Source organism: Hyperoodon ampullatus (assembly GCF_949752795.1).
Source record: "Hyperoodon ampullatus genome assembly, chromosome: 1".
Classification (NCBI taxonomy): Eukaryota; Metazoa; Chordata; class Mammalia; order Artiodactyla; family Ziphiidae; genus Hyperoodon; species Hyperoodon ampullatus.
Window position 1 is genome coordinate 102,594,881 of NC_136914.1, and position 144,179 is coordinate 102,739,059.

The 144,179-nt window shown below is 32.3% G+C and overlaps 2 protein-coding genes across 2 annotated transcripts; both read right to left on the reverse strand.

Moving 5' to 3' along the window:
- Positions 1–11,165: 11,165 nt before the first annotated feature.
- Positions 11,166–109,417, reverse strand: TECRL (trans-2,3-enoyl-CoA reductase like; the record flags this gene model as incomplete). Its single annotated transcript, XM_079722044.1, has 12 exons — positions 11,166–11,293; positions 12,177–12,222; positions 12,764–12,849; positions 21,381–21,438; positions 31,847–31,890; positions 37,702–37,774; positions 39,278–39,383; positions 43,693–43,808; positions 50,851–50,954; positions 55,813–55,857; positions 82,958–83,009; positions 109,184–109,417. The coding sequence occupies 12 exons, from the start codon at positions 109,415–109,417 to the stop codon at positions 11,166–11,168; spliced, it is 1,092 nt and encodes a 363-aa protein (XP_079578170.1).
- A 28,069-nt stretch (positions 109,418–137,486) lies between these two features.
- On the reverse strand, positions 137,487–139,076 carry LOC307049429 (importin subunit alpha-1-like; the record flags this gene model as incomplete). The annotated part of the gene is given in 3 exon segments (XM_079698987.1): positions 137,487–137,773; positions 137,775–138,346; positions 138,348–139,076. Coding segments are annotated over 3 exon segments (1,587 nt in total). The 3' UTR covers position 137,487.
- Positions 139,077–144,179: the final 5,103 nt, after the last annotated feature.

The following is a 144,179-nucleotide window of genomic DNA, read 5'->3' on the forward strand; positions in this document are numbered from 1 at the left end:
TTAAACCCACATGTTAATTAAGTTGTAAGTGCTTAATAAATAGTGACAAGTAATTATAATCAGGGCCTTAACATTTAAAAGTATATATGTACCTATTCTCCTCCAATTAATCACAGGTATGGAGAATCAGTTGGAGAAACTGCTATTTAAAATAAAATATGTTAAATAGCAAAATAGCTAAAAGAGTTATTTGCTTTCATCTTTTCTCTTGATGAAACTTTGTTGGGTAGTAATGAGGTTAGTTTATTTAGGGAGATTATATGTATTCAAATGCTGAAGGTGCACAAATGAATCAATAAACAGATTTTCTGGACCAACAGAGAATACACTGGTGAATAATGTGGAAATGTTCCAGTTGATACAAGGGCTTAGAGTGTGCAGAAATGAGAAGGTAGATTGTAATCAAGATCTGCTGCTGTTGTGGGCTGACTTCAGGTACTGGGTTAAGAATCAGCTTAGCAGGATAATTTATAAAAACTGGAAAGTACTCTGAGAATAACATAGGTTATAGGTATGTAAAATAACTTTTCGTTCATGAAGTGAAAAGTCAAAGTGAAACTGCACAGTGGTACCAACATAGAAAGTCACCAAATGCACTTGATGTGCCTATTGCTGATGCTTATGAATTAAGTAGTTTGGAGAGATTTTCCAAATGAAAAATTTGTGGATACAGATATCTTTTTCCCCCTTGAATTCTAAATGCAATTTGTGACGTGGTTTTTCATGACTATTAAGTAGTAATAGAAGACTATTTTAAAATCTATAATGATTACATTCTTTTTCTCATATACCCTGTAATTAATTTCAGGACAGTTAGGACCAGTTTACTAGTTTATAATTTCCAAATTATCATCTTTATAGTATTTAAAGACTAACTTTAGTAAATGCTAAATATATTTTTAGTATTTAATACTAATTTAAACACTAATTTGCTGTGAATTAGATTTAGTATTTAAATTTTCAAATCATAATTCCTATAGTATATAATATTTTACAGTAGCTTTATATCAAAACCATACCCTGATAAGGCCTACAAGATAGTTATAAGATAAATTTATTTGAGTAAATTAGCATGTCTGTGTCTTGTGGAAGAAACTAAGTTATACAGAGGCAGATTATCTACATTTAGACAGATACTGAATGAGAAAAAGTATCCTACTATTTTGATTCCAGAAAATTGTTTATATCACTGCCTTATGTTCTCTATTAGTTCTTTTTGGACTATATTTACAATGTCTTTGCCAAAGTTATTTAGTTTGTTATTTGTCCTCATTTTACTGAGACTTAAAAATCCGCCTTATAAAATATCATGTATTTAATATATATGAGGACACAATCTGAAGCCTTGTCTGCCTATTTTTAGCTCCATGACTTTAAATACAAAGCAAATAAATAGACATGCACATGATATTAGGGGAAGAGAGAAGGAAAATATAAAACTTACTGGAGAAGAAAAGATTTGGAAAAGAATTTCTAGAGACCATAAACCTTGAGCTGGATCTTGGGTATTAGAAAAACTTGGGATGAGATCAAGTGTATTATAAGCAGGGACAATGCATGAATGAAAGCAGACATATTGAAAATAGGATGTTATGATTGAGTAACTATAAATGATTGTTCTGGCTGAGTAGGAATTGAGATAGTTATGGCCTGATGATGGAGAGACCTGTGTACCAATGTAACCAGCTTGCTTGTATACTTAAAACTTGCTAAGAGAGTAGATCTTAAATGTCCTCACCACAAAAAACAAACAGAAAACCAATTTTAAAAAGCTTAAGTGAGGTGATATATGTATTAACTAACCTTTCTGCGATAATCATTTTGCAATATATATGTATATCCGATCACCATGTTGTATATCTTAACCTTACACAATGTGACATGCCAATTATAGCTCAATAAAACAAGAAAAAGTAAAAGAAAGAAACAAAAAACCCACAAAGCAACCAACTTGGTCTTAATTTTAGTATTAATGGAGAACCACTTAATGGCTTTAAATAGGAGAGATATGTCCAGATTACCATTTGATGTAACTCACTCTATCCATTTTGTTGAAAAAAATGTATATCAACTAGGAGTAGTTTCAAAAATGCCACAGAGTGTGAAAGTTAATAAACACAAAATAATATAAGGAGAAGAACAATTTATGATATACTTTTAGGAAATAACTTTTGAGATACATTTTGAACTAATATATTGTCTTGAATTTCTGTTTCTGATCTTTCATTGTTAGTGTAGAGAAATGCAACTGATTTCTGTGTATTAATTTTTCAACCTGCAACTTTACCAAATTCATTGATGAGCTCTAGTAGTTTTCTGGTAGCTTCTTTAGGATTTTCAATGTGTAGTATCATGTCATCCCCAAACTGTGACAGTTTAACTTCTTCTTTTCCCATTTGGATTCCTTTTATTTCTTTTTCTTCTCTGATTGCCATAGCTAGGACTTCCAAAACTATGTTGAATATAAGTGGCAAGAGTGGACGTCCTTATCTTGTTCCTGATCTTAGAGGAAATGCAAGCTTTTTACCGTTGAGTATGTTAGCTGCAGTTTTGTCGTATATGACATTTATTATGTTGAGGTAAGTCCCTCTATGCCCACTTTCTGGAGAGTTTTTATCATAAATGGGTGTTGAATTTTGTCAAAAGCTTTTTCTGTAGCTATTGAGATGATCATATGGTTTTTAGTCTTCAATTTGTTGATCTGGTGTATCACACTGATGGATTCTCAGATATTGAAAAATCCTTGCATCCCTGGGTTAAATCCCACTTGATCACGGTGTATGATCCTCTTAATGTACTGTTGTATTTGGATTGCTAGTACTTTGCTGAGGAATTTTGCAGTTTTGTTCATCAGTGATATTGGTCTGTAATTTTCTTTTTTTGTGGTATCTTTGTCTAGTTTTGGTATCAGGGTGATGGTGGCCTCATGGAATGAGTTTGGGAGTTTTCCTTCCTCTGCAATTTTTTGGAACAGTTTCAGAAGGATAGGTGTTAGCTCTTCTCTAAAGGTTTAATAGAATTTGCCTGTGAAGCCATGTGGTTCTGGACTTTTGTTTCTTGGGAGTGTTTTAATCACAGTTTCAATTTCAGTACTTATGATTGGTCTGCTCATATTTTCTATTTCTTTCTGGTTCAGTCTTGGGAGATTATACCTTTCTAAGAATTTGTCCATTTCCTTGTGGTTGTCCATTTTATTGGCATAGAGCTGTTGGTAGTAGTCTCTTATGATACTTCGTATTTCTGTAATGTCATTGTAACTTCTCCTTTTTCATTTCTAATTTTATTGATTTGAGTCCTCTCCATTTTTTTCTTGATGAATCTGGTTAAAGGTTTATCAATTTTGTCTTTTCAAAGAACCAGCTTTTAGTTTCATTGATCTTTGCTATTGTTTTCTTTGTCTCTATTTCATTTATTTCTGCTCTGATCTTTATTTCTTTTCTTCTACTAACTTTAGGTTTTGTTTGTTCTTCCTTCTCTAGATGACTTATAATATATATGTATGTATGTATGTATATATATATATATATATATGTACATAGAGTCTGTGAAAAAGTTGATTTCAGCTCTACTAATTACAGACAGTGTAATTGTGGACAAGTTACCTATCCTATATATCTGAGATTCTCAATGTCAATACTATTACCATTTTTAACTGGGTAATCCTTTATTGTACATATGTGGGGGGTGTTGGAGGAGGTGTATCTTGTGTATTGTAGAATGCTTAGCAGGACCTCTGGCTTCTACTCTCTAGGTGCCAGTAGTAACCTCCCAGTCATGGCAATCAAAAATGCCCCAAATGTTGTAAAATATTTCCTGTGGGAGAAAAACACCCTGTTGGTAAGTCACTGATGTATACCCTCTCAAAATTCAATGTCTTCAGTAATACTGTGAAGATTTGGAGCACATTAAATGAAAATATGTAGTTCCCGATTGTCAATAAATTGTCACGTTATTTTGATTTTATCATAATACATGTTAATATATAGATGTGTTTTTTCTTTGTGAAATATATATAAATTATAGAGGTATATATTTCACAAAGGATTACTTTATTATATATAAATTATGCATATCTGTTTTTTCTACCTGTTTGAAAAATAAATTATGAATAAAGAAAGTTGTGATTATGTTAGATTTTTGTGGGAAATGGAAGAATGAGAAGACGATTTACTCAAGTGGGTGGGTACAGCTCTGTGTTTTGAGATGATGGAGATGACAAAGCCCCAAGAGGAAACAATAATTATTCTTGTGAAACTGGAAAACTCTGAATAATTCTATTAAATAAAGATATGCTAATTAGATGATGGAAATAGTAGTAAATATAGGTGTGTCTTGAATAAATAATTAGGGAAATAAGGATATAGATGTTGGAGCTGGAAAAGAGATGCCAAGAAGAGAGAGGTTGTTACAGTTTTCTACTTAATATAAACAATACTCCACATTGTTTTTTGTTTGTCTGTTTGTTTGTTTTTGCATCTTATCCAGAATGCAGGTGATTATGACCTACCATCAAAGAAATGTCGCCTCAAAACTAAAAGAATCTCTGTTTTTCCCTGTTCTCATTTGTTATGGGAAGGGGTAACTATATGTATTATGGCTGGGAAATAAGAATTTCAGTGTCTTATTTACTTTGGGCTGCTATAACAAAACACCATAGACTGAGTACCTTATGGGGAAAAATATTTCTGCCAGTTCTAAAGGCTGGGATCAGGATACCAGTGTCATAGGGTTCTGATGAAGATATTGAAAGGGATGAGGATGTCACAAAATTAGAAAACTGTGTGCAAAACTACATGAACAATATTAATCTTGCATGTTTTTAGTAAAAAAGAAAAAAAACAAGAATAAATTACAGCAATTGTAAAATTAATCTATATTAGAAGTCATACTAGTTTTACTTTTGGGGAGGTTAGTAACTACAAGGTAGAAAGAAGGGGGGCTTCTGGGATGCTGTTACATTCTGTTTCTGAAATAATCTGACTATATGCAGTTTGAAAAATTATACTTAGAGTAATGTATACTTTTTGCTACATATTTTATGTACAAAGGTGAATTTTAATATAAAGTAAAATAAAAAAGACCTTTAAGAGAGTTCATATTATAAAATGAAGAACATATACAGAAATTTAGCCGTATAAAATCACTTGAAAAATTCAATACATTTTATGTTGATCAGTTATTACTTAAACATAGAGATTATGAGAAAATATGTGTGGAGATTACACTAGAGAAAAAATGCAGGAACCAGTCCATAAGGAATCTGTTGTGTTTAATAAAGTTGTTTAAAATTTATAATCAATTATACTTGTTCATGGAAAACTATCTGGAAAGCATAAAACAGACAGGAAAAAGTTTTTTTAATCCTTCTAGCCTAAAATCATTGTGAATATTTTGATATCATTTGTGGTATTCTTGCTTTTATATTATGATTTAATATGTAAATAAATTTCTTTTGTCTTCTTTGGTAGGTTTATTTTTTTATTATTTTAGTTTTGTAAAATACATAAAGGATAATTGTTTACCTATTTTTATATTCTATTTTATTTAATCTTTCATATGAGGATTTAATTATGCCAATTAAAATTCCTAGAATATGTATTTAAAGGCTACATATAACTCCATTATTTAGCTATAACATAAATTGATTTGTTGGATCCATTATCCATTCAGTCCACACTTGATGTCTGCCTGAACATTATCATGCATACATATATAGATTATCATGCCTGTCTCAATTGTTTCTAGATAAAATTCTTGATACTAAAACAGTGTTTGACACACAGTGCTAAATTTGAATATACAGTTGACCCTTGAACAACATGAGTTTGGGCTGCATGGGGTCCACATATACAGGGATATTTTCAATAGTAAATACCAGAGTACTACACAGTCTGTACTTGGTTGAATCCAGGGATACGAAAGAACTGCAGATAAGGAGAGCTGACCATAAGTTATATGCAGAGTAACCTCCACCTTGTTCAAAGTTCAACTGTGTATCATAATTTTAGGGTGTAATAAGTCTGATTGATTTGGGTGGGAAAATTACTGGAGATTTCTTTGGATCTAAAATCAGAATTTAAAATTTAATGAAGGTTGATGAATTTATTCTACCTCTGAGCCTGCTGTAGCACTTTAGGTACTCAGTGTGTCCAGCTTTTTATGTAGCAGTCTCATATGGCTAATAAGATCAGGACAGTTTATCTTGATGGTTACATTGTTCAGACTGGTCAGTGCATATAAAATTGTTTGTGTGGGGGACTCATCAGAATTGTATGGAGTGGTATCTTCCTCAAGACCAGTTTGTGTATCTGGAAAAATCAGGTTTTGTGTCCTTTCAGCCTTTTCAGAAAGATACATTTGTGCAGGCTCATAGGCTTTGATAAAGTCCTACATATTCTAACTAGGAATGTTGTTCTGGGGCATTTTTGGCAAATGTAGGTATGTAAATGGGCATGGGAAGCTCTTACTAACCCTTCGAGGAGGGGTTATTGACACTGAAGTGGTTTTTGGTCTGCTTACTCAGGGCAATAAAGGGGCTTCTTAAATAATACTTGAAATCTAGGCCCATCTTGCCCTCACTCCAATCCTTTCCTGTAAACTAGAAGGTACCATAGATGGTGGTGGGGATCCCATAAATTTCCTTCTCTTTATAACAAAAGCAAAACCCAGAGCATTCATGACAACTAAATGTTTCTCCTCTTGGATATTACTGGATTCTTCTAAATGCACTCTATGTCATCTCTTTACCCATAACAATTTGTGCAGATAATAGATGGAATAATACATTTTAAAAAAACATATCAGATTGCATTATAATATTTATTTGCCCTGAATAAATTTTTTTCTTTCAGTTAGAATAAAATATGAATTCTCTACTATCCTCTTGGAAATTATCTTGATGCAATTTCATATGTGTCTCCTCCAACTCCTCGTTTTCTTGTATTCTATGACAAAATTGAATATTCTAAAATAATAAATCAAAGTAGCATAGATCTAGACTGGTCTAAGAGCCATGCATGACATGTCCTTTCAATACCTCTCCAAATCCAGGATAAATGACTCTTTCTTTTACTCAGTATGTTCCAACTACACTGGGTGACTTGCTGGTCCTCCAGCACACCAAGGTTTTCCTGTCTCAGTGCCTTATATAAATCAGTTTTATTTGTCTAAAACATACTTCCAGTAATCATTCACCTGGCTAAATACCCTAAAAGTGTCAGTTGAAAGGTCACCCAATTAGAGAGAAACTTCACAGTCTCACCATCTGACTCATCCTGCCCCTCATATTACTCAGTCAAATAATATGAAAATACATCTATATTCTCAAGAAAAAAAAATGTGTTATGATTATATTCATTTTAAAAAAATATTTCTGAGCATATTTTTGTTACCTGTTTTAAACACCATTATAGAACTACAGTTAAAAGCCAAAATCCTATTTTAGTAGGGAAGTGCTTTTGTACATTTCCATGATCAAACCTCCTCTGAAGGAAGGCTAATTATAGGCTTCAATATGCGCCTGGGTGAAAATTAACTTTTAAGCAGCCTTTAAAATAAACGGTTTTTAATTATTATCATTATGCAAAAGCTGCATAAATGCCTTTAATTGTACTTATAAAGTAACATTTGCTGTAATCACCTCTAATATGCAGGATCAACTACAACAGTTTTCTTTTTTATTAAAATAAAAATATAAGTAACCCTCATTATTGATTCATAGGTCATTTTATTTTATGAGCACAAATGTTATAAATAAAGTACAACAACTGCTAAAATTTAACAGGTATTGAATGATAGTTACTCAAAATTGAACTTAAAATATCTTGAAAATATGTTTAATTACTGGAAGATGATTAAAGGTCAATATACAAGATATTCAGCTATAATGTTGAATTTTATTATTTGATTACCCCTCAGTACTAGGCATAATATCTTTTCATAGAGAAATAAAATTGAACATGCACATTTAAAAAATAATATATTTCATTTATTTTTTAAAAAATTAATGCTACCATATTTGTGTTGTCTCTTTTAAGAAATGATATTGCTTAAAATTTCTGTGTCTGCATATGAGTTGGAGAATAATTTTCCACAAAACTCTTGCTAAAAGGCAAAATGTGTTGAGTCTATTTTTATTTAAACTTAGCCAGAAATTAAAAAAAAAAACAAAACACACATGCAAAAAACCCCAAAACACCTTTAAAGTAGTAGCTTTAGGGAGAAATGATGAAGGGGTGGGGAAGAGAGGCAAGAGGCTGTGATAATACAGGGTGGTATAGCAGCTGATTCAACTTTTGTACTTTTGTTTTTCTTTTGATTTCTCTCCCTCTCTAGCACCTTTTATAAGAAATGTATAAAAGATGAAGATGTGGTATTTTAAAAGCATTATTTTCAGTTTTTATTTTTGGATAGAAAAAATATCATTCTAGACAATTATTTAAAAATTAACTATCAATGACTAAATTAATTTAACTATGATGCTTCTTTGTAATACTATATGTAATCACAAATCTAGTATCTGTCAGAAAATTCTAATGTTAATGTATTAAATCTTGAATGCTTATTTTCATAAAATTTAAATACATTATTAGCTACCATCCTAATATTTTAATTAATATTTAATTTAAATTGAAGATGCAAAACTATAACTTGCCAGGCATCCTAATTGTTACATTAAATGATTTGGAGGCAGAAGCTAATATCTGTGACCTGTGATTTTATTTTTCCACTCCTGCTTAAGATTATTTCCAACATTTGTTTGGAATGGGACCTTTATTAGTAAAGATATAATAAGTTCTACTTGGATGGGGGCAGATTTATGTGAAAAACTCACTCCCTACTTGGTCCAGTCTACTTTGAGTAGTTTCCTCCTGAAGACTCCTTAAACTGATTCATGTATAAATATGTAGAAGAGAGTTACTAAACACATAGTAAATGAATGGATAACTCAACCTATGAAGATATCATTGGACATTAATTCATATATCTATGCATTTTCTGGAAGAAAGATTCACAGTATATTTTTATATACCAACCAGTAATGGTATATTTTCAGTTTTTAAACTTTTGAGGGTTTTGTTTTTTTGATTATTAATGGTATGTTCTGCAAAAGTGATAGAAATGGAGAGCAAATGCATTCTAATATATTATCATGGAGAAATGGCCTGAGAGAAGACTGATCATGTGAATCAGGACATTTAATACAACCAGGGCAGATCATTTTTAACAGGCATATACAGGTTGAGGTAATATCCATTCCTTTATATCCCATGTAGCCCAAGGAATAAAAGAACAAAGACTAACTTTAATATTGTCTTCATACTTGTTTTAATTAATTTCAATTAATGCTACTAACAATTCATTTTATCTTTAAGAATTATGTTATCTTTTAACTAAGTAAACTATCTAAAAAGCAAGGGCTGCATTATTTATTCCCTTTTCTACTCTCATCTACTGTTTGTCTACAGTTGACATTTAGTTCCTTTAACAAATCTATCAATAAATAGAGTATGAAAATTTGAATGTTAAGTGGCAGTATTTTAGTACTCTTTCTCAGTTGATATGGCTGATCATAGCATTTAACTTGTTCCTTTCCCACACTACAAGACTTCTTTTGACCAATCCCGTATTACTTTGATGATGATATCATACATATACATACCTCACTTAAATTAGAAATAAGACCTATTTGTCTTTCTCTATTGAAAGCAGGGAATCTATGAGTTGCTAATATCATCATAATCTTTACATTGACATAAAAATCACAATTGTTGAAAATACACACAAAAAAACTTTAGAATTTGATAATATAATTGCATCTTATTTATAAGATGAGAGTAGTCACATTTTTTGGGTATATAGTATAATGAAACATATTTGGGATAGCCTATTACATCAACAAATAATTATGATTCCATGCTATTTTGCTGAATGAATATTAGTGAAATAAACTTTGTTGTTGTCTTCCCATGAGATATATTAATACTGTGCATTTGGGAATGATAAAGCTTTTAAATGGGTGCTTTTGTTATATCTTGAAAGTTGTTCACGTATATTAACAGTAAACACCCACAGAATGCATGCATATAGACCTACCTTTACCAAGCATATTTTGTCATATATGTATATATCTAAATGCTTTAATGAGGATATATTGATATATGTATATCCATCTATCATCTATCTATCCATCTGTTTATCTAGATACATTTATATCTGATAATTGGAAAGGCTCTAGAAATTAACCAATGTAAAGAACCCCAATTTAAATATGAATAAACTAAGATTTTTAAAAATATTTACCTAATATGTATTTAATTTTTGTAATATCATCCCTCCTCTTGTCAAAATATATATGATTATTTACATACACACACATACCACACTGGCTTTGAGAAGACATAAGAATTTAAAAATATGAAAATAAAGCAAAAAATCTTTCCACTCTAAATCTCAAAGTTCCAATGCACTCTCTCTTCATCATCACATATAATCCATTTGAAATATATATATATTTCTATATATATGCATATATAAACATGATGTATGTATAAATATAAATATATATTTCAGTATAGTATATTCAATGATTTAATAAGTAATATCTAGAAAATATTTTGATTGTTATAATTTCAGAATGATATACAATGTATATGTTATGAATAAGATGCATGGCTAATTAAAAATATTTAACTTTTAATATAGGAAATTGAACTACTGACATAAGACATTTGATATTTCTCAATAACATTGAACAATAAAGAAAAAAATTAAATTACTATCAAAATAATATGTAAAATTCAAGTGATTTAAATGTTACAACTTTTTAAAATATTTACTTTTTAGAATTCAGATATTCGAAATGGTCTTAAGCAAATAGTTATGAAATATTTAATGCAGTAAGAACATCTCATTCAAGGATCAGTCCCTTGCAAACATATTGGATGCTATTTACCATTAGTTATATCAGTAATTTCTACTTTTCATTTACCTCAAGTTTATTACTCTAAATTCAGCTAGATTCTACCATTTTGTATTTTTACTCAAGCAAAAATACTGTTGTTTGTGAATTTCTGGAGCATAATAGGCAACTATCCTTTATCAAGTTTGATTTAGTGAGTTTATATACTGCTTTCTGTATATGAGATAAGATCACTTATTTTTTCTTACAATATAAATGGAATCATTGCTGATTTCCTATGCATATAAGAACTGAATTTCTTCAGATAAATCTTATGTTTCTTTTGTGCCCACAAAGACATCTGGATACTCATCAGAAGTGTAAAAATCCCAACTAGAAGAAAAAAGAAATAATTGTTCTTTATTTCTTATTTTTATTATGGATATAGCAAGCTATATTAGAAAAAGTATCATATATAGTTCTTAAAATATTTCTCATGTTACATAGTTCTCTGTCAATTTTCTTTACTCATGTATATTGCCTAGCATCATATACCTTCAATCAATATTTATTACATAGCTGAATAAACATAAAAAGTATATAGAGATCAAAACAAATCTGTTTTTTACATCCCACTGCCACAAAATACTCCCAAATAAGGAATTTTTTAAAATCTCCTAGAATTTCTCGATAATAGTTTCTCATATGTGTATAAAATACTTCTACATACACATACACACATACGACAAGCAACATTAATTTTAATCCACATTTTTTGTACAGTGAAACAAAGAATTGATGAAAAAGATATAACACATATCCCTTTAGTACATGCATTTCATTACAATTTAACTTCCTTGTGTGTTAAAATGACCAGCATTCAAGATTACACACTCATGCTCCCAGCTTTCCCTTCACAGATGCATATGAACACTTGAAGACACAGTACATGCAAGTCTGTGCACTTGCACAAGAGAGAGTTTTAAATGAAGTGTATTATTATTATTACCACTTCTTTTTAACAAAAACTTGTTGCTTAATAAATATATTTGGACTACATTTTCTAGCTTGGATTAAGCCACAGTTATATAGAGATGCATAGTAAATAATGTTCCAATATATTTTAATACTGCTAAAAAAATCCAAAATAAAAATAAAGGCAAAAAATCCCTTTACAAACTTGCCTAATTTTAGTACTATAGCAATCTGTTCTCAGAAACCACTCCTCCTAAAAGTGTATCTACTTCAATTAAATGTCAGTAAACATAGATCTCACCTGGCAATGTTTGCGTCATGACTGTGAAACTAATCCATGATCCAATCTGTTAGATTAAAACATAAATTAAGAAATATTGATAGTCAGTCTAGAAATTTGTTCACCTGTGACATTAAATAGGTAATTTAAAAACTAAACAGTAGGAAAATTCTAAGTAGAAATAAATTTACTAAAGACAATAATTTCATTGTTAAATATAACAAAGTTATTAAACAATCCCATAAAGAAATTCATAAGAAAATGAGAAATTATTCCAAAATTTTTGATAAAAAATAAAATCCTGAAGCTTCTCAAGACATTTTGTATGATGATTATAAAATTTTCTTTAAATCTAGATAAATATATGCACATATATTCTATATTCTGCAGGGAAAATTGTGGTTGAACTATTCCAGTTTCCTATGCCTATAACTTAAATTGAAATCTATATCATCATCTATATCTCTGGCTATACCTATATCTACAGACAAAACATATACACATATTATCATATATATATATTAATCTATAATACATGTAAGTACATAAACACGTATTTAGTATATTATCAAATAAAGTTCAGTTATTTGCATACATAGCTAGCATACCTCATAGGTGTAGTTAGGACATGAAACCAGGAAAAACATCCACGTAAAGGGGTTATAGTTTGGACTTGGAAAACAGGCATTATTTCCTTTTAAAAAGGAGAGTAAAATGTCAATGATGTTACATATTGCAAATTTGATGACATATTTATTGTATAATTCTAAATTCCCTAGAACAACTATATACCACATGAAATGTCATCATATATTTATAGAAACCTATTTCACAAATTACTCAGAAGAGACCCAGTTTCAAATGTTATAACCTTTTGACTGAAATAGAATCCCTATCATTTTCTGACCATGTCTACAGCTATGTTGCTGTAGCATTACAGAATACCACCATAATAATCAATTGTTTAAGTTTTAAAATCAAACATATAGAGATATTACTTTATCAAAGTGGAGCAGCAGTATTGCATACTGAGATTCATAAATGTGTTTTCACAATTGCATGCCTCTTCCTATTCTCCTTTTAGTGTCAAAGAATATATTTTTGGTTGAGATTATTAAATACCTCAAACCTCTTTCTATTAAATTAGTGAAAATCCAAAGGGAAGTTCATAACTATGTCATTTATATCAGAAAAGTATGAAAATCGCTCATAAGAGGATTACAGTGAATATCAGTATAGTTAATATTCAGAAATACCATATAAATTATTTCTGCTCAGTTATTCAGGATTGTTATTTACAACTCTCATTATACTTAGCATATTGTCACTTGATTTTTCTTAGTTACTTTTTGACTTTCAAATTTTTTTGAGAAATATTTTGGATAACAAATTTATAATGATTTCAAGTTGAACTTTGAGCTGTGACATTTTAAAAGTAAATATGAATTATAAAATTACTGTTTATTCTCCATAGCAAGATTTAATCAGATAACACGTCAACTAATCTCTTTTAGTTGTAATTCTAAAGTCATAATGAAATGTCAGTATGTTGTTTTCAAAATTGTAACTATTGTTGAACTATCAAAGTGAAAAATATATTAGGCAATGTGCAGATTTCATGCATTGCTCATTTCAAGATAAGGATAAATATGTATGCCATTTAATAGTACAGATTCTCTTGGTAACATTTATGTAAACACCTTTGTGTAGCATCCATATATTCGTCAAAAGAAAGATAATTGAGGAACCCACCCACGTTATAGTAACTGACTTTCAGGTGCAGAATGTGCACACAAGGTAATTTGGGTTAAAGCCAGTTTATGACTGTTCAATTCCTGGAGGTAGTGGAATGATCAGAATCCACAAACACACATTTCTTCCAGATGTGGTTTGCAGATTAAATAACCAATGTGTCTTGTGACACAGAAAAACCTAGTTTTCTTTCCCAGTTTTTGGACTTAAACTAGTTGTAAGACACTAAACTCATTGATGGAAGAACAGTCTGGGACCCCAGGGAGAAAGACAGCAACATGGAAATAACTGTATATATATATAAGGATTCTCACAATCATTCATTAAAATAACTTCACTAAACTATCTACGGTCATCTGTCTGGGGAACTGTATACTAGTGAGAGTAGACTATCCCTACATTTTAAGGACTGCTAAACACAGTCCACTGCTTCATAGGGGTTATTTCCCCAGACACTGAATGAATAGTTGGAATATACATACTTTGCATAATCCCATTGTGCATTGATTTATTGGCCTTTGGGGCAAGAGCCAGTAGGGAAATCCAAGTGGAAGCCTCTGAAATTGCACTCATTCTTTTGTAAATATAAACAATCTGCATCCCAATGAGAGATTAGTGCTCCATTTAAGATCAAAAGTATGCTTGTATGATATTCTCCATTATATCTCCATTTAATTCACTTCTTTAGGTCCTGCAGAAGCCAGATGTATTTTGGAGGGTGACAGTGGAGTACTGGAAACTTGATCACACATTATCCACCATTGCAGTTTATTACTAGATATAATATCTTTACTAAAGCATATTAACCCAAACTTGGGTCTATGGATATAGCCACTGAATTGACAAATGTATTTTCCATCTCTAGTAGAAAGGGAGGCCAGAATAGTTTACTTTTTTAAAAAAATGGGCAATAGCATAGAGTTTCAGTTTGTTTGTTTGTTTGTTTTCTATAACTGTTTAATACTCCCACCCTTTGCTATAAAATAACTGAAGAAGACCCAGGTTGGTTGTGCATCTCACTGAAAATCACTAGATCAATAACATTATGCTATTCATACTGAATGAGTAAGAAGTGGCTAGTATGTTGGTGGCCTACTAAGACATGTGTGGTCCAAAGAAGGGGGGTTGTGAATAAACACTACAAAGATTTAGGGACCAAATGATTGTGGGGCATCCTTTCCAAAACAGAGAAAATGTGTGGCAACTTGAAACCCGTATCATTAAGAAGGAAGCAAAATGCCTTGTAGACCTCTTCTAGTTTGGCAGGTATCATATTATACACCAGGGAAATCTCCTCTGAACTGCACACCATGGGGCACAAAAAGCCATGAAAGTTTAGTAGGGCACAAGGCAGAAAATTGCAGCAGGTTCAAGTTTTAGTGCAAGCACTCCTGCACTTGGACTTATAATCAGGTAGACTCTACATATTAAATTTATCAGTGGTGGAAAATGTTAATGTGTGGAACTTATGGTTAGCCCCAATGGAATAATCACAATCCTGAACCTTGGTATTCTAGAGCAGGCCATGGCTTTGTAGCACAGAATTATATCTATTTGACAAGATAGTCCTTGAATGCTTTTGAATCCTGGTATAATTAAGACTCTACTCTAGGGACACCAAGTGACCATGTGGTCCTAACTGAGCACTATAAGCTGAGTTCTGTTAGATGTACCAAGTCATAAGTTTAGGTAAGACTAATAATAATTCATTGTAAGATAGAAGTGATATATTCAGAATGAAACATAAATAGGCAATAGGATAAAAACAAGCTGCATTACCAGGCATCCAGACATGTCACACACCACTGTTGAGCCAACATGTCTCCTAACTCACATGCATGAAAACTTTAGGTATCCCTTCAGGCCAGCTGAAAAGGAGGAAGACCTTGAGCTTAGTTCAGGGCTGAGTTGGCTGGCATGTGGGAGGAAGCCAAAAATGCAAAGCAGCTACAATAGAGTCACATTTAGGGGTCACACCCTAAAAGACAGTAGTGAGGGGTAAATTCTCCCATTGGTCAGAGTCTCTGTAGTTGAACAAAATACATCCAACCTACAATATACATAAAATAACAGGCAGTGTCAAATGGACAAATTAGTAAGGAATGCAAGACTGCCCATGAATATGAGTGGCTATGAAATATGAAGATATATGTACCACATGTTAATGCCCCAAAGGGAGCATCAATGATGGAAGAGACAATAAAAATCAGGTAGAAAATTTGACTTAGTCAGTCACTGTCAGCCTGTTTCTGTAATGGATTACTTATTGCTAGTATGGGTGCATGAATGGAGTATGGTGGCAGGGATGGAAGCTATACTTAGCCTCAATAGCATGAGCTCCCACTTACCAGGGCAGATATAACTACTGCTGCTACCAAGTGTCCAAACTGCCACCAATAAAGAACACCAGTAAGACCGTAACAAGGCACCATTCTGCACAGATATGATGTAGTAACCTGATGGCAAGGTGATTTATTGAACACCTTCTATTTTGAAAGAGGCAGAAATTCATATTTGCAGGAAAAGACATAATCTGTGAATGGATTTCCCTTTCCTTCCTTTGGGTCCTGAGTCAGTCCTGTTATCTGAGGATTTACACAGTATTTGATCAATTAACACTCTCTTCCACAATACACTATTTTTTTGTTGTTTGTTTGTTTTAACATCTTTATTGGAGTATAATTGCTTTACAATGGTGTGTTAGTTTCTGCTTTATAACAAAGTGAATCAGCTATACATACACATATAGCCCCATATCTCCTCCTTCTTGCGTCTCCCTCCCACCCTCCCTATCCCACTGTTCTAGGTGGTCACAAAGCACCGAGCTGATATCCCTGTGCTATGCGTCTGCTTCCCACTAGCTATCTATTTTACATTTGGTAGTATATATAAGTCCATGCCACTCTCTCACTTCGTCCCAGCTTACACTTCCCCCTCCCCGTGTCCTCAAGTCCATTCTCTACATCTGCATCTTTATTCCTGTCCTGCCCCTAGGTTCTTCATAACCAGTTTTTTAAATTCCATATATATGTGTTAGCATATGGTATTTGGTTTTTTCTTTCTGACTTACTTCACTCTGTATGACAGACTCTAGGTCCATCCACAATACACTGTTACTTTAAGAAATCCATTTTTCATAAAGGAGGTACAGAAGTGGGCCCATAACCAAAGGAACAATTTCTCATATCAAATGCAGCATCATCAAAAAGTTGCCAACCTGATGGATTAATTGGCTAATCTGTTGAAGGCACAGTTGAAATGCTGACTTAGGGGCAAAGTACACTTTTAAATCTATAAGATAAGGTTTACAGTTGAATGGTAATCTACCCATGTCCCATGACAGGAAATTCCCCACTTGGAAACAAGGATCTTAAAACCTGAAACCCCAGTGTTGTGGGGAATGAATCACTACTCTTGGCAGAGTAATTGATCCTGATCATGAAAAGGAGGTAAACCTGCTATTATACAGTGGGGTAAGAAGAGTATATTTTGCCTCTAGTATTTGGACATCTCTGGTATTCCCTTGACCCATGGACAGGGGCCACATCCATATCCTGATAAGGACCCTCAAGTGAGGATCCATGTCATACCACAGATAATCCCTGAGATGTTAAATGTGTCCGTTGAGAGTGAAGGGAATCTAGAAGTTTGTGGATGAGGAAAATGGTGCAAATCAGTTGTTAGACCAAGGCCATGTGCAGCAGTGGAGGCTGTGTAATTTCCCACTAATATGTCTCTTTTAAATTTCTGCTGGTAGCAGAAAGCTTTCACATACCCTCTGAAAAGATGACCTTGACAAAATAGAACTGCCTTATCCTAGATAATTTCCCCATTTCCAGGGAGCCCCAAATCCAACCTACCTTTTCTCTAGTCATTCCAACTTAGGGTAACTCAGAAGGGTTATCCTAGTTTCAGATAACCCTAGAGAAATGACTGAGGCCACCCTTCAGACATCACAACTCAGTGTCCTACTAGGCACAATTCTTCCCTTTTTTAAAGTACTTTGTAATAAGCATTTTAAAAATGTGTTCTATATCAAATTGTGTTTTCTGGGGAACACATTTTGTGACATCTTGCCTAAACAGTCAATATAAAATGGTCCCCCAATCCATAATTCATGCCTAAAGCATATCTAAGGTACAGATATTACTACAAACTTCAATTAATATGTAAGTGGGGAAGTAAAAATCCAAGAGCAACAGAGACTCATTTAGAGCTGACACAGGAACTGAGAGTTGGATAAGGATTTTATGTAAGGAAAAAGAGTGCACTGTGTATGTAGATATCAAGAATCCATGATCAGAAGAAGAGGGTTTACTCTGAGAAAAGGTCTGAGACCTGAGGTTATCAGGACACTGGATACATTGAACTGAAATGAAATGCTTTGAGAGTAGTGAGTCTGGAGGTTTTCATATTAGAAGGCACTGCTTCTAAGAAAGGAGAAAATGCTTTGAAGGCTTAGAGCGGAAGGGAAAGAAGGTAGTATTTCTGGGAATTAAGGAATTTAGAAAACAAAGGAGTGTATAGAGGATCAAAAGACACAATGAAACACCCCATCCCCTCCAGAGCACACTTTATTCTTTAGAGACTCCACTTCAAACACCCCATCTGTAAAAACATTTGTTATTTCTCTTCAGCGACAATCTACACATTTAAAATGAACATAAGTGGATAAATATTCACATAAGGCTTCTATATGAAAAAAGCCAGAATTTTTCCAACTGATAAAAATAACTCCCCCCAAAATTAAAACAGAGAACAATTTTAACGCACAGAAGCATTTGCAGATAATAAAGAACATAACCGTTAAGAAATCCCAGAACTCAAAATAGGTATGGACAAAACAGGAACAAAAAAATAGTTGAGGGCTTCCCTGGTAGAACAGTGGTTGAATCTGCCTGCCATTGCAGGAGACACGGGTTCGAGCTGTGGTCTGGGAAGATCCCACATGCTGCGGAGCAACTAGGCCCGTGAGCCACAATTGCTAAGCCTACGCGTCTGGAGCCTGTGGTCCGCAACGAGAGGCCATGATAGTGAGAGGCCCGCACACCGCGATGAAGAGTGGCCCCCGCTTGGCACAACTAGAGAAAGCCCTCACACAGAAACGAAGGCCCAATACAGCGAAAATAAATAAATTAATTAATAAAAACACCTTCCCCCAACATCTTCTAAAAAAAAAAATAATTGATTCTTCTTAAGAATTAAATTGTAGAAAAAGAAAAATATCACATTACTAATATGGTACATATTTCAGTTTGCCTAAGGGTAGAATGTTCAGTAGAATAGGGGATATTAAGTAGATGAACAAAAACAGTGAAAAAAAAAACAAACAAAAAGCTAAAACCAGAAAGTGATAGATATATAAAATAGAGGCAGATGTAACATGTATGTAATGTAACCCCACCCTCTCCTCACAGTCCACAATGTAACAAACCAAATTTTCAACTATAATACAAGAAAACTTTCTAGAATTAAAAAAAAAAAAAGACATGAGTCAACCTACTAGAAGATTACATCATGTCTCTGGGAAAACTGATCTGGAATTATCAAATCTAAGACATATCCTACAAAACTCTGTACAAAATTAATAGACTTCAGTGATAAAGAAAAAGTATTCTGAGTCTAGAAGCAAAAGACCAAGCCAATTTAATCAAGTAGGGAAGATTAGATTGGCTTCTGACTTGGCAAGAGCAACATACAAAGCAAGGTAAAGGGTGGAGTAAAAGCATACACACACACATAGAAAAGTCTTTCTCGGGGCTTCCCTGGTGGCGCAGTGGTTGAGAGTCTGCCTGCCGATGCAGGGGACACGGGTTCGTGCCCTGGTTTGGGAGTATCCCACATGCCGCGGAGCAACTGGGCCCGTGAGCCAAAATTGCTGAGCCTGCGCTTCTGGAGCCTGTGCTCCGCAACGGGAGAGGCCGCGATAGTGAGAGGCCTGCACACCGCGATGAAGAGTGGCCCCCGCTCTCCACAGCTAGAGAAAGCCCTCGCACAGAAACGAAGACCCAACACAGCCAAAAATAAATAAATAAATAAAGCAAACAGTCAACAAGTAAAAATAAACACTATTAAAAAAAAAAAAAAAAGAAAAGTCTTTCTCACATAAACATTTCCAAAGTTTGACTTTGCAAACATTATGATTTAAAATTTTCATTTTCAAATAATGACTGCATATTCCAGATAGATGAAGAAACTTGAGCAAAGTCACATTGTTAGAGGGTCAGGGTCAAGACTAAAAGTTGTGATATTCATAACTTTGACAATGTTAGCATCTTTATAAAATTGTATTGTGTTCTGCTTCTATACTTAAAAAAATCAGACTATCAGAAGTTTTTCATCTGCGCTTCACATACTTCCAAAGAGAAATCAGTAGATCTATGAATTTGGATTAGATAAAAATGGCATTTAACCTCTTAATAAAATGTAAGATTTACTTCAATACAAATGCAGAAACAAAAACACAATATTATTTGCATTATTCTGTTATTTTTTTTCAGGCAGAGATATTTTCAAATAATATTACAGTTGTTTTAGATTTCCATATATATAATTTATGGTCATCAATATGGTACTGATCAAAGTGTTATGTAATGTAGGAATCAAAACATTTATGTTATTATATATTATATCACAGCTTTTTATGTGTTCACAAATATTCTAATATAATACATTTCTTTTGTAATTTTATGTATTATGGGAAAAAATATTCTGGAAAGTGTTTCATATATTTCCCCAGCCTGCCAGAACTGTTCAAAACAAGAAAATGTTAACAAATTCAGGTAGATATTAAAACAAACTTGAAGAGACAGACACAACTTTATATTTGCAACTAGATTGATAAAAACATGAAATCCAAATGTTGACCACTGCTATTGAAAATTATGGTTAAATTATGTACAATGTACAGTAAGCCATTGTGAATCCCTGCCTATAATTTAACCTGAATGAGAGTATTGATTTACCAAAAATAAATTATATAGACACTGTAAATTTTTTCAAATCTTTTGGCAAACTAGTAAACTCAAAATGTTCTCCCAAACATTGCTATTTCACTGCCATTGAATTTGTCAGATAAAATTCACTTTTATTAGAAAAAGTTTAAGAAGTCATTTGAAATACAGTAGGATTGTAACATACTCTGCAAATTAGATTAAGAATTGAAAGTTAAGCTAAGAAATGTGGATATTCATCAAAGGATTTCATACTTCTTTACTTCTTAATCATGTTTGTTTCTTCATATATTTAAATGAGAGAGAGAGAGAGATTGTGTGTGTGTGTATGTATGTGTTTGTACATGCACACTTTAGAGAAACCATAATTAGGGAATATAATATAGTTCAAATATTTTGAAAACTTAGGTATAAAAGGGCAATAATTGGGGAATACTAATCTTAAGTGTTTCCAACTATTGCTTTAAAAAATAATAATTAGCATAATTCACTCTAGAGGAGATTAGAAAAAGTGACTAACCTGTGTGATTGGGATGAGCCAACAGTACATTGATGAAATGATTTCCAGCTTCACAAATCTGCAAAACATTTCAACCTTTTCAGTGTGATATACTTGGGTCTCTTTTAAAAATACATTTTTAGATATACAAATATCCACGTAATATATTGATTCTAAAGATCCAAAAATATACTGTTACTCTAACTGTAAGAAGAAGAAATTTTGTATTTTAACAATGAAAGAAGCTGTTGTGGACATATGTAGAATCAAAGGAATGAGTTACATTGAGGTAGAGATTTTGAAGGTATTGTTGATCACTTTTGATAGTTATGTACAAATTGCCTTGTTAATCAGGTCCTGTTGATTATCTGCTTTGTATTTGTTACAATAGGTAAATTTTCACAGCATGAAGAGACAAGCCATATCACTGAAGATATATTTGGCATAGGTTTATATATTCCAGGTTTACTAACACAGTAGCAACCCTTCCACTGCAAGGGTAGTAGTATGGTTCCTGGCTTGTTTCAGCTCAGTTTAGAAAATATATTGTAAGCAGTACTACCCCACAAAGTCACTTGTTGCTTGTCTGTCACCTGACCTCTTAATCATGTACACTCCACTAGTTGTCCCTGTTTGGTAGACCATTATGACCCTCTAAGAAGCTTCAGGGTTAACAATATCTCCTGGGCTAATACTGTTTGAATTTGCAACATGTAGCCTCTGAAGGTAGGACGGTTTCCTTTGTCTGTCATATACACCTTACCTGATTCAATGCAAAGTATGTATTCAATATATAAATACTACATTATTAATAGCAGGTTATGCTATCCAAAATATAAGCAACCCACAGATATTACCAAAATTGCTTTAGTTGTGAAGAACAAGATGGTCTAGATTTTAAAATTGCTATCGCACAACAGTATGAATATACATAACACTACTGAACTGTACGCTAAAAATGGTTAAGATAGTAAATGTTATGCTATTTTTCTCTTTACCACAATTAAAAGTAAAAGAAGCCACTAGGTAAAGTGTTTTAAGTGAGAAAGAACATTAGAATGGTAAATGATAAAAATTCTAATAGACTTGTACCTGGATGCATATGGGTGGCTTAAAGTAAATTTTTAAATATTCATTTGTGCTTGATTTTATAAAAACTTTATTGACTACTTGTTGCTTCACACTAGCATTCATTTGAAAAAATGATTCAATAGTCCACTCTCTTCTTCAGAGTTATCATTCAGTGGATAAATAAGAAATATGAAATTTTCAGCTAACAGAATTGAAAAAAATCACACTTTTTACATGGAAAAAATCATCATTTAAAAAATGTTTTGAATCAGAATGTAATGAAAACATTTTTACTTCTTTCAGCACGCTTTGTACTCTCAGTTCGTTGAGATTACAATTTTATTTTTAATCAGTACACCTAAACATGTAACAATGTACAATGTGGGGAATGTTAAATTTTAATAAACCACAAAGCACTTTGGTTAATATATTAGAAGTGACATATCATGCAGCACATTGTACTCCACAGATTTTTCTGAAAATATTCCTGATTAAGTTCCACTGTTTTCAGGTTGAAAGATATTATTGGATCAGAATATATAAAATTTCAGCAGTAAGATTCTTATTGTTTACTACTAGGCACAGTAGCCCCTCCCCCTTATCTGCAGTTTCACTTTCTGTGGTTTCAGTTACCCACAGTCAGTTGAGGTCCAAAAATATTAAATGGAAAATTACAGAAATTAATTTATATGTTTTAAATTGCCCTCCATCCTAAGCAGCATGATGAAATCTCCGGCCATTCTAATCTGTTCTGACATTCTCTTGCTGTGCTTAATTTATAAATTAAACTTAGCCATAGGTATGTATGTTAAGAAAAAATACATGATATGTATAGGGTTCAGTACTATATGAGGTTTCAGACATTCAATGAGAGCCTTGGAATGTATCCCCCACAGATAAGGGGAGATGACTGTATTGTGCCTCAGTCATAGCATGTTGGCATTGTGGCAAAGGTGCCAGTGGCCAATGACCATAACAAAGGTTCCAGAGAGACCAACTTGCAGGGAGATATATATCTTGCTCTTCCTAACAAGTTTCATCATGTTAAGCATTCTCTGCTTTAAATAGTGAAAGTGATGTGTCTATATAAAAACAAACAACAGCAGACAAATGCCCTAATACAGAATTTGTAGCCATCAATCAAGTAGTCAGGCTGTCATATTATCAAAGTAAAATACTTTTAGTTTCCACAGCAAAAACAAGTAACCTTTATTCTGTGATCTCATAATATTTTTAGAGGATGACCATAATCTATCTTTTTTCTGCATATGTTATCCCTACATTTTTATATGCATTATTATTAATTATTGGCAGTTCTAATATCTTATAACTTTATTATTTAAGCAATGTGATAATCATTTTACTAATTTATATGAAACAGAATGTGCTAAAATGTTTCTAACACTCTAAAGCTTGAGTTTTGGCTATTTTTTCTCTATAATAATGATAATAACAATAATTATAATTTGGTTATATTTATTTTACCTTAATAAATATTTCAAGAATAAGGAAAATCTAGGCTAAATATATAATTACAAAAAGTTTCACCTGTAAAATATATCAACTCTTCTGATCTTGGGAAGTTAGTTTCTTTTTTTTTTTTTTTTCTTTTTGGAGAGTTAGTTTCTACTTTAAGGGATAAGGTATATCACATACACTGAAATACTATTTGATAATATAAGCCAATATGATACTGTCTCAGCATTCATTAAGTCATAACTTATGATAATTTATATTACTATGATCATAAAATTATAGAACTTTATTCTAATTCCTAATCTCTACTCTTTTATTATGAAACCCACTTATATGTGATTCCATTTTTTAAAAAAGGATAATATACATGTGTTTCAGAGGAAATATATTCAGTATATTAATTATTGGTTTAACAGAAAGTACATGAATACCAACCTATGATTTTTTGTTAAGACAATTTTTTTTAGAGCAGTGTGAAGTACACAGCAAAATTGAGGAGAAGTTACAGAGATTTCTTACAGACTCCCTGCCAATACATGCATAACCTCCTTCATTATCAACACCAACCACCAGACTGGTACATTTGTTACATTTGATGAACCTACATTGACACATCATTATCAACCGATGTGCACAGTTTACATTACAGTTTGCTTGGTGTTATACATTCTATGTTTGGACAAATGTATGACATTTATCTATCATTATGGTATCATACAGAGTATCGTCACTGCCCTAAAAATCCTCTGTATTCCTCCTGTTCATCCTTCTCCCTCCAACTTCTGGAAACCACTGATTTTTTTTTTTTTTTTACTGTCACCAGAGCTTTGGCTATTCCAGTATATCATAGAGTTGGAATCATACAGTATATAAGCTTTTTAGATTGGTTTAAATATACATTTAAGGTTTCTCCCTGATTTTTTCATGGATTGATAGCTCATTTTCTTTTTAACACTGAATACTATCCCATTGTCTGGATATACCACAGTTTATTTATCCATTCACCTACTGAAGGATATCTTTACTGCTTCCAAATTTTGCCAATTATAAATAAAGCTGCTATAAACATCCCTGTACAAGGTTTTGTATAGACATACATTTTCAGCTCCTCTGGGTAATACTAAGGAGCATAATTGTTGGATCACATGGTAAGAGTAAGTTTAATTTTGTAAGAAATGTCAGTCTTTTTAAAATGGCAGTGCCATTCGCATCAGTGGTGAGTGATAGTTCTCATTGCTCCACATCCTCACCAGCATTTGGTGTCATCAGTGTTTTGGACTTTGGCTATTCTATAGGTGTATAGTGGTATCCTGTTGTCTTAATTTTCATTTCCCTGATGACAAATGATGTGGAGCATCTTTTCGTATGTTTATTTGCCATCTGTATATCTTCTTCTGTGAAGTATTGGTTAAGGTCTTGGTCAATGTTTTAATCAAGTTGTTTGTCTTATTGTTGAGTTTTAAGAGGTTTTTTTTTTTTAATATGTTGGATAACAATATTTCATCAGACATGTCTTTTCAACTTATTTTCCCAGTCTATGCTTGTCTTCTCATTCTCTTGACATTGTCTTTGCAAAGCAGTGTTACATTTTAATAAATTAACTTACCACTTATTGCTTTCATGGATTGTGTTTTGGTGTTTTATCTAAAAAGTCATTGCTATACCTAAAGTCATCTAGGTTTTCTTCTATGTTATCTTCTAAGGATGTTATAGTTTTGTGTTTCACATTTAGGTCTGTGATCCATTTTCAGTCAATTTTTGTGTTGAGTGTAAGTTCTAGGTCTAGATTTTTTTTTTTTTTTTTGGCATGTGAATGTCTAGTCATTTCAGCACCACTTATGACTGTCTTTGCTCCATTGTATTTTCTTTGCTTTAACCAATATACTTTTGAAAGTGAAAAACTGAAGGATTTTAACTAAAATTTCATACATCATATTTATATTATTATATGATATGAATGATAAAATTTACTAGTTCTTTTAGTAATTTATTTTTTGCATGAGACTAATATTTTATTGCCTAAACTTTGCTATAGGAGAGGATATTTTCACTCATAAATTGCACCTCGAAGTCTGATTTTGGAATTGACTTAATGTTTAAAAATAGTTTATTTTATTTCTCTGATCCATCTCATTACCACAATTTTGGGGATATCTGAATTTTTTTAATCCATAGAGCTTTCATGAAGTATTGTATAACATAAGAGTGTGCACATATAACATAACAATATAGTATAAGAATAGCAGTAGAATTTTAAAATAGAGTAGAATTTTTAAAATAAATATTATTTTTTTAATAAATATATACTATGTAGTTAATTATTGTTAAAACACTTGTCATTATTTTGGGGATTCTTTTATATTAGCTTTGATATTATATATTTATATATAATTTATAATTATATTTTTTGATAATTATATATCAAGATGACAATTTTTATGGTTATAGTAACTGCTGATTTTATTTTAAATCACTACTATAATTAGGAGTAAGTCAGTTTTAGCTGAAAAACAACAATAATTAAATTATAATGAAATAGCAAAATATAATATGTATTAATTTTATATCATTAATTTCTTAAAACTAGTTTTCTAAATAAGTTATTTAAGAAGAAGTGAGTTCAAATTTAGGTATAAATGTTGATTCCTATTTATGTTATTATTTATGTCAGATATTTCAGGGGCTTTAAGAAGAAGCGAAAACGATGAGAAAACAAAGAGTCCTAGATTTCAAGTCTGCAGTAAGGAGTAAATGTAAATCATTTTATTGGTATCTCTCAAGAGTTGGCAGAGGATCCAAAAAAAATTGTCATGACCAAATCTGAGCAAACTGCTGAAAATATTTAACTTTGGTTCATCTTTTTCCCCCTCATTCATCTCATCCACAAATACTAAATACTCACAAGCACTTCACTAGCGTTTCTGTGGTTTCCACAGCAGGGCCCCACTCTCCTCCACCCTTATTAAAAGCTATGATATATCATTCCCAGAATCCTCTCCCCTAATCAAAAATTATTGTGCTATTTACAATGTCCTTTTCAGCTAAATTCTATAAGAGCAGGTGTGACTTCTTGATAAGAGCCTAATTTATTATTTCTCCAAGAGTATTTGCATTTTAATAATGAGAAAACAAACTCAACCTAAATGAGTGAATAACTAATTGTGAAAATTAAGACACAGAGGTAAAACCACGGAGAAAAATTAATGTCACCACTTTTCAAACCATGTCTTATGCATTATTATCTATTCCTCCCATTTTGTACATTATTGAAGACAGTAAGAAAAGCAAGAAAGAAATTTCTTTTCTGATGTAATGCTCAATGTACAAAGAATTGACAATCAATTGCTTCTGGAGAGCAAAAATAAAGTTGAAAGAAAGAGTGGATAAAGGAAACGGGATTATTATTTATGTAAAATATATATTGTTTTGCAATGGTAATTTTGGTGTTTTGTGGGTGAAGTTGGGTTCAGAGGATAATTAGGGGGGTCATAGAAATATGAAGAGCCTGGATTATAGTGTCTCAACAATATTTGCAGCAGAAAATCAAAATTACATCTAAAAGTTTTGTAGAGAGATATTCTAAAGTGCTTATAGAGTTGCATATATTTGATTTTCCATATTTGATTTTTTTCCTTGTAGATTTTGTGATACCAGAATATATTCAAGGGTGGTAAATTGTGTTGAAAGTCAAAAAGAATTTATACAAAAGGAGGGGTGATAAAATACTTCTTAGAACATAGTTTAAACATGTCAAAACTCACCAAAATCAAAGATTTTCCACAAAGAATCATTACCTAATTTTGGAATATATTATGTACACATTGTGAAGTGTCTTGTTTTGCTTGACATATTTTGTTTAGTGTATTAGGGAACTCAGAATATTAGTAGAAAGAAAATGGAGGGAGTAGAAGAAAAAGTTATAATTGTTAATGGTTAGTCCGCAAAAGGGATGATTCATCCATTAATAATTAAGAATTAACTGTAATCATATTCAACACAGTTCTAACATATTATCTTCTTACCAAGTGGTAATCTGGCTCTACAGAAGCTAAACCAACTTTAATGAATAATACTTTTCTTCTTCTGTGTTGAAAGAGTGTATAGATCAATAAATGAAGAACATGAAGTTTTCCAAACATAACATTTTATTAACAAAAACATTAGCACTTGCAAATAAGATACACATTTTCTGGTTGAATTTTATATTATACAAGATTGACCCACGAATTTCCCCTTTGTTTCTTCTATATAATTGATTCTACTATATACTGGTAATTTTAATATAAAATAATTTGTAATAGATTGGACTTAAAAACAGTTAGCTTATTTTTTCTAAACTCTTTGCACATATGTATTTGTGATAAACTTGAAACTCACACATATGTTTTCAGTTATTATGAATGAAAAATTTAACCTTGAACTATAGGGTGTTATGTTCATAAAAATATGATAGGAATCTTCAATTTAGGTGATTATATACAAGCTCAATAAACTCACTAGTTGTTATATTCTATATTAGAATCAATTTCCTAAAATTTATATCTTACTATCATATTTTATTAGTAAAAGTTCAATGCGTCTTGCCTACATTAAGAAGTTCCAGGATTAGCAGGCCTTTTTATTTTATTTACTTATTTTTATTCTTTTCCATTATAGTTTATTACAAGATATTGAATATATTTCCCTATGCTATACATTAGGGCCTTGTAGTTTATCTATTTTGTACACAGTAGCCTGCATCTGCCAATCCCAAGCTCCTAATTTATCCCTTCCCCCACCCCACTCTCCCCTTTTGTAACCATAAGTTTGTTTTCTATGTCTGTGAGTCTGTTTCCATTTTGTATCATATTTTAGATTTCACATAAAAGTGATATCATATGATATTTGTCTTTCTCTAACTTACTTCACTTAGTATGATAATCTCTAGGTCCATCCATGTTGCTGCAAATGGCACTATTTTATTTTTAATGACTGAGTGATATTCCATTATATATACCACATCTTTGTTATCCATTCACCTGTCAATAGACACTTAGGTTGCTTCCATGTCTTAGCTATTGTAAATAGTGCCACTGTGAACATTGGGTGCATGTATCTTTTCAAATCAGATTTTTCTCCAGATACATGCGCAGGAGTGGCATTGTTGGATCATATGGTACCTCTATTTTTAGTTTTTTAAGGAACCTCCATACTGTTTTCCATAGTGGCTGCACTAATTTACATTCCTACCAACAGTGTAGGAGGATTCTCTTTTCTCCACACCCTCTTCAACATTTGTTATTTGTAGACTTTTGAATGATTGTCATTCTGAGTGGTGTGAGGTGATACATAATTGTAGTTTTCATTTGCATTTCTTTAATAATTAGCATTGTTGAGCATCTTTTCATGTGCTTATTGGCCATCCGTATGTCTTCTTTGGAGAAATGTCTATTTAGGTCTTCTCCCCATTTTTTGATTGGGTTGTTTTTTGTTTTTGTTGTTGTTATTGAGTTGTATGAGCTGTTTGTATATCTTGGAAATTAAGCCCTTGTCTGTTGCATTGTTTGCAAATACTTTCTCCCAATACATAGGTTGCCTTTTCATTTCTTTATAGTTTCCTTTGCTGTACAAAAGCCTATAAGTTTGATTAGGTCCTATTTGTTCATTCTTGCTTTTATTTCTACTGCCTTGGGAGACTGACCTAAGAAAACTTTGCTATGAATTATGTCAGAGAATCTTTTGCCTATGTTCTCTTCTAGGAGTCTTATGGTGTCATGTCTTATATTTAAGTGTTAAAGCCATTTTGAGTTTATTTTTGTGTGTGGTGTGAGGGAGTGTTCTAACTACAATGATTTACATGACGCTGTCCAGCTTTCCCAACACCAGTTGCCAAAGAGACTTTCTTTTCTCTATTATACATTCTTTCCTCCTTTGTCAAAGATTAATTGACTGTAGGTGTGGGAGCTTATTTCTGGGCTCTTTGTCCTGTTCCATTGATCTGTATGTCTGTTTTTGTGCCAGTACCATGCTGCTTTGATTACTGTAGCTTTGTAGTCTTGTCTGAAGTCTGGGGGGGTTATGCTAGAAGGCCTTTTATATTTGTCATCACAATTTACAATTTTAACAGGGTCACAGTGGAACTTATGTTGCTTTGAAATGTGGAATTAAAGTTATTACATTTACCTAGTACGTCTGTAATGGACATAGTCTATGCTACTATTAATTGGTATTTGTGTAGTTTGGTGCCTTGGCTCAAATAAGACAGCAACTTTGATAAAGTTTTCCTATTTGCCTAATTCTTCTTGTTATTATTTAACAAATGTTTTCCAGTTGATAATGTATAAAATAGCACTGACTAATAAAGGCATGTATAAGGAGGAAGAATTAGTAAATTACTATGTTAATAAAAAGGACAGAGTTTTTAAAAATCTTTAGGGGAAAGTGTACATAGCAAACTATTAGAATTTTGATTATTTCCAATTATGTGTCTTTTCCCTTTTTAAGAAAAATAGTATAACTCTTATGACATATAGTGTTTCAAGAAGTTAAAATTTTTCTTTCACACCAGAGCCATGGATTTATAACCATATCACATTTGAGAAAAGGGAAAAAATCAGAGTATTGTATAAAATGGGAGCTGTGTAAATATTTACAATGAAATAAATAACAGTAAATGAGTTGCCAAAAAAAGTAGGAGATAAGGAGGAAAAATAAAACAATCAGATATTAATCTAAATACATATCTGAATAAATAACAAGTGTGGGGTTATTATTTTGTTCACTCATCAATTTATTCTTCCATTTGCTCACATTTACTGAGTAGTTAATACACAGAGAACATTAGACTTGGTTCCACATAGGTTAACAATGAAGGCATCAAAATAACTGAATTGCAAGATTGCTGACTATAAACAATATACACACATGGAAAAGTAAAAGGCAGTGATATATTTACAAACTATTTGCTTTAAAATTCTAAATAAAATAATTTGTAATTTATTCAAGCAAGTGGTGATTACACTTGTAAAATACTAGGTGTTAAAAAGATAAAAGCATAACCTGCCCCTCTCACAGCCAACACAGTAGTGGATGTTATTAACTAAATTATTAATTCTATATACATATATATCTATGTATATATACACACACATACACATAGAGGTTCATATGAGAGCTTTTTATGAAGTGTAGTGTATAATTTGTTCCTTCTATGAAATGGTGGTGTATAAGTTGTTCAATACAGACTTCACAAAGGATCTTGTCATATATGTGAATCATGGGTGTTTATCAATGTATCAGTGACAGGAATAATGAGAGTTAATCTATCAAGGGCAAGAATGAGGGAAAACATGACTAAAGAATGAAATCATGGAGTTATATGGCATGTGGAGCTAAATATATATCTAATAAAATAATTCATTTCAGAAATAATAAAGACTATTTTGTAGTCAGATTGATCTGTATCAGATTCAGACAATGCATATGTGAAGTTAAATAGAATGATCTAAAGAACTGGACTGAGGACAAATAGTATAGAGCCCTGTTTCATTCACAAAAGTAGACTTTGTTTTCATTCAGAATTACTTAACAATTATCCCAAAGTTTTCTGCATAATCATCAGGTAGACTTGTAAAACGTTCTGCTCTTAGCAGTTTGTAAGTTGGTAAATGTGCAGACAATTGGAAGAATTACTAAGTTTAATTTTTCCCCAACATTTTACTATATTTCAAATAATTCTAATCATCCTTTATAGATGAGTAGAACATTTTGATGAAAAGATTTAGAGAGCTAATGACTTGACTATGGGAAGTTATTTGATTTATTTAATGTAATGCCATTATGCATATAATATAAAAATAAATCATATTTTCTACATGACAAATCCTTAAATGCAATCTATTTTAATGCTTAATAATGTCACAAATAGAGCATGAATAGCAAATTATATAAATAATACATACCAGAAAAGTGATAGCAGATACTGTGACTTGCCGGTTTCCAAATGCTAGAAAGCAGAAGAAGATGTTATGTAAACACTCATTTTCTGGATTGGCAAACTATAGATATAATTCAGGAAAGGCTTATTGGATATCACTACCCTCTAATAAAAAGTACTATGTGATATGTGATATGTACTCTCTGACCTTTTGGAATGATACTTTTGCAATCTAAAGAGATGACAATATTTTGCTTTCTATGTATACTTTTCTTCCAGTGATGTAATGATATTTAGAATATAAATGGAGTCTATTTATAATTTTTATTATTAAACTCTTTGAAAGCAGATTTAATTTACCTTGTCATTTTAAAAGCATATTAGTATGACCTAGTGTGTAATTGCACTCAATAATATCTCTTCTTTTTTAATGTTCAACAATAAAAAGAAAATACTAATAATAGTAATTGTTATTTTTGCATTGATGTTTTGCAAGAGGCAATATTTTAAGTGTTTTATATATTTTCATCATAAAAACAAACACATGAAGCAAATATTATTGTTCTCACCTTACAGTAAAAATTTATACTTTATATAACTTGCCAAATCATATAAAGAGTAATGAACAAAATGGAATTTGAAAGAGAGTTCTAAATTCACCTTGTTTATAGTGGAGGATTTGGAATATACAAAAATAATGAGGGCTTCCCTGGTGGCGCAGCGGTTGAGAGTCCACCTGCCGATTCAGGGGACGCGGGTTCGTGCCCCGGTCCGGGAGGATCCTACATGCCGCGGAGCGGCTGGGCCCATGAGCCATGGCCGCTGAGCCTGTGCGTCCGGACCCTGTGCTCCACAATGGGAGAGGCCACAGCAGTGAGAAGCCCATGTACCGCAAAAAATAAAAAATAAAAAAATGAAAAATAAAATTATCTAATAAGCTCATTATCTGTATTAACAGTTGCATTTCTTCTAGTTTTATGTAAATTGCATTTATTTATATAAACACATCCACAAATAAAAATTAATGTAATTACTCATTTTGAATCTTGGGTTTTTTATGTAAGAATATATTTAAAACTTTTACGATATTATTAAATATTCGTGGTCAAAGGTATGATAGAAACTACATCACAATGTATAATGTGACTAGTCTTAAAACGTTAAATATTATCCAATTGCTGCATAATTAGAATTACTTTAATTTTATAAATAATAGACAGTACTGTTTCAAACATCTTTCCATATAAATCTTTTATTTAAGTTCTATTTCCTTGGGCTAGAAACTTAAGAGGGTAATATAGTTAAATTTTATATAAGTATTTATGCATGGATATATGTAAAACATGTACATGTATTGGATGTTTTGTTTTTATAAAGTGCATATATATTATTATAAAATAAAATATATTAATGGAGACATTTTTGAAAGAGATAAAAGTGTAAAGGGAAAACAAAATTCATCCATGGAAAACCAGTTAATATTCAGATTTTTCCCTTTGGAAATATACATATTTGTTATACACTTTTACCATACTTGATAGAATTATTTTATAATCACTTATTCCCTTAATATTATGTTATACACATTTTGCCATATAATTAAACATTTTTCTCTAGCTAAATCATAATAATTAGCTTGTATTCATCCCTAGAGACCATAATTTTTAAAAATTTGTATCTACTACTAGACTAAACTTCACTAATTCAACACTAGTTTTTAGAAATTTATATGGCAGAGTGTGTGACTGTGGATAAATAAACACAAATGCAACCCTTATCTTAATAGAAATTATTTTCTGACAAGGAAACAAATACTCATCACATGCTAACAAATGGAAGTATGCAACTTTAATGTGTTACTTAGAAGGATCTATGCAATATTTAATATAAGAGCTAAAAAGAAGGATTTGTTGTAATCAGGGAGATCAGGGAGAACTTTGAGTACATGACTGAACTTTTATCTAAAAAAATGAATAGATATTAACACAGGGATGAGAGGGTTCAGAACATTTCATGCATCAAGACTGTGAAGATATGCCTTTTTCATTTTTTAGTGAGAAAAAATAATGATGTGATAAAAAGTTATTGGGCCAAAGAGTGTAATTTTAAAGTATTTTTATATTTATTTCCAAAAAAAGTTACAAATAATATAATTTGAAACAAACTTTCTAGAAAAAATATTGGAAAGCATTAAAACTTTCTATAATGTTTTTATAATTTGTATAATATTTCACATTTAGATAGGCAAAAATATAGGTCATTTTTCCTTGACTGCTTTTGATACTAAATATTTTTGTATTAAACTTCCTGAACATATGCATTCCAGTTTATGGTTAATGGAATATTCCTGCCATTGGGCAGTCCAATTATGATAATATATTTTTTCTTATTTATTTTAAATATTGTTCAAGTATGTAAAGTGACCTCCCTAATGGTATATGCGTTGGAAATACATACCATATGTTGTTTTTCATTTAAGTACTTTGTGTGTGTAAATGTGCAGATGCTATTTATTTTGTGCAGTCAGATCTGTTGAGAATAGGGCTATAAAAAATGTGAAACTGTTAGTGCAGAGAATACAGAAAGAGGTGGGAAAAAAACCCAGTTGATGTAAAGGGCAAAGCACAATGTAAATTATGACAACATAAAAATAACGGAAAATTAATTATCATATCTGTAGTAAGGACAAAATATCCTGAATTAAACACTTGAGTATGTAAGTCAAAAGAACATATACAAAGTGAAAGCACAGAAAAATATGATGAAAAAATTAAGCACGCATAAAAAATACAACCACTGTTTCTTTCTTTCTTCTAATTGTGAGGATGAAATGAAGGAAGATTACATTGTAAGCATTCAGGTTTTAAAGAAAATTTTCAAGGGAAATAATTTAAAAATTGGCTCAACTATTCTACAACTCTTAATACCTGAACTTAATGCAGCATATAGTTTGAGTACAGTGTTTTAATATAAAGGAATTTTTAACTTGTTTAATTAGTATGTTTGTTTCATTTTCCTTAAATATGATTATTTAATAAGATTATAACTACTTGGCTAAAAAAGCTTTGATGTGTACTGTTTACTCTTTTGTCACTTTGTCATAGTCTTTTCTGTAATATTAGTATTTTTACTTTTAGATTCAATAGTTATTTAGGAATAGGTTTTTAAGTATCTAGTTTTAAAATTTTTGTTTAAAAATTTTTTGAACTTATCTATGTTTTCAGGTTTAGTTCATCTCATCTAAAGATAATGAAGTTTGTACCGTTTTTTTGGATTCCACATATAAGCCTATTTACAAAACATAAGTAGAGTCACAGATGTAGAAAACATACTTATGGTTACCTAGGGGGAATGGGGGGAGGGATAAATTGGGAGATTGGGATTGATATATATACACTACTATATGTAAAATACATAACTAATAAGAACATACTGTATAGCACAGGGAATTCTACTCAATACTCTGTAATGACCTATAAGGGAATAGAATCTAAAAAAGTGTGGATACAGGTATATGTATAACTGATTCACTTTGCTGCACAGCAGAAACTAACACAACATTGTAAATCAACTATACTTCAATAAAATTAATTAAAAAAGTAAAGATAGAGTAGTTTGTACTAGTTCTACTTTGAAGGAACAGCATTGGATTTTTACAACCTAATATATAATCAAAATTTTTAATCTATAAATTCTAATCAAAGAGTTATAAAAGGGGAAGAACAATCTTTAAAAATCTTAGGCAGAGATAATGAATGCAAGGATCAAACTTTTTGTAGCATTTATGCAGAAAAGTGAAATTCTAAGGAAAAAATAAAATCTAACAAATGTCATAATCACATGACAAATTAGATCCCATTATTTGCCTGAAATGTGGGCTAATTATCCTAGCCCCCCCCACCCACTATTGCTATAGACTGAATGGTGCCTCCCAACATTTAGATGTTGAAACCACAACCTTCAATATAATGGTGTTTAGAGATGGGGCTTTTGGGAAGTAATTAAGTTTAGATGAGGTCATGAGGTTAGGGTCCTTTTGATGGGAATTAGTGTCCTTAATAGAAGAGATGCCAGAGAGCTTGCTTTCTCTCTCTCCACTATGTGAGCACACAGTGAGAAGGGAGCAATCTGCAAGTCAGGAAGAGAGCCCCCACCAGGGAACCCAATCTGCCAGCACCTTGATCTTGGACTTCCCAGACTCCACAATTGTTCCAGTTATTTGCTGGTTGTGAGTGAACTGAATAAGAGATGTGCAGTTATCAACCACCATCAGATGTCACTGACCATGATGTGCATCCGTTATTTATAGAGTGATATGTGGACTAAAGAGCTAGCTGCAAAGTTTGTACTCTGTGCAATTGCAATTAGCATATGTGGTAACTGAATTTGAAGCATGGTTTTAGGGGCTGGTATTATTTAAATAAACCATAAAAACTGAAATCCATGCATATCAGAGCCATGCAAAGCATGCGGTGCCTGTACATGATATTCACTCTCCACTTGGAATAGGTATTGTAATGCTCTATATATTTTCACATTATTTGAGTCCTCCTTACATCATATTCATTTAAGAGTCTTAAGCACAGTAAAATTAAACTTTCAGAGCCTTATTTTCCTAATATATAGTGGGGAATATTAACACCTACATAATAATATTGTTTCCAATTACAAAAGAAATAGCAATTTTACAGTTCTTGACAAACAATAAGTGTTCCATAAATATTTTGCATATATTAACACAGTTAACCTCTATTATTTTGTATCAATATATGAATGTAGCATTTTTCAGAGGCTCCTCTTTTTAAACATACTATGGATAAAAAATATTTAAAAAAATTTTTCTGTTCATATTCTAAAGTTAGAAGGCACATCTTCTGTTAAAATATTTTTAAAAATCAGTTAGAGTTTTGTGAGATCAGGGAATTTTCTCCTTCAGTATTCATAGTTAATTTGTTAGTATTTAGAAGAGTTAAAGTTCTGAACATTGCAATCATTTACTGTGATTGCTGAATTAGATTTGCTGATTTTGGCAAAAACCCTGAATAATATAATTCTCTGTGTCATTGCTTCAAGAAAAGATATTAATTTATTTTAATGTCTTTAAGTTTTATGTTATTTTATAAAATCTAAAATAAAGCTTGAATACATCATTTATATCCATTTATTTTCAAACTTTATAAACTAGAAATAGACCACAAAAAATAACTCTCAGTTAAATATGAAATGTCAACACATAACACTAGGGCTCTGCTGTGTGTGCCTTGTGAGCTGCAATAAAAGCTGAGAAGAGAAAGGTCCACAGAAGATAAAAGAAATGGAATTCTTTGATCAGGACAGGTATGTTTCCCCCAAGATTAGGAACTGAGGATTTAGATTTGGTTCCAGTGTGCAGTTCGCTAAATTGCTTCATCTGAGTCAAGGGACAAGACATTTAATAAAGTTATAAATAGGGAACAATATGTCACAGGGAAAAAAGCCTCTATGTTTTTTTCTTTTGAAGTTTATTTAAAAGAATAATTTAATTATTTATTTAAAAAATCCTGATGGTTGTACATGATTATGTGATTATATGGCATGTTTCTTTTTCATCTTTACTCTTTCATTTTACTATCTGTCATTTTGAAGGCTTATAATCAACTTACATTTTTTGCTAGAGTTTCTATGGAAAGAAATTAAATCAAAATATGTCAGTCAAATTTGGTCTTTTAAGCCTACATAAAAATTTAATGGAGTATTATGAAAGCAATTTAAAATTGACATTTTTTCATTATTTTCTTATTCCTTTATATGTGCCATGTCGTTCATCATTTCTATGTAGTTTAGAACAGAGTTTTGATGTTGGCAATTTAGTATGGGTATAGAAGAATAAATTCTACATACATGGTGGTGTATACCATGGGTGATTAATGTAGTAGGCAATCCAAGAAGTGAATCCCCAATAAAAGGCACAACTCTACAAATAAAACAAAATAAAAGTTAGGGAATATATATATATATATATATAATATATATCACATCATTTGAAGTCACCCCATACATTTATATGTCACACTGCAGCATTTTGGTATAAAAAATTTTATAAATTTTCTAAGCTAGTTAAATGAAATGCTTCTTCATTCAGTAAAGTAGTATTTTAAAAGTACCTATTTGATGTCACTAAGAAAATGCATTTCTTTGCTCAACACTTGTTAATATAAATGAGGATTTAGGATATAGAGAAATGTAACAATGTATTTTATGAAGATTTTTCAATAGCTTTGTCGGGCTTCCCTGGTGGCGCAGTGGTTGAGAGTCTGCCTGCCGATGCAGGGGACACGGGTTCATGCCCCGGTTCGGGAAGATCCCACATACCGCGGAGCGGCTGGGCCCGTGAACCATGGCCGCTGAGCCTGCGCGTCCGGAGCCTGTGTTCCGCAACGGGAGAGGCCACAACAGTGACAGGCCCGCGTACAGCAAAAAAAAAAAAAAAAAAAAAAAAAAAAAAAAAAAAAAAAAGAATAGCTTTGTCTAGCAAGTAGTAAATAGGAGTGAAGTTATAAAAATAATAAATAACTATTTTCCAACAGTAAATGAATAAAAGAATGAATTATTTAATCATTAGTAGTAATGCTTCTTGATTGATTATAGAGGGAAATGGCCTGGTTTTAGGTGTACTAGGCTATGATGCTGATCTTACATGACGAATTTTAACACCCTCTCTCAAAAGAGAAGCTAGTCTAAATGACTTTTTGAGGTTTGTAAAAGTTCTAGAGTTTACTGTTTCATTATAATGACAACAATGGAATGTCTGCTTGTTGAAATTCTAAGAAAACAGATATTTGCTAAAACTCAGGAATATTTTAGTGAAGAAATAATTCATTCTGAAACTAAATTTTAAATTGGAAAAAAATTAAAATAAATTTTAATTTGAATTGAAAAACTGAATTGCACCATGTTATCTAATGTACATTTCCATTTCAATGTTCCAGAACATTTCCCGTTTTCTTGATAGTTAATTGATGGTTAATAATGTTTGTATTTACCATTTGGGGGAAGAGCAAAGATATTGGCATTACACTGACACCAATCACAAATATAGGGTGTAGCATCATCATTTTAATCACACAAATGTATATTTATAAGAGGGTTTATATATGAAATTCTTCCTCTTCAAGTGGCACTTAATCTGAATTCAGTGCTAGGTATTTCCAAACTTAAAGGTGCCTAAAAGTATGTAACTTGTAACGTAAGGCCATGCCAAATATTTTATGTGATGTTATTGGTTGAGGGCAGCTCCAATGAAATAGATCGCTCAGGAAATGGCCTTTCAGGAGCAGAATGTTTAAGATATGCTGATAAAGCTGAATAGAAAAATCTAAGCTTGAGAGAAATAAACATGATTTAATGATGATGTAGATGATCCAATACATAAAATTTCTCAATAACAATTAAAATTAGAAAATATATCAGTTCCCACCTTTATCAAATTTTTCAAAGGTGTATGTCCTGCAGAAACCTTGTGAACAAATAAGGTTTCCAAAAGGTATCGGATATAGTGTATACAATGACAGAAGCAGGCCAAGCTAGAAAGAAAATAAAACACAAACACATTAAATTCCCTTCCAAAAATCTGGGTCACTTTATACATAAGATATTTTAATTTTTTTTTTTTTTTAGTTTACTACAACTTTCTTTTTCTTATTTTTTTTTATTTTCTTGTTTTTTTATGTTGACCATTTTTAAAGTCTTTATTGAATTTGTTACAATATTGCTTCTGCTTTATGTTTTGGTTTTTTGGCCTCGAGGCATGTGGGATCTCCCTGACCAGGGATTGACCAGGGATTGAACCCACATCCCTTATGTTGGAAGGCAAAGTCTTAACCATTGGACTGCCAGGGAAGTCCCTTTTTCTTATTTTTGAAGTTACATCTTTTTAAAATTAATTTTTCCTGGAGTATAGTTGATTTACAATGTTGTGTTAGTTTCTGCTGTATAGCAAAGTGAATCAATTACACATATACATATATTCACTCTTTTTTAGATTCTTTTCCCATATAGATCATTATAGAGTATTGAATAGAGTTCCTGTGCTATACAGTAGGTTCTTATTAGTTATCTATTTTATACATAGTAGTGTGTATATGTCAATGCCAATCTTTCAATTTATCCTTCCCCCACTTTTCCCCCTTGGTAATCATAAGTTTGTTTTCTACATCTGTGACTTTATTTCTGTTTTGTAAATAGGTTCACTTGTATGCTACAACTTTTAATTTATCAGGAAATATTGTTTCTGGTAACCAAAACACAAATTTTTTTGATATTTTTATTCTAGAAAATTTCTAAATTTATTTAATAATAAAAGTACTGTAACAACAGTTTCTATAAATTTACTTCTGATGACTCTCAAGATATTTCATAATAACAGTCATAAACTGTATGTTCACATCTGCCCAAGGAATATATATATAAATATAATAATTGTAAATATGCTCATATCAAAATGCCTTAAGATTGAAGCAGAAAATTTACAACTTTAAAAGTATTCAAAACATACTTACAATGCATTTGACATTTTATAATATTCAAAATATTTTTATCATTGTTTGATTGTCCTTTAGCAAGTACCATAGACTGAAAAAGTTCAAATTTCCTTTCCTATGGAGTCAATGCAGCTTTTGTTTTGTTTAGTTTGTTTTATGTTTGGTCTTTGACTGCCTAACATATTGCAGTATTTTGTGTTGCTTTGTTTTTGTTACTATTCTAACATATCACCTCTTCTTTTCATTTGTATAACTAATATTTAAAAAGTAAATGTCAAATATGATTTATAGAAGCATGTTTTCTTGTTTATATTTAAAATATATTTCTGTTAAAATATGCACCTATTTTATTATAAATAAACCTGTAAAACTTCAAAAACTATAATTGTTTTTCAAGAAAATCAATAAGGATCAAAGACTGTATACTTAAATGTATAAAGGTTAAGCATAAAAATAAGCATTTCATTTACAAGATGTAAAATCAAACATTGAGTCTACACTGTAAGTTTATATTAAACACAATGAATTAATGATTTCTGGTATTAATAAGAATGACTTTAGGGAAAACAAATCAAACAAAAACAAACCAACCTGGCTAAATCATTAGGGAATATATCATTATTCATTAATTCATAAAAATATAATTGTGCACCTATTATGGGAGAGACATGTTCTGTGTGATGTGTATATCTAAGAACAATAGACAAATCCTGAAAGAAGTGAGAAAACAAAATGTAGATATTTGGGGACAGAGCTTTCTAGACAGTAAGAGAAGCAAAAACAAACATCCTAATATAGGAGGTTGCATGTGGGTTCAAAGGACTGGTAAGAGAATCAGCATCTCTCTTAACTTGTTGGTTCTTTTTCAGAATATTTATATAAATACTTGAGTAGTAGAATTTTCCATTTTGTAAGAAAGCAGAAAAATTATCTTATGCCCAGCAATGTAGCAGAGCACTAAATGAGAAATTTTAATTTAAACTATGATTAAATTAGTTCACATATTTAATTTATATTATACCATTGGGGCATAGATATTAGCATAGCAGCTAGCTATGACTTAATATCTGGATATATACCACTTTGCACATTATTGGACTTTGCACTTACCAAGTCTGATTTCATTTCAAAATATTCTTTCTATTTAATTATGGTTGACTTCCCTTCAAACATCAACTCTTTCTCTTTCCAGTGCTAAACTAATTGAACATCCATAAATAGGCTTGGGTCTCTTTTTCCCAAATGTAATATTTGCAAATATCTTATGTTTCATCAAGTAAGTTTCAAGGTATGAGGGCTGTGAAAGAAGACACTTTATAGAGCTGCAAGGGAGGCAGTGTACCAGGTTTCTGTTGAGGAAGAATATGAAGGCAATATTCAGATAAAAGGTTGACAATATAAGAAATTTTGCTAACAGTGGATTTTGAATTGCAGAGGGCACAGTGGAAGGATTCCAGGAGTTGAGAAGGGCTCAGGAAAGGCAACAAATAGAAGATTTTAGAGTTTTTTTAGATGGAGTGTGGTATATGAGGGATGACCTGACCTCTACTAGACATTTAAATTTCAAAAGCAGTTTGTGTGTTTGTGTGTATCTCCTCTGAATGATTTAATATAAACTTCACATATTTGCTCCTTAGGAAGAATGTGGAACAGATACATTTATCACTGAGACGTTATAAAACATGCTGTGTTTGTGTTTAAGAATAATAACCAAGTATTGGTCAATTCCTTTGAGAATGCTGCTGAGGAAAAAAAAAGTGTTCTTTTTTCATGCTGTGATATATATCTGGTACACATTTTATGTTTGATCTAAAAAATGAGGGCAATTACATTCTCTTATGAACACTCCACCCCAGACTCTTTCTAAATGAATTGGGCATTCTCTTAACTTAAGAAAAAGAAAGGTAGACTTTAACATTCCAAAAGGCCCTGAGCAAATTGTCAGATACTGACCTGACTATGATCCCTGAGATCCAATCTCCCCTTGCTTCTCTGTGCCTGTGCTCTACTAGCTTTCTGTCTGCTCCTACAAAGCATCAAACTGCTATGTACCACAGATAATTTCCATATGAAGATTCCTCAGTTTTACTAGATAAAATCTGACACGTCCCTTCAGAAAACAAAGAAAAATGTTCAAATATAACTTTCGTAGAAAAGTCCGTCTCAGAACTCACATCCAGATCAGGTTACTCTGTTTTTATACTCTAAAAGTGCCTAATGTAAAATAAATTTTCATGTAACTGGTTCATGTATTTATTCATTCAGAACATTACTATTGAGTATTTTTTATAAATCAGGTAATGTGTTAAGCAGCAAAATTGACTGAACACCAAAAGACACCCATTATAGAAATTAAACTCTATAGAGGGAAAGACACAAATGACTATGTAAATATATAATTCTAAAGTAATAAATTGTATAAAGGAAAAACATCTTAATAACGTATTTCTCATTGAAGGAATAGGAATGGCTAATACTAAGTAATATTGTGCTCTATTTGAAGTTTGAAAAAAATAAAGAAGAGGGAGGCAATGGAGGAAGGATGGAGGAAGAGGGATGGTGTGTAAGGGCATGGTAGGTATCAGGACAAGAAAGGTGGTAATTGTGGCTGGAGTACAGAATTAAGAGTGAAGGAAAGACAAATCTGAGATGAGAAATCCAGGAGTCAAATTATTCTCTGTCTTCTAGCATCCTTATGACCTGAATTTTGCTTCTTAATTCACTTAGAGTTTAGTCATTTGCCCAGGTTCCTTTTTTTTTTTTTAACAAATTGGTAACTCTACATGTCAACATAGCATCTTGAATGATTATTCATTCTCTTTAATTTGTTATTTGATATGAAGAGAGAGAGAGAGAGAGAGAGAGAGGGAGACTATTTCCACAATACGTGAAGAACTATAGTTATATATTCTGCTTTGATAACTGTCCTGGTTAAAAGTAAAATTTGATTTTGTAATTTTTAAAACCTTTTTCTTCCAGTTTATTGGTTCAGTCATTATTTCTTTTCTATGCAATGTTGCCCATGTTTTTAGAGAAGTATTAATATTTTGAGTCCTATATATGGCCTCTCAACTTTTTAATATTAAACTTTTCTCTTGTTGATTGTGATCATAATTAACTGAAATTACCTCTGTTTTAAGGTATACTTAAAGTATTAAGTATATTAAGTAACAGTTCCTGTTTATAAACTTAAAAGTTGGCATGCATACATTACTTCTTGTTATCTAAAATATATTACCCTAAAACTGAATCCACTATAATTGCATTTACAAAAAGTATTTATTAGCATAATATCTGTGTACTAGTTTGTCTCCTCCTTAATCTATATGTTCCATGTATATGTATTACTTACTGTACCACTGGGTGACGTAATCTTCTAGAGCTTTCTTTCATGTCATATATATATGGAATCCTCAAATAAAAGAGGAGATATATTAGCAGAGGTCCTGTGTATTCAGCCAAAAATACCTAAAAAAAGAAGGTGATTTAGATTAACAGTATATTTTATAGATATGATTAAGATTTACTTAGGACCATAATAAACATGTCCACAGACTTAGCCTGCTACGTAAATTGTGAAATGGACAGGTGAGCATCTATTCTTGAAAAAGAACTAAATTAAGTGCTATTGCAAATAGCAAGAAGTCTTCCTTGGAAGAAATATCCAAGTGTTAAGGAAAAGGACAATCATAAATGGTTAATTTAACTAAAAATATTGAACATAATGATTTCTTCATAAATAGTACACAGGAATTTTTATTTAATCACACAATCATAAATGCATTTCTCATGTCTCTCCAGCCCCATACAAATGAATCTTTTGTGTTAACTGTCTTTGTCATTGAATGGAATGGGAAATAGTTTCTCTTTCTTTCTTTTAATCTTTTTATGGCCATGTCATTTTGAACTCAATTGATTTGACACTTATTCAGATTGAAATAATTTACTTCTCTCTTTTGGAAATTTTAGATTAATTCTAATGAGTCTGAGTGAGTAGTTTTATAAGATTGACTTCTGAATTCTGGAGCTAAGTGGCAACCATGTATGTGGAGAGAGATACCCAATCCACAGAGAGACAACCATAAAAATTGGAAAGATAATTGAAAATGAGACCTTGTGATTGCAGAAAGATAATTGACTTGTTTTCTAATAGTTTTCTGAATCTGGTGACTGTCAATTATTTGGTTTTATTTTGATGCTAAAACCAGGTTAAAGTCACATTCTGAAAATTTCAGACAAAAAAGCAAAAATAATTTCCCCTACGGGTGTTCAAAGAGAAGAGAAAGAATACAAACATAACAATGATAAATTCGACTGCCATTACTACTTTGCTTTGTCTTTGCCAATTTTCATCATTTTTCTAAGGTAGGAAACTTGAAGTTGTACATATTTTGCTCAAAAATACAGGTGATCACATTGATTATTAATTATGCTCTTATCTCTGGTGTGAATTTTGTGTAGCTACATGGTTAAAATATATGATTTATTCACATACATATATAATTACATATATATGTATATATACACACGTATAAATAGCTATTTATACATGCAGGTTTCTTCAGTTATACTTTTTAAAAATGATATTTATTATCTCATGATGCAAGAACGACGTTTATATGAGGATAAGAACAGTGCAACATCCGATAAATTCAGTATTAAAGTGACATTTTTACTTAGAGAAGAGACTATATTAGTTTATGGCATACAACATTCCTGATTATTCAGATATGGAATAAAAATATTTACCACTTTTGAATGTCTGATAATAGAATCTAGTTAATAATACTCTAGAATAATTGTTTTATTACAACAAAAAGTTTAAAATATCTATTTCAATGCCTCTGACCTAGTCAAGTCAATTTTGAGCAAGTTCTATTGTAATATGTCAAAAATGAAAAATGTTGTATGAGTGACCAAATGTCACTCTTTATTAAGTTAGTAAAAATGTTATCACAAATATGAAACTTTTTTGGATCAGAGAAAATTAAACTACAATCTTATCTCCATCATCTCCTAAAAAAATCAGGGGAGCCTGCTAACTTACAATAATATGTTGTAGAAGACCCAGCATTTTATCACAAATATTGTTCATGCTGAAACATGGTGGTTAAAAGAGTACCAAAGTATGAAGGATACATCCGGACCTGAAAGAACTGGAGGATAATAAGAAATAACTTTTAGACAATGCATCTTTCAAGCAAAATGTCTATTTGGGTGCAGATAGAAGGAATAGAGATGTTTGATTATATTTAGGAAGTAATCAGAAAATAGATTTAGAGTAAAGAAAAACAAGAGCCATGTAGAGAAATATTAATAAAACAGACTTCTGAAACAGGAATTGCTCTTCTTCTACCAAAAAAGAGAGTAAAAACAAGACTAAAGCCAAAATAAACATACAAACATATGTATTTACAGGTATACAGCCTAAGCAAAGCAGGTGAATTTACAAAGACTGGGAACTCCATAATCCAAAAGTTTAATAGAGATTCTATATTCAAAATAAGCAGATGCACTTTCTTTTTACTTTGAAGATATATACTACTTTTAAATTCCAATTTATTTCTGACATCAAGTTATTTTCATGCTTCTCCTTATAGAAAGTTCTCTGTTTTAAACTATGTGTTGCTTTAAATGTAAAATCCATTATTTCTACTAGGCAAGCTATGTAATTGGGATTTTTGGAGCTTCAGTGGAATATTCAAATTGGTGTATGTCTAAATTGAAAAGGAAGAAGGCAATAAGCTGTTTAGAGAATATAAATTGAAACATTCAGCTGCAAATGTTGTGAACTGATTAAGACCCTTGTACTCAGACTGCACTTAATGTATTTCATTCTCCCTTAATTTTTTTTTTTTTTAGTCCTGTCATTATTAGGGTGGTGTTGGCTTTAATTATTTTCTAAAATAGCAATTGACAGTCAAAATAAATTGCACATTTCACAGTTGTTGGAAATTGCTGACAAAAATAAAGTAGTGCCAACCTTAATTTTCCAAAGATAGGAGAGCTACTAAGTAAAATTACAAAAACATTTCCCAGTAGTAATATCACTTTTTACTCAGTGAATACTATTGAAGCTAATATGATACTAGAAGTTTTTTTTTTAAAGAAAAATTAACTATTATATGCATAACATATAACAGAGAATTCTATTCCCATGTTATTCAAACAAACCATCCTAATGAGATCAGCAAGAAAAATTGATTGAAATGTTTTTCAGGCTCCAAAGAGCTACTGAGTCACTGAAGAATTAGAAGGTCAAGATGTTTTAAATGGAGCTCCAGAGTAGTGATTGACCTGGGATATGAAGCTTGTTAACAGCCTGATAAAAAGACCAAATCTTTTGAGGGTGCTTGAGAATGGAAGTACAAAAATTATTGCTTGGTATCTTTCAAAGACAGAGGTGGCTCTGTAAAATCTCCAGGATTTGGGCTGGGATCTAGAAGAGTTACAACTTAGGAGTGAAGATGAGGCAGAAATAGATCTGTCTTCATAGATACTGAAGCTCAGTCTGAAATCATTTCAATCATGGATTGGAATGAGATGACCTGTACACAATAGTGCCATTAGTCCATCTGCAGAATAATAGATTATCTTTGAAAGACAATAACATCATCTTAGGCCTCAAGTTATCTTTAAATTTATTCACATAAATTTTCCCACACTAAGTCAGAAATATGAAGGTATACAAGGAGTGAAGATATTGTGACCATAACCGAAGGACATTGAAAACAGGAGAACTAAAGATTCACATAACAGAATTATCAGTTAGATTTAGAAAACAATCTTTTAATGTTCAAAGAAAAATAAAAGGTTGAGAATTTAGGCAGATATTTGAAAACTCTGGAAAGAAAAGTATGAAAACGTAATATGAATCCCAGAAGGAGAATATAAAGAGAATAATAGAGAATCAAAAGATGACAAGATTATGCTAATTTTTCAAATTAAATATATATCAAACCATAGACTCAGATAACACATAAACCCAAAGCAGGATAAATATAAAACCACAATCATAACTATGTACACCATAATCAAACTTGTGATAATCAAACAAAAGTAGAATTTTAAATAAGCCAGGGAAAAGACTTAAGGAGTACAGTAGACTTTTCAACAAAAACAATGGAGTCAGAAGTCAAAATAATACAATTTTGTGAAATAAAGACAAAAATAATTGCCAACATGTATTTTTTTCTGCAAAAGTATTCTCTAAGAATAGAAGTTAAATAAGTTCAATAAATACATTTTAAGATGAACAATAATTGAGAGAACTCATCAAAGACAGAACCAGAATAAAGCATTAAAAGTGTTTTTAAGGAAGAAGGATAATGGTACCAGTTGTAAGCTCAGTATTAGAAGGAAAAATGAAATTGCAGTAAAAAGGATAAATCTAAATAAAGATTGGCCATGTGATATTATAGTAGTAGATTTTAACTTTAAAGTATATAATTCAAATATATCACAGTAATAGAAAAGTCAAGAGGAGCCTAAATACCTTAAAGGTATTCAACTCTCTGTGAAGTATTTTCACATTAATAAACAAACAATTTTTATTAGTATTTAATATTTTAAAGATGTACATTGTAATCTCTTGGGTAATCACTAGAGTTAGTGACAAATAAGATATAACTACCAAAATACCAGAGAGGCTAATAGAAAAGATAGTATGACAATTAATCCATATGGAGTAAGAAAAAAAAATCAAAAAATAGATTATAGGACACATGAGGCAAATTAAAAATAAACATTAAGTTTGACAGTTAAAAATAGATAATTCTTTAGAATAAAAAACTATGATTAAAACATAAAATATTAAACTATTAGAAGAACTCATAAAAGAAAAACTCCTGGGCCTAAGGCTAGGCAAAAATTTCTTACACATGATAGTGAAGGCAATATCCTTAAAAGAAAACATTACTAAATTAGGTTGCATTAAAATTGAAAACTTTTTGTACAACAGCAAAAGTCCTGTTAATAGGGTAAAAAGACTAGTTAAAACTGAGAGAAAATATTTGCAAACCATGTATCAGACAAAGGACTTGTATGTAGAATATAAAAGTTACTCTTAAAACTCAACAGTGGTCCCAGAGAAATAAAAAACTATGTTCATACCAACACCTACACTCAGATAGGTAGTAGCTTTATTTGTAACAGCAAAATACTGACAACCAGTCAAATGTCTGTCAATGGGTGAATAATTAAACAAACCCTGTTACATACATACAACTGAGTATCACTCACCAATAAAAAGAAGCTAAGTATTGATATACATGCAACAGTCAGGATGGATCCCAAGGGCACTATGCTTACAGACAAATAAACATCAATCAAAAAATATTTGATTCTGTTTATATAGCAATTGCCACATGACAGAAATGTAGAGTTGAAAAACAGATTGGTTGTTGCCCCAGGACAGGAAAAAGAGTGTGTGAATACAGAGGGGTAATATGAGGGAGTTCCTTTGTGGGAATGAATAATTCCGTATCTGATTTTGGTGGTGGATACATGAATCTATGCAAGAGATAAATTGCATAGGACTATATACACACATGAATGAATATAAAAATGGTGAAAACTTAATAAGATCTTTAGTTAATAGGATTTGTATGATGGGGATTATTATATTATTATAATAAACCTTTCTCCTAAGTCTTCCAATAAGTTCCATGAGGCAAGAATTTTCTCAATATTCTGTAACAAACACTTATTTCATGAAAAATATTATTAAAATCTTAATTTTGACTTTGCTAAATTAAAGAGATTATTTCTCACAAAAAGAATACTTATGATAATGCTTTTATTATAGGAGTACATTTTAAGATTTTATGAATGTGCAACAATGTTATGTGCGGTAAAATATTGCTTTTATTGTATAATTTGGTTGATATAAAGTGGGTGTGATTGCAATATAATGTGTATATTTTTAGCATTTAATAGGACTGATTCATTTGGAGCAAAAGAGTGTGTGAACCATAGGGTTGATTTTAAAATAGCCAGCCTATTTTCAGAGTTCTCTTTGTCACCTAAATGACTTTCTTCCCAAATAAGCTATAATTTTCTAGTACAATTGTCATAGAATTCTACCTTAGCACTTTTTCTCCTCAGTGCTTATCCAAATGCTGCAGCTGGAATTTCTTATGAACTCACAGTTATTGTCACTCACTCTGATACTACTTCTGTAGACAGAATTCCCTTTTCATCATAAATGTGGACAAAGACTGTGAATATTTTAACCTTCCAAAATCAAAATCTGCTAGTCTAAAATCTCTTTTAGCAAAGGTCTGTAGATATCACATTTAAACATTAAGCCCTTTGCTTATATGATGCATGTATTAGTAGGTTGTTTTGTCAACATTATGATATACTTCACAAGGATTCAGAATACTATAAACTCAGTTTTTAGTGCAACAAATTAGTACTCAAAGGCTCAGAAAAATCTTGGAAACTAAAGGAACCATTTAACCAAACACACTAAAATAATTATCTAAATACAGGAAGATAATGTATGTTAAAGGAGAAATTGCTGGAAAAGTAAAGCATGTGACAACATTTTGATTAATGAATATAAACTGGAATTTCTCCTTTTGAGAATTAAATAACAATGTATAAATTATCCTGTGTCTGTAATAATTTAAAAAAATTGATTGTTTAACTATAAAGGGAAAACTCAAAGCACTCTGCTGGCAAAGGAAAGCCATTTTGAATAGAAAATATCACAAATATGAAATAGAATGTAATCAGAAAAAAAAAACTTTAAAAGGCTGAACAATATAAAAATAGGTTTAATTTAATTGAATAATAGAATGATTGCACTAGTCAAAATTATTTATCAGATTAACTCCTTAACTGCCTGTCACTAAATATCACATAGCTTCTTTCTACTGAAGATATTCCATCCATCTATTCCATTACTCATGAATACGTCAATACTTGTGAAGTAGTGTCAAGTATTTTATGTTTCTTAGTCCTCCTGTTTCTTAATATGGTCTTCATTCTTCTAATGTTATTGGATTCAGTTGCCACCACTTTGAAAACACCTCCTTCAAGAAAGTCAGAAGAATGCCCCACCTCTGAGAACACAAAGTAGTCTTACTACTTCACTCTCAGTCTTTAAAATGTCCTCCCCACTGACTTGGAATATTTTTTATTGAATATTCTCTCTCCACTCTTTCCAAACAAATGGGTCTTCATTATCCCGAGGCTCTTAGAAGGAAAAGTTGAAGAAACACTATGTAACTGACAAAGCATAGGGAAAGCAGAAAGCCATCGGTCATAAGATAGATAGACATTTAAAAAGGGATTTATCCTCCTTCTTTCAACCATGTATTTTCATTTCTCCAAATCTTGAATGGAAATTTGGCCACTGATCATAGTAAGAATGGAAATTTTAAAATACCTTTAGTGCAATATTTTGTTTCACTATGAATTTATTTGACAGAGAATGTCCTCTATGTCAACAAATTACATCAAAATGTGGGACATGTTTATTGCATTTCAAATCGATACTTACTGTAGTCCAACTGACTTGTTGACCTAGGTCTGTAAAATAAAGTGTGACAATGGAGGAAGATGCAACACTTTGAATGGTTATGTAGTCCTTCAAAAAGGGCCCACCTTAAACAACAAGGAAATATCATTTTAATACAATTTCAAAGCATAATGATAAATAATTTTAATGTGAAACCAGTGAAAGCTAAGGATGAATTTTACATAGAAATTGCAATTTACAGTAAATCTTTAAAGTAAGATAACGTGAATAAACCCATTTTATAAAATATATCTGGAAAATTTTCAAATACACAGTGGTTTCCCAATGCTATTTAAACAAAGTACAGACTACCACTAGCTACTATCATATTGTGTTCTGAGAAAATGTAATATTAGGTGATATCATAATCAACTATGATACAAGGTATTTTTAAAGTATAATTTTGTGTGCCAGTAGATATACATATCAACTGTTCTATAAATTATTTTATTATAAGATAACTTATTTGGAGTAGAATGATTTTAAAAGTCATTGCAAAGCACCTGGGTATAGGCATGATTCACCTTTTTAAAAGATGGTTATGGGTGCTGTGTGGTAACTGGGAAGAAAGGGAGCAAGATTACTTAGGAGGAAGACAAAATTCATCAATCAGGGTATGAGGTTTGTTTGGATTAACATGGCACTGGTGGAAATGTTAAAATTTCATCAATCCCAGACATATTTTGAATTTAGAGCAGGTTCAACTTGAGAGAAAAAAGTATTCAGTGAGATACAGGCAGTGCTTATATTTTTGACCTGAGCACTTAAGTGCATTGTAATCTCATTAACTGTCATGAAGAAGATTGAGGAAAGAGCGGGATTTTGGGTGAAAATGAAAATTTCGGTTAGGGTGTATTTAGTGTGTGATATCTATTAGACCTGCAAGTGGGAACTGTCAAGTAGGCAGTTGGGTAGCTCTGTAGATTATTTAAAAGTCATTAACAGTTAAAGCCATGGGGCATGATGAGATTATTTATCCATTCAGTTTGAAAAGAAAAGATGGAAACTAAGACTGAGATTTCTAGCACTCCAGGCTTTTGAAGTAAGAAGACATATATATTGCAAAGATTACTGAGAAGGAATTTCTCATTAAATAGGAGGAAAGTAAACAGAACATGTCAGAAGATGTGTAAGGGAAATGTTCTGTTCTTAAAAATAAACACTAGGTAAGTCTGGCAAGTGTGTCCTGAAGAATATGTACAAAGATGTCCTTTTTAGCACTGTTTGTAATAGCAAAACATTGTAAAAAATCTTGTGTTCATAAATGAGATATGGATAACTATATTTTGTTTTATTTTTTTCATTTTTTAAAATAATTTTTTTTATTTTTTTTATATTCTGTACAGTATACTGTACAGAAAGAAAAATGAGTAGATTAGAACCATATGTACCAACATGGATGTATCTCACAAGTATAATGCTATTAGTGTTGCTGTTGTTGTTTTTATTTATATTATAGCTTATGCTAATCTATTTGTGATTTATATTATCTTCAGTCGTGTACAGGTTTCATTTATTCTCTATTATTGAAAGAAAGAATAAGATGTTAATTTATGACTATCATTAGATAATTTTCAAAATCCAAGGCATAGATTTACAATTACAATTATAGGTATTTTAATGTAAGATAAAAATATAAAATTGTTATATATTAATTTTGATAAATACAACATGAATATAATAGGCTATCACTTCCTTGATTAGGTTATGATATATGACTTCAAAAGAGGTCATCTAGGTGGGCCTGAGTTAATAACAAATTCTTTAAATCTGCATGAAGGAGTCAGAAAGAGGGATACAGAGCTTCAATATACTGATACTAGTTTTACCGACCAGGGTTCTGGCCTCCTTAATCTGCAGAAATTGATCAGACAAGAAATTCAGGTGAGGTTTTATTGGGACGCCTGCTACAGCAGGGGGAAGAGAGAACAAACAAAAGATTTCCTTGCTTGCCTGCTCCCTGAGGCGGGGGCGTACTTGTTCCTTATATGGAGTGAGAGTAGGGGTGTGTCCAGAGATAGGGCCAGAGGGTTGGCTTAGGTGTTTTGCCCACCTCTTAGGTGGTGTTGTGTGCAGGGGTCATGCGCAGTACCCTGCTCTTGCTCCCGACCGCCCCGCGTTTGCTCCAGGCTCTTCAAAAGTAGCAGGTGGGTTTTTTGGTCTCTTTGTATCTTCCGTCCAGAATTTGTCCCAACTGCACATACATGAATTTATTTTTAGTCCCATACAGTTTATTTGTATTTTGTTGCTTGAGGAGAGGTGTGTCCAGGTGCAAGCATTGCAGCACTGCAGCAAAGGATCCCAGGCTCCAGCCTGTCTCACTAGGAAGAGTCACTGTACAATTGCTGGCTTAAATTTTCCAGTGGGAGAGGAATATGTGGGCCCAGGAGACCATGCCTAATGGAAGCCCATCCATCTACATGATACTTTGACCATTTAAGACCACTGAATTTTCTGCCTGAATTAACTCAAGTGATGCATCTTTTGGGGTCATTTTCTCCCAAGAATGGGCCAGACACTAAGATGCATACTTCTAACCTTACAGGTTTGTCAAGGCTGTTGTATAATGGGGTATGGATGGTTGGAGTCAGGGATGGGAAGAGAAGGACCAACTTTACCCATGCTTCAACTTTCTATTGGACAAATCTAATGGTTCTAAGAATTAGAAATTCAACCCTGTACTTCCAGGACATTATGAAGTATATTAATTGCAGTAATAAGAGAGAGCACATTTTAGTTACCAGTTTCTATGACAGATTTATTGCAATAATGACTGCAATTATTCACCATTACCAAAACACCATTTGCAATATGACTTTTAGTTCCTTCTATTAAGAATTGGTGTCTATTTTCCCACCCCTTGAATATAGGCTAGCCTAGTGTATTGCTTTGACAAATAGAATGTGGGACAAGGGATCATATCACAGTTCTAAGCCTGAATCTCATGAATTCTTGAGTTCTTGTACTCATTTATTTGCACCTCTGACGCCACCATGATAACAAGCCCAGAATATTCTGAAGAATCATAGAGCAGAGAGGAGTGACTGTAGTTGTGGTCATCTTAAAAAGGTCAGTCTTCAACAATCCACCAGTTGACTGTAGCTATTTGAGTGAGATTAACCAAGCAAAGCCAAGTCCAGCCCAGCTCAGCAGAAACACTGAGCTAAATAAACCTTTGCTATTTTTCACATAAAAATCAATTGCTTACTCTTTTATTTGTGTTTTAGCAGTCTTTTGTGTCAGGAAACTGTAAAGGACTCTAAATTCACATGGCGTCATTACTTATAGTGCAATCATTCTGGCAAATATATTCTGGCAGCAACTATAATGTAAATATTCATGCCTTGCTTTGTTTTTTTATTAAGTCTTTTTCCTTAATATTAGTAGTTACAACTATGTTCAATGAAGCATCTACCACATACAACTCATTATAGCATTTTATAAACATAATCTTATTTAATATTTACAAACCTCCCCACCCCCCCCAACAAAAAACATAAGATAGGTTCTTTATTAGCTCTAACTTATAAAAGAAGACTCTAAAGATAAGTAGAAGAGGCAGGTTTAAAATTCTGCATTACTGTAAATAACCTCTTCTTTGCACCATGTCCTGCTTGTATTGCTAAATGAATTGATTCATTTTTAAAAATATGCCATCATATTCTTATCAAAGAACACTTGGAGGGTTATACTTTATTCAGATCACACCCTGGAACACTCAACCAGGTATATAAGTGAGGGGAAAGTAAAAAGTCACATTCACCAGAAAGGGTGAAGTAACAGAAATCCCCCAGTCCCATATAGTGTCCTTCAAATTGAAGTTACATTTGACATTGACGCCTGTGGCATTCTCAGTTTTCTTTATATAAGAGTCAAGTTCAGAAAACAAAACCACTATTTCATTTTATGTTATTTCAGTATCCGTGTGTTGAAAGGTATTTATGTGCTTGGCACATACTATGCCCTGCAGAGGCAAAAATAAACAAGACAATGATTCTCTTTTACACTCTAGCCAGATGGGAATTTGTCTTGAACAATTAAGTTTGGAAAAATGTGAGGCCTTAAGAAAGTGTGACTTTTAAGAATTATGTGGATTCCTATGTTTTCAACATAGAAGTCTCATAGAAAGATGGAATATTTAAGATAACAATGAAAACAACAGAATATCTTAGAGAAATCCAAGAAAATCATCATTTGTCCTTAAGTGAATGTGATGTCTAAGAAATGATACCCTGAATATTAAGAAAAGCAAAAACTGCAGAAAAATAAAATGCAGTTCACGATTGAATGGAAAAATTTAGATATTGAAATTCCTTAATAGATGCCTCTTATAGATTTACTGTCATGGACCTGAACTGAGTATCCCTCCCAAATTTACATTCTACCCACAGCTTTCAACAAGTCCAAATTTAAGGTCAAGTTTATGCAATGTCAAAAACAATGATTCTAAGCAGTATTCGCTTTAGTGTGTATATTTATAAATTTTCTGAATGGAGAATAGGGTTTGAAAATTTGAAATACTTGAGGGTTATTAATGGATACAATACTTTTCCCTATAATTCATTCATTCTGTTCCTCCTTACCTCCCTTAGTCTGCTTTTAAATAGGAAAAAAAAAAAAAGGAAACAGAGCTAAGCTGCATCCCTGAGAATATATTAGGAAGCAGTAGATTGCAGGAATATAGCAGTAAAAGCTTTTGAGATAGTTGTTAGTTCAAATCCTGTCTCCAATACACACTGACAGTGAATGTGTGAAATTTATTTCTGTGAGGCTAAAATTCCTCGCCTATAAAAGGGGAACACTACCTTTTTGGGAGGATCAAATGAGATAATATATCTAAAGTATTTACTACAATACCTGCCATTTAGTAAGTGATAAATAAATATTATCTATTGAGACAGGAAAGGGACTCTAAATAAACAGATTCGTGAAATTGGTTCTTACCACGTTCTAGCTGCAGGCCCACTCGAGAAGGGTACCACTTTGGACCTATTCAATGAAAAATAACATTTAATTGTAAGCAGAGGTGTAAACACATTTTATTTATTTATTTTAAAAATGTATTTATTTATTTATTTATTTATGGCTGCATTGGGTCTTCATTACTTCTTAGGGGCTTTCTCTAGTTGTGGTGAGAGTGGGCTACTCTTTATTGAGGTGTGCAGACTTCTAATTGCGTTGACTTCTCTTGCAGAGCACAGGCTCTAGGCGCGCAGGCTTCAGTAGTTGTGGTACGTGGGCTCAGTAGTTGTGGCTTGCAGGCTCTAGAGAGCAGGCTCAGTAGTTGTAGTGCACGGGCTCTGTGGCATGTGGGATCTTCCCGGACCAGGGCTCGAACCGTGCCCCCTGCCTTGGCAGGCCGATTCTTAACCACTGTGCCACCAGGAAGCCCTAAACACATTTAAAAAGCAATAGTTTCCATTGGAAGACGGATTAGATCTCAGGAAGTGAAGAAAAATGATCATCCAGTGCCAGAAATGGAGATAGTGGTTATCCTTTGCAGGGTGCTGAGAAGCACTGTGGATAGTTCTGGAAGAAAGCATGATGGGAGCTTTAGGGGTGGTGGTTTTCTGCTTTTTGATCTGAGGACTTTTTAAATAGTTGCATTTAATTTGTGGACATGTTCTAAAATAAGTGACCTATGACTTGTGTGCTTTTTGAAAATTACTCTTCAAAAAATAATCTTAAACATCTTCATTTAAAACTGGAGAACTCTGACTTCATTTAAGATTTATTTAACATTAGCATATGAAAGTGAGTTATTTTCTCTATCAGGAGTAAGGCACTCTATCAGAATAATATATACCATTGACTTTTAGTATTATGGGCATATTAATTATAGCGGAATCATCACTTTAGTACCTTTTACTTATACTACTATTAGTAATACATAGATTACTAAAAATTCTATCTGGTTAGAAAAATCAAAATACCTTTATTACACACTGCCATAAAAAAAAAAGTTGGTTCACAATTACCAGAATATAATTATTTTCTCTTAAAATGAATTCTATGTTACTATTTTAAAGTCTCTATTGAAAATTTAATTCTTAACTTTGAAGTACAATTTTAAGCACATTCAGTTAATAAAAAATAAATTGAAAGAAGAATATCATCAAAAGAATATTCCACAGTTGTTATTTCATTCTCAAAACATTACTTTCTAAATTGTCAGAGTAATTAATGATAACATGGCATAACTAGACTATTGGGATCAATTCTTTCTAAACTTACTGCAAAAAGACAACTATAAATGCAAGTTCTCATGGACAAAAAAGTCACAAGTCAAAACTTGTAATCACAAGTTAAAAGCTATTTAGGATTATATCTAAACAAAATTTAGTAATAGCGAGGCAAATGAGGAAGACACAAACATTTAACTCTGACCTTTGATTGTTTTTAATTAGAAAATATGTAGGTAAAGAGACTTTATTTTTGTTTTGTATTTACTAATAATTGTTATTATTTATATAGCCATTTGTTGTTCTGAAATGCATGTTAACATTATCTGTTGAAAAGTATTTATAAATAGCTACCTTTATTATTCATATTGAAAATCTGCTGCCAAAGAAGCATGATGGAAACAAATGAAAAGAGATGTCTACAGTTTTAATTGTTTCCAATTATGGATATTGAAGAAAAGACAAAACTTATGACATTCCATTTATATTTGACAAATAGTCATTGAGCACTTATGATTGGTGTGCATAAGCTGTCAAGTTCTGTCCATTTTAACAATATTCATGTAAGACATCATATTCAATAGCACTTTATGATGCCTTTAATGGTGGAAATGCCAATGCAAAACTTACTCTATCATTCTAGGCAAATAGATCTGTCTATGAACTACATGAATCAATCCTGGCTGAATCCACAATGATCAGTCAGAGGAGTTAGAAGCTCTAAACACCTTCAGGGAAAACCATGTCCTTCCAACTCTCTCCACGAGGATAAACTATAAATCTACTTATGAAATAAACCTGGCACTTAATGGTTGTGATCTTTGAACACTGTGTCCTAGTGAAAGAGAATTAATAACTGCCTATTAAAGCTATAGATTAGTTTCAGTCTTTTCAAAGAGCAAAACATACATTTTCTGAAGTGCTCTGTGATTGTTGGGGTGAGATGGAATAGGCTGGAAGAACAGCAGAGAAAAAGACAGTTTATAAAGGATAAAAGACCCATGTTGTACAAGGTTTTTTAGCATATATGAATGGTCTAGAATATTATTAATAATGCTGAGTACATTTGAACTTGGACAGCTGGCTCACAGCTGAATTATGACTATGTAGTAGATCTAATGCATCTGCCAGTATCTTAAATTACTTAAGATGTTGAACTTGACTTGTGTAACTCCTGTCATATTCTAGCCATGACTTTGCGTTCTATCCTTGATGAATGGAAGTGTTCATATCACTATGTAGTAACATCCTAATAAGTAATGTCTGCATGTAATTCAAATATATTTATTTTAATAAGATAAGGTTTTCTAAACTTCTGGTTTTGACCCATTAGTAAGTTGAAAAATAGAATTAATGTTATTCTCAACATTATATAAAGGAATAGAATAGAATAGGATAAAGCAGAAATGGATTGCCATGGCCGGGATGTCATATATTAGAATAAACTCTGGATAGACGGGTTCAGTATTGTTTCTTGAACTTTTGCTTCAATAACTTAAATTGTAGAGATACATTTGTGTTTTTATAAGATTAATGTTCATTCTTTATTCTGAATCATATGGATCTAATATATATATATATATAGTATTTTTATTATAAAATAAAATACATTTCCTAAAGCTCTGTATTATAGAGCTTTTTCATAAAAATTGGCATCAGTGATTGAATTAAATCCTGTAAGATAAATAAAATAGATTTTAAAAGTTTGAACATTTTCTTTCTTCAAAAAGATTTGTTTTAAAATTTTGAAACATAAAGGAAGAGGGCAATAATATAATTATATTGGAAATAAATCATCTAAAATATGTTATAAGCTACATACACTCAAGTACATATGCCAGATGCCTGTCCTTACTTTTTTTTAACCTAAGAACATGTTGACTGCCATCATTTTTATTATGATTGGAATTCCTCGTATAGAATATTGATTAACAGTATAAATTTTAACTGAAATGCACCATTCATATTTCCAGATATTCAATTTTAGAAATGATAAAAGTTGGCAATAGAGAAATATTTTATTCTTGACTCACTGATGGCATGTGTTCTATCTTTGTGTATATGAAAATATAGAGCCAATTAGTAGTTACAACATACAGACTAAAGTATGGATAGATTAAATTATTTAGTGTGGTATAGTTTAAAAGGTATTAAAATTATTCTTGATAGTTCTTGATTACACATAGTATTGAATACTTAAATGAAACATATGTGTCATATTAATACTGAAAGAAGAGAAATTTAGAAGAAAAAGTACTGGAGGAACTTTTCAGAAATAATTAGTATCCTTCATGACCTAGAACTTGACTCCCTTACATAAGACTCTAGGTAAAACTTGCCCCCTAACTTCTACCATTTTCTTGATCACCAGTCTTACTAGAAGGGAGAAATTCTGAGAGCAGTTAAGGATTAATTAAAGAAACCACTTAATTAATGTGGTGGAATATTCATAGTGGACTGCAGAGACGTTTGGGGAAAGAAAGCAGTGATTTATTTTTGTTGTTTACATCTTGGGTGCTTTGTGGCTGGTGCAGTGAGATAGGATGAAGAGTAAAGAGAAACAGAATACAGTTCTTAAGAGTATGCTATGCAGAGCTGGCTGTGATCAAGAGTTTAGCAGAAGTAAGATAAAACAATGTTGTACAAGTTTCTATGCAGCTCAGTTCAGTGTCTCAAAATTCCATAACTGCATGTAGGAGAAAACAAGTGAATTTGTCTGGATTGTTCACTGTGACCTACCACTAGATACAAGTGTTGCAGTCAGAGTTAATCTGGGAGATGACAGTTCCAGAGAGGAAGAAGCAAAGAAGGCCCATATTTTCTAAATAATTGATATATACAGGATATTAGGAAATACATTTGAAATGTTCAGAAAAATAAATATGTGACATGTCAACAAAACCTTTAGGTAATAAAGCCTCAAAATGTAGCATCATAAATTTAAAGGGTATTAATTGTTATTTTCAATAACCCATTTGAAAAGTGAACTATATATAATTAATGTGTTTATATGTAATATAAATATGTTATATATTATATATATTTACTTTTTTCAAATACAAGTACATATAAAAGGACTATGTGTGTATATATATATATATATATAAAATGCAGATTCATTTTAAGGTTAAAAATATAAAAAATGGAAAAATAATTATATGAATGGATGAATAACAAGACATTAATACAAAGGAAACATTTACAATTCTATCTGGAATAATAAAGTCTGGCATAATGTGAATATGTACTAAAAGTTAATATAATGCAAAATCTCTTAATGACATTCTCTATATGAAAATTAATAAAGGAAGGATATCATCAATAGTTGATGAAGAGGTTTTGATGGTAAATTTCTGAGCATAAAACACTGCATTTCACCTTCAGTAGACTTTTTTCTTACCACAGAAAATGAGAGTAATACTATAAATGCTAAAATAAACATAATTAGAAGGCCATTAAAATCCTATAGGAAAGAAACATTTTTTTAAAAATCTCTAAAACTTATGAAATCAACTTGATTTAATCTAAAATGACTTCCTGAAATGAACTAAATAACTGCAAGTGTAATTGGAAAACAATTGTGAACCAGTAGCTGCTAAGTGCACTTCAAATGGCATCCCATTTCAGGATAATCTTGTAGGGCAAGCAAATAAAACCAGAGTGTAGTGAGAAATAAATTAAAGGAACTATAAGCATGAGGTAAAATAAAGAAATTAATTTTCCAGAAGAGGGATGGTAGTAGTCTCCTGTGCTTAAATTCTATGACACCAGATCTGAGTTTTGAACATACATCTATACACAACACTTTGAAGAAAAGATAACAGGCAAGAGGCCATTTGTTGAAAACATCAAGCATGATGATTGGTCTTGAAATGCTGCTTTTCATGAGGTGATTCTGAAACATTGTATATATTTTATCTAAAGAAAATGATTTAGGGGAAAATGAAAGTAATTTTTAAATACTGAAAAATTATTAAGCAGAATAAAGACAAGGACTGTTAAAAACACCTTTAGGGTTAACTGGAAGAAAGAGTATTTGTGCAAGGTAAGAATTTCACTGAAAGTGGTTAGCCACTGGTTTCCTCTCATAGATATGTGTAATGCAAATATATAAAGATGATGTAGCATAAACTCCTCTATTTGGTGGGGAGGTGGACTGAAAAACTTTTAAGATACATATCAATTCTCAAAAAAGCATTTATTAATAATTCTGTATTATTAAAAATGAATACCTGAAACTTTGCATCAGGTTTTGTCAATCATCCTAATAATATATATTTTTAATCCTTGCTTAAGGTAAGTTAAATTAAGAAAAATAATTGGCATAATAAGCATAAACTACTACACATAACATGCATAATGTTTTTATGTATAATAAGCAGACATAAAATTTTTCATCATAGAATATTCATACTGTAAAATTCTTCAAAATATATCTACTCTTAATCATAACAATGAAAAAGATAAGGCCAAGTATGACGAAATTATTTGCCTAAATTAAATCAATGATTTAATGGTTAAGTCTGGTCTAGCACCCAAGACTCTCAATTCTCAATTTACTAAACTTTCTAATATACCATTTTTTTTTTCTGATTCTTTTAAATCAGTAAATAGCATGTCAAAGAGTAGTAAAAGGAAAACAATAAGTGAAGGAAAGGAAAATGAATATATGTAGCCACTCTTATTCCTCAATCCCTTGATTGTTCTAAGCCTTAACTGGGACTTTTATTTTATTTATATGCAGCATATAATACAATAAATGATCAAAGACCAAGATTAAGTCCAGAGAGCATCAGATATGTAAAATGTCTCATAAACTTAATCACCTAAATTTATTAAAAAATGAGTAAAGATGTAAAATAAAGAATCAAAAACATGAGAAAAGAATATGCCACTATAAACATTTAGAGTTTTATTTGATAAAATACCAAATAAAATTTATAGAAAACAGACAGTTAATTTTATAGTAATAAAAATGTAATGGAATGATGGTATAGTCAATAAGACGAGGCAGAAGAGAGAATTTTTCAATTGGAAGATGAACCAGAAGAAATTACTCATAAAGTAGAAAATTAAAAGGAATATATAAAAAAAATTAAAAGAAATAGAAAATTGAATGATATTCCATACATTATTCATCCTTAAGCATATGCAAAGAATTCCATTAACTACAACAGTAAACTATATGTTCTACCCAATTCTTCCTATTGAGGACAACTAAGAAAGTATGGCAAAATATTTTATCAAAATCTCCATAGAGTTAATAATAAAAATGAAGTATTATGAAGCTAATATCTGGGAGAAAGGGAATCCAAGAAAGCTGAGCCCAGCAACTGAAGCCTCATTCCTCTCAGGATATCTGCTTATATTGAAAGAGACAGCTGAGCAAGGCTTTCCACAGACTCACAAGCCTGAGAAAACAGAAAAGCAGGTTTTATTCTCAATCAAGAAGGAGAAGTCCTAGTAAAAGCCCACTTTTTCAACCAGTATCACAAAATAAGGACAAATCAGAAACACAAGTTCTCACAAGGAATGAAGCTGAATTTTGAATCATCTTAATACTTGTTTGGATTCAAGGGATCTGTAAGTTCCAAAGTCCAGCCCTACTGCCTGAAGAAGCAAAATTAATCTCTGGAGACATACAATTTTATCCAGAGTCTTTAATTACCTCACATTTTTTGATATTTTCAAATTTCATGAAGGGCAATTAGACTGAGAACAGATTTCAAAATGATGGCAACAAGAGATATTGTCCAAATAGCTTCCAAATGGAGCACTTTTTTAAAGGAAATATAAAATAGTAACATTATTAGTTAGACTGACAAATCTTACCATCAATAGACCCTTGTTGTCTGTTAGTAGATGAACATCCAAAGGATCAACTTTGAGAAAAAGAAATTAATTCTAGGACTGAGTTGAGATAAACTAAACAATATTGAGCAAAGAAACTAGCACATAAGTAGATGTTTTATATAAGTTAGCAGAATATCTATATAATTTGAATATATAAATTAATAATGATAAATAATAATTTACATTCATATACAAAAACAAAATACTGGACAGCAATAATGTACAAAGTGGAAAGTATTCTTTGGATTTAAGCATTCTGAATACCTTATAAAATTTAAGAAGGATGTAAAAAATAATAGTTAATCTCAGATTTTGATAAAAGGTTTTTTAAATTTTTTGAGCAGTTTTATTAGTAAATTTTTATACATCTGGAAATCTAAACTTTTTCTTAATAATGGCCAACTATTTTCCTTATTCTGGCATCCAGAGATGTACACAACTTTCTCCTTTCCTGTCCAGCAAAAGCCCGGCTCCAATGGGAAGTTCTCATGTATACAAAACAAAATTAAGGGACAGGAAATATTGACCAGGCCATGGAATGCTAAATAGGAAACATGGTAGCATTACAGAATGTCCTGCATACGTTGAATTATCACTTTAGCTACATTGCTTTAGTAGTACTTTTATACTCTTTCCAAACAGTAAAAGCCTAAAAGCCTGAACAAAAGGGCAAACACATGAATTCTCTTTCTTTTTTCATTGGAAATAAACACCAACTATCATACAAAACCCTTCCTTGATGTACTAAAATACTTCCTGGTGATTTAATATTGTTGAATAAGTTGTTTTATTTGGGAGAAATGATTCCTTCCTTATAGTACTTCACTAGAAATAAATGAACCATTTTATTCCCTGTACACCATTTCTTTGCAGTCTTATAAATGCCACCTACGCAATTAAGTGAAAACGCTGAAGTGGAATCAAGGAAACCAGTAAAAATATGTGTGATAGTGTTTATGTATCTGAAAAATAAGAGGACAGTTTCCTATCTTATACCCAATAACAACAACAACAAGTTTTAACACTCAAACCACCATCAACCAATGTGTATAATTTTGCTGACCTTGAAAAGAAAATGCATCTGCTAGAGAGTTTGCTATTACAAAGTTCGCAAATAAGAAAGACAAAGTGTTATAATGCTGTATAATCAGCAACCACAAAGCAAGCCTTCTGTAGGAAAACAGACATTGTTCTAAAAATATTTAAAAGCTGCATAAACAAATATTCAGAATTATAAAATAAAGAGTATGAAAGCAAGAGACATAAAGTAACAAGCCAATTTCACAGTAAAATACAGGACACAAAACAAGAAAATGTGGGACAGGAAGAAGAGCATACAGAGCACAACTGAGCTATTTCTTTGTCTTCCCTGGTTTAAGTTTATAACCAGTTTATTCACGTAATTACCCACCATACTTCTAAGGAACCACCAGGATTGATCATCATGCCTATACCTATACCCCCATTTACTTTAGATATCATTTAGTTGTTCAGATGTCTCAGAGCATCCAACATCAGAGTGATACTTCTCCCAATTTGGCTTTGTACAACAACTACTCAGACCTAACTGTCCGTCTCTCCATGTTTTCTCAGACTCCTCCAATGTACTTCAGGGCATTTATAGTCTGTCATCAGCAACAACTTTTAAATCAACAACTTCCACTCAAAAAATCCCTCAATCTTCTTACTTTAAAACTTTTCTGCATATTCTTCAACTGGTATTTATTCTTTATGCCAAACCCAATTGTGTGCTTTAAAGTATATTAGGAATCCTCCTTGCTATTAAATCCAAAACATTTTTTCTCCATTCTCCTTTGGTAATTCCTATCAACAGACTTTACTACCTAGCATTATTTCTTCTTGTTGCCATCTATGATCCACAGGTATTTCCATCTAAGTCACTGAGGACTTAACTCAGAGCAACCTCTCTACCACTATTCATTTACCATTGTAACATTGTAGGTGATTTTATTTTTTTTTTTTTATTTTTTTTTTTTTTTGCGTTACACGGGCTTCTCACTGCTGTGGCCTCTCCCATTGCGGAGCACAGGCTCCTGGATGCGCAGGCTCAGCGGCCATGGCGCACGGACCCAGCCGCTCCGCGGCATGTGGGATCTTCCCAGACCGGGGCACGAACCCGCATCCCCTGCATCGGCAGGCGGACTCTCAACCACTGCGCCACCAGGGAAGCCCAATAGGTGATTTTAATATCACTTAAATTCCCTGTCCTTTAGTTCCTTGATCTACTCATCCAAATATTCTCTGTCTACTCTCTCACTCTTTCCCAGAGTCTCATGCTCACCAATAAATGCATTGTCTCCAAAACACATATTTCCAACATCCTACTTCCTCATCATCACTACCATTCCTTCCTATTTAATTTAGTATTTCTAGCCCAGATAATTTTTGATTCTCCAAGGACTTCCCAACAATTATCTTACTATTTTCACTATGATAAGTTTTTTATTTCTCCCACATTTAAGTTTTTCTCTAGGCTCAATTCTAGTATCCATAATTGTAATCACACCTAATCAATGATCTTAACTACTTCGCTACTTAGAAAATGCTAAACCTTGTTATATTCAACTATTCCATTCTCTGTGTCTGAATCTGAGTTTTTGAATGGTTCTCCTCTGATGCTATCACTGCCCTGGTTTCCCTGATACTATCAGAATGAGCAGACCCCAGTACTACTTCCCCGTTACTTTTTCCCATTACCTTGCTTTTTGATCTTTCTATCTGAAATGATTTTATGTAGCTATTAAGATGCTTAGTATACATTCCTCCTTACTGTTGTGCAACATCATGAGGATAGGTAGCTATAGTCATTTATATTACCACTATATAGAGAAATTAGAAGATTACCTGGCACAGAGGAATGTGTGAATTTATAAGATTCGAATAAACACATGGCCTCTTATTGAAGAATAATTGGCAGAAGATATGCACCATAGTTTTAATAAAATGTAATATTAGTTATTTATAATAAATCCTTTTCCCTGTATAATGAATCATTGCCTTGTTACTAGTTAATTGCAAAGTCTGTGGACATTGACTGGGTTTAAACCCTGAGACTATAATCTACTAGTTGTCTTATTTATCTTGAGCAAGTTACCTTTCTGAATCCTATTTTTCTTTTATGTTAAGCAAAATTTTTTGAAAACAAATAGAGGAGGGGTAACAAAGTTGTCTAACTCTTAGGGATGTTTTGAGACTTAAATGATATAATGCATGCAAATAACCAAAAACTCTTAACAACTAATTGAAAGATGTGATGTGTGTAAGAAAGATTTGTGACTGCTGAAATTAACAAAGATAGGGGGAAATATATCGTAATCATTTCCAAGACAGAGTGCATGAGCAAATTGAGCCAGGTAAGAAATAAACACTGTGATACAGTGTCTATTTGCCTACATCTTCTTCATATGTTCATGTTATTTACTTTGCAGTAAGTTACTGTTTCTCAGTGGTGCAAAGTGATCATGCTCATAAAAAATGTGTATGAACAATTGAAAATTTCACACTATGCTAATATAATTCTCCTATTTACCAATCATATAGGAACTCCCTAGAGTTACAGAAGCAAATAGAGCAAATAAATAATAGAGTATGAATAACGTCACAGTCCAAACACAGTTGCTCTTCAACAGGGGCAAAACCAAGGAAACATTCCTCACCCCACACCTCAAATTATACATTAAATAGATTTTTCTTTGTCACCACCTAGATAAACATACACACATACATGCAGAGTATGAGGACATTATGAGAATCTTCTGTGCCATAAGAAGTTTGAACCTGATGCTGAAGGTAGTTAGGTAGTAAGGACAAGATACTAGAGCAGGTCAGTATATGAGAAAATGTATCCAACAGGTGTCTACGCAGGCATCTAGATTAAAAATTACAAAGACTTAAACTGTGGTTATGAGAATTACGGTGATTTGCAGATTTCAAATATACCAATGGTATGAAATTTGTAATTTTTTCAGTAGTAGTCATTTATTTATTAATCAGAGGCCCCTTTCAGAAAATCGCATTGCAATTTCTGAACACAATTTAAGAATTTTAATAAATATACTTGTAATATGGCTTTATATACACATGCCTACACAGCCATACCTATATACAAACAAACACAAATAGTTGCTCTTATAATTGAGATATTTCACCTTTTTTGGGATTAGGAAAGTTTACATTAATTTGTCATTCCCCAAACCCAATAGCTTCAAATATAAACAAAATGCTTAGGATATATATGACTTCTCATTATCAAACTACTACAATTACTGAGAAATCCAAACACAGTTTTCAGCTAAGGCAGATAAACAGTTCATAAGGTGAAAATCTTCCATGTCAATAAACCCTAGGACTTTTTAAATGACATTTTTATATCACAAGATGATTTAATATGAAGTACATTTTATTATATATTGTCCCAAAGATTACTTCTTTTCAGTTTTCACCAATTGTTAGGACTTGGAAAAAACCTTGAATGTTTCCAGATTGAGTCTATTCCCCCAGCTGTGTGTGTCAAAATTCTAATGAATTGCTCTTAGGTGTCTACAATATGTACAAGATATTGATATGCCAGATTGGCTGTTTAATATACAGTTGAAAGTTCTAAGAAGGAGACAGTTTTGATTTCATTTATTCATTAGTGATATTTTCTAAGCCATGGGAATTATTGAGAACATAACATAAGAGAAAGAAATGTAGAATTAAAAGGGGAAATTGTTGAAGATAGAATCTGAGAAGTAATGAATATTTAAGAGGCTAAAAAATGAAGAGCGGTCCTCAAAGGAGTCTGGGAACAAGAAGTTAGAGATGACAAAAGTCAAATATAATATCTTAAAATCAAATGGGCAGAGAGTTAAAATCAAACAAACAAAAGAAGACAGTCAAAGAGAAGAATGGTGTATTAGGTCAAATGCAACTGAGAGCTCAAGTTACACGTGACCAAAAATGATCCACTGCCACAGCAAAACAGAAACTGCCAGTGACCTTAGACAGGTCTTTGGCATGCTGACAAAGAAAACTATTTTGAAGTGAGTGCTAAGTGATGGACAGAAGAAGGAGTGATGGTATTGCTAGAAATGGTTTGTAAGTTGAGATATTCTTTTTTATTTATTATTTTTAAAATTTTATTTATTTATTTATATTATACAGCAAGTTCTTATTACTTATCTATTTTATACAGATATTCTTTTTTTTAACATCTTTATTGGAGTATAATTGCTTTACAATGGTGTGTTAGTTTCTGCTTTATAACAAAGTGAATCAGTTATACATATACATATGTTCCCATATATCTTCCCTCTTGCATCTCCCTCCCTCCCACCCTACCTATCCCACTCCTCTAGGGTGGGACAAAGCACCGAGCTGATCTTCCTGTGCTAAGCAGCTGCTTCCCACTAGCTATCTATTTTACATTTGGTAGTGTATATATGTCCATGCCACTCTCTCACTTTGTCACACCTTACCCTTCCCCCTCCCTATATCCTCAAGTCCATTCTCTAGTAGGTTGGCATCTTTATTCCTGTATTGCACCTAGGTTCTTCATGACCATTTTTTTGTTTGTTTTTTTAGATTCCATATATATGTGTTAGCATACGGTATTTGTTTTTCTCTTTCTGACTTACTTCACTCTGAATGACAGTCTCTAGGTCCATCCACCTCACTACAAATAACTCAGTTTCATTCCTTTTTATGGCTGAGTAATATTCCATTGTATATATGTGCCACATCTTCTTTATCCATTCATCTGTTGGTGGACACTTGGGTTGCTTCCATGTCCTGGCTATTGTAAATAGAGCTGCAATGAACATATTGGTACATGACTCTTTTTGAATTATGGTTTTCTCAGGGTATATGCCCAGTAGTGGGATTGCTGGGTCATATGGTAGTTCTATTTGTAGTTTTTTAAGGAACCTCCATACTGTTCTCCATAGTGGCTGTATCAATTTACATTCCCACCAACAGTGCAAGAGTTTTCCCTTTTCTCCACACCCTCTCCAGCATTCATTGTTTCTAGATTTTTTGATGATGGCCATTCTGACCGGTGTGAGATGATATCTCATTGTAGTTTTGATTTGCTTTCTCTAATGATTAGTGATGTTGAGCATTCTTTCATGTGTTTGTTGGCAATCTGTATATCTTCTTTGGAGAAATGTCTATTTAGGTCTTCTGCCCATTTTTGGATTGGGTTGTTTGTTTTTTTGATATTGAGCTGCATGAGCTGCTTGTAAATTTTGGAGATTAATCCTTTGTCAGTTGCTTCGTCAGATACTCTTGATAAAAGAATAAAGAGGAAGCATTTGACGATATAGGGAGAATGAGATTAAAGGAATAAATCTCATTTATTTAAAGGATATGGAGAGAGGATTTTGCACAGTGGAGCTAAGAATTTGATATGGATCAACCAGAAAGGGAGCAGTTTAGATAAAGTACAAAAAAAAAAAAAAATCAGTGTTAAGCTAGATGATAAATCCAAAGACAGGTGGTGTTCTAGAGACTATGTATCTCCCTGAGTTCCAGAAACTGGAAGTCCTGAAGCAGAAGAGCGAGATGTTTAGAATAATAGATGTTCAAGAGATTTGTTCAGAGTTTGAAATATTGAAATTAACTTCTAACTAATGACAAATCTCATGGTATTGATAAGGGGGTAAGTAGCTAAAGCAGAGTGGAAGTGAAAATAGCAGAACATCAAGGAGTTCTGGGACTAGCATTCTGGATGGTTATTATTTTAGATGTAATTTTCAATGAAATGCCAGAACTTCAAATGAAAGTGAAATTTTAGTCAGATTCTAGAGCCATCAAAGAAAATAGAGAAAGGTTATGTACAAAACAAAGAGGAATGAAAGGTAGTAAACTAGAATAACATGAATCTTACAGAAGGTGAAGTTTTATGTGGAAGAAAATTTAATGACTTAAATTTTAAAAATTAACTAGATGAATGATGTACTGTGGATTATGACAAAATATAGGAATTTTACTTGATGAACATACAGTCAACCTCAAATTATACTATAGATATGTCTATCTAAAATATTCTTTTTAGATTAAATTATTTTACTTTAGACTCTCCTACATTATTTAGGTACAGCTCAGAAATGACCAAGATAGGCTTTCAGACTCAAGTGATACTGTAATAGGGAATTAAGATATTCTCTTGTTAAGAACATATAGATATAACAAGTAGTAATGTGTTAATCATAATATATTTGTATTATATATACATTATTTGGGGTTTCTGAAAATCTTTTGTCTATACTAAATAAGTTAGCCAGGAAAGATTGCTTAATTCATACAAATGCATTTGATAATTTTCTGAAAAGACTTTAGAACATCTCTTTACTTTCCCAGCTCTATGGTGGAAAAGGTAAATATTTTAACAATATGTTCAATTGATGATATATCTTGCCCTAACATCTAATCATACACACACACACACACACACACACACACACACACACCCCTTAAGTTCTGTATATTAAAATGCACAGAATACTTATATAATACCACATAATGCTACCCTATAATCATTTAGATGGTACTATGAATAAAAGCTGTTTCAATGTGGCTTTATTTGACAGTTTACTCTAACTCATTTCAATAGAGAACTAGTACTCATTAATATATATGGTGAGGGCTTCCCTGGTGGCACAGTGGTTGGGAATTTACCTGCCATTGCAGGGGACATTGGTTCGAGCCCTGGTCCAGGAAGATCCCACATGCTGCAGAGCAACTGAGCCTGTGCACACAACTGCTGAGCCAGTGCTCTTGAGCCCGCAAGCTACAACTGATGAGCCTGCTTGCTGCGGCTACTGAAGCCCGTGCTCCTAGAGCCTGTGCTCCGCACCAGGAGAAGCCACTGCAATAAGAGGCCCCTGCACTGCGGCAAAGAGTGGACCCTGCTTGCCACAACTAGAGAAAGCCTGTGTGCAGCAATGAAGACCCAATGCAGCCAAAAATAAATAAAATAAATAAATTTATTAAAAAAATAAAATAAACTATATGGTGAAAAGATAAGAGTACTCTTCAGGGTGATATTTGGTAACTATTAAAAATTAAATATTACTGATTTATATAAATATTGGGATTATAATTTTGTAAAACATTATGCCCCTGAAAATGTTTAGAATTCAAATTTATAGAACCCTAAGAATAAATGAAAGGGATGTCAAGAAGCTATCTTCTGAGAATTATGAATGAAAGAACAGAGAAATCATGATACAAAATAAATGACCATGGGAACATTTTTAAAGTAGAATTAATTCTCTAAGATTTAAATATCTAAGATTTAGACATTTAAGAAAGAAAATATATAAAATATCTATATGAGAGAAAATAGCTATATAAATTTATTAATAATATGTGAGTAGAAGCTAAACTTTTAAAAATGACAAACGCAATTGAAATGGTGAGAATCCTATATCCATTCTTTATACCAGGATATATTCCAGATACCAAAAATATTTTATGTAAAAAACAAAACCATAACTTACAAGTGTGAAAATAAAACATCAATAACATTTTTAAAGTTTGGAGGATGAAAAAATAATTCTAAGCTACACAAAACAGACAATATGAAATATGTAATTGACAAATTTAGATTTATAAGATTTATTTTTTTCCAGAAGAAAATAAAAAACAGTGACTGTGGCCTGTACACCAATTCATAAAGACATATATTATTAAGGCAATAAAAACATCTAAATAAACAAAAATGTGGGTAAAGACTTTGAATGGGCAATATCCTGAAAAAATACATGTAAATCACAAACAAGAGTATGAAAAATTTCTCTAGTGATCCAATACATGGAATCTAATACTAAATGAAATTGTTTTTCCAATCCTTAATTACTAAAAATTGATATCTGTGGATATCCAGGGTTATTGAGAAAAGGGAAAAAAGACATTCTGAAGTATTGTTTTCAGTCTGTAAATTAGGAGGGTAAATTTTGCAATACAAAATTAGGATTTCAAATGAGCTTATTATTTTTACAAGTATGACTAAAGTTCACAAACATGAATACATAATGAATAATGTATTACATCAATAATGAATACATCAATGCATAGTACATGGTAAATATTCAATAAATATTTTTCAACATTCAACAAATATTGCTGAATAAACAAACATAATATTGCTTTATTATGGAAACAGTTAGGTATGTATCCAGAGAATGTGTATTGATCATCCAAGCAAAAGTATATCTCTAGTAATATTGGCCATGTAGATCATAAACTATTGACACAAAAATTTATCTAGAAAATATGCTGACAGAGAAAGCTATTAGAGAACAATGTGTAAAATATGTGAAATTATGTATATAGACACAGAGAGATATCAGTATCATATTAATGAAAATGTTAGTAGGTGGATAATGCTTTATTCTTTTAAATTTTCATATTTTTTGAAATTTATCTTATATATTCATCATTTTATTATAGCAAAAAGTGAAGCAATTATTATCTTCCAAAAATAATCTTATTCATTGAATCTGTTGTTTTGCCAACAAAGGATATACAAATTAAGCAAAAAACTAATACATGAAAATCAGACATTGGCACACTACTATCTTTTGAGATTATAGAGAATATTATCCTATAATTTAGCACATCTAAATTTAACACTGTGATTATTTATATTTTCAAGAGATTTATAACAGGATCTGAGTAACTATTTGAATATGAGCTGTTTTGTGGAATGTGGAAAATGAAATTGTTTTTAACCAACTAGATAGATGAGAAAATGTATACGAATAAATAAACCACTTTATGACATTTTCTTACAATAATGAAACATTATTAATAACACATTTTAAAAGCTCATGTACTTGTTTTTAGATTGTTTACATAGAATTCCATTGTGATGCATTCCCAGTCTTTTGGAACATTTCCTTAAGGAAAAAAATCCCAGGGAAGAGAGAAGACTAATGCTGCTTCAAGCTATGTCTTAATAGGCTCCCTTGCTTTTTTACATTACTTATCATACATTATTTCCATAATGCTGCTAATGAATACAATTTAATCAGAAACAGTAGTTGTCAAAAACAAAACAAAACAAAGTTTAGAAAAAGAAAGAAAAGAAAAATGATCTCTTTGAAATTTAAATGTTCTCACACAGTCTCACATTCAAATATGAATTGGGAATCAATAATTTGCTGTCGATAGACTAACTCTTCTAATAGTTGGTGCATATATAATATAGGTACTTGCTCAAGATCAAATATTGCTAACCCAACCATTTTGGAGCTTGGGGATTATAAAATAAAATATTTCATAATATCAGACTCAGGAAACATCAACATGTCATGAAAGATGAATCAAAATAACCCTGACACTGCAAGCAATACACAGGCTTAAATGCTGCATCATAATGAAAGACAGAACAATTTACAGAGGATCACACCTCATGCACTTTTCGAATTGTTATTAGTTATGACAGTTTTATTACTTGAACCTTGACTGGCAGAATGGCTATCCCTTAGCTGTTTGATCTCCTAAGATTCTGCAAACAATCCTGTCACATATATAAACAGAATTCTCAACACTTATGTGAGTATCCAATGACATTAAGATTACAGCAGTGTAAATTTGACTAGTATTTTAAAGTAGCCACAGTGAGAAGAGGTCCATTTTCAATACCTGGGATATTAATATATGCCAGTGGTTTATACTGTGGTTTAGATTGAAACCCCAAAGAAATCACTGGCTAAAGTAAGAAATTCAAGAGATGTACATATGGCAAGGGCCTGTAAGTCAGTTACGAAGACTTAGAGACAACAAAATTGCACTATTCTTTACATCATTAGTTGATTTGCAAAATAGAAAACATAAAACATATCATAAAAATATGTTTTGAACAACATATTTTTATACTTTGTGATTTATAGTACATATCACATAGCATAATAAGATAGATCTGAAATAGAGTTTCTTCTCAATATATTGTTTCAGTATGTTTGCAGCTCTTAATAAGTTGATGGTTTACACATTATTTATTTGTTTTATTTTTTTATCTCAATATGTCAATCTTAAGAGCAAATAAATTTTGATTTTCCTGAAATTTCAAGATTAGAGAAGCTATCTTCATCTAGCATCACTTTTTAAAAAAGATTTGACATTTCTCTTTATTAACTAGTAAGTTGTTGAACTATTTTGAAATTTGCTTAAGAAAAAGAAAGGTGGAAATAGCCTGTCAACTACTTTTGAGGATCAAGAGAGGATCTGTGGATAAACAATAATATTGATTAACATTAATGTAAGGTAAAATTTTTGAAATTTCTAACTAATACATTCAGTATTAATCAATATTAGAGGGTTATTCAATTTGTGTGTGTGTGTATGTGTGCATGCACACATGCATGTTTCTGCATGCTAGAAAGTTCTGATGGCTTGACTATGAATATTCACCTTTTTAGTAGTATAGCATAGTTCCTGATTTTTTAACTTGCTTAATAAGTATCTGATGAATTAAGTTGAATGAAATAATTATCTTTTGTTACTCAAGTAGCAAAAAAAAGTGTTTTTTAAGTATAAAATTTAAAACAAACAATTTAAACTATCATGTTGTGAGGTAATCATGTGGAAACAGAAAACATCTGTGACATAAAATTTTGTAAATTACCATATACACTGGCTTCAAAATTATAATGATTCTTTCTCTAAAACTGAAGAAAAAGAAAAGTGTGTGACATAAAATTGTAAATAATACAATAGCATACAATATGCTGAAGAAGAGATATTTTGAAAATTCTGTCAAATTTTAAAATGAGTGAAATATGATTCATGAAATTTCACTCTCTTTTCCTGAAATATTTTTTTTCTGAAGGTCATCAAGAATACAGCTAACTGATGGATATGTTTTGTTATTTTCAGTTTATGGGGGCCCATATAACCCAGTTTCTTTGTCCAGTGGCACATTTGTTAACATTTCTTCAAAGACCAGAATATCAGCATTGACAGGTATTATTAACTTATCTCAGTCTTGAAATCTACATGTAATATGAAAAAACTGGTGATATTGCTGCCCACTTGTAAAAGGGTTCTATTAGTGATTAAATTTCTAGAAGACAGATAGCCACTTAATTCCCATAGCTTTCACAAAATGTAACCTTGACTCTTACCAAAAAATAAATAAGCTGCCAAATTACTTCATTTCTCCATCTAAATTATTGACAAGGCCCATAATTCCTTTCGCTGAGGAAACTACTAGAGAAAGAATATTAGCTGCTTCCTGAATTAGCAGTATAGGGCTTTTTTAAGAAAAGCGTTCTGGCACTTCTTTCTTTGGTGGCATTTATCATTTTTCTAGCTTCTTTTGTTGAGAGATCAGGGGATTCTACAGCCTTGTCCTGGAGGCTCCTTTCAGATTGCCTGGAGAATGCTCATTATTTTATCCTATATGTGATAAATCCTTCTACTGTGTTATCTTTTTTTGGAGTTACTCTCCTTGAGCCTTTCAAATTTAGCATTGTTTATTTCCCCCTGACCTTTTGACAGAGATGTATATGCATTTATACTATCACAATCAATTATATATCCCTTCATGTGGCTGAATCTACAACTGGACTGCTAATTCCATTGTTCCTTCTCTTGCTTTTTTTCCCAGAGCTCTTTTTGACAGCTGCAGAGACAAGTGGTCTAATAGATTACAAATATCATTGAAACTTCTTATGATGTTGTCAACTAATAGATACCATGCAAGTCATGGGCAAAATTATTTTTCTTTCAGAAGTGAATTTTATGACTTACAGTCAGTGTACAAATTACACTTCAGCTGATTGTAGTTCTTTTTTTTTTCACCACAGTTTATATACTACTAATTCTTAGATTAGTTTCACAGTAGAAAATTCCATTACCAATTTTAAGCCATATTTGCATACTTTCCTTTTATTCATATTAATAGATGTTTTTAATTTAATAGTTGGTCTTATGGTGCCATATGACATTAGACAGGGATTTCAGTTATTGTAACAAATTGAGAACTATGCTTAGACTGATAGCACTATTATTTATTACATAATTTCTAAAACTAACTTTCTGCCTAGTTCCCTACTTGCCAATGGGGATTAACAATAGCCTTTCCCATGTAAAATAAATAGGTATTGTTTGGATTTCTGCCTGAAGTAATTAACAAATATATGGCTCAGTAAAACAGAGACAATGGAGGTTAGTGGTTAGACTACAGGGTATAGAGTCATAGTCCCTGAGTTTAAATTCCAGCTCAGCCACTTAGCTATATGACCTTGGGTAGGTTACCTAATAATTTTTTTAAAGACTTTTATCTGTAAAATGAAAATTATAATACTACTAGATGATCATAGAGGCGTTGTGAATATTTTTAAAAATTTGCTACATGGGAATATCTTAAGGGATTCATGTCACAAAGTGAGTATTTGATAAAAGCTAACTATATTTATTTTTATTATTATAAATGTTAATGCAAGGTAGCTAGAGCTTGACATGCAAAGATACTATAAGGCATAGTATTTCATAGCAAGTGCTGAACTTTGATGTTGGCTAGAATTATAAACCACAAGACAAATGTCACAAGAAAAGAGCTTTCCTTTTCCTTCTTCATGGTTTCCTCCAATTTGCTTATACAAGTGTTTATCAATTTTGACAAATATGTTGCTAGTCCATATAAACTCTGTGAATGGAAAAATTCCATAGATTGCTATTCTAATTTCATTCTGGTATTATTTCTGATGGTTTTCTTTATTTAATTTTTAAACATCTATTTTGGATTCTGCACCCAACTGCAACAAGTGTGTAGTAAGGTAGAGTTCCCCCCTACACCAACAAACAATGCTCAGGACACCACCCTGGTATCCTACAATTTGATTCAATTTTAATGCTATCTACCTGGAGATAGCATCAGGTTCCACAGGCTAAATGTTCAATCCTACAAAAGTTCCCTCCCCCTCCCCCCGCACTTCAGATGCCAGTTGCAAGTCCAAGTTATAACCTGCGCTTCTGACCAACTTCAGAGGCTTCAGAGGTTCTCACGACCCCCTCCTTGGGCTCAATTAATTTGCTAGTGCAGCTCACAGAACTCAGAGAAACATTGTACTTAACTATATGATGGGTTTCTTATAAAAGGATGTAACTCAGGAACAGCCAGATGGAAGAGATGCAAAGGGCAAGGAGTGGGGAAAAAATCACAGAGTGTCCAGGCTCCCTCTCTAAATCTCCACCTGTTCACCAACCTCTCTGAACCCCTCCTTTGGGGGTTTTATGGAAGCTTCATTACATGGGCATGATTGAGTAAATCACAGTCCATTGACAATTGATTCAATTTCCAACCCCTCTGAAAGTTCCAACTCTCTAATTATAGCTTGACAATCAGCCCCCATTTTTTGGTGTGGTCCGAAATTCACCTAATTAACATGACAAAAAACACCTTTACTGCTGTTATCACTTAGGAAATTCCAAGGATTTTTGGAGCTCTGTGCCAGAAAAAGGGGATAAAGAACAAATATATATATATATATATTTTTTATTATAAATCACAATATCACAGCATCCTAATATATTTTGATAAGAAATATGAGCTAGAAACACTAAAAAGCATTTACTACTTAAAAATGTCTAAATAAAAAAGTAATAAAACTTTGTTTCAAATAAGGATCCAAAATATTTATGGTGAATTATCTAGAAACAATTCATCAGGTGTTTGGTACATATGCTTACATGAGTCAGAATCTCATAATTAGTTTTGTCAATTATGTATAAGCTTTGATATAAACTTTGAAAATAGGTTTTGATATAACTTTGAAGTTATTTAGTAAATGTTATAAGATCTGTTACCACAAAAAGATTGAATCTCATTCAATATTCTTGAAATATTCATTGGAATTTATATCTCAACCACCTTTAAAACTATGGTTTTAGTTATATAATGAGGGTATTTACCTCCACTAAACAATCATAAAAGTGGACATTCATAATAACTGCTTGGTGTCTACTTTCTTTTTAGATATTCTGCATGATATTGGAATGCTTTTTGGGGCAACTTATCTTGTGATTGCAAACCATTTGAACTACAAAACCTATAGCAGTTTAAAAAAATTAGAAGAAAATTGTTTTAAAAAAATTTATATGAAAACTATCTCTATAAATATAGTTTTGTACAGCAATGGTATTTTTCCGATTTCTGTTAGAGATTCTTTGGTTTTCAACAAGGACACAGTTCCAAAAGCATATATTCACTAGGCCTTTGCTTTGAGAATTCTTTAAATTAGTATTATTAAAATAAAATAATTTTATCAATGCCAACTAGCACATTCATCCCTCTTCTACGGAGATACAGACTGTAGGAATTTAAATAATTTTGAGTATGATAAAGCATAACAAAATAACTTCTAACATTCAGGCAGAATTTGTTTACTGGAATTTATTTGTTATTCTGGCAAACATTTTGATTGTTAATTAATCCACAAAATAGAGTACATCATTACAGATTTAAATTAATAAATACCATATTTCAAAAAGACATGTGCACCCCAATGTTCCTTGCAGCACTATTTACAATAGGCAGGTCATGGAAGCAACCTAAATGCACATCAACAGACAAATGGATAAAGAAGATGTGGTACATATATACAATGGACTATTACTCAGCCATAAAGTGGAACATAATTGGATCATTTGTAGAGACGTGAATGGATCTAGAGATTGCCATACAAAGTGAAGTAAGTCAGAAAGAGAAAAACAAATATTGTATATTAATGCATATATGTGGAACCTAGAAAAATGGTACAGATGAACCGGTTTGCAGGGCAGAAATTGAGACACAGATGTAGAGAACAAACATATGGACACCAAGGGGGTAAAGCGGTGGTGGTGGTGGTGGTGGTGGTATGATGAATTGAGAGATTGGGATTGACATATATACACTAATATGTATAAAATGGATAATTAATAAGAACTTACTGTATAAAAAAATAAATAAAATAAAATTCCAAAAAAAGAAACAAAGCTAAAATATGTTACAACTTTAAAATAAAAGTAATCTTTGTAGTTACTTTCATAATAAACATATAGTGAATTTGAAATAAATAAATAAATAAATAAATAAATAAATACACGGTTGTGGCTCTTTGTGAGTTCTATTATTTTCCAAAAATAATAACAATTATGATTCTATTAAAGTTATATTATATCCCAAGGGAGGAGTAAATTACTTTTGGAATAAAGAATATATGGAGTAGGTGTTGAATTGAGTAACATGAAATAGGATAATCCTACTCAACTAGCATATGTAATAGTATACATACAGGAAGTTTTTTTTTGTTTTTGTTTTTGGTTTTTTTTTTTTGAGGTACGATGGCCTCTCATTGTTGGGGCCTCTCACGTTGCAGAGCACAGGCTCCGGATGCGCAGGCTCAGTGGCCATGGCTCACGGGCCTAGCCGCTCCGAGGCATGTGGGATCTTCCCGGACCGGGGCACGAACCCATGTCCCCTGCATTGGCAGGTGGACTCTCAACCACTGCACTACCAGGGAAGCCCACGGGAAGTTTTTTTTTTAAGTCTCTTGAAATCTTAAAAAAGATTCACATAGTTTTAGGCAGAGTGTCACCTGGACTTGTATAATTCTTTATTCTTCATCTCAGTTTTCAAAGCAAGGTTTAATTCTTCTGTGAGACCTTTGTGAGAAGATGAGAATGACTAGAGTGTGGTGTATAGAGACATGAGTATGAAAATCAGTGAAGCTCTCCAGGAGAGACTTCAAGATACAAACAAGAATGATAATTACAAGTGTTAATGAATAAATAGGTGGAGATAAAGAAAGACTAGTGGAGGATTTGCAGCTGAGGGCTCTTTACCATTTTGGTACATGAAATAAGAAGAGGAGAAATAGGCAAAAGTATATATTTGTGTGTGTATGCATATATATAATTCATAATTTTATCTCTTTTTCATGAAAACCATTGCTCTTTCCCTTTTGCCTTAACAGCTAATATTATGACTGTAGTTTCCTCCCCTTTCTACCTCTTCACCAGTCTGATTGTTATGGTGTCACCAAGGTAATCTAAAATATGACTCATAACAAAGCAGAACTGAAAAATTATGAGCCTTAGAAGAGCATAAGATAGTCATTTTATAGGACAAGAAAAGTCACCCTAAAGAAAGTTCTAAAATAGAGCTAAGAAAAATGTTACACTGACACAAGCCAGAGAAATAGGAGGAAGACAAGAAATCAAGTTCAGTCAGAACACCTAAGAGAAGAAAGGTTAGAGATAAACGACATGTAGAGAGAATTTTCCCCTCAGGAAACCTAGTCTTCTGATAAGAGTTATATATATATATATATATATATATAAATAATTTGTTTTCTTTACAAGATTAACAATTCCTATTATAACTCCAGGGCCTAAAAATAAACATCATCCAAAACATCTTAATAAAAAATGATTTGGTGTCAAAAAGTAAAGAAGTAACTGTAAAAACCTCACTGTTACAGAACGGTAGTTATAAAACAACTGTAGATATAAAACTACATATATATTTTTATTGTTAAAATAATTTATGAATTTGAATAAAGTATTCAATATTGGTCAATCTAAAAACTAAAAACATGAAACATTAAGCAATACGACACATAATTTTTTTTACCATTATATAACAGTCACATATTGTTAGATTTAGCAATATATTTTTATTTCCTTTCACCATTTGGCAAATGTATTAAGCATAATGTCCAATTTAATTCACTTCTAGATATTTCTCTGTAATGTGATACAGAAAAAAATGTTTTTGTGTTTCTGTACTTTGTAAAACCTGAAGACCAATATGTTTTTGAAATACACTATAATAAATACAAGATCTTCTGAATATTATTTTTCTTTAAGTGATGGGTATACTTTTAAAGTAAAGATAATTTTGAAAAAGTAGAAAAAGTTACAATTTATTTAAAGCTGATAAAGATTAGAACTGTGCTTCAAAAAGTGAATAAAATAATAGGGGTCAAGAAATCCTTAAGTCTTGATACAGGTATTAAAACTAACCATATTATCGTCATATTTTCAATTGTCCAGTTCTGAAACTGGATGTTACTAGGATTTTTCACAAGCTACTACACCTCACTTTTCTAAATACTAGAAAAGGCTCTAGACCACATAAATGTAGAACTGGCTCTAAAATTTTAAGTCACTGTATAATTATGTCTATATGTAGATACAAACTAACATAAAAATAGTCATAATATCACACATAAAGGTGACTGCACATTCTTTCTAAACATACATTAGCTTTTGATTAACTTCCTTGTTTCCAGACAGTGATAGAAATAATATATTCTTACATTGTCATTATTAACTTAAATGAAATAATTTTGTTGTATCTTTCTGCTTTATAGCAAAAAGTCTTTTTTAAATGTCTTGCACTTATTACTACAATCTAAACTTTCTGAAACTTTACTATATAAAATTACTAAGTCTTTCAAAGGATGGAAATTCAATTGCTAGCTTAACAAAACAAATGCATTTAGAATGTAAATAAACTGGAAATACCTGAAATAACCAGGGTAACATCTTTCACATATATTATGTACTAAGATACAAATTTTGAGTTTTCAATAATTTAGAAAATATTGGCATAAATATACAGAGAATTTAATTACCAAGCTAAAAGTTAGAGAATTAATCCACAACAGATGTCTGCACTTCACTTGTTTTATTCTTTTTTCTCTACTATAATGCATTTCTGGTTCCCTTCTCCATATCCAAATCCTACATGTTTTTATGGCAAAATATCAGAACTCACCTGCCTCAAGAATTTTAAACTGACTAAGCATATTTCAAATACTTCTATTTCATCCTGTATCTGCTTTATATTCCTATTAAAAATTCTAAAGAGAACTTTCCCCAAATATTTATAAATTTTATATACATTGACTACTTGGGTTTTATTTTTATATTCTTTATATATACATATATATATATATATATATATATATATATATATTGAATCTTCTTCATGAGCAATTTTTTGAAGGCTAATAAGATGTCTTCTATCTTCATTTGATTATTCATTATGCCTAGCATAATGTCATACACAAAAATATTCAGCAAATAGTCTACACTTTACCTGAAAGAAAATAATGAAAATAATAAAACAGTTCTACCAATTTTACTTTCAAATATTGTTAAACAATTTGATGTATTAAATTGTGAGCTTTAACTATTTTCAGAAAAGAAATGTTGTTCAACTAAATCCAAAAGTATTGAAAATGCTCCTTAGCAAAATCCACAGTATGTACAACACCAAAAGTGAATCCTAATGTAAACTGTGGACTTTGGGTAATAATGATGTGTCAATGTAGGTTTGGGGGGTGTAAAAATGTACGACTCTGTATGTTTGTGGTGTAGAATGCTGTACCCCTGTGGGGCAGGTGTATATGGGAACTCTGTGTTTTCTGCATAATTTTTCTGTGAATCTAAAACTGCTCTAAAAATTGTTTCTTAAAAATTGTTACCTAATAATTATAGACATTATCACTATGTTAACAATTATAGCTAAACTAATTGAAAAGTTGTAGAAATAAAAATTAAAGAAATCTCATATAGTTATTTCCCAATAAATAGTAATAGGAGATCTCTTAATGAGATCTCTTAAATTTAGCTACTAATAAAATTAAATAACAATTTAAATGCATTTTTTTGTAGAATTCCTATGTGGAAGATATTTGACCAGTATAAATACTGAAGTAAAAATTTTGCTCTATATTTGCTTAAGTGTAAAGAAATATCTTGTATTGATTAATGCCTTTCACATATAGGAAGTTTCTTTTTAGTATGAAAAAAGTTCAATAAAAAACTGAAAGAGTGTTGAAGATTAAAATGTGAATTAGAAAGTTAGATATGAAAATGTTCACAATGAAGAAGTGTTTAGCATAGTATTATTTCTGAGTTCCATGTAAAAATATGATTTCCACACACTCTTTCCATCATAATATTTAACTTATCCTTACAGGTAAATCTTAACCAATTTGAGAAAAAAAAGACTGTAATATAAATTCAAAATTGTGTATAAAACTTACATGCTTTGTGAAATTTTTGTTTCACGTCATGAATAGTAGATTTTTGTGTCACCTGAAAAGTAAAATAGAATTATAAGGAAAAAGTGTTCATTTGTTTGCTACATATTTGTTTAAGAAAAAAACATAATTCATATATTCAAAATGTAAAATAAGTACAAAATAGCCAGCTTGTTTTGTTTAGCTCTTTAGGCACTACTGCTTTGACAACCTTGAAAAATTTCAGCAATATAGCTTTTTCCAAAGTTTTATATTTGTATATAATAATAATAGTGAAATTATGTGAGTTCATCCAAATTTTTATCTCAAAATATACTTTTGAATTTTCTCTCCCCATATTATTAAATTTCTGGTTTCCAAATTGATGAGACTCTCAATTAGAAGTATGAGTAAATGCAAAAAGAGAAAAAATATATAGTAAAAGAGTTTATCAGAGGAGGCCAGGGATATAAAATTGATTTATATGGACAAAAGAGGGAAATGTTTACTTCAAAATATTATAAGAAAAAAATATATATCCTATCTAAGCCCTGTAGTTAATTATGTTTTTAAAGCTTCCATCCAAAAATATAATAGGTCCATCAAAAATCTATGTTAGATACTTTTTTTTTTTTTTGGAATCTCTAAGTATATTATTGTTATTTGATCCTAATCTACTGAAATTACCTCTTTCTAATGTTAGAAAAGTGCATAAAGGAAAAATGTTCCTTCATCTAAATAGGAAAATTCATGAGGATAAGAGTTTTATCCAAACACCTCAAGCCATCACAGTACTTTTTGACTTTCTAATTTTGTTCATATCAAACTTGCCAACTGAAATTCCCCTCTGCCTCTGATTCTTCACTGGCTTATGAAAACCCCAACAATCCTTCAAAGTCTACATCAAAGACATTTTCATGATCCAAGTCAAATTTATTTCCTTTCTCTAAACATGTATAGAATATTGCATGCATTATTTAATTTTTTGCTACACTAAAAATCTTCTTATGGCTATTTTGGAGGACAAAATGAAAAAAAATGCATAAAGGGATGCCACATAATAGTACTCCAGGCAGTTCTTATTAACATTATTATATTATATTTAATATTGTATTATATATCAACAGCATGATGGTGCATACATTTCTTTTACTATATTCCACTCCCTCCCATAACCAAGTGTGTGATATACCATTCAGAATTTTTTTCTTATTTTTTCTATGTATATAGTTTACTAACAAGAAAGTTCTAAGAGTTGGGCACTGAAAATGATATTAATTTCCATTTATGTTATACTTTAAATAACAAAAGAACCCTAAATGATTCTGTTACTAAAAATTTTAAATTGTTCATAGCACTGTCCTTTTCTGGAAGATGTTAGGAAATATTTGAAAAAGTTGTTTTTGTTTTTGTTTTACAACTTTATTGGAGTATAATTGCTTCACAATGGTTTGTTAGTTTCTGCTTTATAACAAAGTGAGTCAGTTATACATATACATCTGTTCCCATATCCCTTCCCTCTTGCGTCTCCCTCCCTCCCACCCTCCCTATCCCACCCCTCCAGGCAGTCACAAGTCATCGATCTGATCTCCCTGTGCTATGCAGCTGCTTCCCACTAGCTATCTACCTTACGTTTGGTAGTGTATATATGTCCATGCCTCTCTCTCGCTTTTTCACAGCTTACCCTTCCCCCTCCCCATATCCTCAAGTCCATTCTCAAGTAGGTCTGTGTCTTTATTTGCTTGAACATGTCATATTTCATTTTAATTTTGATTATTGCATTTGATATTTGAATTATATCTTTAAAAGGGGATGATTTGTTTTAACAATGTTCATTGCTTTATCTCACTGTTACTTAATCACGAAGCACTATTATATGTTGTGTCCCCTGACAGGGATGCCTAAAATCCACGTGCTATCACTAGAGTAACAAATACCGGTCCATCAGTCCTTTCAAGGGCCATCTAATTTAAAAAAATAATAATTTTCATGATTAACAACTCCTCTGTTAGGATTTGCTATATGCTCAGCTTCCGCTTTATAAGGGCACATAATCTTGTGCTTATGCGCTGGCGGTTCCAACAATCTATCAGGTCCTTGAAAACAATGATCTGGTGTATTGCAGTTTGTGTTTCAACACCATATTGCATATAAGGAAGTGTTAAGTTACTTTTGTTGAAGTCAAAAATAAAGCTGTGAATGCAAAGTCACATGAAAACAGAAGCTCCTTGATCTGATATGAAGTGTTTCACAAGTAGATTATTATGGAAAAGCTGCATGTTTTTTTCCCAAACCAGCATACATTAAATGACAATCTTCTAATTGACATATGCATAGTTTTTTTCTGAATTTACAAACTTTCAAGACTAAGATTATGTTCTCCTGAAAATACCTACACGTGGGAAGTGGGTTGTTATTAAAAGCTTTCTCACAAAATTTTAAATTTATTTTTTATTTTTTTTAATTACATTGGACTTTCACTTGTTAAAATGTTGATTTTGCATAAATCTTTGAGAACTGACCTTTCTGGAGCAACTTTAGTCAAATACAGCAGAAAAGAATATAATTAACCATTAAATGATTCAGACAGCGTTGCTCTATTAGCCACAAGACTATGCTTGATCGACTCTTTCAGTACTTTAGCTGTACTCAGAGCACAGAGAGGAAAAGATGATAATTAGCATATAGGACTTTCTGATTACTAAATTGATGACTCTGTAGCTTCATCAAGAAGTTTATTCGTAATAACTACTACTTTTTAGCCAGTTTTACCTCTTAAAAAGGACAAACTATCATTACAATAATGTATTCACTTTTATAAATCACAATTAATTGTGCAGATGGAAGAAATAAGTATTCCATCATCTGAAATTCTGAAATTCTCTTCATTAATGTTTCCTTCTAATTAGAGGAAATTAATCTTAAAATGTTAAGTACACAAGGTAAATGATGTTTGAAACAGAAATTTACCTCTGAATTTCAACTGATCATAGTTGAATTTTGAGTCATCATTACTTTATTCAACACTTAAGTTGATGGACTTAGAAAAAGCTTTTCACATTCAAGTGAAATTTAGGATTTGCTTGAATTGGCCCCCTGTGAAGATACTGCAGTATTTCACAAAAAACTTTTTTTTTGCACTATTATTAATTTTTAAAACTATATTTTAGCCACTTTCTCAGGAACTCCTTAAAATGAACAGATATCTCCAGAATACTGTTTATCCTTCTTAGAGAAATGAACATTAAATGGTAAGGAAAAATAACAACTTGAAATTTGTTTGACAGGGTAATTGCAAAGTGCAAACCAAAAATTGTAAATGAACTTTGTAAAAATATGTGTTTACTAAAGACACAGAGAGAATATATAGTATACATCAAACAAAAAGACACATAGAATATATAGGTGCATATACATTACTCAGAATGGACAGGAAGTTTTCTGAGTAAAAATATACTATTTTACTAGTGAATAACCTTCAGATTGTAACTAAGATACAAATAAGCAATCTATATGAAAACATTCTTATAAATTCAGAACATATTTGGTATTTTATAGAATATCAAGAATTTTTGCTATGAATGAAATTGACATGATGCTATAGATATGCAGAAATATCAGTTTTAATAAGGTTTAAACATTTTAAATTTAACTGGATTTCATTTACTATTTAAGAAATTCGATAATTGTTTTTTAGCCTATCAATTTTATTTCTTTACATATTACACAGGATTATTTAAAATGAGTTTTTGTTATGTCAAAATAATATATGTACGTATATACACATATTTTTCAATTTTTAGTATCATAACAAATGGTTCTTTATATGTTGCAATAACACATTTGGTCAATTCATTTTTAATTCAAAAAGAAAATAAACATTAATAAATTCTTTAAAAATTTCACCATAGAAATTTTCAAAACTATATTCTTCTGAAATAATATGCTTTAAAAAAATAAAAAAGACCCTTTATTATTATCCTCAAGTTTCATAACTAGAAAAAATGTATTTGCACATTGTTTTAATATAACATTACCCTGATGATATTGATTTTATTTTATTTCTTTAATTTTTAAAACATCTTTATTGGAGTATAGTTGCTTTACAATGTTGTGTTAGTTTCTTCTGTATAACACAGTGAATCAGCTATATGTATACATATATCCCCATATCCCCTCCCTCTTGCATCTGCCTCCCACCCTCCCTATCCCACCCCTCTAGGTTGTCACAAAGCACGGATCTGATCTCCCTGTGCTATGCATCTGCTTCCCACTACCTTGAATAATAAGCTTTTAAATAAATACTTTACTCCCCAGTAAATTATGTGTAAATATAAATTTTATTTGGGAGTATAGCCTAGATATTATTTATTTTCTTATTATATATACATATATATCATATAAATATTATAAATATGAGTAGAGGGAAAATATGGTGAAAAATATGACTGAATGTCAATCTTATTATATATAATTTTTGTATAGTTATATTATTTCACCATTGCAGGCATAAATAAAATCTCAGTAACCACTCTAAAGCTAATATTTAATTTTTATAATCCTTCAATAAAATTAAATGTCCTTTAGTGACTAGAATATTTATTTAGAGTATTTATTGCAAAACCATTTCATTTCTATTCAATATGAAAATGGTAGTCTTTCTATACTATGTATTGAATAAATAGTTATTTCTATACACTTGTTTTCTGTCTTATAACTTGAAATTCTAACATATGGAAAATATGAAAGAAAATTTAACATTGCAACTAGAGTTTGATACCCTATCAAAATAAAGAAAAAAAGAAATATGTTTTATTAAAGTAGAAAATAATTCTGGTTTTATAGAACACACAATTTTCCATGGTGAATAGTCTTTCCAGAATATTTTTTAGGATGTATGATTTATAAATTAGGCAAGAATATTTTAGGACTAGAGAGGATCATGAAGACCACATAATTAAAAGCATATATTTAAGAATAAAATAAAGCCTGGTGAAATTAATGTGTATGATTAATTCTTAGATTACTTTGATTATGCTTTCCTATTGCAGGTTTGTGAGGTCAAGAAAATAATCCTTGCATTCAGGAAAGTTTAGACTTAACATGATATTACTGAAATAAGGAAGCTCAAATCCTATTTAAATGAAGTGGTTTCTGTATAAATACTGAAGGACTATTTCAAATAAAATAGTATTACCTATGGGCAAACTAATAAGGAATCATGAAGAAAACAATCTTTTAAAAACACTATGATAAGTTTTACTTTTTCTCTTCCAATTGTATTCCTTTTATTTCTTTTTCTTCTCTGATTGCCGTGACTAGGACTTCCAAAATTATGTTAAATTAGGGTGGCAAGAGTGACATCCTTGTCTTGTTCCTGATCTTAGAGGAAATGCTTTCAGTTTTTCACCACTGAGAATGATGTTTGCTGTGGGTTTGTCATATATAGCCTTTATTATTTTGACGTAGGTTCCCTCTATGCCCACTTTCTGGAGAGTTTTTATTATAAATTGGTGTTGAATTTTGTCAAAAGTTTTTCTGCATCTATTGAGATGATCATATGGTTTTTATTCTTCAATTTCTTAATATGGTGTATCACATTGATTGAGTTGTGTACACTGAAGAATCCTTTCATCCCTGGGATAAATCCCACTTGATCATGGTCATGGTGTATGATCCTTTTCATGGTTGTTGGATTCTGTTTGCTAGTATTTTGTTGACCATTTATGAATCTATATTCATCAGTGATATTGGTCTGTAATTTTCTTTTTTTGTAGTATCTTTGTCTGGTTTTTGTATCAGGGTGATGGTGGCCTCATAGAATGAGTTTGGGAAGAGTTTGAGAGGGATGGGTGTTAGCCCTTCTCAAAAGATTTGATAGATTTGCCTGTGAAGTCATCTGGTCCTGGACTTTTGTTTGTTGGAAGATTTTTAATCACAGCTTCAATTTCACTACTTGTGATTGGGCTGTTCATATTTTCTATTTCTTCCTGGTTCAGTCTCGGAAGGTTATACCTTTCTAAGAATTTGTCCATTTCTTCCAGGTTGTCCATTTTATTGGCATAGAGTTGCTTGTAGTAGTCTCTTATGATGCTTTATATTTCTGTGGTGTCCATTGTAATGTCTCCTTTTTCATTTCCAATTTTATTGATTGGAGTCCTCTCCCTCTTTTTCTTGATGAGTCTGGCTAAAGGATTATCAATTTTGTTTATCTACTCAAAGAACCAGCTTTTAGTTGTATGGATCTTTCCTACTGTTTTCTTTGTTTCTATTTCATTTATTTCAGCTGTGATCTTTATGATTTCTTTCCTTCTACTAACTTTGGGTTTTGTTTGTTCTTCTTTCTCTAGTTCCTTTAGGTGTAAGGTTAGATTGTTTATTTGAGATTTTTCTTGTTTCCTGAGGTAGGCATGTATAGCTATAAACTTCCCTCTTAGAACTGCTTTTGCTGCATCCCATAGGTTTTGGATCATCATGTTTTCATTGTAATTTGTCTCTAGGTATTTTTTGATTTCCTCTTTGATTTCTTCAATGATCTCTTGGTTATTTAGTAATGTGTTGTTTAGTCTCCACGTTTTTGTGTTTTTTACATATTTTCCCCTGTAACTGGTTTCTAATTTCATAGCATTGTGGTCAGAAAAGTTGATTGATATGATTTCAATTTTCTTACATTTACCGAGGCTTGATTTGTGACCCAGGATGTAATCTATCCTGGAGACTGTTTCGTGTGGACTTTAGAAGAAAGTGTAATCTGCTGTTTTTGGATGTAATGTGCTATAAATATCAATTAAATCTATCTGGTCTATTTTGTCATTTAAAGCTTGTGTTTCCTTATTAATTTTCTGTCTGGATGATCTGTCCATTGGTGTAAGTGAGGTGTTAAAGCCCTTCACTATTATTGTGTTACTGTCGATTTCCTCTTTTATAGCTGTTAGTAGTTGCCTTATGTATTGAGGTGCTCTTATTATGGGTGCATATATATTTATAATTGTTACATCTTCTTCTTGGATTGATCCCTTGATCATTATGTAGTGTCCTTTCTTGTTTCTGGATGACATGATACTATACATAGAGAATTCTAAAGATGTCACCAGAAAACTACTATAGCTAATCAATGAATTTGGTAAAGTTGCAGGATACAAAATAAATGCACAGAAATCTCTTGCATTCCTATACACTAATGATGAAAAATCTGAAAGAGAAATTAAGAAAACACTCCCATTAACCATTGCAACAAAAAGAATAAAATACCCAGGAATATACCTACCTAAGGAGGTAAAAGACTTGTACTCAGAAAAGTATAAGACACTGGTGAAAGAAATCAAAGATGATGCAAACACATGGGAAGATATACCATTTTCTTGGATTTGAAGAATCAATATTATGAAAATGACTATACTACCCAAAGCAATCTACAGATTCAATGCAATCTCTATCAAATTACCAGTGGCATTCTTTACAGAAGTAGAACAAAATATCTTAAAATTTGTATGGAAACACAAAAGACCCCAAATAGCCAAAGCACTCTTGAGGGAAGAAAACGGAGCTGGAGGAATCAGACTCCCTGACTTCAGACTATACTACAGTGCTACAGTAATCAAGACAATATGGTACTGACACAGAAACAGAAATATAGATAAATGGAACAGGATAGAAAGCTCAGAGTTAAACCCATGCACCTATGGTCAACTAATCTATGACAAAGGAGGCAAGGATATGCAATTGAGAAAAGACAGTCTCTTCAATACATGGTGCTGAGAGAACTGGACCTCTACATGTAAAAGAATGAAATTAGAACACTCCCTAACACTGTACACAAAAATAAACTCAAAATGGATTAAAGACCTAAATGTAAGACTGGACACTATACAGCTCTTAGAGGAAAACATAGGAAGAACACTCTTTGACATAAATCACAGCAAGAGCTCTTTGATCCACCTCCTAGAGTAATGGAAATAAAAACAAAAATAAACAAATGGGACCTAATAAAACTTAAAAGCTCTTATGAAGCAAAGGAAACTGTAAACAAGATGAAAAGGCAACTCTCTGAATGGGAGAAAAATTTTGCTAACAAATAAATAAACAAAGGATTAATCTCCAGAATATATAAATAGCTCATGCAGCTCAATATTAAAAAAACAAACAACCTAATCCAAAAATGGGCAGAAGACCTAAATAGACATTTCTCCAAAAAAGACATACAGATGGCCAAGAAGCTCATTAAAAGCTGCTCAACATCACTAATTATTAGAGAAATGCAAATCAAAACTACAATTAGGTAGGTATCATCTCAAACCAGTTAGAATGGGCATCATCAGAAAATCTACAATAAACAAATGCTAGAGAGAGTGTGGAGAAAAGGGAACCCTCTTGCACTGTTGTTGGGAATGTAAATTGATACAGCCACTATAGAGAACAGCATGGAGGTTCCTTAAAAAACTAAACATAGAGCTACCATATGACCCAGCAATCCCACTACTGGGCATATACCCTGCGAAAACCATAATTCAAAAAGAGTTATGTACCACAATGGTCATTGAAGCATCACTTACAATAGCCAGAACATGGAAACAACTTAAATGCCCATCGACAGATGAATGGATAAAGAAGATGTCGTACATATATACAATGGAATATTACTCAGCCATAAAAAGGAATGAAATTGGGTCATTTGTAGAGATGTGGATGGATCTAGAGACTGTCATATAGACTGATGTTTGTCAGAAAGAGAAAAACAAATATTGTATATTAATACATATATGTGGAACCTAGAAAAATGGTACAGATGAACCAGTTTGCAGGGCAGAAATAGAACACAGATGTAGAGAACAAACATATGGACACCAAGGGTGGAAAGCGGTGGTGGTGGTGGTGGTGGTGTGATGAATTGGGAGACTGGGATTGACACAGATACACTACTATGTATAAAATAGATAACTAGTAAGAAAAAAATTATATGTTTATTTAAACTGAAGTACAATTCTGACAAACTTTTTGATAGCAACAGTAATTAAATTCTGTAATATGTCAGCTTAAATATAATTCCCAAGACCCTTAGTTAACTTTAAAATCTAGTATGAATGGTAAGTATAATTTTAGATATCTGAGTAATTTCTAAGTAATATAGGAGGCTCAAACATTGGTCATGAGGTGTAGTGTATATCTAGCTTTGCTTCTTATTTTTATATGTCATGAAGTAGGTAGGTCTTTGTGTCAATGAAATTGCCACTAAGAAGGTATAAAAGGTGTGTGTAGCAGTGGGGGTTATTTCAAGTGTTCTTATAAACTCTTTTGGTTTGTGTGAAATTGTGATTTATATTAAGAAATATACATTTTGTCTTCCTCTTGTTTCTGGCTCCTAAAACCCTTGGAACTTCCTAAGTGATAAGAGTAATAAAGGTGTCTTTTGTTATGTTAAAAAGAAAAAAACAAAACCTGTAGTGATCAGATGACAATCATATTCCTTTCCAAATAGTCACACATATTATTACATGAAAGTTAACCATATGAAGAAAATAGTTAACAAATGAATGATATTCTACTACCTATTAATTAATCATTCAGCTTCATAATCATAGGGAAAAGGCTTAATGTATCTATGCATAATCCAAATTAATTTGTATTCATTTCTTTGAAAAAGGTGATTTTTCCATAAGTAAAAAAATTCTACATCAATAATACTGTTCATCAAAATATAAATGCAGATAAAAGGGAAATAAAAAGCCCATGTGATATATTTTAAATCTAGTTTGAATTTTCTTAATTGCAGTTTGTAAAATGTTTCAGGGCCATATTTAAGTGACATAATTGCCTAATGATAATAGAATAAAAAATCTTGGAAGAAGTAAGTATTTATAGTCCATTGAAAAATTATTGCTTAAAACATAATTGGTTTCTATTTATTGATTTGCAGTGACAATGACATTTACCAAAGTTGCTTTGCTTTTAGTTGTAAATGGAAAAGGTGATGTTTATGAATGCTTCAATTATAAGTGCCATGAAATGTATTTTGAATAAAGGCTCAAATATAGTGAAAATAACAATGAAACTGATAAGTAATAATGGACTCAGTATTAGTAGTATCTATCAATCTGTTTTGTATATATGCACATGTGTATATACTATTTATTAGTAATAAAAGTATATGTTATTCTATACTATTGTGGTGATTGTAAAATTGGCCACAATATTTTGCAGATCATCCCATCAAGATGTGGAGTTTATTTCCCTGGACGTTATATTTAAGCTAGCCTTATGATTTGATTTAACCAAGAGCATGTGTTGAAAGCGAGGCTGTGCAAGTCATGAATCTAAGACTTGACAGGCCATGTATTTCTATTATTTCTGCTAACACCCTCACATAAAGAAGCTCGAGTTAGCTTCCCCAGTGATGACAGACACATCGCCCTGTTGCACCCTTTCCTAGAGCTCACTCCCTGATCAATCACCCAGCTACCTGGCAGCGGGCTTGAGCCCAGCAGACATCAGCAGATCTCCTGAACAACTATAAGCTAAATCACCAAATAACAGAATAATGAGATAAATAAATGGCCTTTATTTTAAGTTGCTAAGTTTTTGAGTATTTTCTCTCAAGTGGTAAAGAACTATTAAAAACATTAATCATGTAAGGAGGACAAGGAAAAGAAATTTATCCCTCAATCATTTCATTGTACAGATTACAAACATATTCAGAAGGGTGATGTTTACTTTTTGAAAATGTACATCAGGTTTGTAAATCACCTGCGATGTTAACTCTGTTGTGTAATTAATTTTTGGCTTTTTTCTACTGACGATGTTAAAGAGATATGTCAATTAACTTTAAAAAAGTACACTCAGATGTCAAATTCTATATGCAAAAATGAAACTAACATGGTACCACTGTGAAATATGTCATATGTTTAGTTTTATAATAAATCTGAAACTATTCATGACTCCATAAATATTTAACCTTAATATTCAAGATACCTAGTATTTGCTTTTGAAAGATGCACAATGAAGTTAAACTGAATTACAACAAAAACCAAAACAACACAAAACAAAAAACTGTAACAAAAAATATAACCAAAATTTTATACTGCATAAGATCTTAAAACGTGAGGTTTTTTTCCTCCTGGTGATTCAAGGAAATCCACAGTTTAAGATTCATAGTATCTCTTGGGAAAAGAGTTATTATGAGTGGCCAGTTTTCTAGAAATGTAGGATTTTACCTACCTCTTTATGCATCAAATATTTAAATCCATCCACTTTGAATAATTTTCTTGCCCTACCAAAAGAAGGATAATTTTAATGGTTCTTAGAAACTGAATATCTGTGGCATATTAGTTATTTTAGCAAATATTTGTTCTATTCATTTTCACTTCTCTAGAAAGTGATGCTGGTTGTGTTGGACTTGGCTCTTTGGCTTGCTTTGTACAATGGAATGTGGACAGATGAGGCAATGTCAGTTTCAAGCCTTAGGTCCTAAAAGGCATTATGAGCTTTCACATGACCATCTGGGAGCTACTGAATTCTGCCATGACAAGTACATGTTCTGGAAGCTGGCTCTCATTTCTTAACTTTTCCCTTCATTCTCTTGCTACAGTGTCACTTCTCTTTTTTGCTTATAAACCAGGCATGCAATATTGTTTCAACTAAGTAAATCAGTGAGTAGAATTTGAATGAGAAATTGGGTCTCCATATATGATTAAAGTGAATGAAGTTTGAAATATGAATTTTGGAATAAATAACTTCATTGCAAAGAGTCTGCTTACTCTGGTAGATTTATAATTGCTCAAAATACTTGTTGTCCTTCCCAGGGCAGGCCTTCTAGAGGGAATAATTGGTATCTCTACCATGTTGAACTCAGCCCTGCCACAGATTGACCAGTGAAATATGAGAGGAAAACAAATGTTTAATGTCCAAGCAGAAGCTTTACAAGCCAGAGTGTGTCTCACCAACTGCCATGGACTGAATGTTTGTGTGTCCCAAAATCCAAATGCTGAAATCCTAAACCACAATGTTATGTTATTAGGAGCTGGGGGTCTTTGGGAGGTAATTATGTCATGAGGGTGGAACTTTCATCATGGCGTTAGTACCCTTATGAAAGAAACTCCAGAGAGCGTTTAGTCTTCTAAGTAAAATAAGATAATGGAAGTCTGCAACCCAAAAGGGAATCCTAACCAGAACCTGACCATGCTGGCACCCTGATCTTGGACTTCGAGACTCCAGAACTAAGAAGTAAATTTCTGTTGTTTAAAAGCCACCCCGTCTATGTCACTTTTTATAGCAGCCGAAACTAAGATGCTTTCTCTCTGTTCACTCTACTTGGAAACTGACATGATAATGACAATGACAAGAGCTACTTCTTCAACCTGGTTACAGAACAGAGAGCTCAGAGCACAGCCACAGCTCATCCACACTGGCATGTCACGAGTGAGAAGTAAACCTTTGTTATTTTCCATCATTGATTATTTGGAGTCATTGCTTAATCTAGACTGAAAGTCACTCTTACTTGTTTTATAAAATAAATTTTACTTGTTAAAACTTTCGTGGGAATTTTTTTAGATAACTAGATTAAACCTATTTATGTGGAAGGACTCCATATCTTATAACCTTGATAGATTTAAAATGACTGTCAAAACATCAGAGATCACTTCAAATTTTGAAGTGATGGTCATAAACTTCTTTTTAGCTACTTCAAGATTTATGTTACAGTTTTTATAATGTGGAGAACGTGAAATGAGTTTCAAGCAAAAATAATTAGGGAGGAAAACCAACTTTAGAAAGTTTATATTATTAATTAATTGTTTGACATCAAACCACAAAGATAGATGCTACAATTATTTTTGCATCACTGGCTCACTGCCCTCATAAATGCTACTACAGAGTGCCAGCCACTGAAAGTGATTGCATTACTTTTCAAATTTCACTGTGTATTGCATGTTCATGGACAAACTCATCAACAATTAAACAAATTCTGAGTATATTTCATCTTAGAACAATGAAAAATTTATTATTTAATATGCCTGAAAATCTAAAAAATATTTGATGATTAAGTGAGCCATGAAGTTTCAATACCTTCATTATATCATTTTACATTACATCCTGGGTAAAAATAAGACATGCTTTATCTGTAAAGCTGATCTAATGCATTCTCTTGACTTTGAATGCCATGTATTTTCATACCCTCAGGTGTATATCTCCAGCACTAACTTGTTTTCATAGCTGCACACTTATATATACAACTGGATATTTAATACATTTACATGGATATCTGACAGTGATCACAAATTTAAACATCCAGAACTGAATGCTATGTAGGTTAAGCCAAGAACTGTTTCTATTCTATTAATGACACTAATATTCAAAGAGTTTTTCAAATTAGAATCTTTTTTATAAAGCATGAATTTTCAACTTCATTATCTGAGAAATTTCAGAGTTCTATTTATCCAACCTTCTATATTTAGAATCATCCCCCTTCTGCTGCCTATTTTATTCAATATCTCCTACTAGAAATACACTAAGTACTCATTAAACATTCATTGAAGAAATTAATATCCAGTGAATAGGTGGAGTATCTAATATAGTCAATTTATTGAATTATCTTCTTTGTATAATAAGATATTTTATTAACCTGCTTTACAGTTTTCTGTATGTATTTATTAAAATATTTTATTTAAAATTTGTTTCAGTTTATTGAGGTAAAATTAAAAATTAAATGATAAGATACTTAAAATGTCCAACACGATGACTTGATATACATATACATTATTAAAGGACTCCCCCCTGTGAGTCAATTAACACATCCATCACCATACATATTTACTTTTTTGGTTTTGGTGAGAATATTTAAGCTGTACTCTCAGCAAGTTTCAATTATACAATACAGTGGTATCAGCTATAGTCATCATGTTATACAATAGATCTTCTGGCCTTATTCATCTTATAACTGAAATTTCATGCCCTTTTAACAACCTCTGTTTGTCTCCTCCACCCCCCAGCCAACAGCAATCACTTTTCTACTCTCTGATTCTGTGAGTTTAACTTAAAAACAAAATCCACATATAAGTGATACTATGCAGTATTTATTTTTCTCTGTCTGACATTTCTCTTAGCATAATGCCCTTTAGTTTCATTCATATTGTTGCAAATGACAGAATTTCCTTCTTTTTAAAGGCTGAATAATATTTCATTGAATATATATACAATGAATATATATATACACAATATATATACATATTTTCTTTATTCATTCACCTGTAGATAGACACTTAGGTTGTTTCCATAATACTGGAAATAATACTTTGTAAATAATAATGTTTTGTAAATAATACTTGGCTTCAGTAAATAATACTGCTATAATCATGGGAGTACAGATATCTCTGAGATAATGACTTCACTTCCATTGGATATATACACAAAAGTTCTGTTATTGGATTATATGGTAGCTCTATTTTTGAGTTCTTGAGGAATATCCATACTATTTTCCATAGTGTCTGTGCCAATTTGCATTCCCACCAACTAGTGCACAAGGGTTCCCTTTTCTTCACATCCTGGCCAACACATATTATCTCTTGTTGTTTTGATGATAGCCATTGTAACAGGTTTGAGGTGATATTGTGGTTTTGATTTTCATTTTCCTGATGACTAGTGATTTTGAAATCTTTTCATGTACCTGTTGGCCATCTGTATGTCTTTGGGAAAAAAAGTCTATTTAGATCCTTTGTTCATTTTAAAGTTGGATTATTTATTCTTTTGCTATTGAGGTATATGAATTCCTTATATATTTTGGATATTAACCCCTCATTGGATATATGGTTTGCAAATTTTTCTCCCATTTCATAGGTTTTCTTTACATTTTATTGATGGTTTTCTTTACCATGAAGAAGTTTTAGTTTGAGTAGTCCTGCCTTACTGTAATCCTACAGTTTTAAATGGAAGAGGAAACATTACACACATATATATATATATATATATATATATATATACACACACACACACACACACACACACACATATATATATATATGTATAACTGTTTTTTCTCTCTTTCTCTTTGTTATATTTTTCTAATGATGAAAGGATCGCTAATATTGAAATGACAAAATCATGAATCTCATCTTTAATTCAAAGTTCATTGAATGCACCTGTCAGAATAGTTTAGGTTGTGTTGCAAATCTCATTGGTTTGAAACAACATATGCTATGTTTTCACATGCACTACATGTATACCACAGGTTGACTGATGCAACTACTCTGCATTTTCCTTAGTCTGGGATCTATATTGACATAGCAGACAACATATGGAAAATTGCTTGTTTCCAAGGCAAAATTTAGGGGGAAAAATGGTAGTGAAATTAGATTAGGCTTTCAAACCTTCCCTCAGGAAATAAATACATTTCTTTCACTCTCATTTCACAGAACAAAATCCGTTACTTCGAAGAGGTAGGAAGTTTAATTCTACCATGTTTCTGTGTGAGAACAAGAAAAAATCTTAATAAACAATACTAATATTTACCAGAGTTTAATATTTACCTTCTGATCAAATAGTTGGTCCCCTATCCTTTACTCGTGAGTATCCTTTACTCACCCCTATCATTTACTCAAAATACAACACCATGTCCTCACAGAAGCAATGAAAAATTATTTTCAATTATGGTATCAATCTCAATGTCCAAGATGTCTGAACGATGTGAGGAATTATATACTTATGCAACTCAGAGACCTATGAACTAAAAGACAAGGTACCTGCTCTCCTAGAGCCCACTTCCTACCCATGGATGTTGAGAAACCAAAAATGCTTTTAATGCATCTAAAGTCAGTGTCCAAATGATTAAAATTTTATTATCTAGAATATTCTAGAAGACCAGGCACTATTTCCATTGTTTCTCTGTGTGTCTTAAGTAAGAATACACAATGCATGTTATTTTACTCTCATGATAGATAGATATAGGTATATAGATATAATGTTGCATATATATTTCAAACATTATTTTATACATGCTAGAGAGAGAGAGAGAGAGGGAGAGAGAGAGAGAGAGAAGAGAGAGGGAGGGAGGACAGAAGAGAGGGAGGCCAGAAAATTTAGTTTTTTTCAGGTTGGGGAGACAGAATATGAACTGTAATTCATTTTCCCTGCTTTACATAAGACATAGGCTTTCCATCATTGACCAAGAAATACATTAGTTTCCTAGACACATGACAGAAATAAAATATAGTCAGCTCATCAGCTATTAAATAAATAAAAGATCAACTATTTTGTTACATGAATTACAAAGTTACCTCTATCACCAGTGTGATCTTATATATAGTGTCCACAAAAACATGATAGCGAATAATAATCAAAATTCCTTCCCCACTGCATATGTCAGGCAGTTTAGTCTCTGTTCCTCATGGTACAGAAGTGGTAGCTATTAGGCACGGTAACGTTATCATTCTCCTCATTGTTGTACAGTTAACATTTTTTTGAAACTATTATCAGTTTCTTTTGAAACTAGAAAAATTAGTCTTCAGTAGTTATGCAGGGCATAGGCTTCTAGAGTACACTCATCTCACAGGCTTAAATGTAGAAAAGGCAAGCACAGAATTCGTAGTCCCAAATGACAGTTTTAAATGTAAAATGTTTTCATTAAATGCACCACAACACAAGAATAAGAAGTATTTTACAGGTGAGGAATTCTACCTCTGGACGTATGTTTTCTGGCTTCTGTAAATTGAACAGACTCTAGGTGACAAAGTGATAATGCAATAACAAAACTATTTCACCTGCAATAACAAATGCCAAATTCTATTTCACCTAGCAATATTGTGAAAACTCTGTGGGCTGTAACTACATCTGATAGAAATAGTATATTTTTAGTATATATAGTATATTTACTCTGTTTTGCTACATATACTGTGGGTGTTCAGTGAAGAATCATGTAGAGTGTAGATCAGTCCGTATGTTAGAGATGATGGTAATTTAAAGTAGGATGGGTACAGTTCAGTAAGGAGATATATTGTGTATTGAATGAAGTGATTTACTGATTGATTGCATGTAGTAAAAACAAGGAGAGCTTCTAGAGAGTCAGCAGCTTGATAAACTGGCTAAGGTGAGGCTTTCTCCATCAGTTCATTAAATAATTATATTCATAGGTGAATTCTCTATTGATGGGGACACTTTGATCATGTTGCAGTCATTTGCTGATTGTTGGCCTCTTCAACCTCCCAAATGAATAACTTTGAGGCAATAAAAAGATATGGAAAAACTGCACATCCCATCACATACGCATTATACATCATTTTAGTGATAAGTAGTATGTGTAAATTGAAGAGCCATAATCAGGCAAAGAGGAAATGATTGTGTTTCTGTACAGAAGCAAAGCTAACCTTTGAGTCCAGATTTTTTTCTAGTATAATACAGAATAGCCTCAATATCAGTTAACTAGAAAATTAGGTATTTTAGCCAAATTGTACTTACATACTTAAACTATGACATGGAGCATTAAGTTATTGAATTCTATTATCAACAAATGCCTAGGAAGACATTATGTCTATACAATGCCAGAAATGCCAATTGAAAACTAAAAGCAAACAAGTAAATTTATGGATCTATTTATTTATAATTACAAAAAAACCTATTTGATTTCTTTCTTCCCAGTTTGAAATAAAGCCAGTTTTATTTTAGCAATCAACACCTCAGGGTTTGTGGCTATTCTTGCTGTTTGTGTTCTTATCATGTCAAAAGTTAAAAGAATTCTACATAAAATAGCTCTTTAGATAAAAGTAGTTTCTCAGGGATTTTAGAGTGAGAGCTTTTTGAAACTTTTCTGTCTATAAAAATGTAGTAGCCTATATCTGAATGATTGCCTCAGGATTCTATGTTAAAGTTACGATTAATTTAAATTCAGACTATTACAGGATTTTATTAAATAAAGTTTATGAGAAGCGGATAATAAATATATATTTAATGGCACACAGATCAGTATTGACAATTAAAGGGCTCAGTTAGGCAGTAATTCATCAAATGTCTTGCAAAAAGATATTACTAACTACATTACATTTTAATTTTTTTAAAAAAATCAAATAACCAATAATTACAATTCAGAGACACCCAACATGAAGTAATATTACATGGTTATTTGGGAGGCAGTAAAAATGTGTAATGAGAAAACAAACTGCAATAAGAAAAAAAGGAGAGGTAATAATTAATTTGGTCTTTTTACAATATGATGTTAGAATGATGAGTTTATAAGAAGGCAGAAATACAGCATTCCTTGGTTTAAGAGTAAGATCAATTCTGAAATAAAATATATGTTAGCTAGATGTAGTAGGCAGTTCAAAATAAATCTGTGTAAAAGAGAAGTAACTTCTCATAGGAAAATAAATGTGTGTGACATTCATAGGCTTTATATGGTGACAGACTGGTGGGTTCAGGTTACTTAGTTGAATCCCAGTAGATCAACAGGGATTGAAAATTATTTAATGACTGTCAGTTTAAAAAATCACTAATAAAATATAGTATACTAATGGTATAGAGCCTGAAAAGTGTGCACATTTGAAGTTCTTAAGTAGGTAGGGAGTTCATCTTTGCCTTCCTTCCTAAATTCTCCAGAGGTGTGCTTATAGCAATATGCTTTCAGTTAAAGCCTGAAAGGCCGAGGATGTTAAGGCATTTAGAGGAGATAATTTCTACTTTAGGAGATTGCCCTTTACTGTTAGAGCCATCCCCAGGATGATCCTTCAGTGTGCTGGGACTCCTTATAACTGGAAGAGATTTCTAAAGCTGCTTTCTTCAATAGAAGAAAAAAAATCATCCATCTGTGCTCAGCACCTTGTTCTTACCTCTACTTTAGCTTAGGTTATATTATCTTGTGTTGGACTATTTACATGTAATTATCCATTACAGTATGGTGAACATTGGAAGAAGAGGGAAAAGATTTTGTGTGGTTTGGATTGGTTTCTATGATGATGTTCCTAGTGTCTATTAAAGGGCCTACCAACTGGAAGGCTGGTATTCTTCAACGTATATGAAGAAAAACAGGGAAAAAAGAAAGTAGGAAGGAGGGGAAGAGAGAAATGGAAGGCAGGTACTGTTCTAGGATTATGCCCCTGCAAGATATTCTTGTAGGTACTTGATAATAGTCAATTGAAAACTTTTTAAGGGTAATATCACTTCAAACAATGATTGCCTCCAAACCTTTGAGCTCATATCATGTAGCCATGCAAATAACATAGCTTTACATAGATTTTACAGCAGAAAGTAAGATGCAAGTACATCTTCTAGCTTAACTGTAAACAAAAACAGTTTTCTTAGATGGTGATACAATTGGAAGATAGAAAAATATAGACATAATTTAGTTGTTTATATGTAATACTATATATTAGTTTTATAAATTACACTCATGAATAGTTTTCTAGAGTATATTTATTTTTTTCTTTACTATTAAATTGACATGCAATGTTTGTCTATCCATTGGTATCTTTCATGGTATAACATAGTATAAGTAACCAATGAATATTATTTGGAGTATGAGAGTTGGTTATAGAATTCTAGAAACTAATGCTACAAAGATGGGTCCCTGTGACTATGCTTTCTAATTCTAACGCTTCCTAATCATTTCAGAAAGGGATAATAATAACTATCATTTTAAAATGCCTAAATTTTTATAGTCATAACAGAAAAGTATCAATTCAGTTATTTTCCCACTTTAATGGAATAATCATATTTTAAAATATATTGCCACTATCTAAAATACTATGTTCATTAGCAGAAAAATAACCATGTGGCAGACAAGGTGCTACATTTTGCATATAAATATAAAATCCTTAGATACTCCTGGAAGATAGATATTTACCCTACTTTGATTTGTGATGTACCCTACTTGGAAAACCAAGACTCAGAGTAGTTAAGTATTATGTTAAGGTGATAAGACATTAATGATTTGCAAAGCTCAAATACAGACATAAATATATCTGACTTCAGAGCATAAACAATTTGACCACATTGTCTCTCATCATATTATATATTTGGACTATACATCGTGACCAAATATATATAATAGGTCTACCTTTTCTGAGAGAAATATAAGTCAGAGCAGATAATATTAAACACTGATTTTTTTGAAATTAGAACCACATGCTGTATTATGAAATTCTCAAGTATATATAAAAGAGAGGTTCACATTGGGGATACTCTGGGTTCATAGAAAATGATTACATTAATTACCTCTTTTGGGAGGAACTATTTATTTTAATTTCTTAATTTTTAATGATGTAAAAATTTGAGCACATTTTGTCTTTATTATTAAAAGGAATTTAATATATTTTTAATTTCTAAGTTTGAATATTAAATAATGCTATTTTATATTTATATATATATAATAGAATGCTTAAGATCCTTCCTACCTCTGTCCTGAAACACATTGTATTGGAAGTCAGATGCCCTAATCATGAAATTAAATAGAACATGAGAATTTTGGCTAATGGAGGTCATTAATCTTTCACATTATAGTGTATAATAGTTAAGAGCAAGGCACAGAATGTGTATTAGCCAGGTTCAAACTTGGTTCTAACACACACAAAGTTCTTCTTTTCAAGTCTCTGTGCCACCTTTTCTTCATCTACACAGGGGAAGAATAATATCTAAATCCTTTTATTCTATAAAAGATTTATTCTATCTTTTTCTAAAAGATAATAAGGGGCAGAGGAATTGGACCATATCCAAGGAAAAAGAAAAAGCAGGTCAGACATATTAAAATTGTAGTCTATGTAAATCCAAAGGCCATAAATTTCAATTATATCATGCTGCCTCATAAGAAATAGGATGACGGGGATGGGGATGGAGAGGAGAAAAAAGGGGACAGGAATGGGAAGAAGAGAGTAACAAAATAGAGGGGGAAAAGAGGAATAAAAAACAGATTAGAAGGAAGGAGAAGAGGAGTAATGGAAGAGAAAGAAGATATTGTTACTTGCTTATACATGAAATTCTGAAAGCTGCCATTAGGCCATTTTAAGGCAGGTGCTAGTCTCATTTTACAGATGAGCAAATTAAGGCATAAATATGCTAACTCACATGCACAAGGTGAAATATTAAAAGTGGCAAACTCAGACATTAAGAATTCTCAAATTTTCTAACTGAAGTATTAAAAGTACAGTTTTTATGAAATCTCACTACCCTATTATTCTCTCTACAGGTTTCTGGTGAACATTGGTATTTTTATCATTAAAAGGATAGGAGAATTATTGAGTACTTTATTTTATTCATTAGAAGCCTTTAAAAAACTTTTGAGAATTTTTACTTAGAATATATAGGTGATAGAGGGCTCTTGAGGTCAAGTTCCTTGAAGAAAAGGTTAACGAAAAAAGAATGTGATGATATTGGAAATGTTTATCAACCCTAACATTTTAGAGTTCTTTCCTTGCTCTTGAATCATCCACTTGTCACTAGATAAGCTTCTGACATTTTAAAAAGTAGAAGTGAGACAGGAATAGTTAGCAACTGGAAATTATTCCATTTTACACTGTTAAATTTTTAAAATGTATTTTTCATATACATTTTTGATGTTCCAAAAAATAATTAAGGTGATATTTAACAATTTTAAAAAAAATCTGCTCTCCATTTTCATCGTTCTTTATAGTTATATTATTTTAATTATTCATGGGAAATAACTACATCAGTTAAATATTCCCATCTGCATTTCCTTCTTTATGAAGGGCTTGTTAGCCTTTGTAATCAGAACATTAATATTTGTTAGTAAATTATACACAGTACAAAGTTGAATTCTATACATTTTTGTTGGGAGCAAGCCAAGAGGAATTTGGGCATTCAGTGGAATGATTTAATTAAATGTCCTTTTCTGTGAATATATTTACATTTATTTGATTGATAATTAGATTTAGAAAATAGTAAAAAGTACTTTCAAATATCATACTCCTCCATCCAAAAACTGTCGCTGCTAAACATGAGTGCATTGTCAAATCCATATATCCCTTGAACAGGCATCGATTTATTCAGTAAATATTGGTTAAACACTTTCTTTGGGCCAAGCACTGTTTTAAATGTTGGAAATACAGGAGTGAAAATACCCAAAGCCCTGATTTTGTGAAACTGGCATAATAGGGTTAGGCCAAATAATAACCAAAATGAAAAAAAGGAAAATAAGCAGTATGTTAAATAGTGATAAGTGTTAGTAAAGAAGTAGAACAGAGAAGAGTCATAGAGGATACTGGCAGATTGTGCAATTTTACACAGGTAGTAAGGAAGGGCCCCAAGGAAAAAGTGACAGGTAAGTAAAGACCTAAAGGAAGACACTGACTAGTTCTGAGTAGGGAATGATATTATCTGACATGATTTTAACAGGCTAGTTCTGGTTGCTATGTGGAGAATATATTGAATGCGCTAAGGACAGAGCAGAGGAGATTTAGTAATGTGGGCATTAGAGATGGTGAAAATTTTTCAGTATGGATATATTTGAAAGTATCACCATGAAGATGGATTGTATGTGGGCTGTGAGATTAAGAGATGAGTCATGGTGCCTCTAAGTGTTTGGTTTGAAATATTTGAAAGATGTAGTTGTTACTTGTTGATTTGGAAAACCCTGTGGAAAATATTTTTGGGAAGACCAAGCACTCAGTTTTAGATACACCAAGTTTGAAATGCCTAGTAAACATACAAGTAGATGGATAGATAGATGGATGAATACACAGATACATAGATAAATACACAGATAGATACATACATAGATAAATGGATTTGTATTTCAGGGGAAAAGAATAAGCTGTAGTTTTATGTTTATGAGTCATCAATATGCAGATGATATTTAAAGCTATAGGACTCCATAAAGTAAATGACTAAAGATGTGGAAAAGTCCTGATGACTGAGTTGGTGACAGTCCACACGTAAGAAGTCAGATAATGAAGAAGCAGCAAGAGAAAAGGGAGAAGCCAATGATGTGGGTTTTTAAAAAAAATGTGTGTGTTATTCTGGAACTCAAAGAGCAAACATATTTTCAGTAGAAGGATGTGTTTAGTAGTGGCAAATGTTGCCCATATACTAAGTACGTGAAGCATGAGAACTGACCTTTGGATTTAGCAAGGTATTTATTACTGCCCCTTGGTGACCTCAACAAGTTCATATTCTGAGAGTGATAGAGGCAAATGCCTGAATACAGTGGGTTCAGTATAGAATGAGAAGAGGAAAATGTGTACAGACAACATGAACGCAATGAAAGTAAGGAGAGAAATGGGATAGAATCTGGAGAATATAATGAAAGCAATAGAAGGATTTGTGGTTCTTTGGGGTGTGTGTTTGTGTGTGTGTGTAAGTAAAAGAACATGATTCAATATGTTTTCTTTAATCCAAGGAATTCATTTAATGTTTTTATCTTATGAATATCTTGAGTAAATACTTTGTCCATTCTGAAGTTAAAGTTATAATGTCTAGATGAAAACAAAATTTCTGAGATCAGCATATATTACTAAAATACATACATCCTACTCATATTTGAAAATTCATATCTAACATAAGTATTATACCAGATCATGTCAATAGGTAATTGTCAAGAAGTCAGATTTACAGACTGTGCCAGTATCACGAGGTTCATCACTTATTTTTTCTTGGATTAGTATGCAAATTAAATTTCTCTTTCCAAGTGATTATTAAATTAAAAAAATTATTTTCCCTATTACGTTCAAGACACTATGCTAAATGTGTTACATATCTTACTCTTAACTATAGGCTTACAAAATAGATTTTATTAACCTATGTTCTAAATAAGAGTCCTGGGGATCAGCAATTCAGTGACTTTCCCAAGCCTTTGATAAATATGACTGATGTAGCAGGGATTCAGTCCAGGTATACTTAGTTCCAAAATATATGACCTTCAACTTTGACTACTTTATAACATTATAGTTACTGAAAGACAGGGACTAAGTTATAAGCAACACTTCTTTTGTATACTGGGTAGAACCAAGTCTAATGAGAGGCAATTAACATGACCTTACTCTTAATATAGCTGTTAATTTGTCCAAGAACAAAACAATATATTGGACAACAAACAAAATGTTTCTCATGTTTACAATCATTAAGCAAAAAAAAGTAAACTAATCCAGATATTTTTTTTCTTTTAAATGTCTTGCCATTATTATGAGATAGTTTACCAAATTACAAAGCTAAAACAAAACAAAACAAAATTTGTGCTGCTGACAAGTCAGAGATTTGGATGCAGTAAGTTGCACATCAGATGGTGTTGATTGTGCAATAAAGGCTGTGAGGAGTCCAAAATTAATCCTCTAGTTAGCCTACTGAGTTTCCCTGAAGGTTTGCCACTGGAGATGCAAGTACCAGGACTCTTCAAGTGTAACCAAATCCTTACCTCGAAAGAATGATGACTTTCTGCATGCTTAAATTTTGTGCAGTTTAATTAATACCTAAAAATGTAAAGCTCCATGTGTTACCTTCAAATAAAATCTCAAAAACAGAAATGTTAAATGTACTAGGAAAATAATTAGTAGCCCAAGATTTTCTCATTACTTTAAAGTAGATTTTGTGTCAACATTTATACACATATCAGAAAAGACACAACCAGCCACATTTTAGAATTTTGGTCTTTGGAAATCCTTGACCAGTATAATATCTATTCCACTTATTGTTTTATTCCCCTTCATTTCATTGTATTTTCCTTGTAAGTTTTAAATTTTCAGTAGTGAGAAACTGCAAATATCAACAACCTCTGGATGATAATTTTATTTTGAAAATTCTCCAGATGTAGAAAATAAACTTATGGCTACTAGGGGATGGGGGGAGGAGGGATAAATAGGGAGATTGGAATTGACATATACACACTACTATTTATAAAATAGATAACTAATAAGAACCTGCCTTGTAGCACAGGGAACTCTATTCAATACTCTGTAATGGCCTATATGGGAAAATAATCTAAATAAAAAAGAGTGGATATATGTATATGTATAACTGATTCACATTGCTGTACACCTGAAACTAACACAACATTGTAAATCAACTATACTTCAATTAAAAAAATTGTCTTATTCCTGTATAATATAAAAATACATTTTACTGAGATACTTAAATGGTAACATGCCTGAAGTTTGTAATTTAAAGGTCTATTATACATAATTCATATTTATCATTTATACCTGACCCCAGTGGTAATATAGAAAAGAATATGATTTAGAGTTACAAAGAAGTGGTTTTGAATTTCATATTTTCCACATATGACCTGCATGAACTTGTAAAAGGTCTGTATTTTTCATTTTCATATGTAAATAAAAGTTAATATTACATGAGTAATAGGCTGGTCATAGTGTTATAATTACTAAATAAGAAAGTATATATTATCTTCTTGGCAATTAAAAGCAAGTAAACAATTTCTTCTCTTTTCCTCTTATCTAGAAACACAGCTAGAGCATAGATAAATGGAATCAGTGATTGAATTTTAATTTTAGAACAACAGAAAAAAACTTATTCAACCTGTCTTTAAAGCAAAATAAACATATGTCTTATTAAAAATGTCAATCTTTCTCATAATAAATTGAAATACTAATGCTTTTTCAAACTTTAGAAAAACTGAAAATGACTGGAATATTGTACATACACATGTATATCTACAATACACACATATATTTGTTTTTTTAAATTTTGTAACCTAGGAAGTATATATCTTATCTTTCCTTAGTGAAACATTGATATGTGATATGAATATAGAGGAATAGCATATTAAGCAAGACATTCTTTTTAGGAACTTAAACACTGTAGTTTTGAAATGAGTTAACTTTTCATAAAAAGTGAAATGGTTATATTTCAAGACAGTTAAATCAATTATAAATAATTTTCAAATGACTAGATTTTATCACATATGCTATATATTACTTTTAATAACTTTGGGGCCTTTTGCTTGCTGTTTTCTACAAACACTATTAAATTTGAATATGCAAGGAAGTGCATGAAGAGAAAGACATTTTGTCATGTAGGCTGAGAAGGTCAACACTAAAATTTTACCTCCTGCCAATGGCCAATGTTAGGAGGAAAACCAAAACCTAATAATTATTGGCTACCATTTAAATTGAGTATGAAAATTCAGTGAATATTTTCTACTGAAACAAAGTATATAAAGTGTACTTTAAAGTATATTATGAAGTATCCATCCCACTCATCTTAAAATTAATATTAAAATCCAGAGATACATTTTGGTATTGTCTTATCAGCATTAAGCAAGTGATCAATAATCTTTGGGGCAAAAAAGAGAAGTTTAAATAAATAAATGAAACTCACCTTGTCCACAATACATATCTGCTTTCTGGTTTGAGCATCAAGTATTTCAATCTCAAAGTGAGTAGTTTTTGAATGTTTAACTGCTGGAGTTGATTTTAGAGGGCCTGCTGAGAGTATAAATTGCGACAAAGAGTGAAAATTTCTCAGGTCATTCTTCAGTATGGACCGTGTAGCTCCTGGAGAAATTAATTCTCTCTTGCGTGCTGAAGCAAGGAACTTGTGCCTTTTGAACATTGTGTGAACTACCAGGAGAATCTGTCTTGTCAACGGGAGACACTTGCAAGTGTGTTCCCTTCAAACAAGTTAAATACTGCTGGTGAAACCTGGAAAGGTCAAGTGGCATGCAATTCCAAGAGTTCAGTTTTATTTAGCAGGCTTGAAAACAATGACTGATCTCTTTCTATATATAACACACTATTGTGAATTGCTGCAATGTAGATTACTTGACCAGCATTCGAATTATTTCTAGCTTTCTCCTTTTATCTCTGCTTCTTAATATGGCCAGTAGTATCTGAAATTCCAAAGTAAGAAAAGAATACAAGAGTTTTATCTCTGAATTCTGGATACACTAATCTTTAAACATATATATTATTATTCACACATTCACATGTAGATGTATTTAAAATTAGCTTATTGCTATCTTATAGTTAGATTTTAAAATACCTAGTACATTATTACATAACCACATTTTTTGGTAAATGCTGCCTAGGATAAAGATTTGTGCCATGTTTTGAATACACACATATACATCTGATAGAAAACAGACAAGTTCTTCATTCCATACAGGGAGTAGAAAAATGGCAAATCATCTATGAGATTGGAATATATAGAGAGGAACTTTATAATTTAACGAAAAGGAAGTAAACCTTATTTTAACATTTTTATGCACATTATATCATAAGGAGATCATTAAGTTTATATACAAAATCAGTACTAAACATCACATTTATCACAAAACTAGGTTATAGCAAATTCAAATAATCTCAGAATGAACACTGAAAAGTGATAAACAAACTAGAAAGAAGGGTTTGTGAAAGATTCCAGGTACTCTGAGACCTGTAAATCTTGTGAAGGAAGAACTGACAAAAATCCAAACTATAGTGTCACTGATTCAAAGGAATATTACAGGAAAATATTCTGGGATGTTATTTTCAATGAAAACATGAGAAGGAAAATGGCTACAATAGTAGATGGGGAAATATAAATATCTACATGAAACTAATCTTTACTTTTATAATTAAATAAAGTAATGTAGTTTTAAAAATTTGGACTACACATTATGTGCTGGAGATTCACTTACACATTGTTCAGTTATCATTTTCATACTCTAGACCACCAGCACACTCAATATTTATTATTAAAAATAGAAGACAGGGATGTATGTGTATATATAGTTGTGCACACACACACACACATTGTCAATTTTATCACACCAGTTGTTCAGGACTTTAAACTTGGGATTACCCTTAACATTTCCCTTTCTCCCACACCTCAGATCTAATCCATCAGAAATCCAGAACACAATTTTGTCACCATCTCCATAGTTAACTTCAAAGCATCAGTCTCACCTGTATTGTTTTTCCAAACTGGTCTCCCTTTGTCAATATTGTTCAATTTATAGTCTCTTTTGAAGGCAGCAGCTAGTGATCAATCCTTATATTAAAACAGGTAATGCAATTATCTGCTTAACACACTGTTTGGGGATTCCTATTTTATGTAACGAAAAAACCAAATTTATTTGAAGAGATATACAAGGCTCTGCATCATCAGCATTTTTTTATATCTCTGACCTCATCCTCTAATCTATCCACAGCGCTCAGAACAGTATCTGGCACACAGCAGGTGCCTAATACATATGTATTAAACAAATAATCAACTAATAAATAATTGATCAATAAATGTATCTTAATGGTGTAGGCAGAATGATGTAAATTAATTGCATGCTGAGGTAAACTACTAGCACATTATAGCAAGGTAACATAACTGTGCAACCCATATAATATAATCTTCAGAGATAGTTTCTATTTAAAAAAAAAAGAGAATAGTTGAAGGACACAGGTGCCAAACTGCAAGAGCTCCCATTGCCAACACGAATAATTCAAGTAAGAACATAAATACTGATGATAATATATTCTAACTCAAAGAACAGTGTAAATATCTGTGAGTCCATACTGTTATAAATAAGTGATTGATAAATAATAGATAAATAAATTGAGACAAGGGGTGAAATTTTCATATACAAGAATTGCAAATTATAAAAATCTCCCCTTGAATGTGGGTTTCATTTGAGTAATACAATGAATGGAAGTGGAAAATAGAAGCTTTATGGTGGAAAAACCTGGCAGGCAAACAGCATTTTAACCTAGAGGCCAAGTCTAATATCACCATGAAGAGTCATGCTGATATCATGTACCAACTGATATCATGAGATGAGGGCACTTCACCTCTGGGGTATCCTTCCAAAAGTTCATTACCTCAGTCTAACCATGAGAAAATATCAGACAAACACAAATTGAGGGATGTTCTACAAAAATACCTAATATTTTCTCAAACTGTCAAGAATATAAAAAATGAGGAAAAATTGAGATACTGTGGCAGATCAAAAGAGACTATGTAAAGACATGAATAAAAATGCAGTGTGGTATCCTGATTGGTTTCTGGAAGAGAAAATAAATGAATAGAAAATCCAGTAAAATAAGAATAACATCTGAAGTTTAATTAATAGTATTATACCAATATTAATTTCTGAGTTTTGACCAAGGTTATGCAAGATGTTAAGATAGGGGAAACTGAGTAAAAACTACACAAAAACCTTCTTTTCAATGTTTTTGTAAAATTATTCTAAAGTAAAAGATATGAAGTAAACATATACCGACACATGCAAAAAAAAAAAAAAAAAAAGGAATGGGGAAAAAAAATGGGTGCAAAATGGCATTATTTAAAAGGAGAAAATTGTAGATTTTTGTCTATGCTGGTCACATAAGTAAAAAATTTTGGAAGAGAATAAAAAACATTTCAGATATTATGCTATTTATTGTTTCATTTAGTATTTTGAAGTAGCTTTAAAAATAAGATGTTTTATATATGCTAAGGTGTTCTTTTAAGATTATTGCTAAATACATCATAATGAAATTAATACCATGAATTACTATTTGTTTAATACTAGACCTGGCATACCACTTTAAACTAGATTGCAGTTTAAATATATTTATAATAGAAAATGATTATAAAACAATGCAGTATAAAATAGGAATCTTTATTCCAATTGCATTTACTTACAGTAAAGTGTGAAGAGGGGGGCTTACAATATCATTTTTCTTTATCTTCATATTTTTCATTTCTTTTTGACAGAAAGCATATCATTTCAATTTACTTTCCATTTGAAGTGCTACTTCTTATGAGATCATTTAAAATAATTAATAGACATTTTTAGAGCAGTTTTAGTTCAAACAAAAATTGGGCAATTAAAAGTGCAGAGTTGGGCTTCCCTGGTGGCACAGTGGTTGAGAGTCCGCCTGCCGATGCAGGGGACGTGGGTTCGTGCCCCGGTCCAGGAAGATCCCACATGCCGTGGAGCGGCTGGGCCTGTGCGTCCCGAGCCTGTGCTCCGCAGCGGGAGAGGCCAAAACAGTGAGAGGCCCGCGCAAAAAAAAAAAAAGTGCAGAGTTCCCATATATTTATTCTCTTCCCTCCCAATACATTATGCATCCTATTATTAATACCTTGCATTAGTGTGAAACATTTGTTACAATTGATGAACCAGTATTGATAGATATTTATGAATTAAAGTCCATACTTTATTTTAGAGTTTAGTCTTGGTGTTTTACTAAACTAAACTAAAGTTCTATGACTTTTGACAAATGGATAAATTCATGTATCCACCATGATAACATCATACAGAATAGTTTCACTGACCTGAGAATGTCCTGTGCTCTACCTTTCCATACCTCTCTGCACTCCTCCTGAATTCATGGCAAACACTGATATTTTTACTGTCTTTGTAGTTTTGCCTTTTCCAGAATATCGTTAGTTGGAATCATACAGTATGTAAGGTTTTCAGACTGGCTTCTTTCACTTAACAATATGCATTTAAAATTAGAGCTTTTTAAAAAATCACTGAATAATACCCCATTATATGAAAGTACCACAGTTTACTTATTCATTCATCTATTAAAGGACATCTTCGTTGTTGCCATGAACATTTGTGTCCAGGTTTATGTATGAGTATAATTTCAATTTATTTGGGTAAAGAACTAAGAGTGTGATTGCGTAATTCAATGGTAGGCCTATGTTTAGCTTTGTATGAAACTGTCAGACTGCCTTCCAAAATGGTTGTACCATTTTGCATACCTACCAGGAGTGAATGAGAGTTCCTGTTGCGCCACATCCTCTACAGTGTTTGGTATTATCACTGTTGCTGGAATTTGGCCATTCTAATAGGTGTGTTGTGGTATCTCATTGTTTAAATATTCAATTCTCTAATGACAAATGATGTAGAGCATCTTTTCTTATGCTTATTTGCCATCTGTACATCTTTGGTGAGGTGTCTGTCCAGATATCTTGTCCATATTGTAATTGCTTTTTTTTTTCCCCTACTGTTGATTTTTGAGAGTTTCTTTGTATTTTGGATATAAGTCCTTTATCATATATTGTTTTCCACATACATTCTACCTGTTTGTCTTGTTTTCTAATTCTCTTAAGAGTATCTTTTGCAGAGCAAGGGTTTTAAATTTTAATGAAGTCCAACTTACCACTTTTTCTCATTCATGGACTGGGCTTTTGGTGTGTTGTTTTCTATCAATTGTATTGTTTTGCATTTTACATTTATGTCTATGATCCATTTTGAGTTAATGTATGTGAAAGATATAAGGTCTGTGAATAGATTCATTTTCTTTTTGCATGTGGGTTTCGAGCTGTTCCAGTACCATTTGTTGGAAAGGCTATCCTTTCTCCATTGGCCTGCCTATAATTGCTTGATTATACTTGGTCTATTTCTAGGCTGTCTATTCTGTTCCACTGATCTATCTGTCTATTCTTTTGCCAACACCACATCATCCTTATTATGGTAACTTCATAATAAGTCTTAATGTCTGGTAATGTTGGCCATCTGACTTTGTTCTTCTTCTTCAATGTTGAGGGTCTTCTGTTTCTTAGTTCAGTTTTTATGATAGATACTCCATGTATTTCCAAAATTGCATTGTGGATTTTCTAACTCATAGTCTCTTAAATTTGAACATCTCCATGTTAACAATGAATATTCTTATAAAATTATAATATTGGGAATTTACAGAATTGATACACTTTTGCTCTGAACCAATGGCAAAGATGTAAAAAGAAAGGACATTATGCCCATCATTGGATAAATTGTTCTCAGCCATTTTTCTAGAGAGTAGTTCATTTCTCTGTATTTACATTTTTTGTTGATACTTTAGTCAAATAATGGAAATTGTAATTATCCAAACATATTTGTGATATTTAACCACCACAGCATAAAATTCATGAGGCAAAAATCAGATCTAATTTTGTCCATCACTCTGTCTTCAAGGCATAGTATAATTCCTGGCATATACTAAGTACTCAACATTGTTTGTTGAATGAATAAATCATCATGTGAATAAATTTTCCCCTTTAAGTTGAGCTACTAATCAATGACGTCACAATAAGGTAGTCACTGGACTCCTTTGATAATAGAAAGAACTTCATGATAAGACCTATGTCTTTAATCTGTACTGTCTCCTGAGTAAATCCTCAAAGACACTAAACCTGGAGTTAGCTGGGTGAAAGAGAAAGAAATAGGAAGCAAAAGACCAAACACTTGTCATGGATATTTTTTGGTCAATGTTTATAAGAAAATTTTATATATAAGGTACAAAGAATTAGATTTTAGGAAGTTAAGGTGGGAGCAGAATATTAAAATAAACATCAAGTCATATTATACTTGGACTTAGGCAAATATATAAGCAAGTAATATGTGTCTAGCAAATAACATTTTTTAGTGGAAATAGTATGGGTTCAAGAAGTTCCTTGTAATAGTTAAATAACTATGTGATATCAAGCTTTCCATTATCAGTCGCATTTTGATAACATTATGCATTTCACAAGACTCTTATGATATATAGTCAGACAATGCATATAAAGTAAATAGAGAAGTTTCTGAAAAATGGAGGGCATTCAATATACACATACAGCATGCATTCTCAGTTTTGGTCTCCAAAATCAGATTTATACCTCCCAAAATCAGATCTATGCTTTTCTTTCCAATCACCCTACTCAAGCATTCAGATTATTCCTCTTCTCTACTTTTCTAAATCTAAATGGTTACAGTCACTGGAAAGTGATATTTACTCATAATTACCACACTGATGGGCCGACAGATTTCTAACCTAGTTCAATTGACTCCTTAAAATATCTGCAAGTATATTTATCATCCTCTTCCTCTATAAAGTTTATATAGTCTTATTTTTTTCTCTAATTTTCTCAATTTTAATGATACCAATGAACTATGAAATGGGCTCTGAATAGGCAGGCTAAAGGCAGATAGAAAGAACTTCAGTAATATGAAAATAAATTATTTTCTGAGTCTCCAGAGGATATGAGTTTTCCCAAAAGAATATTTTATATCCTGATTTATTACACAAACTTATTAAAGTCCTGAAACTACTAAGTGGTTAAAACCACTGATGTTAACATTTGAACTAATAGATAATGATTGAAACATTTTATATAATAATTGAGTATTTATTTTGGTTATATGAAATAAATTACTTGTAATAAAGGAAAGGATTAAGAGAGAAAAACAGGTGTTCTTACCATGACAAAGTTTCAGTTTTACATTTTTGACCAACAGATTAGGATAGTTGATCTAAAACAGTAATCAATAAGAAATAATGATGAATAAATTAATTCAGATTATAGATAAATAATAGTTGTTCTACTAAAAAAGACTGTAGCTGAAACGTAGGGGAAAGAACTCTGGAGTTAAATTCAGAGCTGTAGATTCTTGGTCTAACTCTGCCAATGTCTGCTGTGTGATTCTGGATAAACTGGGAAACCTCTCTTAATACTGGTTGTATCATTCATAAAATGAATGCACACTCAGAATGATATCTAATGATCCTTCTAACTATAATATCCAAGTAATATTTAAAAGTTTGTTTCCTGTTTAAAATCAGCTGTAATAAAAAAAAAACAAATAGAAATAAGATCTGCTTAGTAGTCTTTCCCTCACAAGGTTATTGTACCATTAAAATAATGTTTGTGAAAATGAACCATGAAATCCTATACATTATTAGTAATTAATAAATTAGACTGGAATGGAAGTCTCTGTATTTCACTAAGACTATGGTGAAACTAAATGGTTTCCTGAAAAGTGAAGCAATTGAACGGAGATTTAATCATTTTTTTAAATTGAGTGAAACATAGTCTCATCTTGTGTGTACAAGGTTCAAATTTCTTGTAAAATTAAAATATCTGTAGAAAAGTAAAAGTAAAAAGGAGGTGGAATGTACTTCATATTCAGTTTCAAGCAGACCATATATTTCTATTTAACTTGTCTCTATTTTTTTTTTTTTAATTTTGAGTTCAGTATTTACCAAAATGTTTTCTTTGGGCCATTTACATAAATTACAAACTCACCACAAACCATTTAATCTCAGTCTTTAGTTCAGCTCTGCCTTCTTCATTTTTCCTTGATTGCACATTATGTTTTCATTAAGGCAGTTGGATATGCCCTCTCCTGTGTTCTCTGATTCATCCCTGGAGAGTTTCCAGACATTCAGGCTTGCCCTTCCCAGAGTCTGCCACGCGATTGCAGTTGTTCTCTGATGTGTGTTGGCAAGTGCTGCCCTTTATTTTGGGAGCTGAGGCCATGCCTGTTCCTCCTCTGTAAGGGATTTGTTGCCATGAACTGTGTGGACTATAGAGTTCCTTTCTCAATGTTGAAAGAAAAACTTGAAAAAAAAATCCAAATACTCAGGGTCTATATATTTAGAAACAAATGCATACACTTTCTAGGCAGTTTTATCTCTACTTTGGTAAGTTGTGAGGAAATCATGGTCAAACAAAAAGTTTTCCATTTGAGAAATAAGAACTCACTGTGTTCATTTTTTATTATGTACAGCTTCTTTCTTCATTGGGCTTGGGGGATTGAGGCCAGCACATTTTTTGGTTTCATAGATATTCAAGAAAACTTAAAAAACATCAGAAAGATAAGAATGAGACAGTACAAACAGAGTGAGGGTATTAACTCTTCATCCTCATAATTTAAAAGTCAGTAATATTATTTTTATTTAGGTTTTTCATGCACATTTCAAATAATTTAAGTAACATGACCTGAGATGTTTGAGGTGCATTTTCACCTTGAAGGAGAGAGGTTGAATAGCACTATTTGAAACATTATCTTGTCTGGTGATTCTCTGGGGTTGTAATGTTGTTTTCATTTTTATACATTTTATGCCACAAGATTTGCATAGTTTATTTAGAAAACAGCAGAAGTTATGTTTTTAGTGAAGTATTTGGTATTCACAGAATAATAGTCAGTGACCATGTGAGGCTTATTATGGTTCAGGCAATATACTCAGTGCTTATCCACATAGCAACTGTATAATATAGTTTTTATTATACATGCAGAAAGAGGCACAGAGAATTTAAGTAACTTCACCAAAGTGAATGGTCAAAAAAAGTCATAGTCACAAACCAGTCCAAGTTCTTAATCACTTTCCAGCATCACCTTTTATGGCCACATACATACACATACAGAGCTAAATACATATGTAGGGATCTATTATTTGTCATTGCATAGTTAAAGTCATTCAACAAGCTACATGTATACACTATCAAAATATAAATGTGGCTGCAAAATGATAAACACACATTTTGCAAGGGCAAACACACAGTATCATCTATGTGTGAGTATATCTGTGCTTACAAATGCATGTGTGTGTGTGTGTGTGTTTGTGTGTGATATCTTAGAACAATTGGTGCTGCTCTTTGGGGAGCTTGCTCTTAACAAAATAACAAACATAATGTCCCTTGACATATATATAGGCTTATGCTTCTCTGACTTCAGTTCACTCTAAATTTGCCCCATGAGTCAATTTTCCTGCCATTCCTACATGCTAGCCATTCTGGAATTTACTTGGGCCATAGTGATACTTAGAGTTACACAATTTTCTTAAGGACTAAAATAGGCCATCACAGGATCCTTCTGTTTACTATGTAAGGAAATTAAACTGCACTATACTCAGAGCCATGTTTTTTTGTCTTTTGATTTGGTATATTATGCAGTTTCTCTAAAGGAATTGTATTTTCTTTAAATATCAGTATTTATCTTAACCTTTTTGAAAGAATACAGCACAATACCTAGTGTGTAGTATGGAAGGTGCTAAAAAAATTAATGAATGTACAAATGAATGGAAATATAAAAATTATGCTTAAGATGGTATAAAACAATGGGTAAGATATAGTTTTATGTTAATAAGTACAGTGAATATCAATATTGGGTTAGATTATATGTGGGGCCAGAATATTCCTTTGATTATATTAGCAAAGAAACATCCAGTCAAGAATAGTCATACTCTGTAGAGAACAAATGTATGGATACCAAGGGGGGAAGGAGGAGGTGGGATGGATTGGGAGATTGGGATTGACATATATACACTACTATGTATAAAATAGATAACTAATGAGAACTAACTGTATAGCACAGGAAACTCTACTCAATGCTCTGTGGTGACCTAAGTAGGAAGGAAATCCAAAAAAGAGGGGATATATGTATATGTATAGCTGATTCACTTTGCTGTACAGCAGAAACTAACACAATATTGTAAAGCAACTATACTCCAGTAAAAAAAAAAAAAAAGAAAGAAAGAAAGAAAAGAAAACAGAAGAGTCATACTCAAACTCTGCCATTTCTGTCTCCTGGTAGAATGTACTTACAATAGATGAATTAAGAAATATCATATATCAGAAAGATATAAAATTCAGGATTTTTATTGTATCTCCTCTCTTATTCGTCTATGCAATTACATAAATAGTGAAGAATGGCAATTCTTTACAGTAGAATATCAAGTAATAAGAGAACCACAAAAACACCATTTTGCTATCATCATATTAAAATTTTTCTGGCAAGAATATTCAATGGACAATAAAACATGATATTTACATAGTTTCAACGTGTCTATCAAATAATCACAGATTAAAGAGGGAAAGTGGTAATGTTTCATTGAAGAAATCTGGGAGCCATCACCATAAGTGGTCTATATTAACATCAACAAAATACCATAAACTGATATCTTGTATCTCCTGATATGATATACTGAGAAGACTATATTAATTCTGCAGTACTCTTTCCACAAATAATTGTTCACTTTAATCATAAGGAAATATCAGATAAAAATAAATAAGACATCTGAACTAAATTCCTCAAAATTACAATGTAAAATAATTACTAAATAGCTGTTTCAGATGAAGAAAGACTAAAGAAACATGAAAAATAATTAATATTTACTTCTCAATTGGATGCAGGATAAGGTAGAAATTAGTGTAATGCTATAAAGGATGAATCTGAGATAAATGAAGACACATTGAACTGTATATTAAATAGTATCTTTGTAAAAATAGTTAATGTTCTAAGTTGAATAATTTTTAACATAATTATGTAAGAAAGTGTACTTGGGAAATAAATGCTAAATTATTTAGGAAGAAAGCGCCTTGATATTTGGAACTAAATCTCAAATAGTTTTAGGAAAATAAAATGTATTTATACAAGTCAAAAAATGGTAAATCTTGGTTAAGGATGTTCTTTATATTATTATTGTTATTCTTTAACCTTGTAACTACTTAAAAATAAGAAGTACTTCTGGTATAAATGAAACAGCCTCAAACTATATGACTCAAAAGAGATGAAGAATAAATATATAAGGCTACAAGCTTTTAATTTAAAATGTATTTCTCATTTGCAATGAGATTAAATGGAAAAAAATAGTAGGGATCTGGAGTTTTCCTCCAGGTATCCATGGCATCTTGCAATTTTTAACCTCCTAGTAAGTGTATTAGTAGCTTTGTATCCTGACTTGTTTTCAGAGCAATGAGTTTCACTGTTATGACATTACATCATTTATATTTTAGTGGAGTCTACACATAAAGGGCACTTTAGAATAAATTATAGAAATGAATAATTACCATAAAATGACTATGAAATTTACATTGCACCAATACCTTATACCAGGAACTGTGAAAAATGCCATAAATTGTTTTTCTTCTAATTTAGAGTTATTTCTCTTGACTCTTTTCTTCTGCCTGTAAATAGTAAATCTGCAGGATGATTTTATAAACACTCTAAAGTTGGCTCTAAATATCACATAGGTCATCAGCTAAGTGATGAATATTAATGTGCTTATTATTTCACTCCTGATTGATATAACACAATTTAAAATCTTTCTATAAACAAGTATGTGTCTGTTAACATTATTTTACATCTATTCAAGTTTATGTAACAAACAAGTATTATGTCTATTAACTTTCTTGTTAATAAATCTTATTATTATGCCTGTCGAACTTAAAAGCACTTAAACTGAATAAATTACTGAAAATTAAACTAAAATTTTTGAAGGTTAAATGCTAATGAAAAAGGAAAGTGCATATGTGTATATATGTAAATGTGATAATATTCATATATATGAAACTATGTATAAAATGAGTTCTTAATAATAAAATTTAACAGAAGATTATGTGTTATAAAATCATTTCTCTTCTGCCCAATATGTATAGTAAGAGACTTTGTTTGGAAAGGACTAATCCGTACATTTTGCCACCCACTCCCGACCCATCTGTATTTAACTGGACATATCTGAGTGTCTGGAACTTTCTCGTTTTTCTTATTCTTCTAATATTTTTACCCCACTCTTCTCTCTCTCAGCTGTTGAATTTTCTTCACGTACCAATAAGAAAATATAAGCAGTGGTAAGACAAGTTCCACATCTGTCAATAAACCTGCCTCTGTGCCCATATATTCCTATTTCTTTACACTCATATTGCAAGACTGACCTTCTCCCACCTAAGGACAGAGCCTCCAATTGTACACAAATTCCCATTTCCTTTTGCTGGTTAAGAACATTGTTCCAGCAATTAGTCCTTTGTTTTCTGTATCATCATTTTTAATTCTTCTTACAGTATCATTAATATTAGCTTATAAATGTCATAATATCACTGATATTAAAAAATAAGCAACTTCTCTTTACCCCATGTCTTCTTCCATCTAGCTCCCCTTTATTTCTATGTTCCTCTCTATATAGAAACCCTTACAAATTTTATCTGAAATCCTTGTCCCATTTCCTTTCCTCTTCTTACAAATCAAATTTTCAATTCTGTCTTCAATTTTCAAACCAGTCTGCAGTATTTAACCGAGTAAGTCACAATCTCTAAAACATTTTCATTCTTTGACCTCTGAGACTCCATCTCCCCTCATTCTTTCTTTATCACTTGCATGGTCTCCCAAGGATTTCTTTCTAGAATTCCTCCTGAACCCCTAAATGCTGCTGTTCTTCCCTTGAATTAGTCCAAAACCTCTTGCTTTCTCCACATAACAATCACTCTCTAAATAATACTATCCTGTTTTATGGCTTTTTCTTTAATCAAAAAAATATTCACTTAACACCTGCTATGTTCCAGACACTATGCTGGGTGATAGTGTTACTTCAAAAACTCCTCAGATCTTTCTGGGTATTGTCTGAAACTGGCCCCGTTACACAGAGGGTAGGGAGAATCCTAAGAAAAAGGTAGCCACTCCAGATTGGCAGGGGTAACTTTTAAAGAGCAATGGAATTTACTTATGAGGTTTGTCTTGGGCAGCCAAAAGACAAGTAGATTTCTTCACCTGCCCACCAGAACCTTAAAAGTTTATTTAGAGCCTAACTGGGTTCAGTCACAGTCACATACCAGTACGGATAGCTTCACATTTCTATTTCAAGGCTGCATGCTTGGAGCAGCTTCTGGGAGCAGGGAAGGCAAGCTGAAAGCATATTCAAAGGACAGGGAGGGGGTGGGGAGCCTCCAATTGCTCAGGTCCAGCTCACAGGTCAATTGGTGGTCACATCTTTTTGATGGCCTGCTTCAACTGGTAGAGATATATCAATAAACAAACTAAACAAGCAGCGTGCCTCCTGGAGTGCACATTCTGTTGGGTAGAGAGACCTGTAATATACAGCAAATTATACAGTGTAGTAGAAGGTGATAAATATTAAGGAGAAAAATAAATCAGTGCTAAGAAAAGTTAGGTAGGTGGTATTTGAGCAAAGGCATGAAGAAAGTGGAATAGTGAGCAATGGATTCTCAGGAAGTCATATACTTTTAAATGCAGCCTATGCATGGGGGAAAAAATCACAGCTCCAGCTCTGGTCTGTACCATAAACACCACACTCCCATGTCCAATTACTTACTTATATCTCATGTGGATAAATAACCTAAGAGACATCTCAAGTATGGCATGTCTAAAAACAAAACAAAATTTGAAAATCTTGATTTCCTCCAAGAAACATTCTCCCTGCAGTCATTTACATTTCAGTAAATGTCAATTCTAATTCTTCTGACTAGCATTCATGTATCAACCTTCTCTCTCTCCTTTTCACAGCCCATAGCCAGTCCAACAGCAAATGCTGTTGAGTTTATTGTTTAAAAATAACTGGAGTCTGAGCATTTTCACAACCTTCACAGAAAATGCTGTGAAGACGTCATATCGCTCAAGACATCATCATCTCTCATTTTGAATATGGTAATAGCCTTCAAGCTCCTATTCCTTCTTCTAATCTTGTTTCTCAAAAGCCAAACCCTGAGTAAACCAAATCTATCTTATCATCTCCCTAAAAAGTAAACACAAAGATAATGTACACTGCAGAGTCTTGTACTGCTGGAGCCCCAATCTCTTGTCTTTTCCCACTGTTCTCTTTGCTCACTCTGCTCCATCACTCTGGTTCAGCTGTTTCTGGAAAACATCAAACATCTCTCCCCTGAGATTTGCAACTTGTCTTCACTCTCCTTGGAGTCCAATTACTCAGAGAATTTTCAAGACCTCTTAAAATTTTTTTCCAGGTCTCTGCTTAAATATCATCATTTTAAAGAGGATGTTCTTAACCATTCTGTCTCTATTGGCCACAAGCCTGGGTCCTTATCCTCCATCATTTCTTCTGAGCACATATCATCATTTGACACATTAAGAATGTATTTTAAACATCCTCCTCCTACTTCCACTAGAATATAAGCTCCACAGAGTAGGAAGTAATCTGTTTGTTTACCATTGTATATTCAACACCAAGAATAATTGTCAGGCATATAGTAGGTATAAGAAAAATATTTATTAAATGTATCATGAAACAAAGCAGACAGTCTAAATGTACTGTAGATCATTGTAGCTGAAAGTAGTCTTAAGATTTAGTAGTTTTGTAGCTCTCAAAACCAAAATGGACAAGATACACAATAATGTATGTACATGTAAATATACATGTATTTGCCTCTGCATTTAGAAAAATGTTTACACCAGAAGCTTTTCTTAAAGAATTTCCAGGATTTCTTTTCTTGTTTCTTCAGGTAGACTACATTATGCAAGTATACTATAGAATAAGTAATATTTCTTAGCTGCCAATCTAAATAGAAATCTTGAATTTTCCATGTAGTAAGTGAGAAAAAGTGTGGATGTAGACCATCCCAGTTTTGAGAACAGACACAAACACTGGCTAACTAATGTGTTCAGCAACAGTTTAAATCTTTTAAAAGTGCTTATATGTCACAATTCTTTAAAAAATGTTTTTAGTAATCATGAAATTGTTCTTTAAACAAAGTTATGTATATTTTATTTAATGCACTATCTCACAGCCTCTCATTTCCCCCAATCCACATCATAATTATACAAAGTATTTTTTGTCAAATTTCTAAATATACATTTTTCTCATAAAAATCAACCTGTGTCATTCAGTATTTCATATTGTCCACATCGATGCTTACTAGTTTGGCAAAACTAAATGATCTATTAATCCAGTTACTCTGATAAAGAATAATATTGAATAGAATATTGACTTGAAAATTTAGAATCAATAGAGAACGGAAAATAAATACACTACCTGGCATAATAAGGAACACATGGGGATATGAAACTTTTCCCACAGCACTAAAAAGAAGACGGCTTACCTTTTGCAGAGCGACAATATATTTTTAGGGTAAAAACTAATGTGTACTGATGGCTGCTTCAGTAGATTCAGATTTGGGGTTTTCTCTTAAATGTTGCTTTCCCTTATGTGCTCAGCCTGTAATGGGATTATGGTCCATACTAGTGTTACATTACATAAAGTGTTAAAGTTTTACATCAGTAAAACAACATATTTATCACACATGCATGCTGCTCAGACTCACATATTCATTCTATACCACTTTTCATTTCAACTTGTTATAAAGTCTGGCTAATTTTTAAGATATGCTCTTTAGGTTACTAAAGCAATTAATATCCATTTATACTGTTTGTAATAAATTTGTAAATTCTATGTCTGAAGAGATTTAAGGAAAGACACTTCAAAGTTATAGGATCTTACTCTTCTAGTTCAAACCTGATTAAGAAAAAACTAAGCTCATTTTAAAATACAGTTTAATCATTATATTTGATTATACATTCATTTCACTGAATGTATATTTTTGAAAAACTGAAAAATAATTTTGTTTGATTTTCTACTTAATAATTACATACTTTAATTGAAGATCCAATGCCAACATGAAACAAATAAATTGACATTTTTAATAGTTCTCTGGCACTATCATTAGTCATAATCTTATACTGTTTGTGGCAGGTCATGTTGGATGTTGAAAACTCCATTGTGTGGAATAGCTCCTGGCACACTGAGTTATTTGAATTGTGTCATCATTAGTTTAGAAAATAAGTAATTTGCTATGAGATAATGTTTGCTTTTATTATAGAAGGACAGAGAAGAACTAACTATATTCTTGATTCAAATTACATTAATACTATTTCAGTTTGTACTTCAGAAAAGCATACAGGTTGATTTTGGAAAACAAACAACAAATAAATTATCACATTTTGTGTAATGCCGCTCATACACTTTCTAATAATCTTAGCTGCTCCTCAAAACAATCATGTGTGATAGGGTTTTTTTTGTGTGTGTGTTTTAAAAGGTTTTTTAGTCTTCATTAAATAGAACTGGGTAGCAAAGCCTTAACTGGTGGTTAAGCAATTTGACAAATTTATAAAAAGGGCACATCTGGGCTTGACTCCAAGTCTTCTGAGGAAAAATTAAATGACTGTCTGATACAAAGTATTTCAACCCAAAAGTTTGTTCAGGAGAAAATATGAAGAGAAGCGAAAATATTTATAAGCAAAATGGAGGTTTCCTTGTATGACGGAGACATATATTAAAACTTTAACCCTAACAGGCTCCAATCTTTGTGTTTGTGCATATTTATATAAGTGTAGTGGGTACTGTGTCTATATAAAAGAAAATATACATAAACGTGATTGTACATTTGAGTTTCAATCATTTTATTTCTGAAATGTATTGTGAATACAAAATGCTCCACATAATATAGCTTTAAAGTTTAAAGTCTATTAATAAAACAAAACTGAAGTATCATGGCATAGAATTAAAAAATAATATTTAAAGTTCTTTTTATGCCCCTCCACAAAAGCGTCTTGGTTTCTCTTTCAGTTAACCCTTTCCTTAATTTTGGATTATTTATTCCTAAAAAGCATAGTATTGTTTGGAGTTTTGAGAACCAATTTTTGATATCTCTATAAGCAGTGCTCATTCTTCTGTGATTTGCATTTTCTCCCAAATATACTTTCTTTGAAACTTAGATATATTCATTCATGCAGTGAGAGGGGATTCTAATAGAAGAATATAGTCACCAATCATTAGACATGACATGGTCAGATCATATCGTTCCATGTTTTGGCATATAGTAAAATTTATTTAATTGTGATTGTACATAATATTTTTATTATATGTTTGTCAGGGTTTTTGTTTGCAATTTTTTATTTTGCAAACAATTCTGCAACAAAAATGTAAGAACATGACTTTGGTACACACATTAGCTGTGCTGTACACCCAGAAGTACATGTGCATACATGTTCAATTGTATTGGGAAATAAAAATTGTTTTCCAAAGTTGTTGCATAAACTTTCAGTAGAGTGCATAAAATTTCCATTGCCCTACAAGCTTTTCTGCACTTGATACTATCACCTACCTCATTTTTTCCAACACAATATGTGTAAAATGTTTTTTGACTGCAATTTTAATTTCCATTTTCTAGATTACTCATATGGTTAAACATGTCATCATAGATTTTTGGATGATATGCTTTTCCTTGCTCAATACAGCCAACTCAAGATTTTTGTTTATATATATATTTATATATTAAATTGTTTGCTCATTCAAACAATTTGTATATGCTTTTTACAGTTCCTGTATTTAAATTTTATTGCTTATGTATATTTTTAATATACAAATTTTTGAATTGTTATTTCTCCCTCTCTGTAGTGTATTTAATAAACACAAATTCTTAATTTCAAGGTAGTATAATTTGTTGGTTTTTTTCTTTGCCTAACTGCTTTTGGATCTTTAAGAAAACTTTCTATTTACTAAAATGGTAAAGTTTTCCTCTATATTTTCTTCTAAAGGTTTTCAAAATTTTCCTTCCAAATATAACTACATAATTCATTAGAACTGAAAATTTATGTTATAATGAAGGGTTCATATTTTTTCCCACATGAATAACAAACGGACACAGCACCATTGATTTAATGGGCCACTATTGCCTTGCTAATTTGCAACACCAGCTCTCTCTATATGAAGTTTCCGTATAAATCTGATTACAGGGTCTCTATTTGGTGCAACTGGTGAAATTGCCCATTCCTGTACCATTACTACAGTATTTTTATTACTGTAAGGAGCCATAATATGAACTAGGACAAATCCTCCCATTTGGTTGTTCAGCTGGTGTATCTTGTATATGTTTGGATTCTTTCTCTTTTATATTAATTTTAGATATATGTTATCACATTCCTTGGAAAATTGTGTAGATTTTGACTGTGATTACAATTTGGAGAAACTAATATTTTATTACCTTTAATAATTTTGTATGATTTATATTTTTTCTCTGAATTGTCTTCAAAGAACAATATTTTGAATCTTTACATTGTATTTTTTTCTTATTCTGCTGGTTAGGACTTGTAACTCATTTTTAAAAAGAAATGATGACAAGATGTCAGCAAGAATGATGAAATAAGAGACTTCTGATTTTCTCTCCTCTTACAGGTACACTGAATACACTACTACACAGGGATAAATTCCCTCTGAGAGAAATACAAAAATTAATTGACTGACTCCTATACATTCAGTGACTGAGAAAATACCCACACTGAAAAGAGTAGGAAAATCTGAGAAACACTCATACCATACAACACAGCCCCTGGTACAGAGTTTTCTATTCAGGATGGAACCCTCAACTCTCAGCTTCTCCCAGAGATGCACATTTAGCACCCCAACTTTTAAGGCTGCTATTTGAGAAACTGGCTCCCAAATTACCCACCTCTGAGAGCTGATGAGTCTCAGCATTTGCAAGTCTCCCAGACAATGTGAAACAAAGAGGCAGCTTTGTTTCACCCCCAACCCAACCCTGACCAGCTCAGAAGGAGCAGGTGAAAACTCAAGGCTCCCAGTTTTTCCCTGAATGGAGTTTCACTGCATACTTTCCCAGCTGAGGGTCAAACTTCTAATCAGCTTGCATCTGGGAGCTGACTGGGATCCTCTGGGAGCTTGAAAGGGCTTTTGGCACTTGCCCTGTCTTCTCCTCCCAGCTTGCTCCAACAATAAAACAGTCTCCAGTTTCTTCCCAGAAGAAAGTGTCCACCATCTTGTGCCCCAGTTTCTAAGGCTGCCACTCAAGAGACTGGCTCCTAAATCACCTAGTTCTAGGAGCTGATGGAGTTCTACAATTTCAAGTCCACCAGGAGACAAAGACAAAGGGCAGTTTTATATGGATGCACAAGCACCCCAGTGGTTATTCCCTCTGGCTCAGCAAACAGCTAGTAGACAGAATAACCAGTTCCCAGTTTCTGCCTGAGAAGAGCTAGACTGCCTATAGAACATCGCAGCTTTAACAGCTGCTGCCTGAAAGGCTTCCAATCAGCCCCTATCTGGGAGCTGACAGTGCAGGCTATTAGAAGTCCTCTGGGAATGTGAATGGGAATGTGGAAATTTCCCCACCTTTAGGTCACTGACTGGACTTGACATATTCTAATCTCCTGGGGGCTGCTAAGAAGAGAGGTAGGGATTTGGAAAAACACAAAGACTTTAGAGGGGCCAGAATCTCAGACCAGATTGAGGACTTTTCCATCTATATTCATCAGAAATATTGGCCTATAGTTTTCTTTTCTTGTAGTGTCCTCATCTGACTTTGATATCAAGGAAATGCTGGCCTTGTAAAATAAGTTGAGAAAAGTTCTTCTCTATTTAATTCTTTGGAAGAATATGAGAAGGATTGACATTAATTTTTCTTTAAAAGTTTGGTAGAATTTTCCAGTGAAGCTATTTGTTTCTGGACTTTTCTTTTTTGGAAAATTTTCTAGTGCTACTTCGATCTCTTTACTTGTCTGTTCAGATTTTCTATTTTATCATGACTCATTATTGGAGGGTTATATGTTTCCAGGAATTTCTTTCTTCTAGGTTAGTTGGTATATAATTATTCATAGTAATCTCTTGTGATTCTTCATATATCTGTTTTATCAGTTATAATGTCTCCTCTTTCATTTCTGATTTATTTATTTCAGTGTTTGCTCATTGGTTTTCTTAGTCTAGCTAAAATCTTGACAATTTTTTTTAACTTTTCAAAAAAAGAAACTCAGTTGTTGATGTTTTTCTATTGCCTTTCTACTTTCAATTTCATTTATTTTTGCTCATCTTTGTTATTTCTTCATTCTACTAACTTTGGGCTTAGTTTGTTCTTTTTCTGTTTCCTTAGTTTGTTCCTTTTTCTAGTTCTTAGTTAGCTTGTTTGTTGGAAGTCTTTCTTTTTTTCTTAATATAGACATTTATTGCCATAAGCTTCACTCATAGAACTGCTGTTGCTGCATCCTATAAGTTTTGGGCTGTTGCATTTCTATTTTTGCTTGTCTCGAGACACTCTTTGATTTCTCTTTTGATGTCTTCTTTGACCCATTGTTTGTTCAGGACTCTCAAGTGTCCAAATTTGTCACTGCAGCCCCATGCAACCACCAAAAGCTTTGTTGTTTTCTTTTTCCACCAGCAGTAGTCCTCTGCCTGGACTGAACAAATCACTTTTATATTTTAAATTGTTTTAATGATTGTTCTCAGTGTAAGGATTAGCCTGCCACAGACTGTTGTATCCTATTTTGAACAAGGAAACTGAAATCTGATTTTCAAAATCAACTCTGATAATAGTTTTCTTTAACTGGAGTATTAAGACCATTTACATTTATCACATATTTCTCATATGCAATATGATGAATATGGATTCATTTCTATTTTTTTATATGTTTCTTGCCTATTCTGTCTTTAACCACTTTCTTAGATTGTTTTCTAATGCATTCTTTGTTTTCCTTTTTGTTACACTATTTTTTCCTATTCCGTTTTTGGGGGGAATTTTACACGTATTTATATTCGTTAATGGTTTATCTGAAAATTCTGGTACTCACATTCAACTTAAGAATGTGAATCCTATTTGATAGATTTTCTCAGTTCTGAAGTGAAATAATGAACTTTAGATTATTTTGTGTGATTAACACATGCTATTGTTATTCAGCATGTTTATTTTATATTGATTTATTTATCCCATATATTTGGTATTATTATGCAGTATTGCTGTAAATAATGATTGTCTAGATTTTCCAAACATTTACTATTTCCTTTGATTACCATTTGTTTTCCCTCAGATTTCTTAGATGATTTTTCTTTTTCCTTGAATCTCATCCTTCAGTTTTCTACAGACATGCTCTGTTGGAACTAACCCAGTATGATATTGTATATCTGGAAATATTTCCCCCTTTTCTTCTCAAGAGAGAGTTTCATTAAGTGTGCAATTAATATCAGTTGTTTGAAGATATTATTTTGTTGTTTATGCAACCATTGTTACTACTAAGATATCAACTGGACCTCTATTTTCATTTTTTTCTAAGTAATCTATCTATCCCATCCAACTTCTCTTTTTCCCTTTCAGGATGCTCTAAAGATACCCTCTTTATCTTTGGTTCTGATTTCACTAAAATATATCTGTCTGGGAATTTATTTTTACTTATCATCCTTTGGAGTCACTAGGTTAACAGAGTGTGAGAATTGGTGTCATTCAATTATGTATGTCTTGGTCATTTTGTCTTCAATAATTCACTTTAGGTTTAGCTTTTTTGAAAATAGTGTGAATTTTTATTTACAATTATATTTCAGGTTCATTTTAGCAAATTTGTGGTATATGAAAAGTTACAAAAAAAACACTTTTAAACACAACTCCAAGAAATGATAACATCTTAGTATAAGCAACTATTTTGATTTTGTTTTACTAAAATATAAAAAAATATACATAGAAAATTTAATATAAATGAGTTTCATAGACTATTTCTCAAGATAATTAATATTCTTCTACAACATAAATTTGGTGACTCTATGGTATTATATATATAAACCAATTTAACCAATCATCTAGCTTTCAAATATTTAAGTTGTTCCCATCTCTCCATTCTTATGCTCAGTTATTAGGATATGATAGTGAAATAAATGTGGAAAAATCTTTGTCTGCAGAAACCTTGCAATCCTCTTGGTGAAAACAAGCATTAAATAACATAGTAGTAAGTATATAGTATTTTTTAAAAATGTGATGAATGTTGAGGAAAAAAACATATGAAGTGGGAAAGGTGGATATTAGGGCTTGCTGTGTGAAATATTAGCATGTCCAGGAAAGGTTTCTCTGAGAAAGTGTTTTGATTAACCTATGAATAAGAAACCAGTCATACAGATATCTGGAAGATCATGCTAGGAAGAGAAAACAGCAAGTACAAAGTCTCAATGTGGCAACATGCCATGAGTAGGAAGCCAGAATGCTGGATTGAAGGAGACATTGGAGAGCATGGGATGACATCAGATGGTACCAGAGAGTCAGGTCATGCTGGATTTTAGGGGTCGTGGTGAGGATCTACCTTTTAGTGGGAAAGAAATGAGAGGTCTTTGGGGATTCTGAGGAGAGAAGTGGTATGACCTGAATTAAGAGTATCATTTTGACTACTTTGTTGAGGATAGACTAAAGAGTGGACAACAGAAGCAGTGAGACCAGTTAGGATGTTGCTTTAATGTTCTAGGCCAAAGATGATGGACATACACTGGAGAGGCAGTAGTGGGGATAATTTGGTCCCCAGATCAAAGTCTGGAACAAGACACAAACGGGAGTTGCTGGTAGGTTTGTTATAAACAACTAATACTGCAGAAGGAGATATGTTAGGAGAGGGGCAGAGACTATCAGGAGGTCATATTTATAGGTAAATATTGTGAATATTTCTACTCTTTTATTTATAAGTCCCAGAACATAAAATGTATATAAAAATATGTGTACATTTTAAATATTTTTCTATCTACTGTCAAATAATTTTCCAGTGTGGTTTTTACTAATTTATGCATTTGAGCAGTGCATGTAACTATTTGCCTTTACACTCTAAACTACTAATATTGCTATTTTTAATTGCTGTAAATTTTTTGAGCAAAAGTGCATCTCAATATTGATTTAAAGTGCTTTTAATTAGAACAAACAAACTTAATTTAAAATACTTGAGTCAAAATACCACAAGATTTGACTTCCTCCTACTTCCTCTTTTATTCTTTTTTTATTATTCACTGTCCATATTTTTAGTCTGTTTAATAAATAGGGGTACTGACATTTGTAATTTCTTGCCCTTAGGACATTTGAATCCTCTTACAAGTTTTGGGAATTCTCATTATGCCCCTTGGACATGGTAATCTGAGAGGGGAATGTCCTACTTATTTTCATTTTATGCCCGACAAGATATTGGTAGCCTAGGCTTATGTAAGTAGTCTTTCTTGCCAACAACTTAGTTCCTTGATTGAATGACTCCATTGAAAAGAGAGAGGAAACTGTAATATTTAAAGGTGTCTAGCAAGGGCAACGACATCCATTGGTAGTGGTGATGCACAGGAGTGGGGAAGTGCCTTGACTGACTGTTCTTAATTATTAATTTCCACAGACATGCTAGATGTGGTCCTATATAAAATCTATTTCTGCAGGCTTTAGTGACCCTTTCTCATCCTCTGTACCTTTAAAATAATTCCACTTTTTTCTTACTTCTGCCAGAGCTGAATTCTGTTGCTTGTAAGCTAGAACCCTGACGGGAACGGACTACAGTATCCCTTTAGGCTCAAAATGATTCTTGCATATTGCTGTTGTTTGGTAATTAAATGGGGCACAGCTATTTTTATTCATTAGAAATCCTCTTGCTGAGAGCATTGCATGAACCGTTATGCAATATTTTTGTTAAGCCACTTGGAACTGAGACTGAGACCCTCACTAAATGATTAACATAAGATAAAACAAAAATTTTGTTACTCCTAAGAAAGAAAATATGAGACAGAGGGAGAGATTGCTGCCAGTGAGATGGCATAAGGCTATGGAGCTAAACAATTTAATCTTTTCTTATTAAAAACAAAACAAAAGAAAAAATAAATATTAATGTTACTATCAAAATTGGAAATACAGGGCAAGTAGGAGTTGGTACCTATCATAGCAATGTGATTATATAATGACTCAAGATGATTATTCAGATGTAGACTTATAAGCATATTATTAATAGATACACAAGTAATCCTAAAATAAATTATGAACCCATAATGTATTATATTTAAGTACGACTTTTCAAGATTTTTGTTTAGTCACTTATACTTTTTGTTACCATAACAATAACTGAAGCATATCAGAATTAAGTCTTTTCTTTTGGTAGGTTATTTTGTTTAGATTCCTTGTGTGCATTCCACTATCTTTTCAATTATAATTTACTCATTTTGAATTCTTACTTTGAGAGATATACGGCATATGCCTATGGATAAAAGTTTGGTTAAAAATTGGAATTGGGTGGTATAATCCCTATGGATCAGAGTACAGCATTCTGTTTTCAAAAAATATTTCCTCCCAGTATAAAAATATCAAATTTTGTATTGATAAGTACTACTTCAATTGCAAGTGACTGAAACCAACTTTAATTGTGAAAAACAAAACAAAAGGAAAAGGGAGGAAAAGGAGATTTATGGTTGGGATACTAGAATATTTCATGAATAAGGGAGAGTTAAGCAAGAAGCCTCTGGTCCAGCAACCCTGCAACATGGAATGTGATAGCCTGAATTAGGGATAGAAAGCCTTTGTTTGGGTTTTGGGTTTTTTCCATTGACCTGTGATCTCTACTCCTTGCTGCAGATCTGTTTAATTTTACTTTATTTCTATACATTAGCTTCCTATATGTGAAGAAAATTGACCTAAACTATAGCTGGTGATATTTAGAGATTTAGACAGATTAAAAAACATATAAAACCTACTATCTCTTGGTCCCCAAGTTCAAAAATCCTGAAGAAGGATCACATTTTACTAAAGGGTAAAAGACACCATATGCATATAAAATATATTTTGAATTCAGAAATTGTCTATAACTTTGTAAACCTGGTAACTGTTATTACACTGCAATCATTATTAATGTACAGTGTCTCTAACTCGGTGGGGTATCACATATGCTGTGTGTCCTAGGCAGTTCCCAGTTACTTAGTGTGGATTCTCCAATAGGTTATTCACAAACAAATACTGTCCATTTTATGTTTTAAATCTTACAAAGGCTTAATGCAGTGTCTAGCACAGAGAATTTTTAATAAAACTGTATAAAATACTGAATAATATGTTTTACTAAAAAACAATCCAGATAAGACTTAATTTAATAATGCTAAATATAAACTGGTTAGAGTTTATTTAAAGTTCAGCTGTTTTTTTGTGTGCTGCATTTGAGTATCACTAGAAAGATTCATCTCAGAAAAAAAATCGTGTAGTTAGCAACTTAACTAAGATTACACCATTGATTTTACTTCCTCCAAATTGAATCATTTAATCTATTTCCAGCTTTGATATATATGTAATAGAGTTGATAACTGTTAAATGTGCATAGTAAATCATTATCACAAATAAGTACTTGTATAAAAAGCTGTTTAAATAAATTGCCTTGAAATTAGTCATAAGTATAGCTAAATATTTTAACTATCAAAACTTACCTCAAATTTTAATATATCTTCTATTGAAACTCCCCTTTTAACTAAATATTATTAATAAAACAAAATGCCATATTTTTTTAATTCTAAATATCTAGTTCAGCAGCATAAAATTAAAAATTCAAAAAAGTTATAGGGAAATAAAACAATAAACTAAATTTTTACATATCTTAAAAATGTACATTTTCCTTTCAATTTAAGCAAAATAAATCAATGCACATGTATTATATATGTTTTTCATATAAGCTTGTACAATGGTATCAAAAGCAGTCTTGAGGGAAAAATTTGGAGCTGGAAGAATCAGACTCCCTAACTTCAGATTATACTACAAAGCTACAGTAATCAAGACAATATGGTACTGGGACAAAAACAGAAATATAGATCAATGGAGCAGGATAGAAAACCCAGAGATAAACCCACACATCTATGGTCAACTAATCTATGACAAAGGAGAAAAGGATATACAGTGGAGAAAAGACAAGTCTCTTCAGTAAGTGGTGCTGGGATAACTGGACAGCTACAGGTAAAAGAATGAAATTAGAAAACTCCCTAACAGCATGCACAAAAATAAACTCAAAATACATTAAAGACCTAAATGTAAGCCCAGACACTATAAAACTCTTAGAGGAAAACATAGGAAGAACACTCTTTGACATAAATCATAGCGAGATCTTTTTTGATCCACCTCCTAGAGTAATGGAAATAAAAACAAAAATAAACAAATGGGAACTAATTAAACTTAAAATCTTTTGCACAGCAAAGTAAACTAAACAAAATGAAAACACAACCCTCAGAATGAGAGAAAATATTTGCAAATGAATCAACACAGGATTAATCTCCAAAATATATAAACAGCTCATGCAGCTCAATATTACAAAACCAAAGAAATCAATCAAAAATTGGGCAGAAGACCTAAATAGACATCTCTCCAAAGAAGACATACAGATGGCCAAGAGGCACATGAAAAGCTTCTCAACATTACTAATTATTAGAGAAATGCAAATCAAAACTACAATGAGGTATCACCTCACACTAGTTAGAATGGGCATCATCAGAAAATCTACAAACAACAAATGCTGGAGACAGTGCAGAGAAAACAGAACCTTCCTGCACTGTTGGTGCGAATGTAAATTGATACAGCCACTATGGAGAGCAGTATAGAGGTTCCTTAAAAAACTAAAAATAGAATTAACATATGACCCAGCAATCCCACTACTGGGCATATACTCAGAGAAAACCATAATTCAAAAAGACACACACACCCCAATGTTAATTGCAGTACTATTTACAATAGTCAGGTCATGGAATCAACCTAAATGCCCATTGACAGACGAGTGGATAAAGAAGATGTGGTACATATATACAATGGAATATTACTCAACCATAAAAAGGAATGGAATTGGGTCATTTGTAGAGATGTGCATGGATCTAGAGACTGTCATACAGAGTGATGTATGTCAGAAAGAGAAAAACAGATATGATATATTAATGCATATATGTGGAATCTAGAAAAATGGTACAGATGAGCCAGTTTGCAAGACAGAAATAGAGACACAGATGTAGAGAAGAAATGTATGGACACCAAGGGGGGAAAGTGGTGGTGGGGTGGTGGTGGGATGAATTGGGAGATTGGGGTTGACATATATACACTAATATGTATAAAAGAGAAAACTAATAAGAAACTACTGTATATATAAAAAGAAAAAGCTTGTACAATGGTACTAATACAAATTTAATTGTGTTCTTCCTCTGCTTGACAAACAAGCTATCTTCTGGGGAAATTCACAAGATAAATTTCCTGGCTACTTTCTCTTTAAATACTGGCTGTGAGAGGAACTAACTGCATATTCTTAAAAAGATCATGTTTATAATACATATATTAGTGATTTTCTCCAACTGAGAATTCTTTTCCATTAAAAATTCAGCACAGGGCTTCCCTGGTGGTGCAGTGGTTGAGAGTCCGCCTGCCAATGCAGGGGACGCTGGTTCGTGCCCCAGTCCGGGAGGATCCCACATGCCGCAGAGCGGCTGGGCCCTTGAGCCATGGCCGCTAAGCCTGCGCGTCCGGAGCCTGTGCTCCGCAATGGGAGAAGCCACAACAGTGAGAGGCCCGCGTACCGGAAAAAAAAAAAAATTCAGCACAGAAATAAGAAAATGTTTCAGTGAATGGAGGTACCAAAAATCCCATTACAAATTCCTTTCAAATTTTTCTTAAATTTTTAATTTTATTGGAATATAGTTGATTTCCGATGTTGTGTGTATTTGTGCTATACGGCAAAGTGAATCAGTTAAACATATACATATATCCATTCATTTTTAGACTTTTTTCCCATATAGGTCATTACAGAGTACTGAGTAGAGTTCCCTGTGCTATATACAGTAGTGTGTATATGTCAATCCCAATCTCCCAGTTTATCCCTCCCCTTCTTCCCACCCTAGTAACCATAAGTTTGTTTTCTACATTTGTGACTCTATTTCTGTTTTGTAAATAAGTGCATTTGTATCATTTTTTTAGATTCCACATATAAGCGATATCATATGATATTTGTCTTTCTCTGTCTGACTTACTTCACATAGTATGATAATCTCTAGGTCTGTCCATGTTGCTGCAAATGACATTATTTCATTTTTCATATGGCTGAGTAATTTCCATTGTATATATGTACCGCATCCTCTTAATCCTTTCGTCTGTCAATGGACATTTATGTTGCTTCCATGTCTTGGCTATTTTATTTTTTATTTTCTTTAAAGAAAAGAGTGGAATTTAATCTTTATTCACAGGACACTGCAAGATATGAAATTCGACATAGAAATAAGAAACCCATTGAGAGAAGCTTCATACAGTATGTACAGTTTGGAACTGTTCAAGTATAGTTTCTTTGTAAAAAGTGCTACAATAACAAACCACGTGTAAAGAGTTCTTAGTAGAGAAACAGAAAGGCAGACTTCTACCAGACATAGTACACAACAAACAACTTTATGCCTCAGATGTACAATCTAAAAGTTGAAGGTCCCAGCAGTGCCATCCTGAACTTGGAATGTATACCCTTCAGAGGTAGTTTCTGGCACAACATTTTGATCTTCCTCTTCCTCCACAGAGAAATACTTCTCAATCAAGTTTAATGAAGCTTTGTACACAGACTCATTTTCATGGTTTTGTAGAGCTTCAATTTTGTCCAAACCTCCACATTCTTCAAACTTTATACTAAGTTTCTCAGTTTCACCTATCTTCTCAGCAGTCTGAAAGATATTTGAGATGGCATCCAGAATAACCAGAATAATTTGTGTCTTTCGCAGTTAGGAGGGTCATCAATGGTTCTATTATGCCACAATGAAAAATGTATACTATCTGCTCAACTGTTCCACCACTTGTGTAGTTGGTCACAGCCCATACAGCTTCCTTTTGTGTCCTAAAGTTGGCCTTGGAGAGAACGCTAACAAGGAATGGGACTAATCCATGATTTACAACTTGTTGTATCTGGTCCTGGCGGCCAGCCATGATGTTTGACATTGTCCACGTAGCTTCCTTCTGAATATTAGTTTTGGAGTTTGTTAGCAGGCTGAGAAATGTGGCAAGTACTCCTGCATCTATTACAACCTGAGTCTGTTCATCTGTCCCAATGACAATATTCTCTATGGCTCTTAGCGTGAGAGTCACAATTGGCAATTCAGTAGCTCCTAAAAGCTTCACAAGTTGGGGTACAACCCCAGTTTTCACAACCATTTCAATCCATTCATTTGGACTATTGGTAAGGTAGGAAATAGCCCAGCAGGCATCAGCTAAAACTTCTGGATCATGGTGATGCAGGAGACGAACTAAAGTAGGAAAAATTTGCTCAACAACATCTAAAGGGGGGTGCAGGATTCTTGTTGCGACAAAGATTTGAAAGTGTCCAGGTAAGATTATGTAAGTAACCACATGCTAAAGATGACAAATCAGGAACCACCAAAAGTGCCAACAGTGGGTCAACTGCACCATGCTCGATAACCAAGTCTCGGAAAACCGAGCCATCACCTGCAACGTTTCCTAGAGCCCATATGGCTTGTTCACTGATGTGAGCATGGGAAGATGCCAACAGGGAAATGAATGCTGGGATAACACCTCCATCTACCACAACCTTGGTCTGTTCTGATGTCCCAGAAGCAATGTTAGTGAGGGCCCAAGCAGATTCAAACTGAATGGGACTACAATCAGTTCTGCCCAAGAAGGACACAAAGTTTGGAATCAAGCCAGCCCGGATTATGCTGACTATATGGGGCTGTTTTTCCCTAGAAAGCAGTTTCCTAGCAGCTTGAGTAGCTTGGAGCTGGCTTTCCAAATTGTTGCTATTTATGCCTTTGACAATGTCATCAACAGACCGATTTACAGTGCCCTGGTTGTTGTGGTTTTCCTGCAGTGGAGAAGCAGCATCATCTGAAAAAGAGCTGACATTTCTCCTTTTCAGCATCTGGTCACCATTCTTAGCTTTCCTGAGCTCCACATTAACTTCTATTTGGTGCCACCTCATTTCTGTACTGTCTTTCCCCTTGTTCTTGCATCTGTTAAGGTGGGCAGATGGTGAATTAGCATTCTTATTGGTGGACATCATTATGAGAAAAAGAGAGAAAGCTACACAGCCGGCTCAAGCTTCCACAGGAAGTGGTGTGGGGCACACAGGCTACAGATCAACTGCTCTCAAAACGTCCACTACGGTCAGCCCGAGGATGGTGTCTTGGCTATTTTAAATAACGATGCTATGAATACTGAGGTGCATATATCTTTTCAAATTATGGTTTTCTCTGGATATATTCCCAGGAGTAGGATTGCTGGATCATATGGCAGTTCTATTTTTAGACTTTTAAGGAACCTCCATACTGTTCTCCCTGATGGTTGTACCAATTTACATTCCCACCAACAGTGTAGGAGGGTTCCCTTTTCTCCACACCCTCTCCAGCATTCATTCTTTGTAGATTTTTTGATGATGGCCATTCTGACCGGTGTGAGGTGATACCTCATTGTAGTTTTGATTTGCATTTCTCAGATAATTAGTGATGCTGAGCATTTTTCATGTGCTTTTTAGTTATCTGTATGTCTTCTTTGGAGAAATGTCTATTTAGATCTTCTGTCAATTTTTGGGTTGGGTTGCTTGCTTTTTTTGACATACAGATGCATGAGCTGTTTGTATATTTTGGAAATTTATCCCTTGTTGGTCACTTGGTTTGCAAATATTTTCTCCCATTCTGTGGGTTGTCTTTTCATTTTGTTTATGATTTCCTTTGCTATGCAGAAGCTTTTAAATTTATTTAGTTCCCATTTGTTCATTTTTGTTTTCACTTTCATTACTCTAGGAGGTGGGTCAAAAAGGATCTTGCTGTGATTTATGTCAAAGAGTGCTCTGCCTGAGTTTTTCTCTAAGAGTTTATAATGTCTGACCTTATATTTAGGTCTTTGGTCCATTTCAAGTTTATTTTTGTGCATGGTGTTAGAGAGTGTTCTAATTTTAATTTGTTACATGGAGCTGTCCAGTTTTCCCAGCACCGCTTACTGAAGATACTCTCTTTTCTCCATTGTATATTCTTGCCTCCTTTGTTGTAGATTAGTTGAACATAGAAAGGAAAAATATATTCTAATACTCAACAAAAGAAATACTCATTTTAGATTTCAACAGAAAGGCATCCGTATGTTTTAGTTAACGAGTAAAACCATTTGTGTATGTAAACTTCTTCAAATTTTTTTAAGGTGTTTATTGGAGCATAATTGCTTTACAATGGTATGTTAGTTTCTGCTTTATAACAAAGTATACATATACGTATACATATACGTATATCACAATATCTCTTCCTTCTTGTGTCTCCTTCCCACCCTCCCTATCCCACTGTTCTAGGTGGTCACAAAGCACAGAGCTGATCTCCCTGTGCTATGGGGCTGCTTCCCACTAGCTATCTATTTTACGTTTGGTAGTCTATATATGTCCATGCCACTCTCTCACTTTGTCCCAGGTTACCCTTCCCCCTCCCCGTATCCTCAAGTCCATTCTCTAGTAGGTCAGCATCTTTATTCCCGTATTGCCCCTAGGTTCTTCATGACTTTTTTTTTTTTGATTCCATATATATATGTTAGCATACGGTATTTGTTTTTCTCTTTCTGAATTACTTCACTCTGAATGACAGTCTCTAGGTCCATCAACCTCACTACAAAAACTCAGTTTCATTCCTTTTTATGGCTGAGTAATATTCCATTGTATATATATGCCACATCTTCTTTATCCATTCATCTGTTGATGGACACTTAGGTTGTTTCCATGTCCTGGCTATTGTAAATAGAGCTGCAATGGACATGGTGGTACATGACTCTTTTTGAATTATGGTTTTCTCAGAGCATGTGCCCAGTAGTGGGATTGCTCGTCATATGGTAGTTCTATTTTTAGATTTTTAAGGAACCTCCATACTGTTCTTCATAGTGGCTGCATCAATATACATTCCCAACAACAGTGCAAGAGGGATCCCTTTTCTCCAAACCCTCTTCAGCATTTATTGTTTGTAGATTTTTTGATGATGGCCATTCTGACTGGTGTGAGATGATACCTCATTGTAGTTTTTTTTTTTTTTTTTGCTGTACGCGGGCCTCTCACTGCCGTGGCCTCTCCCGTTGTGGAGCACAGGCTCCGGACACATAGGCTCCGCGGCCATGGCTCGCGGGCCCAGCCGCTCCGCGGCATGTGGGATCTTCCAGGATCGGGGCACGAACCCGCGTCCCCTGCATCGGCAGGCGGACTCTCAACCACTGCGCCACCAGGGAAGCCCGCTCATTGTAGTTTTGATTTGCATTTCTCTAATGATTAATGATGTTGAGCATTCGTTCATGTGTTTGTTGGCAATCTGTATATCTTCTTTGGAGAAATGTCTATTTAGGTCTTCTGTCCATTTTTGGACTGGGTTGTTTGTTTTATTGATATTGAGCTGCATGAGCTGCTTATAAATTTTGAAGATTAATCCTTTGTCAGTTGCTTCATTTCCAAATATTTTCTCCCATTCTGAGGGTTGTCTTTTTGTCTTGTTTATGGTTTCCTTTGCTGTGCAAAAGCTTTTGAGGTTTATTAGGTCCCATTTGTTTATTTTTGTTTCTATTTCCATTTCTCAAAGAGGTGGGTCAAAAAGGATCTTGCTGTGGGCCTCCCTGGTGGCGCAGTGGTTGAGAGTCCGCCTGCCGATGTAGGGGATACGGGTTCGTGCCCTGGTCCAGGAGGATCCCATATGCCACGGAGCGGCTGGGCCTGTTAGTCATGGCCGCTGAGCCTGCGCATCCAGAGCCTGTGCTCCGCAACGGGAGAGGCCACCACAGTGAGAGGCCCATGTACCGCAAAAAAAAAAAAAAAAAAAATAGGATCTTGCTGTGATTTATGTCATAGAGTGTTCTGCCTATGTTTTCCTCTAAGAGTTTGATGGTGTCTGGCCTTACATTTAGGTCTTTAATCCATTTTGAGTTTCTTTTTGTGTATGGTGTTAGGGAGTGTTCTAATTTCATTCTTTTACATGTACTTGTCCAGTTTTCCCAGCACCACTTATTGAAGAGGCTGTCTTTTCTCCATTGTATATTCTTGCCTCCTTTATCAAAGATAAGGTGACCATATGTGTGTGGATTTATCTCTGGGTTTTCTATCCTGTTCCATTGATCTATATTTCTGTTTCTGTTCCAGTGTCTTGATTACTGTAGCTTTGCAGTATAGTCTGAGGTCTGGCAACCTGATTCCTCCAGCTCTGTTTTTCTTTCTCAGGATTGCTTTGGCGATTCAGGGTCTTTTGTGTTTCCATACAAATTATGAAAATTTTTGTGCTAGTTCTGTGAAAAATGCCAGTGATAGTTTGATAGGGATTGCATTGAATCTGTAGATTGCTTTGGGTAGTAGAGTCATTTTCACCATGTTGATTCTTCCAATCCAAGAACATGGTATATCTCTCCATCTATTTATATCATCTTTAATTTCTTTCATCAGTATCTTATAATTTTCTACATATAGGTCTTTTGTCTGCTTAGGCAGATTTATTCTTAGATTTTTTTTGCCTTCTGTTGCAATGGTAAATTTGAGTGTTTTCTTAATTTCACTTTCAGATTTTTCATCATTAGTGTACAGGAATGCAAGAGATTTCTATCCATTAATTTTGCATCCTGCTACTTTACCAAATTCATTAATTAACTCTAGTAGTTTTCTGGTAGAATCTTTAGGATTCTCTACATATAGTATCATGTCATCTGCAAAGAGTCACAGCTTTACTTCTTCTTCTCCAGTTTGGATTCCTTTTATTTCTTTTTCTTCTCTGATTGCTGTGGCTAAAACTTCCAAAACTATGTAGAATAATAGTGGTGAGAGTGGGCAGCCTTGTATTGTTCCTTATCTTAGAGGAAATGTTTTCAGTTTTTCACCATTGAGGACAATGTTGGCTGTGGGTTTGTCATATATGACCTTTATTATGTTGAGGAAAGTTCCCTCTATGCCTACTTTCTGCTGGGTTTTTGTCATAAATGGGTGTTGAATTTTGTCAAAAGCTTTTTCTGCATCTCTGGAGATGAGCATATGGTTTTTCTCCTTCAATTTATTACTATCATGTATCACATTGATTGACTTGCATATATTGAAGAATCCTTGTGTTCCTGGGATAAACCCCACTTGATCATAGTGTATGATCCTTTTAATGTGCTGTTGGATTCTGTTTGCTAGTATTTTGTTGAGGATTTTTGCATGTATATTCATCAGTGATATTGGCCTGTAGTTTTCTTTCCTTGTGACATCTTTGTCTGGTTTTGGTATCAGGGTGATGGTGGCCTCGTAGAATGAGTTTGGGAGTGTTTCTCCCTCTGCTATATTTTGGAAGAGTTTGAGAAGGATAGGTGTTAGCTCTTCTCTAAATGTTTGATAGAATTCACCTGTGAACTTCTTCACATTTTATTCTCTTATTTGAGTGACCAGGAACTCACTCATTTGGGTTCAGCCAAACTTCAGGTTATTAGCATAAACTTCCAGGATCCTCACACAATTGTTAAATTATGTAAGTTTATTCATTATGTGTTCATGTACTTTTGTTCCAACTGTTTGATAGAAATATATGATTAAATCTTAAATGAATAAAGGAGATTAATTCTATACCAGAAATGAGCAAACTTTAAAAAAGAAATCAACACAAAAAACAAAACAATCCCAACAACAACACCTTATAATTATATCCTTTTTTGGAATAGAAAAGATCATGTAAATATTTATGTTTAGAATTACATATTATATCATTAGAATTAGAATTTATTGTTCTGAGAAACAGAGGAAAACAGAAACTATCGAACAAAAACATTTTGCTTCACTTAGGTTTAACAATTATATTTTGTAACACTAGTGGCTGATTCAGATTGTGGATATAAAATGATTTAAATTAAGATCTCAAGAAATTGGGGATTAGAATTTCTTTGGTAAATATCACAGCTCTGTAATATATTCACTTGTGTCACAATGAAGAAAGGGAGTGAATTATTTCCTTTGCCAAGTCAGGTTCAGTCAAGTGGGTTTATGAAAGACCAAACAAATTTTGATATTTGTCCCCTGCAGTCTGCTTACAGGGCCAGGAGGGGTAGTTTCATGAAGACTTTGTGAAGGACTGAACCAGGAGAGGTATCTTCAGGAGGAATCCTCCCAGAGTTTGTTGGGGCACAAAATTATGAGAGC